The sequence below is a fragment of the Bufo bufo genome, chromosome 3, assembly GCF_905171765.1.
Source record: "Bufo bufo chromosome 3, aBufBuf1.1, whole genome shotgun sequence".
Lineage (NCBI taxonomy): Eukaryota > Metazoa > Chordata > Amphibia > Anura > Bufonidae > Bufo > Bufo bufo.
Genome location: NC_053391.1, coordinates 184,005,297 through 184,149,475, shown reverse-complemented (window position 1 = coordinate 184,149,475; position 144,179 = coordinate 184,005,297). Strand labels below are relative to the sequence as shown.

Here is a 144,179-nt window from a genome sequence, read left to right as displayed (position 1 = left end):
ATCCTCCTGCTGCCACCTTGCCCACACAATTATCTTGTCATGATAGTACATCACGGTTCCCTAACTACCTGAGGCCCATAAAGTAGTATTACATCATGATGCGGGAAGGGGCTTACATTTAAAATCCCACTAGGGAACCTACAATTGCTTCTTTAATATATTGCAATTCTACTGTTGTGTAATGTATTATGTCACCAGCAGGGTTGTAAACCAGATTTTTTTATTTTGTCTGTAAAACTTACCCAAAAAAATCATGGACAGCAAACATTTTTCAGAAGCAAATCGGTAAGCCAAAATTAATCAGAAAGATCATTAAGGATAAGTGATATGTGTTGATAATTAGGAATACTGATATGTGGACATTAATGGCATTTACTGGACTGTACAATGGGGATAAAAACAAGAACAATAATCAGGACAAGGTATTCCAGCTTCAGGAACCAGAAACATTTTTCCATTTTTTGGACTCCTCAGAAATTGGTTGACAACCTTCGTTTATAGTCTTACACCTATAGGCAACCTGCAGGTTATTGGACCTAATAGGCAAATATACATAATACGTATTTGTAAGACCATTTGACTGTTATGCCACCCGATTGGTTCCTAATAGTCTTGCGTAGGTGCCGATAGGTTGATTGGGTCCTCTCTTCTTAGAAACCTGTGACCATTTTTTGTCCATTCTAGAAGCAGTGACCTAATCTTTTAATCTAGCCATCATGAAATGTAGAGCTGTGCGTCCCTCACAGTTGCCATAGCATTCGGTGGTTGTCAGGTAACACTGCTATTTATCGCCTGCTTCATTGCTATCGTTTTGTGATGTGATATATTTCTGTTTCACCACTTGAGGGAGTTTCTGACTAAAGATTTGATTAGCTGCATAGATTATATATAAAGCAGGATGATGGTTGTTGTGCACAAGAGGTTTGAGCTTCCAGGTTTTCATACTAAGAGGATCATTTCAGATTCCCCATCATTGAGGGAGAAGGAGGAGTCAAGAGGAGGAACACTGGTAAGAACAAAGCCACCTCCTGGAAGACAGAGCTTCTGACAGCTGATAAGGGGAGATCCTTGCCAGCTTCATTCATCAGTTTAGCTGCAGAGGGACAGAAGAACCAGATCCAGTAGAAAATAACAATTTGCACCATGAGCAATAAATACGACGTGGTTGTCATAGGAGCTGGCATTTCAGGTGCGTAAAAAAACACGTTCCATGTTGTGTTATTGTAATCTAATGATTGAATAGATGTTTCACCAACTTTACTGCTGTTTCTTCTATTGCTTTTTTGTACATACAAACCCATAACGTGAAAAGGCATTGTACATAATTCTCTGATTGTCAATTCAAATATCGAGCTTTTCTTTTCTTTACACATTGCTTAATCCACCGTGATCCTGTAGAAACTATCTTTGTAATCCATCTAGGCTGCAGGGCTCAACCTGACAAAGAATATCAGTGTAGTGAGATTATTGTTCATTTGCAATATATAGGATTTTAAAGCAGGTGCCAGGATTCATTATGTAGGATCCTGGTGCTACAGTGATCATCACAGATGTCCAGAATTGTGACAGCACACTTTAACAGGATCATTTTATAATCTGCATCAGTACAATTTGTGGAGGCAGGTCTCAATGTACTAATGGGCCTTGTGACTGAGATAAAATCGCTGAGATTTAGTTATGTTGTAATATACTTAAGAGATGGCTGCCAAAGAAGTGACTTGAATAATGGAAGAGATACAAAGTATATGCAGCAACAAGTTGTAGGTAGCATTTTGTATGTATGAAGGGCAGTGTACAGGGTGGAGACATACATGAAGGGTCTGTACCAGAAGATGCCCTGCTGTAGGCTCTCTAAACCCTTTTTAACACTCATCTTTTCATATCTGGTCTGTATTTGTGGTGGAAACAATGAAATGAATACATTCACATTTCATAAAGGAAGAAATTATGTGATCTTACTTAGTTTAGTATATCATATTTTTCATTATTTTTGGAGGTAATGTAGGCCTTTTAATTTAGTGGAAAATGTTAATTTGTACCATATTAAATGGGTTGTCCCACCATAACAACTTATGACCTATCCACAGGACAGGTGACTGGTATTTAATCAGTGGTTGGACCCCCACCGGTCACAAAAACAGGGGTCCACAAGTCTCCATAGTGAATGGAGTGATGATCATGCATATGTATTGCCCCTCCAATTCATCTCTATGGGTCTGCCAGAGAGAGTCTAAGGACTACATTTGGCTTTTTTTTGGTAGTCACATAGAGTAGAATAGAGGGGCAGTATATGTACATTACAGTCTCTTAATTCACTCTGGGTACTACTGATTTTGGGATTGTAGGTCTCAGCGATCGAGCCTCCACCAATCAGATTTTTATGACCTGTGTGGAAGATCGAAGAATAATGGTATTGTATTTCATTATTTTGCCATGGTTTATAAAGCTGGCTCTATACGTGGAGATATCTTTCTAAAGATGGTGATACACCACACCAATTAAGGAAACCACTCCCACGCAGTCCATGATTAGTTAAAAAATTAAATTAATCTTAAATATTGTTAAAAAGTTAAATAACAGCGGCATTCATATACACTAAAAGAGAGAGACACTGGGCATGTAACCCTAAAAATTATCCCAATTGTGGACACCTCTAAAAGCACATACCCCCAGCTCTTACAAATAAAGTGCTTAGTGCCATTAAAACTACGGAGGTAATAATAAGGAAACGTCTTATAGAGTAAAGGTACAGCCACTCAAGCTGAATCCATATAACATAAACAGTGTAACATATAGGGAAAGTCCATTAGAGAATAATACAAATAAATACCCACCAGTGTAGCTCCAATCCCGACGTATGTTTCGCATCAAACTTCCACCGAGGACTATCCCTATATGTTGCATCGTTTATGGTATATGGATTCAGCTTGAGTGGCTGTACCTTTACTCTATCAGACATTTCCTTATTATTACCTCCGTTATTTGATGGCACTAAGCACTTTACTTGTAAGATCTGGGGGTATGTGCTATTAGAGGTAGGGGCTAAGTCTATTTGCCAGTGTCCACCATTGGGATCATTATTAGGGTTACATGCCCAGTGTGTCTCTTTTTTTAGTGTATATGTATGCCGCTATTATTTGACTTTTTAACAAATATTTAACATTAATAAAGTAATTACATTTCTGAACTAATCATGGACTGTGTGGGAGTGGCTTCTTAATTGGTGTGGTGGATTTATTCTAGTAGCACACAGTGGTTATACATTTTTGGAGCCATATAGTGATTGAGTTGGTGATACACATAACAGAAATATATTGATGGATGAACAACTAAAGAATGATCATCTGGTGAACAATCGTTTCACAGGCACAGACATACACATTAAGGTAGTTTCGCACACACAGCAGAGTAATCCAGCAGGCTGTTCCAGAAAAGTTCTCCGGATCCGGGCTTGCTGAATACTGCCATTCACCGCCGAGGCCTATCGACTATAATAGGAGCTGGCCGTTCCCCAGCATTTATGATTTGGCCGGGCAAAAACCATTGCTCACAGCGATAGTTGTGTGACCAAATCCCGGCATAAATCCCGGGAAGCAGCCGGATTCCCACCACATCCGATTATAGTCTATGGGGTTCTCTGTTCTCTGCAGGAACAACCTGCCGGATTGCTCTGACACCTGTGTGAAAGAAGGCTTAGCTGTTGCCGTCCTTGAAATTGGGCACATATGTTTAATGAAACTGGGGAAAGGATGATTATCAGTTGAAAATTTCAAACATGGTCATTATCAACATGATGGTGTACTATTGATCGCCTAAATAAATCGTTCATTATTAAAATGTCACTTGACAAATGACTATTGTGGTTGAAATAGTCAGTTTAATCAACTTTATACTAATCTGTATGGATTTCTTAGCACCTATGGTAAGACATCTCCTATTCCCAGTTCACTGCTGTGCAAGTGGTACCAGCTGTACAGTGGAAATCTAATTCATACTTTTCCAATAAAAAAGCGACAGATAATATTAATGCCCAAAATATCAGATACCTTTTTGTGCCCCTGAATATAATGTCCGCCTGTATGAACTTGGTGGCGGATCTGCGATCTGTATAAAGCTGGGGTCTGAACTGAGGACTGTATGAATTTGGGAGCTGATCTGGGGTCTGTATAGATTTGGGGGCTGAGCAAGGGATCAGAATAAAATTGTGGCTGATCTGTGGTCTGTATGAATTTAGGCTCTGATCTGGGATCTGTGTGAATTTGAGATCTGTATAAATTTGGGAGCTGATCTGGGATTTCTATTAATTTGGGGTCTGTACAAATTGGTGGTTGATGTGGGGTTTGAATGAATTTGGGGGCTGGTCTGGGGTCTGTATCAATTTGAGATCTGATCTGGAGGTTTGGCTTATTTGGAGTTTGTATTTTGTGGGCTGATCTGGGATTCTGTATTCATTTTGGGGTTCGATCTAAAGGTCTTTATTAATATGGGGTGGTGTATTAATTTTAGGGTCTGGTCCGGTGGTCTGTATTTTCTTTTGGGGGGGCTGGGGTCTGTATTAATTTTGAGGTTTGTCTGGAGGTTTGTATTAATTTTGGGGTCTCATCTACATAGTAATATAGTAACATAGTTTATAATGCTGAAAAAGGACATAAATTGATCCAGTTCAGCCTGTTATCTTGTGAAGTTAATCCAGTGTAAGACAAAAAGCCAATTTTCCTCATATTAGGGAAAAAAAATCCTTCCTGACCCCAATCAGGTAATCAGAATAAATCCCTAGATCAATGACCAGGAGTCCAGAATTCTAGTAACTCTAGCCTATAATATTATTACACTCCAGAAATGCATCCAGGCCCCTCTTGAACTCTTAGTGAGTTCACCATTGCCGCCTCCTCAGGCAGAGGATTCCATAGTCTCACTGATTGTACAGTAAAGAATCCCCCTCTATGTTGATGTAGAAACCTTATTTTTGTTTAGATTTAGAGAATGTCCCCTTGTCACGGTCACATTGGGTATAAATAGATCATGGGAGAGCGCTGGCATGCCAAGAGGGTGGCCAGATGAAATAAGCGCTTCCATCAATACAGATGGAAGCGATCATTACTAAAGCGCCAGAAAGCGCAGTCCTTTCACTCACTGACCGCTCAGCTCCCCACTTTCCTTTCCTCCTGCAGGCACAGATAGCGCTGCCAGCCTGTGCAGGGAGGTGTTGGATCTAATCATCAGGAACTGGACAAGTTGAGTAGTTGCTGTTTTTTTGGTCATTTTATTAACCCTAAGGGGGAACATTTTGAGTAGAGATGAGTGAATTTCTAAAAAATTTGATTTGGCCTATTCGCCGAATTTTCCCCCAAAATTTGGGACGATCCGAATTTATTCGTGGCAAATTGCATTAAAAAACGGCTATTTCCTTGCTGCAGAGAGCCTTTATACAGGGAGTGCAGAATTATTAGGCAAGTTGTATTTTTGAGGATTAATTTTATTATTGAACACCTTTATTATTAGCCACCTTTCTTTGCAAGGACACTCAAAAGCCTGCCATCCATGGATTCTGTCAGTGTTTTGATCTGTTCACCATCAACATTGCGTGCAGCAGCAACCACAGCCTCCCAGACACTGTTCAGAGAGGTGTACTGTTTTCCCTCCTTGTAAATCTCACATTTGATGATGGACCACAGGTTCTCAATGGGGTTCAGATCAGGTGAACAAGGAGGCCATGTCATTAGATTTTCTTCTTTTATACCCTTTCTTGCCAGCCACGCTGTGGAGTACTTGGACGCGTGTGATGGAGCATTGTCCTGCATGAAAATCATGTTTTTCTTGAAGGATGCAGACTTCTTCCTGTACCACTGCTTGAAGAAGGTGTCTTCCAGAAACTGGCAGTAGGACTGGGAGTTGAGCTTGACTCCATCCTCAACCCGAAAAGGCCCCACAAGCTCATCTTTGATGATACCAGCCCAAACCAGTACTCCACCTCCACCCTGCTGGCGTCTGAGTCGGACTGGAGCTCTCTGCCCTTTACCAATCCAGCCACGGGCCCATCCATCTGGCCCATCAAGACTCACTCTCATTTCATCAGTCCATAAAACCTTAGAAAAATCAGTCTTGAGATATTTCTTGGCCCAGTCTTGACGTTTCAGCTTGTGTGTCTTGTTCAGTGGTGGTCGTCTTTCAGCCTTTCTTACCTTCGCCATGTCTCTGAGTATTGCACACCTTGTGCTTTTGGGCACTCCAGTGATGTTGCAGCTCTGAAATATGACCAAACTGGTGGCAAGTGGCATCTTGGCAGCTGCACGCTTGACTTTTCTCAGTTCATGGGCAGTTATTTTGCGCCTTGGTTTTTCCACACGCTTCTTGCGACCCTGTTGACTATTTTTAATGAAACGCTTGATTGTTCGATGATCACACTTCAGAAGCTTTGCAATTTTAAGAGTGCTGCATCCCTCTGCAAGATATCTCACTATTTTTGACTTTTCTGAGCCTGTCAAGTCCTTCTTTTGACCCATTTTGCCAAAGGAAAGGAAGTTGCCTAATAATTATGCACACCTAATATAGGGTGTTGATGTCATTAGACCACACCCCTTCTCATTACAGAGATGCACATCACCTAATATGCTTAATTGGTAGTAGGCTTTCGAGTCTATACAGCTTGGAGTAAGACAACATGCATAAAGAGGATGATGTGATCAAAATACTCATTTGCCTAATAATTCTGCACTCCCTGTAGTGGTGTAGAACACTGTGCCTTGCAGTAACACGCATAGGGAGCCTGCTATGGTAATGAAACAATACTGTGAGTCAGTATGACATGTTGATGACAGGCGTCGCTCTTCGAATCACTGCACACTTCACTTCTTTGGGCAGTTACGGGGCAAAAACTGACCAAATATCAAGTGTGAACTCAGCCTTACAGGTCAATGTTAGCGCCAGGTATAAAGAACCTTGCAGAGGCTGAAGATACTACTATAGCTTGACAGAGTGCACTCCTTTTACACCAATTCACTGATTCCACATAGATTTCTACAGAACCTGTTCTATTAAACGCTTATAAAAGTAGAGCCCCCTGACAGAGTGGAGTGGGTGTCAGCAGTAAGTTTGTGTTGATGTCACTGATTATTTTGCCCTTCCTCTGATCCGTCAGAACAATAACCCACAAAAAACGGATCCTGTCTGCAGCGCATCCGCTTTCACTCGGTCAGCATTTGGTCAGTAATCCATCAGTATTGCTAAAGCCCAAAAAAACAGGAGTGGATCCAAAACAGAGATGACACGTGAATGGAATATTTGCATGTCTTCTGTGTTTTGTACCCACTCCTGCATTTGGCTACCAAACCATAAGCCAATTCTGATGCAAAATAGGGACCATGTCATGTAGGCCTTACAGCTGTTACATAGACAGGATCCGTTATGCGTCTCATTTTTTCCTTCCTCCTGACAGATCAGAAGGGTCAAATAAATGATGATGTCAGCCAAGCCAAAAGGCAAAATAGTGGACCATTCATGAAGTGGGGAGGGTGGAAACAGCATGAGAAGTCCACAGAGTGGCCCTAAGATATAGTGGTGAGGTGGTGGCAGCAGCATCAGGAGGACACAGAGTGGCACAATGACAGTGTGGAGGTGGCAGCAGCATCAAGAGGCCACAAAGTGGCACAATGACAGAGTGGAGGTTGCAGCAGCAGCATCAGGAGTAGGCCACAGGGTGGCACAATGACAGTGTGGAGGTGGAAGCAGCATCAGGAGGCCACAAAGTGGCACAATGACAGAGTGGAGGTGGCAGCGGCAGCAGCAGCATCAGGAGGAGGCCACAGGGTGGCACAAAGACAGTGTGGAGGTGGCAGCAGCAGCATCAGGAGACTTGATTGGTGAGGTGGCAGCAGCATCAGGAGACCACAGAGTGACCCATTGACAGAGTGGGGAGGTGGGTAGCAATACCAGTACCAGCTAAAGATGGTGGGTGAAAGAAGGAGAACTTTGCATCAAATTTATGGCATCAGACAGGTGGCAGCATCAGAAAAGTAGCTGAGTCAGGTAGCCAGAAGAAACCAGTCTCTTTTGTCAAAGTGTTGGTGTGACACCATGGATGATCTAGTCTGATGAATCAGGCATTGGTGGGTGGAAATCCTGGCTGATCCACACCTGATTCATCTTGACAAAGGTCAGTCTCTCCACATTTTGGGTAGACAGGCGAGTTCTTCTTGGGGTAACTATGGCACCCGCCACACTAAACACCCGCTCTGATGCCACACTACTAGCTGGACAGGACACCTTTTCCAGGGCAAACTCTGGCAGTTGCGGCCACAAATCCAGTTTGGCTGCCAAGTAGTCCAGTGGATCTTCAATGTGGGGTGGCAGGGTGCTGTCCAAGAATGCCACCACCTGCTGGTTCAGGTCCTGCTCCAGGTCTAGCTGCTGCTGGTGAGTAGTTTCTTCACTAGGCAGGTGAAGAAAGCTGCTCATCAGCGACTCTAGACTCAGGCTGCTGCTGATGGAGCTGGAAATGCCCCGACCCTCCCCCCCCCTTCCCCGCCATAGCAGCCATGGCAGAGGAACATGAGCGCAGAGAGCCCCCCGGTCAGACTTGCGAGTGGATGGACGATGGTGCAGATAGGCAGAAGCCGACTGACTACATAGCATATATCTATAGTGGTTCAGTTTGTCCTCCCTCTCAGCGGGTGTAAAAAAGGCCCCCATTTTGGACCAGTAGCGAGGGTCCAACAAGGTGGAAAGCCAGAAGTCATCCCTCTGCCAAATGCTGACAACTCGACTGTCACTACGCAAGCAAGTGAGCTTGCATCGTGCAATTTGTGCAAGTGACTCGCAGGAACTCCCTGCCTCCATCTCCACTGCATGCTGCCACAGTGTGTCTGGGTCCTCTGTCTCGTCTTCCTCATGCCCTGTAGCTGCTCCTGCTCCTCCTCTCCTGTCACCTGCGTAGAAAAAACACCCATTTCACTAAACATTGTGTCACGGATGAAGTTAGCAGATAGCTGGAACATATAAATAAACGAGCAACTGGCTTGATCCCAAACTAAGGAGCTTATAGGTGAGCCCTATAAAACCCTAAGGGCTCTCCCTAACTGCTATGCACATGCAAGGGTATGTATGGTAGACAATTGCATGCCTGCGTACCTAATACTGTGTGACACCTGAAAACCCTATAATAGTGAGGGGACATGACCACCGGCTCCCTGCACTTAATATGGACGGAGTCAGGGTCACCTAGAATCAAGCCAGCAAGGAAACACAATAAAGTAAAAGACTTATCTGTACAAACAGCAGAAGCAGCCTCCAGCAGTGAACACCTCATCCAGGAAGTAGTATAAACCGCAAAGTGAGGCAGTATGGGAGGGATTATAAAGGAAGACAATTAGTCGAAATAAGCGACACCTGGCAGAAGGAAAGGAGATGAGAAAGTGAAACCAAAACAAAGAACATCATACAAGAGGTAGAGAAAAACGTCTGCCAGATCTTCTCCCAGTTCAGCCCCCACAGGGCTCATGTGGCCGTGAGATTTAGGCGACATGTCTCCAGTCCCCTGACCAGCCAGATTTACCAGCATCTGTTCCAGGACATGAAGCAGTGGAATGACGTTGTTCTTCCTGTAGTCCTGGCAACTAACAAATAGCGTGGCCTTCACAAAGGGCCTGAGCAAACGGCAGGTATCATGCATGAGCTGCCACTGGCTGACATCGAAGTTACACAGGGGAGTACTCCTGTCCTCTTGGATCATCAAAAAATCGTTTATGGCCTTTCTCTGCTCGTATAGTCCGTCCAACATATGGAGGGTGGAATTCCAACGTGTGGAAACAATGCATATCAACCTATCTTGGGGGACTTCATTCTGCCGCTGCAGCTCAAGAAGAGTGTGCTTTGCGGTGTACGAGTGGCTGAAGTGCATGCAAAGTTTCCTGGCCATTTTTTGGATGTCTTGAAGATAGGTGGAAGACTTCAAGTACCGCTTGACAACAAGATTGAACACGTGTGCCATGCAGGGTGCAAGGCTCAGCCCTCCTTAAAGCAGGGCAGACACTATGTTCTTCCTGTTGTCGGTCACCATGGTTCCGATTTTAAGTTGTCGCGGAGAAAGCCAGGATTTGATTTCTTGATGAAGGACACAGATCAGTTCCTCCCCTGTGTGACTCTGTTCGCCCAGGCAAACTAGGTGCAGAACAGCGTGACACTGCCGTGCCCTGCACATATGGTATGCTGGAGGGGCACTGTGAATTGTCCCTGCAGTGGAGGCTGAGGACACGGTGGAGGATGAGGAGGAAGAGGTGGAAATTGTCACAGAACCAACAGCGTAAGAACGTGGAGGCAGAGGTGGCTTCACCTGGCCAAGTTGCTGGTGTGGCTGTGCAGGAACCACATTCGCCCAGTGGGCCATAAAGAACATGTATTGTCCCTGACCGTAGTCACAGCTCCACACGTCGGCACTGCCGTGCACTTTGGCAGACACCGACAGGCTCAAGGACTGGCCCACCTTCAGTTCTTCAGTACTACAAGGCTGGTACTGCCTTTTTGGCAAAGAAATGACAGCTTGTCACTCCACCTAGGCTCGGCACAATGCATCAGTTCTTGGAAAGTGAGGGACTGCAGCACCAGCCACTTGGCCAGGAGCACATTCAGCTTCTGCGCTGTTGGATGAGTGCACGCATACTGTTGTCTCTTGGCAATCTCTTTGGTGATTGATTGCTGACGGAATGACTGACGAGGAGTAGGAGGAGGAGCAGGAGCATTAGGACCAGCAGATGATGGGAAGGACTGACAGCTCCCTTCAGCTGAGGTGGTGGAACCTTGACTGCCTGAAATCGGGTGCATGCCACTGGGTGATGCAGCGGTTGCTATGGCAGGCTGGACCTTTACATCTGAGCCACCGTTCTCCCAGGCCACTTTATCGAGACGCTGCATATGTTGATGCAGAGCCATGGTGCCAACATTGGCATCCTGGCCACGCTTCACCTTCTGCCCACAGAATCTACAAATGGCGGCTTAACAAAAAACTGCCACACCGCCGAGTAGGTGATTTTACCCCCAACACTCTGCACTGACTGACTGCTACTGCCGCTGCTTCCGTGAACCCCTGCACCACTACTTTCCGGGCAGGTAGGCTCCTGCGAAGCGTACGGTGTACCCCAGGCACTGCTGCCATCCTGCTAACTCCCGGCCACACTAGCGACTTGCTGGCTCTCCCACTGCCTCACGGGCAAGCTGCCACCCTCTTCTCCCAATGAAGATGAAGCCCCTAATTCACCCAGCTCCCAAGTGCGATCAGCTACATCCCCATCGAGTACTGTCTGCACGTCTCTGATGTCCTCTTCAACGGTCTCTGGGTCAAGAGCCTGACCGCTCGTAACACCAGCTCGCATGCCACTCTCCCCATCACTACTTGCCCGCCTACCCAAAGAAGAGGTCTTCTCTACATCTTGGCTGGCCAGTAGCTGCTGACTGTGTCTTCTAGTAACTCGTCCTCGCTGTATAGTGGGGCTGAGCCCACAGCATATAATACTTCTCTGGCTGAGGGAACAGAAAAGGACAGAGGCCGGTTGAGGACAGGTGAGGGCACAGGACCTGCTCCCGGGCCATGCCAACTAAGGGTTGTGTCTGACGAACCCACCGACTCTCTTGGCTGGTGGTGTCTGATGTCACTTGTGCATGCCAAAGAATGCTTCAGAACATGTAACTGCACCGCTGAACGGCAAATAGGCCCTTACTTTTTTCCACTTATATACTCCACAAAAGGCTCTAGAACAAAGCTCGCAGAACGGCAATTAATATATATTTTTTTGCTACTAATACACACAACAGCTAATAAGCCCTTTTTTCCCCCACTAATACAAGCAAAAAATGCTTTAGAACATATAACTGCACCGCACAAGGGCAAATAAGACATAGAAATATTTCCTTGTTATAAACCCTGTTAATGGCTGTATCAAACAGCACTTGCACCCCAATAACAAGAACGGTTTGCTGGAATACAAAGCTGTATAATGGCAATTTGGATCCCCAGTCAGTGCAGCAAGGTGTAATAGGATTGCTCCTATTACCCAGGCTGTAAACTCCCCAACTGAACCCTGTTCTGCTTCAATACTGTGGAATGATTCCTCCCTATCCTTTCCCTGAACTTCTATACAGCAAAATAAAAGTTTTAAAGTCTTTTCTACCACTCTCCCTAGCGCCTGCTGACGCATCTCTCTGCACTAAGTTCACTGGAAAATGGCTGAATCCAAGATGGCTGATGCTATTTAAAGGGCTGTGACATCACAGGGCTGGATGGCTGATGATTGGCTGCATACATGGCATTGAGCATGATCCCTCATTCCCAGAGTTCCTTGCTCCATGTCCTAACACGTGCAGCAGCCATTTTAGGAAAAAGTGTGTTTCGTTACCACGAAGCGTGAGAAAATTCGGATTCAGTGCAAATCAACTTTTTCCTGAAATTCGGATTGAATTCCACTTCATCAACTTCGATTCGCTCATCTCTATTTGTGAGCATTACTACTGTGAAGGGGCACAGAGAGGGCATTACTACTGTGAAGGGGCACAATGAGGGCATAACTATTCTGAAGGAGGCACAGTGTGGGCATAACTACCGTGAAGGGGCACAATGTAGGCATAACTACTGTGAGGGAGTACAATGTGGGCATAACTACTGTGAGGGGGGCACAATGTGGATATAACTACTGTGAAGGGATGCATTGAGGACATAACTACAGAGAGGGCGTTACTACTGTGAAGGGGCAGAGAGACGGCGTTACTACTGTGAAGGGGCACAGAGAGGGCGTTACTACTGTGAAGGGGCACAGAGAGGGCGTTACTACTGTGAAGGGGCACAGAGAGGGCGTTACTACTGTGAAGGGGCACAGAGAGGGCGTTACTACTGTGAAGGGGCACAATGAGGGCATAACTATTCTGAAGGAGGCACAGTGTGGGCATAACTACCGTGAAGGGGCACAATGTAGGCATAACTACTGTGAGGGAGTACAATGTGGGCATAACTACTGTGAGGGGGGCACAATGTGGATATAACTACTGTGAAGGGATGCATTGAGGACATAACTACTGTGAAGGGGTACAGTTTGGGCATAATTACTATGAAGGTGCACAATGAGGGCATTATTACTGTGAGGAGGCAAAGTGGGGGCATAACTACTGTGAGGGGGCACAATGTGTACAAAACTACTGTGAGGGGGAAAAGTGTTTTTAAGTATGGGGGGGGTGCCAGAAAAAGGACCCGCCTCAGGTGCCAAATACTCCACTGTGGGAGATGTCTGTACTGACCTTTGATATACTTCTACACAGTTTTTAGATCCTCCCTTAATTGTCTATTTTCTATTCAAAATAACTGTCACGGATCAGCGGGTGTGAACCCACTGTGCCACTGACTGTCTATAGTCTGGAGGGGCGTGTCTAAGAAACTACCTGGTTCTCACTAGAGCATCAGAGGGTGAGGATAGACTTCAGCCGTTAGAGTAGTTGCCAGGGGCTACTCCAAGAGCAATCCCCAAGTCAGTGGCAGGTGGACCAGGAGGTACCTGTGTAGGTACCGGAAGTACAAGCGCGCAGGCGGGCAGAGACGTTACCAGGAGCAACGGTGCAGGACCTAAGGATAAGGCAGAGACGTGGTCAGACAGGCAATTGGTGGCAGGCGGCACAGGTACAAGTCAAGCACTCCGGGTCGGCAACGGGAGAGACAAAGCAAGCAGGCAGGGATCAGATGATAAGCAGAGTCCAGGGATGAAGTATTAGTCAGGAGCACAGGAACCAGCAAACTCAAGGACTTGATACTGAGGCATCTGGGAAGGGGGCTGAGCCACTTTAGTACCTGCAGGAAAGCCAGGGTTGGTCAGCGAGGTCACATGAACCAACCCATGCAGCCCAGGATGTGACACATGCCGTCCCTAGGACAGTGTAACCAGACACTAGCAGCAAGCATTCTGTGGCCAGGGCCGAGTGGAACCCGTGGAGCGGAATCCTCAGCACCACAGCAACAGAGCCCAGGACTGCAGAGGTGGGCGGAAGGATCACCGCTGAGCACGGCACCCAGGTCCACGGCGGTAAGCGGGGGAACAGCGGGGTACGGCAGCCACTGTTACAATAACCCTAATTTTGATAATCTATTAATCTTTCCGGGTACTGTAGTCCACCCATTCCAGTTATTACTTTAGTTGCCTTCCTCTGAACTCTGCTATATCTGTCATATTCACAGGAGCCGAGAATTGTACAGAATTCTGAATGGTGATTTGTAAAGTGGCAGGACTATGTTCTCCACGTGCATCTATGCCCCTTTTGATGCAACCCATAATCTTACTGGCCTTGGCAGCAGCCACCTGACACTGGTTGCTGCAGTTACCGTATTTTTCGCCCTATAAGACACACCTGCCCATAAAACATCCCTTAACTGACAAGGAGGGCTTGCCTCCCTAGCACTTATCTGCCAACTTTGATAACTTGTTAGGGTGTGTCAGATCAGGGCTTGTGTCCCTAGCACTATTCCCTCTGCCTCACCTTCTATTAATATAATAATTTAAAAAAAAATTATAGCCCACCATATTCTGCAGCGCTTTACAAATTCAAAGGGTTCATGTACAAAAAGACATCACAACGTAACTAGCTAATATACAACTGAAGCACTAGAAGTGAGGGCACTGCTCGCAAGAGCTTACAATCTAAGGGCTCGTTCACACAAATGTGGGGAAGCCAAATGGGGATCGTGCACCCATTCACTTGAATGGGTCCGCGATCCCTCCGTTCCGCAAAAATATAGAGCATGTTCTATTTCTTTGCGGTGCGGCGGCACTGAACAGAACCCCAGGAAGGTTGATAAGCCTGCCTGAAAAGATGTGTTTTTAAGAGGTGAGAGGTGTGAATTATGGTTGATTTTAATCTTAGGTTACTAACAGAACAGAGAGCACGAGTACGGTGGTATATAGAAATGAGGGAGATGTATGGAGGTGCAGTACTGTTAAGAGCTTTGTGGGTGAGGAGTTTGAACTGTATTCTGTGGTGGATGGGCAACCAGTGAAGTGACTGGCACATGCTGATAGCATAGTATAGAGGGTGGATAGATAGATGAGCCTGGCTGCAGCATTTAGGACAGACTGAAGAGGGGAGGGTTTAGTAAGAAGGAGACCAATTAGTGCAAGTGATTGGATATGGGGAACAAAGGAAAGATCGGTCTCAAACGTGGCCCCAAGAGACAGCGGGCATGTTGCACAGGAGTTATATTAGTGCCACAGACCGAAATTGAAATATCAAGTTTAGGTGGGTTAGTAGATGGGGGAAAGACAATAAGTTCAGTTTTTGAGACAATTACTGGTGTTTTGGAGGAAAGCAGGGATGATGTCGGGAGATGAAGTGCATAGTTAGGTGTCGTCAAATCTACTGAATCTACTAAAAGCCAAATCTACTGATAGTCTATCCGATGGGGGCAGTGTCGAGGGAGGAGAGTAGAGGGTCTAGTACTGAACCTTGAGAAACACCAACATTAAGGCTGGTTTCACACGGGCGTTGCGGGAAAATGTGCGGGTGCGTTGCGGGAACACCCGCGATTTTTCTGCGCGAGTGCAAAACATTGTAATGCGTTTTGCACGCGCGTGAGAAAAATCGCGCATGTTTGGTACCCAAACCCGAACTTCTTCACAGAAGTTCGGGCTTGGGATCGGTGTTCTGTAGATTGTATTATTTTCCCTTATAACATGGTTATAAGGGAAAATAATAGCATTCTGAATAAAGTAAAACAGCGCTGGAGGGGTTAAAAATAAATAAAAAATAATTTAACTCACCTTAGTCCACTTGATCGCGGCCCGGCATCTACTTCTGTCTCCTTTGTTGAATAGGACCTGTGGTGAGCATTAAATACAGTTACAGGACCTTTAATGACGTCACTCCGGTCATCACATGATCCATCACCATGGTAAAAGATCATGTGACGTACCATGTGATGACCGGAGTGACGTCATCCAAGGTCCTGTAACTGTATTTAATGCTCACCACAGGTCCTATTCAACAAAGGAGACACAAGGAGATGCCGGGCTACGCGATCAAGTGGACTAATGTGAGTTAAATTATTATTTATGTATTTTTTAACTCCTCCAGCCCTATTTTAACTTTGCAGTCTGTATTCAGAATGCTATTATTTTCCCTTATAACCATGTTATAAGGGAAAATAATAATGATCGGGTCTCCATCCCGATCGTCTTCTAGCAACCATGCGTGAAAATCGCACCGCATCCGCACTTGCTTGCGGATGCTTGCGATTTTCACGCAACCCCATTCACTTCTATGGGGCCTGCGTTGTGTGAAAAACGCAGCATATAGAGCATGCTGCGATTTTCACGCAATGCATAAGTGATGCGTGAAAATCACCGCTCATCTGAACAGCCCCATAGAAATGAATGGGTCGGTATTCAGTGTGGGTGCAATGCGTTTAACTCACGCATCGCATCCGCGCGGAATACTCGCCCGTGTGAAAGGGGCCTAAGAGGAAGAAGAGTAGAAGTACAACCAGCGAATAATACACTAAAGAAGCGGCCAGAGAGATAGGAAGAGAACCCAGAGAGAGCAGTGTCCTTAAGGCCAATTGAGTGGAGCATGTTGTTACCCAGCTAGCCACCTCACTTGACTGCTCCTCAATAGTACCACCCACCCCTCATCTACCCCATTGAGTGTCATCTCAGTAAGCAGCAAACTCTTTTCCATATTGCCAAAGTATCTCAGTGTTGCAATTCGCTCATTTAGATAAAAGATACAGGCATCCAAATTTGCAATTTTCGCACATTTTGCACAAAAATACGTACCCTCAAAGGCTGTTCCAGGACTGCATACATTGCACAAGATGTGCACTGCACTGTACTAAACCACCAGAAAAAAAACTATGTAAATTATACAATGCAATAAAAAATATAAATATATGAATAAATGCAGTTCCCTCCTAAAGTCCCTAAATCATGTAATGTAAAGTCACACACTTGCTGTAAGACAAAACACACCTGGGATCAAAACACACATTTTAGTATGCTTATAAAGCTCCTATTCCCAGTTGGTTCCAAACCAGTCTGCAGATTATTATTTTTTTTATCTGGATTGAAAATCTGGGAATCAAAATCTGTATTAATTTTGGGCCTGTCCAATCATGCAAAGTCCTTTTTTTTCTTGCTTTTAAAAAAAAAAAAAAAAAAGATAGATTGTGATAAAATGATAAAAACAGTGATGCCTTTCAGATCTCAGGTGCTGGCCTCTACATAACTTCGGCTGATCCACCACCGCTTGTAAATGTAAGACCTAAACCAGGCGTAGAAAATGGTAAATAAGATGGACCTGACGGTCTGTCTCCTTCTCCGCCCACGCCATGCCCACTTTTAAGACCTCACGTGAGCGAGGAAAAGTCGCAGATTGCATTTGCGTCACAATCTGCGCCAGAAATATGCCTAATATAGCCATATTTCTTGTTAGTAAATGACCCCCAATATTTCTTGGCGGTAATTATTAGAGATGAGCGAATCGAAGCTGACTAAGTGAAATTCGATCTGAATTTCAGGAATTTTTCAATTCTCAACGAACCGGAATTTCCTCACGCTTCATGGTAACAAATCACATTGGCTGCTGCACATGTTAGGACATGGAGCAAGGAACTCTGGGAACAATCCAATGCATGCACCAATCAGCAGCCAGCCAGCCCTGTAATGTCACAGCCCTATAAATAGACATCTTGGATTCAGCCATTTTCCAGTGTACTTTGTGCAGGGAGAGACGTTAGCAGGCGCTAGGGACAGTGCTAGGAAAGACTTAAAAACGTATATTTTGCTCAATAGAAGTTCAGGGAAAGAGCATTAGGAGTGTAGAGAAAGTATAGGGAGGAATTATTCCACAGTATTGAAGCAGAACAGGGTTCAATAGGGGAGTATGCAGCATGGGTAATGGGAACAATTTAATTCCACCTTGCTGCACTGACTGGGGATTCAAATTGCCATTATACTGCTGCTAATTTCAGGATTGCAATACCTCTGTAATTCCAGCAAACCGTTCTTGTTATTGGGGTCTTGTGCAGTGCAGTTATATATATACAGTACAGACCAAAATTTTGGACACACCTTCTCATTCAAAGAGTTTTCTTTATTTTCATGACTATGAAGGCATCAAAACTATGAATTAACACATGTGGAATTATATACATAGCAAACAAGTGTGAAACAACTGAAAATATGTCATATTCTAGGTTCTTCAAAGTAGCCACCTTTTGCTTTGATTACTGCTTTGCACACTCTTGGCATTCTCATGATGAGCTTCAAGAGGTAGTCACCTGAAATGGTCTTCCAACAGTCTTGAAGGAGTTCCCAGAGATGCTTAGCACTTGTTGGCCCTTTTGCCTTCACTCTGCGGTCCAGCTCACCCCAAACCATCTCAATTGGGTTCAGGTCCGGTGACTGTGGAGGCCAAGTCATCTGGCGCAGCACCCCATCACTCTCCTTCATGGTCAAATAGCCCTTACTTTCAAAGTTTTCCCAATTTTTCGGCTGACTGACTGACCTTCATTTCTTAAAGTAATGATGGCCACTCGTTTTTCTTTACTTAGCTGCTTTTTTCTTGCCATAATACAAATTCTAACAGTCTATTCAGTAGGACTATCAGCTGTGTATCCACCTGACTTCTCCTCAACGCCACTGATGGTCCCAACCCCATTTATAAGGCAAGAAATCCCACTTATTAAACCTGACAGGGCACACCTGTGAAGTGAAAACCATTTCAGGGGACTACCTCTTGAAGCTCATGAAGAGAATGCCAAGAGTGTGCAAAGCAGTAATCAAAGCAAAAGGTGGCTACTTTGAAGAACCTAGAATATGACATATTTTCAGTTATTTCACACTTGTTTGCTATGTATATAATTCCACATGTGTTAATTCATAGTTTTGATGCCTTCAGTGTGAATCTACAATTTTTATAGTAATGAAAATAAAGAAAACTCTTTGAATGAGAAGGTGTGTCCAAACTTTTGGTCTGTACTGTATATATATATATATATATATATATATATAAAATATGTTTTAAAGCCTTTTTTTGTTGTGTATTAGTGGGGGGGGGGGGGGAAATAACGGGGCTTATTAGCCGTTGTAGGTTGAAGTGGGAAAATTAAAGGGTTTCTGTCATCAGAAAAATCTTTATGTAGCTGGCTGACATAAGCGATGTGCTAATGTCAGCAGAATATAACTGTATGACCTATATCTCCCTGCTTGCCGCCGTTCGCACTAAATAGTTAGTTTTATAATATGCAAATGAGCCTCTAGGTGCTAGTGGGGCATTGCTGCTGCACCTAGTGGCTCCGTCCTCTAATCGTTTGGCACGTCCTTGTAAAGGTGATTGACATCCTCTGTCTCCTCCGTGCCCCGCAAATCCCCCGCCTGCGCTGTAAATTTTAGTATTAAGCGCAGTGAGTGAAGGACGCTCGCCTGGCGCGGGATTTGGGGGGCATGGAGGAGACCGAGGATGTCAATCACCTTTACAAGGGCGTTCCAAAGGTGCACTAGCACCTAGAGGCTCATTTGCATATTATAAAAGTTATTATTTAGCCCGAACGGCAGCAGGCAGGGAGATATAAGTTATACAGTTATGTTCTGCTGACATTAGCACATCGCCCTTTTTGGCGTGTATTAGTGGCAAAAAATATATTATTTGCCGTTCACGACTGCAGTTATATGTTCTAAAGCCTTTTTTTTTGGTGTGTATTAGTGGGGAAAAAGAAAAAGGGCTTATTAGTCATTGTGTGGTGAAGTGAGAAAATTACAGCCCTTTTTGGCATGTATTAGTGGCAAAAAAATAATATTATTTACAGTTCACAACCACAGTTATATGTTCTAAAGCCTTTTTTTGTTGTGTATTGGTTGGGGGGTGGAATGGGCTTATTAGCAGCTGTGTGGTGAAGTGAGAAAATTACAACCCTTTTTGGCGTGTATTAGTGGCACAAAAATATATATTTGCCATTCAGCGGTGCAGTTATATGTTCTAAAGCCTCTTTTTGTCGTGTATTAGTGGGGGGGGAGGGCTTATTAGTCATTGTGTGGTGAAGTGAGAAAATTACAGCCCTTTTTGGTGCGTATTAGTGGCAAAAAATATATATTATTTACAGTTCACAACCACAGTTATATGTTCTAAAGCCTTTTTTTTGTCGTGTATTAGTAGGGGAAGTAAAAGGGGCTTATTAGACATTGTGTGGTGAAGTGAGAAAATTACAGCCCTTTTTGGCATGTAATAATTTCCTTTTTATTTACTTATTTGATCTGACAATATGTCAGACAGAGAAGTGACAGGCCCTGCAAAGGGGAGGAGTACAGGCCTAAATGTTTCCGGTACAGGCAAAGGTCGCAGCAGTGTAAGGGGGTGTGGCAGCAGGGGTAAACTTCAAGAGGCCTTAGCTCCCAGTGTCAACTAGCTGTCGTGTCTTGACTAGCAACCCAGCAGTTCTTGAATGGTGGACTCAATCTTCGACTTCGTCACAAGTGACATCAGACACCCAAGTCGGTGGGTTTGTAAGACACAACCCTTAGTTGGCATGGCCCGGGAGCAGGCCCTGTGCCCTCCCCTGTCCTCAACCTGCCTCTGTCCTTTTCTGTTCCCTCAGCCAGAGAAGTAATATATGCTGTGGGCTCAGCTCCAGTATACAGCGAGGACGAGCTACTAGAGGACAGTCAGCAGCTACTGCCCAGCCAAAGTCCGGAGGAGACATCCTACGGTAGGCAGGCAAATAGTGATGAGGAGATGGGTGTGGGAGCTGGTGTTGCGATCGGTTAGGCTCAGAGACCGTTGAGGCTATATGTACACAACCGTGGTGTGTTTTGCGGTCCACGGAACAGAGCAACGGATGCGGACAGCACACGGAGTGCTGTCCGCATCTTTTGCGGCCCCATTGAGTGAGTGGGTCCGCATCCGAGCTGCAAAACTGCGGCTCGGATGCAGACCAAAACCACGGCCATGTGCATGTAGCCTGAGGAGGACATCAGTGACATCCAGACAGTACTCGATGATGATGTAGCCGATCGCAATTGGGAGCCGAGTGACGAAGGGACTTCATCATCATCGGGAGGAGAGGGTGCAGCTTGCGCTTAAGGCAGCAGTGGAACTAGCAAGTCAGTAGCGTGGCTAGGAGTCGGCAGGGTGGCAGCAGTGGGAGGTCGGGAGACAAACTTGCCCGGGGTAGACCACCTGCTTCGCAGGAGCCTATTGGCCTGGCAAGTAGTGGTGCAGGGGTTCACGGAGGCAGTGGTGGTAGCAGTCAGTCAGTGCAGAGTTTTGAGGTTAAAATCACCTACTCAGCAGTGTGGAAGTTTTTTTCTAAGGGAGGTAAACATGGCCATTTGTCGAATCTGTGGGCAGAAGGTGACGATTGCCCTGCGTCAGCATATGCAGTGTCACCAGAAAGTGGCCTGGGAGAAGCGTAGCTCAAATGTGGTGTTCCAGCCTGCTGCGGCAACTGCTGCATCACCCGGTGGCACGCACCTTATTTCAGGCAGTCAAGGCTCCACCACCTCAACCGAAGGAAGCTGTCTGTCCTTCCTATCATCTGATGCTCCTGCTCCTCCTAGTCAGTCATTCCATCAGCAATCGATCACAGTATGAAAGCACTCATCCAACGGCGCAGAAGCTGAACGTGCTCCTGGCCAAGTTGCTGGTACTGCAGTCCCTCCCTTTCCAAGTTGTGGACTCTGCACCTTTCAGAGAACTGATGGCTTGTTCTGAGCCGAGGTGGAGAGTCCCAAGCCATCTTTTCTTTGCCAAAAAGGCAGTACCAACCCTGCACACATTTGTAGAACAGAAGGTGGGCCAGTCCCTGAGCTTGTCAGTGTCTGCCAAAGTGCACGGCAGCGCCGACATGTGGAGCTGTAACTACCGACACGGACAATATATGTACTTTACCGCCCATTGGTTAAATGTGGTTCCTGCCCAGCCAAACCAGCAACTTGGCCAGGTGACGCAGCTTCCACCTCCACGATCTCACGCCGTTGGTCCTGCGACAATGTCCGCCTCTGCCTCCTCATTCTCCACCTTGTCCACAGCCTCCACTGCAGGAATAATTCACAGTGCCCCTCAAGCATACCACATGTGGAGGGCACGGCGGTGTCATGCTGTTCTGCACCTAGTTTGCCTGGGCGAACTGAGTCACACAGGCAGGGCCGGTACAAGGCAGGGGCCGAAGGAGCGGGTGCCCTGGGCGCTACCATTTGCGGACAGGAGGGGGGCGCAGGTGAAGTGCCAGCAGCAGTGGCGTCGCCAGGGGGGGGCCAGAGGGGGCCACGGCCCCCCCTACATCATGCTGTGCCCCCCCATGTGCCCCCTCAACTAAAATTACCCCCCCCCCCCAAGTGAGCAGCCGCCGCCGGGCACAGGGAGATGAGCGCTTCCATTGCGCTCATCTCCATTGTAAACTGTCTGTGCCAGCGGAGGTGCAGGGGAGGGAGAGGCGTGTCCCTTCCCTTTCCTCTGATAGGCTGCAGGCAGGCACCGAAGTGGAGGAGAGGCCCCGCCCCCTAATTACTCCTGTTTACCTTTCTAAAGCTAAAGGACCTTTGATGATGTCATCACAGGTCCTGTAAGGGAACTGCACAGTGTAAAGTGTAGTTCCCAGGTTAGAACAGTGCATCTGCCAGGACCTGTGATGACATCATCTTCAACATCACAGGTCCTGCAGAATCTAGCAAAGGAACTGCACCAAAAATGGTGTAGTTCCTAGGTTTCAAAGGTACATCTGCCAGGACCTGTGATGACATCATCACAGGTCCTTCAACCCCTAACAGCAAGTATTAAAAGTTCACAAGCAGCTCTGTATTGATCCATACAGACTGGAATGGAGAGGTAAGAGGAGGTCCTCCACTTTTCATCATTTACCCCCCCCCCCTCCATGCCCTGTTTTTACTCATTGCTCACTCATGTATAATACTTCAGACAGTTACCACTACCTCATGTACCTCACAGTGACTATAATGCATAACTGACCACATATTTCTATAAACACTGCATCTACAGTATTATACCTTCTATGTGTCACATCAATACACTGCTCTGTATATATATATATACACACACATACATGCACACACACTGCATATATTACACAGTATTATACATGCAATATGTACAGATATATAGTATATACCGCAGTGCACTGATATGTGAGGTATGAGGTATAATAGATGCTGTGTGTACAGATATCAGTACACTTCTGTATATACTATATATGTGAGGTACGAGGTATAATAGATGCAGTGTGTACAGATATATAGTATATACAGCAGTGTACTGATATGTGAGGTACGAGGTGTCAATACACTGCTGTATTTACTATATACCTGTACACACTGCATCTATTATACCTCGTACCTCACATATTACACTACTGTATATACTGTATACACTGCATATATTATACCCCGTACCTCACATATCAGTACACTGCTGTATATACTATATACCTGTACACACTGCATCTATTATACCCTGTACCTCACATATCAGAACACTAGGGAATATACTATATACCTGTACACACTGCATCTATTATACCGCGTACCTCACATAACTGTACACTGCTGTATATAATATACATCTGCATCTATTATACCTCTTTTGTGTGCCAGGGCTGTTTTGTAATCCCATTCCGGCCCTGATGGCATAAATTATAAAACGCAGCAGCAAGAATAGTTCATGGAACAAAGGGAGGGGCTATAAAAGGGGAATGGGGGCCCAATTTAGATTCCTGCTATGGGGCCCAGTGATTTTTATGTACGCCCCTGGCTGCAGGCACTAGGCCGGCAGCCTATCAGAGGCCGGCGCAATGACGTCATCGTGCCGCCTGAGCCTTACATTACAGCGTGGGACACAGGAAGAGGCTGCATCGCATCGCTGACACTTAGGTAAGTATAAGTGTTTTTTTTTTGTTTTTTTTTACAATAGTGTTACTGGCACATTGGGGGGGCTTATTACAAAACTGGCACATGATGATGGGGGGGAACTTTATAGTGTCTGTGACTTTCAAAGTCCCACAGTCCTTTGTTCTATTGCTTTAAGTATATTCTTGTTTTGAAACAACATTGATTCTTTCTTAAAAACGGGGGGGAGGGGGGGCGCAGTTTGCCATCTTCGCCCTGGGCACCAAATGGCCTTGTCCCAGCCCTGCACACAGGGGAGGAACTGCTCTGCGTCCTTCATCAAGAAATTGAATCCTGGCTTTCTCCGCAACAACTCAAAATCGGAACCATGGTGATCGACAACGGAAAGAACATGGTGTCTGCGCTGCGTCAAGGAGGGCTGAGCCATACGCCCTGGATGACGCACGTGTTCAATCTGGTTGTCAAGCGTTTCCTGAAGTCTTCCACCCATCTGCAAAACATCCGAAAAATGGCCTGAAATTTTTTTTATGCTCTTCAGCCACTACGGCGGCAGAACGGCGTCCCCCAACATAGGCTGATATGCAACGTTTCCACCGTTGGAATTCCACCCTCCATATGTTGGACCGACTTTACTAACAGAGAAAGGCCATAAACGATACAGGTGGGCAGAGGTACTTCCCTGTGTAACTTCGATGTTAGCCAGCGGCAGCTCATGTGTGACACCTGCCATTTTCTCGTTCCCTTTGAGGAGGACACTTTGTCAGTCACCAGGACTTACGGGATGAACAACGTCATTCCACTGATTCATATCCTGAAAAAGATGCTGGTAAATACGGCTGGTCAGGGGACTGGACACGTGGCGCCTACATCTCACAGCCACATGAGCCCTGTGGGGGCTGAACTGGAGGAGGAGGACATTGGAGCACAAGCAATGTATAGTGAAATGGGTGGTTTTTCTACACAGGTGACAGTAAAGAAGGAGCAGGAGCAGTCAGAGGATCAAGAGGGAGATGACCTAGACCTAGGCCTAGTATTCAGTGGAGATGGAAGCAGGGAGTCCCTCCGAGTCACTTGCACAAATGGCCCGATTCACGTTTACTTGCTTGCGTAGTGACAGCCGAATTGTCACCATTCGGCAGAGGGATGACTACTGGCTCTCCACCATGTTAGACCCTCGCTACAGGTCCAAGATGGGGGTCCTTTTTTTACACCCGATGAGAGGGAGGACAAACTGAACTACTATAGAGACATCCTATGTAGTCAGTTGGCGGCTGCCTATCTGCACCATCGTCCATCCTCTTGCAGGTTTGACCGGGGGAGCCCTCTGCACTCACTTTCCACTGCCATGGCTGCTGGGGGGGTAGTGGGGTGGCAGGAGCAGTACCAGCTCCATAAGCAGCAGCCTGAGTCTAGAGTCGCTGATGAGCAGCTTTCTTCACCCGCATAGTGAATAAACTACTCACCAGCCACTAGACAGAGCAGAACCTGAACCAGCCATCATTAAAGATCCGCTGGACTACTGGGCAGCCAAACTGGATTTGTGGCCGCAACTGGCAGAGTTTGCCCTGGAAAAGCTGTCCTGCCCGGCCAGTAGTGTGGCATCAGAGTGGGTGTTTAGTGTGGCGGGGGCCATAGTTACCCCAAGGAGAACTCACCTGTCCACCCAAAATGAGGAGAGACTGACCTTTGTCAAGATGAATCAGGTGTGGATCAGCCAGGTTTTCCACCCACCAATGTCTGATGCATCAGATGAGATCATCAATGCTGCCTCACCCAAACCTTGACAAAAGAGACTGGTTTCTTCTGGCTACCTGCCTCAGCTACTATTCTGATGCTGCCACCCACCTGATGCCACACATCTGATGCCAAGTGCTCCTTCTTACACCCACCATCGTCAGCGGGTACTGTTAGTGCCACGCACCTCCCCACTCTGTCAACTTGCCACTCTGTGGTCTCCTGATGCTGCTGCCACCTCCACACTATGTCAACTTTCCACTCTGTGGTCTCCTGATGCTGCTTCTACCTCAACACTATGTCACATTGCCACTCTGTGGCCTCCTCAAGCAGCTGCTGCCACCTACACACTATGTCAACTTGCGGTCTGTGGTCTCCTGATGCTACTGCCACCTCACAACTATGTCATAGGGCCAATCTGTGGACTTCTCATGATGTTCCCACCCTCCCCACTGGGCCACTATTTAGCCTTTTTGGCTTGGCTGACCATTTATTTGATCCTTCTTCTGATCTGTCAGAAGGAATGTAAAATGAGATGCACAACTGATCCTCTCTGTGTAGAAGCTGTAAGGCCTGTATGGTCCCATCAGAATTGGCTTATGATTTGGTAGCCAAAAGCAGGAGAAGACATGCAAATATTCCATTCACGTGTCATCTCTGTTTTGGATCCACTCCTTTTTTTTTTTTTTTGGGCATTAGCAATACTGATGGATTATATACCAAATGGTGACCGAGTGAAGGCGGATGCTTTACAGACAGGATCTGTTTTTTTGGGGGTTATTGGAGGGGCAAAATAATCAGTGACGTGAAGTTCATCAACACAAACTTATTGCTGACACCCTCTCTACTCTGTCAAGGGGGCTCTACTTGTGTAAACGTTTAATAGAACAGGTTCTGTAGACATCTATGTGGAATCAGCTGCCGACGGTGTAAATGGAGTGCGCTTCTTCTTGACACTAACATTGACCTAAAAAGGCTGAGTTCACGCTTGAGTTATTTGATCAGTTTTGGCCCTGTAACTGCCGAAAGAAGCAAAGTGTGCAGTGATTCTAAGAGTGACGCCTGTCATCTGCATGTCATACTGACTCATGAGCGCTTTTAATTGAGTAAGAATAGATCTGAGCTGTCAAGGCACATTCAAATTCTTTTTTTCCTCGTGCTATAATTCCCTTTAAGGCCTCTTTCACACTGGCGTGTGCGCCCCGTTGCCGTATTGCGGCCCACAACATGCGGGCCGCAATACACGAGCACAGTCCGTGGGGCAGCCGCAGCGGATCGCGGACACATTCACTTTAATGGGTCCGTGATCCGGCCGTTCCGCAAAAAGATAGGACATGTTCTATCTTTTTGAGGAACGGAAGTACGGGATGAAACCCCATGGAAGCACTCCGTAGTGCTTCCGTAGGGTTCCGTTCCGTTCCTCACCATTCCGCATCTCCGGATTTGCGGACCCATTCAAGTGAATTGGTCCGCATCCGTGATGCGGAATGCCCACGGAACGACACCCGTGTATTCTGGATCCGCAAATGCGGTCCGCAATACGGCAACGGAGGCAACACGCCAGTGTGAAAGAGGCCTAAGGCTGAGTTCACACTACAGTTATTTGTTCTGTTATTCCTTCAGTCATAGTGAGCCAAAACCAGGTGCGTGTCAGAAACCCAGAACAGATGCAGATCTTTCTATAATATCTTATCTCTGAGTAGACCTCAGCACTGGTTTTGGCTCACAATAACTGATGGAAATAACTGACCAATTAACTGAAGTGTGAACTTGGCCCTATCACTGTCTATCACATTAGAACAATCTGCCCCAACCTATGGACATTTTTGAGACTTGAAAACTTACATTATAGTCATGCTAAATCAGATGTAACAGAAATGAAACACAGGTACAAAAAGCAATATTTAGAACAGTGGGAAACATTTTATCCATAGAAATCAATTCCCTTGTTTCAAATGCCTATCGACTAAAAGGGTTGTACACCCCTGGGGGGCTCTTAGGCAGACAACCCAGCGTGGCAAGACCCGCAGAGGAAATCATACTTACCTGATCCCTGGTGCTGAGTTCTGGCGACTTTGCTCCCCACATGCCATGGCAGCTCTCAGGTCTCCCCACGTCAACATCCAGTTTGATGCAGGACACGTGACTACTGAAGCCAATGACTGGCTTCAGGGGTGACATTTCTCCCATACATCATGTCACTGGGTAATGTGGTACATGGAAGACACGTCACGCTGCAGGCAATCATTTGCTGCTGCAGCCACTTGACCCACATGAACCTGGATGTTGCAGAGGGAGCCGTAACAAAGTGGGGATCATATAAGAATGATTCCTTCTGCAGGTGTCTGCCCAAGAGGCCCCTCAAAGGTGTCACTTGACACTCTGCCCTCTCCCCTTCCAAACTAACTTTTTTATTGTAGCTCAGTGCCAGAACTACACAGCTGCATCCATTACATAGTGGATGGAGCTGGTAACTGCAACGTTCCTATTGAAGTGAATATTAGCAGCACTGCAGTTACCAGCTCTATCCACTGTAAAATGGAAGATGGACCTGCGTAGTGTCAGCACCACCTTCCAGCACCAGAGGTATAATGGAACAACTGATTGGCAGAGGTGAGAGGTGTCAGACCCCAGCAACGGAACTACCACTATAACAAAATGGTTACTGTGTGTGTAGGCATGTCATTATGGCCCAGGAGGCACTAACACTGCATTCTTTTTAATTCATTCTCATCTTGAAAATGATGAAGAAACACATATGGAATAATTAGTAAACAAAAAGTGTTAAACCAGAATGTTTTTTATATTTTAGTTTCTTACAAGTAGCCCCCTTTTGCTTTGATGGCAGCATTTTTATGTCTTCAATGTGAATCTACAATGTAGAAAAAAAACAAGAAAGCCATGATATGAAAAGGTGCAACCAAACATTTGACTGGTACTGTATATGGTGCAGTCTGCGACTTCCAAACAGTTCAGTAAATTAATAAATCACTCTCAGCAGTTTTCATTGGTCCTCTACACTCTAATTTGAAAAAAAAAAATCCATATCATTATCTTTGTGAACTATTGCAGATTTCACACTGACCACTGAATATTCACAATAGAGTCACATTTAAAGTTTTGAAGAGGGCACTTTTCAGCTTGTGTTGTGTATACTGGGGGGCAGGGTAAATAGCCATCTCATTATCATCAGAGGACCAGATCACAGTGAAAACAACATTCATTGTGTATGTTCAGTGAATGCACCAGGACTCTGCTGAGTCAAATTCAGTTTTGAGAACTGCAAAAGTAAACCAAGCATCTGTGATAATATCTTGTAGGCAGAGAAACTGCCCAATAATCTTACAAAAACCTCTGGAAGAGCATGACATTGTGAATGGATTAATGGAATTTATTTACCAAAAAAATTACACATATAGAAACATAGTGTCACAGATGGTGTTGCAGAAAGCTGGAACTTATAAATAAACATCCGACTGGCTTGATCCCAAACTAAGGAGCATATGGGTGAGCCCTATAAAAACCCCTAGAGCTCTCCCTGACTGCTATGCCCATGCAAAGATCTTTATGGTAGATGATTGCATGTCCACGTACCTTATACTATGTGACACCTGAAAACCCTATAATAGTGAGGGGACACGACCACTGGCTTCCTGCACTTAATACGGACGGAGTCAGGGTCACCTACAATCAAGCCAGCAAGTAAACACAAATAAAGAAAACAGACTTATCTGAGGAATCAGGAGAAGGAGCATCCAGCAGTGAACAACTCATCCAGGAAGAAGTATAAACCGCAAAGTGAGGCAGTATGGGAGGGAATATAAAGGGAGACAATCAGTGCAAATAGATGACAGCTGGGAGAAGGAAAGGAGATAACAAAGTGAAACCAAAACAAAGAACTTCATGCAAGAGGTAGCGAAGAACGTCTAACAGACCTTCTCACAGAGCTGGCGGTGACACATAGAATGTGTCGGCAGATAAGAACCATTTGGCCCATCTAGATAAGAACCATTTGGCCCAATATACTGAATACTATGAATAGCCCTTGGCCCTATCTTATATGAAGGATGGCCTTATGCCTATCCCATGCATGCTTAAACTCCTTCACTGTATTTGCAGCTGCCACTTCTGCAGGAAGGCTATTCCATGCATCTACTATTCTCTCAGTAAAGTAATACTTCCTGATATTACTTTTATACCTTTGCCGCTCTAATTTAAAACTATGTCCTCTTGTAGCAGTTTTTCTTCTTTTAAATATTCTCTCCTCTTTTACCTTGTTGATTCCCTTTATGTATTTAAAAGTTTCTATCATATCCCCTCTGTCTCGTCTTTCTTCAAACCTATACATGTTAAGGTCCTTTAATCTTTCCTGGTAAGTTTTATCCTGCAATCCATGTACCAGTTTAGTAGCTCTTCTCTGAACTCTCTCCAAAGTATCAATATCCTTCTGGATATATGGTCTCCAGTACTGAGCACAATACTCCAAATGAGGTCTCACTAGTGCTCTGTAGAGCGGCATGAGCACCTCCCTCTTTCTACTGGTAATGCCTCTCCCTATACACCCAAGCATTCTGCTAGCATTTCCTGCTGCTCTATGACATTGTCTGCCTACCTTTAAGTCTTCTGAAATAATGACCCCTAAATCCCTTTCCTCAGATACTGAGGTTAGGACTGTATCACTGATTTTATATTCTGCTCTTTGGTTTTTACGTCCCAGGTGCATTATCTTGCACTTATCAACATTAAAATTTAGTTGCCAGATTTTTGACCATTCCTCTAGTTTTCCTAAATCCTTTATAGAAACATAGAATATACAGCCTTATTCTACATCATTAAAAAACTCATCTTTATTTCATGATGGAATAACCTTTGAATGGTAATATATTTTCCTCAAAAAGCATTTTATCTAAAAAAAATCAATTTAAATAAAAAAATCAGATTTTAATTTTTTTGATTTTTTTTTTAAATCATTGATTTTTATCCACCCTGCTACCATCCCATCCCCTTCCCTGCCCACTTTTTTAGACCTGGTGTGAGCGGGAAAAAGTCGCAGATTCTGATGCAACGTGGCATACGACAAAATCTGCGCCAGATATACGCCACAAAAGTGGCATATATCTTTTTTGTAAACGACCCCCATAGTCTGAAAATTTACAGATTAGAAAAAAAGAATATGTATAATATATTTTTTTTTATCAGTAGAATGACACATTCCCTATAATCTGGCACTAATGGGACTTCAGAGCTCAGTCGTCAGTTATGAACAGATGTTTCTTCAGTTTTTTTTATATACTGATCTATTTACTGCAAACAGGTAGAATATATGGATTACAATAACTGTAATATAGTTGAATTAACTTAATTAATACGTTGCAAAGAAAGACTTGTTTCCAGCAGAATTTTGCGCTTTTATCAGGTCATTGTCAGAAATTTCAAAGTGTTTCTTACTGAGAATCCTTCTTATAAAAATGTAGCAGATAATTTAAGAGCCCATTTTTCCATACTATAACAATGCACACATGTAATTTATCTCAGATCATATCTGACGGTGGACAAAACATCCTCATTTCCTGCTCTCTGCTTTAATGTTTTTCCATAATAATAATATAATAATAACTAATGTAATAGATAAAAACAACCAAGAAACTCTTTAACCTTAGTACTTATTTTGAATCAATTTTGAAAACTTCAAGGAATGGTTTACATGTCAATATTTTTTTTCTAATATTATCAGCCTCATTCCCTTATCCCCCACCAAATTGTTTCACAGTCTGTAATACCAGAGGCATAATTTAAAGTTCCTGAGCCCACTGCAAAATTTGTAGAAGGGCCCCTACAACAATGACACATCTAAGTAGGGGAGATCTTGGGCTCTAGGGCACAGCTGAAACCCCTCTACCCACTTTAGTTACACCCTTGTGTAGTATGTATCCCATACACATATTACAAATTGCCATAAATAACAACTTGTAGTCTTCAGATGTATTTAAGGTGAATAACAAGGAACTTCAAACTTGCATTTTTGCATTTTTAGTGCAGTTATTTTGCACCAGTGCTTTTTGCCTCCTTTTTTGCCGCAAAAATTCCATCTCTAGATGTTAGCTAAATATTAGAAATATGAAATGCAGGACACACAAATATTTTTTTTCTTCTGGTGTTTTTGCTAATTAGGAGGCATTTTTTATCTTTCTGGCTTCTTATAAAAAACACAGCATGCTATAGCTCTGGCGTTTTTTTTTTTGTTTGTTTTTTTCAGCCGTTTTAACATCTCATTCACTTTAGGGATAAAGCCCAAAACACAGCCATTTAGAAAAAAATACCACTAAGGCTGCATGCACACGAACGTATTTTGTTTCCGTGTCCGTTCTGTTTTTTTTGCGGATAGGATGCAGACCCATTCATTTCAATGGGTCCGCAAAAAATGCGGACAGCACACCGTGTGCTGTCCGCATCAGTATGTCCGTTCCGTAGCCATGCCTTCATCACATGGTCCATCACATGATCCATCTCCATGGTAAAAGATCATGTGACAGACCATGTGATGAGTGTAGTGACGTCATCAAAGGTCCTATTCCTCACAGATTAAGACAGAAGAGATGCCGGCTGCGCGAACAAGTGGATTAAGGTGAGTTAAATTTATTTTTTTATTTTTTTAACCCCTCCAGCCCTATTTTACTTATTATTCTGTATTCAGAATGCTATTATTTTCCCTTATAACCATCTTCGTCTCCTAGCAACCATGCGTGAAAATCGCACCGCATCCGCACTTGCTTGCGGATGCTTGCAATTTTCACGCAGCCCCATTCACTTCTATGGGGCCTGTGTTGCGTGAAAAACGCACAAAATAGAGCTTGCTGCGATTTTCACGCAACGCACAAGTGATGCGTGAAAATCACCGCTCATGTGCACAGCCCCATAGAAATGAATGGGTCGGGATTCAGTGCGGGTGCAATGCGTTCAACTCACGCATTGCACCTGTGCGGAAAACTCGCCCGTGTGAAAGGGGCCAAACACTTCATTATTTGTCTGTCATGCCTGCAAGCACCTTTTTTTTTTTTTTAAGACCGGCCACTGTGTGTTAGTACTGGCTTTTTTTGTAAGTTAAAAACTATGGGGCAGATTTCTCAAAACTGGTATAAAAGTAAAACTGTCTTAGTTCCCCATAGCAACCAATCAGATTTCACCTTTCATTTTTCAAAACTCCTTTCAAAAGTTAAAGGTGGGATCTGGTTGCTATGGGTAACTAAGCCAGTTTTCCTTTACACCAGTCTTGATAAAACTCCCCCTTATGTATCAGTAGATTCAAAGTAATTTATTAAATAGGTAAAATAAATATTTATGAAATCAAAATCAATATTTCCTACTGCTAATTTATCTTTTTATGCCTTTTTTTTTTTACTTATGTGGCTGGAGTCATATTTGTTTTAAACCTCATTTTATTTGATTTTATAATGTAAAACCCCAGAATAAAAATATATTTTTTTCTGGGGTTTATTCCCGTGGGTTATGCTTCAGTGAATACACTATGCAGATTACTTTCAGAATCCGACCTTTGACAATTGATAGGAATCTTAGCAACTCAGAATATATATACTGTATGTTTACCTTTTCCTCCACAGACTTTGTTGTTTGCTTTGCAGCCATACATCTGTGTCAGCCTGCGTTGTGCAGGTGAAATGAGTGAAAGAACAAAATGTATAACCAGTGAAGCATCTAACAGGTCATAATTGTTAATTTTTACCATCAATTAAAGAGTTAAATATACAATATTATCTTTGAGATTTATAATATTCTTGACTAAGTATTCATGGTTAAAAAAAATGCTTTGGTAATTTGCTTTTGCAATTGTCAATTGTACTGAAATATGGCTATAAACACATTCATTATTAAAAATGACCTTAAAATTATAAAAGGTCAGTTACAATTCCCCAGCATGTTATATAAATTGCTCAATAACCAAACCTACATAAGTCGCTTTAAAAAATGGTTGATGAGAACAATGGGTCCGCAAAAAAACTGTGTGCATCCCGTTTCCGTATGTCCGTTTTTCCGTTCTGCAAAAAAATAGAACATGTCCTATTATTGTCCGCATTATGGACAAGGATAGGACTGTTCTGTTAGGGGCCAGCTGTTCCGTACTGCAAAATACGGAATACACACGGACGCCATCTGTATTTTTTGCTGATCCGTTTTTTCGGACCTCAAAATACATACGGTCGTGTGCATGAGCATATAGATAGAGGACTATAAAAGCATGCTCCTCATCAAGTCCAGTCCATAAACCTAAATTAGAATTTTGCTAGATGATCTGTTAATGGGCATATTCCTTTACACACAAAGTGCCTAATGAAAGCTGGAATCAGAAGCGTGCTTAAAGAGTATCTGTCAGCAGTTTTGATAATGTTAAACTGCTGACAGGATTAGATAGGGGCTGAGGAGAGCAGTACAAATGTTGTATCTTTTGTGGAGTTTTTATCAGGAGTAGTGAAAATATTTGACTTTTATTCTGAAAGATTATGTTCCCTAAGTGCATTGGTGGTGGAGCTTCACTGTGAAGTACACTTTGTTCTCTGCATTGAGTTGCTTCGCATTTCCTCCCCTCTGCTCTGGTTGACTGCTGTAGTGGTCTCTTGGTTGGAAACTACCACTGTCACAGAGAGAGCTCTGCTTTACAGCAGGTGTGAAGCAGCTCAGTGCAGAGAGCACTTCCCAGTGAATCACTGCTCATGCAGGGGCAGAATCTGGCAGAATAAAAGTCCATATTCACACTACTCCTGATATTTGTACTGCTCTCCACAGTCTCTACCTACTGCTGTCAACAGTTTAGTATGGTGAAAACTTTTAACACAATACCTTTAGGCTCAGTTCAGACCTGAGCGTTTTACAGCGCGTTCCTACGCGCTGTAAAACGCTCAACAAGGAGAAACCAATGCTTCCCTATGGGAATGGTTCTCACCTGGGCGTTTTACAGCACGTACGATCGAGCTGTAAAACGCCCGACGCTCAAACAAGTACATGAGCGTTTTTTTTGGCGTTTGTCGCGCGTTCCCGTACATAGACTTTCGGGAACGCGCGACAATGTGTGTTCACTTGTCTCTGTATGCGCGCTTGTAAACGCCCGTACAATCGCGCATACAGAGCGCTCCTTTCAGAACGCTCTGGTGTGAACCCAGCCTTAAAGGGAATCTGTCAGCTGTAACTACAGTATATATAAGCCAAGCTACATAGTGCTGTATAACACCATGAAAAACATACCATTGTTAGTATAATGTATATTTCCAAAGTGCAGAACTGATTTGTATGCAAAATGCGGTCTCAAAATGCTCAGTGGGGCATGTATAACTGTTTAAAGGGACACTGACAGGCGAAATCAGCATATATAGTTAGATATATCACATTACAGGTCTTATAGAGTCTTTTAAAAGCATATAACTATCCCCCCTGTCCACCTTATAAAGAGCGAAATATAAAGTTTTATAACCTGCATCTGCGGTCAGCAATCTGCCCAAGGGGCGGCGTTTCAAGTGAAAATGCGCCCAGCCAGCCTTCCCAACTGCCGTTCTTAAGCCCCGCCCAGCTCATCATTATTCACTTCGCTGGGCGGGGCTAGAACTCTCCCCAGTCCCGATCCTGCGCCTGCGCAATTCAATCCTCCGGGCATCGCTCATGCCCAATCTTGCCCGCTCTGAAGCGCTGCTCTGAACAGTGCATGGCTGAGGCTGCAGCTGCCTCAGCCATGCACTGTTCAGAGCAGCGCTTCAGAGCGCTGCTCACTCACATCATATAAGGGGTTAATTATAGTGCGTCCGACGGCACGGCGGGGCGCAGGCGCAGAAGATTGGGCATGAGCGATGCCGGGAGGATTGAATTGCGCAGGCGCAGGATCGGGACTGGGGAGAGTTCTAGCCCCGCCCAGCGAAGTAAATAATGATGAGCTGGGCGGGGCTTAAGAACGGCAGTTGGGAAGGCTGGCTGGGCGCATTTTCACATGAAACGCCGCCCCTTGGGCAGATTGCTGACCGCAGATGCAGGTTATAAAACTTTATATTTCGCTCTTTATAAGGTGGACAGGGGGGATACTTATATGCTTTTAAAAGACTCTATAAGACCTGTAATGTGATATATCTAACTATATATGCTGATTTCGCCTGTCAGTGTCCCTTTAAGGAGCCCAGCCATGCCTTCTGCCAGAGCCCAAGCCCTCCTCTTTATTTGTTCCCTGTACCTCCCCTTGCGCCATCCAGTCTGCCTTTGCCCCTCCACTGTGATGTCACGATCCTCCTGCAACTCCAGCCGGCTGCTGAGCATTTTGCTTTGGCGAAATCATTCAGCGCTTGTGCATTGAATTCCCGGCAGTGGGCATCGACTTCACTGTACTTAGTGTGCATTCGCCGAGCCTGCCAGAGTTAAAGGAGGATTGTGAAGGCCCAGTGGAGGTGATGGGCTGGATGGAGCAAGCGGAGGGACAAAGAACAAGTAAAGAGGAGGGCTTGGGCTCTGGCAGAAGACATGCCTGGGCTCCTATAACAGTTATACATGCCCTACTGGGCACTTTGAGACCACATTTGCATGCAAATCAAAGTAATTTTTTTGCATTTCGGAAATATACATAATACTAACAATGGTATGTTTTTCATTGTGTTAGGCAGCACTATGTAGCCTTGGCTTGAGTTACATATAGTTAGATTAGCTGGCAGATTCCCTTTATATAAAAGTACTGTAGCACGTGCTACCTCTGACCTAGATCTCTCAGCCAATCAGAAGAGTCATTTGAAGCACCCCCCTGTTTGCATATGGTTTGAATGACCAATTCTATTTGTATTTCTAATAAATAATATTTGTAGTTACAGATGTCCATGGATGTCAGTCATAAAAACTTTCTCTAAGGCCTCATGCACACGACCATATGTATTTTGCGGTCTGCAAAAAACGGATCCACAAAAAATACAGATGACGTCCGTGTGCATTTCGTATTTTGCGGAACGGAACAGCTAGCCCCTAATAGATCAGTCCTATCCTTGTCCGTAATGCGGACAATAATAGGACATGTTCTATTTTTTTGGGGAACACAAATAAGGACATGTGGAAACGGAATCCACACAGAGTACCTTCTGTTTTTTTGGTGGACCCATTAAAATGAATGGTTCCGCATATGGTCCACAAAAAAACCCGGAATAGACACGAAAAGAAAATACGTTCGTGTGCATGAGCTCTAAAGAAAATATGATAAATTCATGTTCAAAGTATGATGAAAATATAACACACTAAGGGCTCATGCACACGAGCGTATTTTCTATCCGTGCCCATTCAGTTTTTTTGCGGACTGTATGCGGAACTATTCATTTCAAAGGGGCCTCAAAAAAATGGAAGGTACTCCGTGTGCATTCCGTATGTCCGCATTTCCGTTCCGCAAAAAAATAGAACATGTCCTAATATTGTCCGCATTACGGACAAGGATAGTACTGTTTTATTAGGGACCAGCTGTTCCGTTCTGGAAAATGCGGAATGTACACGGATGTCATCTGTATTTTTTGCGGACTGCAAAGTACATACGGTCCTGTGCATGAGGCCTACATCAATGTTTGTAGTGATTATAATACTGTACTTCTATTATTTTGTGTACTATCAAAACGAACAACTAAAATAACAAAAACATTTTGCGTAAAAATTCATGCAAACATAAAGCAATGTTCTAGTGATGCGCTGGCACATGAGATTCAGATTAAGGGCTCGTTCACGAGAACGTATTTTGCGTATATGGAACCATTCATTTCAATGGGTCCGCAAAAGATGCGGACAGCACTCTGTGTGCTGTCCGCATCCGTTGCTCTGTTCCGTGGCCCCGCAAAAATGATGAGTCCTGTCCTATTCTTGTCTGTTTTGTGGACAAGAATAGGCATTTCTAAAATGGGCCTCCTGTTCCGTTCTGCAAATTGCGAAAGGCACACGGGCGGCATCCGTTTTTTTGCGGATCCGCAATTTGCGGACCGCAAAAAACGGCACGGTCGTGTGAACAAGCCCTAAAAGGCATGGATCCATAGTCAGAGAAAGGCAAAGCTTCAGACATTGGCTCTTGGTTAATTAGTTAAGCTGCTGCATCTTTCCCTTTCAGATTCACAGCCAAGTGTAGTTTTGACAGTATTTTTTTCTTCACGCTGAAAAAATATCTAATCCTTTCATCAGAATCACAAGGCCAGGAATCTCCGCAGTTACAAACAACATTGATTCCATTTATTAGATGAGCTAAATGTAGCTACCTAAATCCAGTTTTAGGCCTCATGCACACGACCGTATTTTTTCACGGTCCGCAAAACGGGGTTCCGTTTTTCCGTGATCCGTGACCGTTTTTTCGTCCGTGGGTCTTCCTTGATTTTTGGAGGATCCACGGACATGAAAAAAAAGTCATTTTGGTGTCCGCCTGGCCGTGCGGAGCCAAACGGATCCGTCCTGAATTACAATGCAAGTCAATGGGGACGGATCCGTTTGACGTTGACACAATATGGTGCAATTGCAAACGGATCCGTCCCCATTGACTTTCAATGTAAAGTCTGGAGTCTCTTTTATACCATCGGATCAGAGTTTTCTCCAATCCGATGGTATATTTTAACTTGAAGCGTCCCCATCACCATGGGAACGCCTCTATGTTAGAATATACTGTCGGATATAAGTTACATAGTAAAATCTCATATCCGACAGTATATTCTAACACAGAGGCGTTCCCATGGTGATGGGGACGCTTCTAGTTAGAATATACTACAAACTGTGTACATGACTGCCCCCTGCTGCCTGGCAGCACCCGATCTCTTACAGGGGGCCATGATCAGCACAATTAACCCCTCAGGTGCCGCACCTGAAGGGGTTAATTGTGCGTATCATAGCCCCCAGTAAGAGATCCGGGGCTGCCAGGCAGCAGGGGGAAGACCCCCCTCCCTCCCCAGTTAAAATTTCATTGGTGGCCAGTGCGGCCCCCCCCCCACCCTCCCTCTATTGCATTAATAACATTGGTGGTACAGTGTGCAGCCTCCTTTCTCCCCCCCCCCCCATCATTGGTGGCAGCAGAGTTCCGATCGGAGCCCCAGCGATTAAACTGGGACTCTGATCGGAAGTCTATGCCAGCCTCAGTGCCTCATCACATCTCCTGCCACAGTGCGCCGTGATTTGCCAGCCACACTGCTTCAACACATTAGAAGCCATAATGCCCCCTGACTATACCAGCCATGATTCCTCATCAAATTTACAGCCACAGTGCCCCCTGACTTTGCTAGCCAGATTGCCTCATCACATTAGCAGCCATAATTCCCTCTCACTATGTCAGTCTCAATGCCACCTGGCAACCACAGTGTCTCATCACATTGCAAGCCACAGTGTTTAATCACAGTGCCCGCTGACTATGCTAGCCACAGAGCACTATCATAAGTAGGGCCAGTTCACACCACTTATTCTCTCTCCCCCCCCCCCATCATTGGTGGCAGCGGAGTTCCGATCGGAGTCCCAGTTTAACCGCTGGGGCTCCGATCGGTAACCATGGCAACCCCAGGACGCTACTGCAGTCCTGGTTGCCATGGTTACTTAGCAATAGTAGAAGCATCATACTTACCTGCTGGCTGCTGCGATGTCTGTGTCCGGCCGGGAGCTCCTCCTACTGGTAAGTGACAGCAATGCGCCGCACAGACCTGTCACTTACCAGTAGGAGGAGCTCCCGACCGGACACAGACATCACAGCAGCCAGCAGGTAAGTATGATGCTTCTACTATTGCTAAGTAACCATGGCAACCAGGACTGCAGTAGCGTCCCGGTTGCCATGGTTACCGATCGGAGCCCCAGCGGTTAAACTGGGACTCCGATCGGAACTCCGCTGCCACCAATGATGGGGGGGGGGGGAGAGAGAATAAGTGGTGTGAACTGGCCCTACTTATGATAGTGCTCTGTGGCTAGCATAGTCAGCGGGCACTGTGATTAAACACTGTGGCTTGCAATGTGATGAGACACTGTGGTTGCCAGGTGGCATTGAGACTGACATAGTGAGAGGGAATTATGGCTGCTAATGTGATGAGGCAGTGTGGGTGGCAAATCACGGCGCACTGTGGCAGGAGATGTGATGAGGCACTGAGGCTGGCATAGACTTCCGATCGGAGTCCCAGTTTAATCCGTGGGGCTCCGATCGGAACTCTGCTGCCACCAATGATCGGGGGGGGGGGAGAAGGGAAGGGAGGCCGCACACTGCCACCAATGTTATTAATGCAATAGAGAGAGAGGGGGCCGGGGGAGGCCGCACACTGTGCCACCAATGATATTCAAACTGAAAGTGAAAACTCATATCTGAAAAAGCTTTTATGCAGACGGATCTGCGATCCGTCTGTGTGAAAGTTGCCAACGGCCACGGATCACGGACACGGATGCCAATGTTGTGTGCATCCATGTTTTTTCACGGACCCATTGACTTGAATGGGTCCGTGAACCGTTGTCCGTCAAAAAAATAGGACAGGTCATATTTTTTTGACGGACAGGAAACACGGATCACGGCCGCGGATGAACAACGGTGCATTTTCCGAGTTTTCAACAGACCCATTGAAAGTCAATGGGTCCGCAGAAAATCACGGAAAACGGAACAACGGCCACGGATGCACATAACGGTCGTGTGCATGAGGCCTTACTGTCTAATGAGATTTTTGCAAAAAATGTTCCTTCGCTCCATCCATACTAATGAATAAATGGATGTATAAAAACTAACCAAATGTTATATTGGCTTCAGACTGACCCAATCCAATTTATTCAGGTCAGTGCGGGGGGGGGGGGGGGGTGGGGGGGCATGTCAAGAGTTTCTGATCAGAAGTGTTTGCAACTGCTCAAAATAAACCTAAAGTGTCAAGTCACGTATCCTTTATTTGAAAAATACTAAATTAATTTTGTATTTTTTAATATCAATTCCTTCATATGTTCATATATATTCCAAAATGGAATGTTACAGTAGTTACATAATGATTTTATTGGTTAATCAATGCTGTTGATTTATTTTTTTGGTGTCCTTAGTACCTCAAGCTACGGTAGCTTAATTTTAAGGTCCTTTTACATGGACTGATAGTTGAGCCAATTATCAAGGATGAGGGTTTGTAGAAACAGTCGTTCCCAATAATTGACCTTTGTAAAGATGTCAGCAATCACTCAATAAACAAGCAAACGCTCATTCATCAGGTGACCATGTCTTTCGGCCGGCACAAAAAATTATGGTTTCTGAGTAGTGCCTCTTCCTGTGTAAACAGGGATCAGCTACCCAGTAAGAATAATTTGTATGGTACTAGCACTGTAGAGAACACATATCCCCATGCAGAGGAGATGATTGCTGCATGTAAATTGGCTATCCTTTGGTGATCAGGCAATTATCGGGAATTAATGCTTTGCAGGAGCATAAGACTGCATGGAGTCATGCAGTATTCCTCTGTATGGCACCATTGTACAGAGATTGTATCCTCACAGAAGCAAAACTTCTATGGGAGGATATCTCAATTGATATTATCATATGATATCTATTTTACCAGCTGGACATGAGGTGTTTACAGATGGAGGTTGTCAGTAAGACTAAGGCCTCTTGCACATGACCCTGTGAAATCTGCCTTCCAAAAACCATATGGCGTTCCTTTCTTTCTGCGAAATGCAGTGTGCCCGTACAGCAGTTTACGACCACATATGGGGTGTTTCTGTAAACTACAGAATCAGGGCAATAAATATTGAGTTTTGTTTGGCTGTTAACCCTTGCTTTGTTAGTGGATTTTTTTTTTTATTAAAATGGAAAATCTGCCAAAAAAGTGAAATTCTGAAATTTCATCTCCATTTTCCATTAATTCATGTGGAACACCTAAAGGGTTAACAAAATGTGTAAAATCTGTTTAGAATACCTTGAGGGGTGTAGTTTCTAAAATGGGGTCATTTTTGGGTGGTTTCTGTGAGGAATATGGATTAATATTTACTGGCAGCCCTGATTGTCATTTGATTCACCTTTTGGCATGTTCATCAGTGTACATGCAAAATAAGTTCCCACCCCCCAGCCACCTGATTGTCAGCTGGCAAGGAAGAAAGCCCCAGGGTTCCAGGCTTCAAGGAGGCCCCAGGTGGAGAAGGTCACACCTCAATCAGCCATAGGCGGGGAGGGGAGCGGCCGTCTACAGGTCATAAGCCCATGCAAGCCAGAGGGCAGGGTCTTTCTCTGAAGAAGGGTCACATCGTGTAATGTGTTTAGGGGGTCCCAGGAACTAGCTGAGATCACGGCCCTTCATGTGACTCCAGCGAAGAACATCTCGCAACCAAAAGGAACTTTCATCTTACCCGGTAACTGACTTTTACCTGCTTAACCCTGTTGTACCCATATAACCTGTATCTGTAACCTCAGACCACTGTATATATTCTCTGTGTATATTGTGTTATATCTAGTGTGCCCTCACGGCGATTAAATATATAATTTTATCTTGTGCTGTCTTGTATCTCGATCACGAATCCCCACGTCCGTGTTTTGGCCTAGTTATAAGCTACCGCGGATTGGTTTCTCACCCTGTATTATCCCGTTAGCGGACCGGGCTTATATCAAACGAGAAGCTGGTGGCAGTATACCCAGGCTGACACAGCGCTGTTTTCACTGCGGCAGTAAAAAGGCTCTCAGCTTGTTGCCTCTCTGTGCCCGCGTGGACAGGAGGTGTATGTGTAAACTGTACCACGCTGACCTTACCTGCTCCTCTGGAGGGCGTAACATCACGTTTTTGGTAACCCGTGACCCTACCACGGCTCGTGATCTTGACGTAGGCGACGTCAAGCGGGCACGAGGTGTGGTATTCGTCACAGTTTCTTTTATGTAAGCCTCACAAAGTGACTTCAGACCTTTACTGGTCCTCAAAAAGTGGGTTTTGGAAATTTTCTCTCAAATTTCAAGATTTTCTTCTAAACTTCTAAGCCTTCTAATGTCCCCAAAAAATAAAATGGCATTCACAAAATAATCCAAACATGAAGTAGACATATGGGGAATGTAAAGTAGTAACTATTTTTGGAGTTATTACTATCTGTTATTAAAATTTTGTATTTTTTCAAAATTTTTGGTAAATTTGGTATTTTTTTTATAAATAAAAATTACATTTTTTGACTCAATTTTACCACTGTCATGAAGTACAATATGTGACGAGAAAACAATCTCAGAATGGCCTGAATAATTAAAAGCTTTTTAAAGTTATTACCACATAAAGTGACACTTGTCAGATTTGCTAAAAATGGCCTGGGCAGAAAGGTGAAAAATGGCTTGGTCCTGAAAGGGTTAAAGTTCCTCAAACCTAAATAGCTGGTGAACCTTTTCCCAAAAATGCAGTTACCTTAGCAGCTTGGATATGTTAAGTGGCCAAGCAAGTTGTAGCATTTAATATCTTAGGTCAGTACCCAGAGTACTACTGTTTCCAGACTGAGTGAAGTATCTTTGTGACAGACGCTTTTGATTTTGCTTTGCACTTTTTTAAAGAAGAGGATCATTTTTGGGCAGGCTAACCTTATGGCGTCTTTCACACGGGCGTCCCGGATTTGCTCCTGATGCGGCACGTGTGCATTGCGGGAAACCCGTGTGAGTGCGCACGCAATTTCAGTCAGTTTTGACTGCGATTGCGTTGCGTTGTTCAGTTTTTATTGCGCGTGTGCAATGTGGTTTGCACGTGCATGATAAAAAACTGAATGTGGTACTCAGACCTGAAGTTTGGGTTTGGGTTAGGTGTTCTGTAGATTTTATTATTTTCCCTTCTTAATACAGAATGCTTACTAAAATAACGATTAAGGGGTTAAAAACTAAAAAAAATTAACTCACCTTATCCACTTGATCGCGCAGCCGTCATAGTCTTCTTTCTTCTTCTTTCAGTACCTGCTAAAGGACCTTTGATGATGTAATCACGTCAGATCCTTCTATCTTCATTCAGCAGGACCTGCGCTGACGTCACCGCTCTCACCACGTCATGTGCGCAATTACGTCAAAGGTCCTTTTGCAGGTCCTCAAAGAAGAAGAAAGAAGACGATGCCGGCTGTGCGATCAAGTAGATAAGGCGAGTTATTTTTTTATTTTATTTAACCCCTCAAGCAACATTTTACTAAACATAATGGTAAATAATACAGTAAATTAATTTTAATCAATTTACTAACATCATCTCCTAGCAACCATGTGTGAAAATCGTAATGCATCTGTACTTGCTTGTGGATGCTCTGCGATTTTCACGCAGTCCCATTCATTTCTATGGGGCCTGCGTTGCGTGAAAAAACGCAGAATATAGAACATGCTGCGATTTTCACGCAATGCACAAGTGATGTGTGAAAATCACCGCTCATCTGCACAGCCCCATTGAAGTGAATGGGTCCGGATTCAGTGCGGGTGCAATGCGCTCACCTCACGCATTGCACCCGCGCGTTATTCTCGCCCGTGTGAAAGGGGCCTAAGTAAGAGAGAAATACTATTGATCATTATACCTCCAACAAAGGTCTGATATGAATATATCTGATTTTGTTGTTTCAAGGACAGGAGGGCTTGATGTGAGCTCAAAAATCAGTGCGAGTGAGAGAACATGAAATTAATGTCAGCAAATTTAAGTTTTGCATCCAAGGTGTGTAGAAGAAGATACATGTTTTGTATACTGTAGACTTTGCATGAAGAGCTGGTGTTGTTAGGAGTGTCTATAACCAGTTTAGGTACCTTAATGTTTTTATGTGATAGAATGACATTAAATAAACTGTTTCTAGGAGTGAGCTAAAGAGGTCTATGCCAGTGTCTATAGTTCACAGGTGTTTTATAGCGGTCTTCTACATGAGAGTAATTTTGGCTTGGTGTCTCCAGTCAGGAAATCATGCCAATAATGTAGGCATCAGGGGTGATAAGTCTTAGGTCTTTGAACCTTACTAAGGGTTCAGTAGGGTCCACATGGGCAGTGGCGTGCCTAGAGTGTTTGGCACCTGGGGCGCGTCATTTCTCTGGCACCCCCCCCCCCAATACTTGACCACATACCTCTTACATCCAGGGACATCTCCTGTCATGTAGACCTTCTCTTTCCTCTTCTCCTCCGTTAGACCACCATGACAAATTCTTTCAGCCGCATCTCGTCTCTACAGAGTTTGTAACACAGACACGTTAGGTTTCTCAGTTTGTCCATCAACCTCCCCATCCTGGTGTCCCCACAGTGTCATCCTGCTGCCACCCCCAATACTGTGCCCGTTGTGCCCCCCAATGCCCCAGGTAGTATACTGCTGAAAAATTTGTGACCCCAGTAGACATAATTGGAGTCATTTATCAAACTGGTGTAAAGTAGAATTGGATTTCCAAAAGAGCTGTCAAAAATGAAAGGTGGAATCTGATTGGCTGCTATGGGCAACTAAGCCAGTTCTACTTTACACCAGTTTGATAAATTACCCCAAATGGCCCTATAGTGTCAACAGCAGCTATATTGTCCCCTAGAGTGCCCCCAGTAATAATAACACCCTATATTGTGCTCCAGGCAATAATCCCTGTATAGTGTCCCCAGATATAATAGAATTGCCCCTAGAGTGCCTCCTTAATAGCAAGGCCCCCCACGCTGCCCCCATATAGTAATTTCCCCCACACTGCCCCCCATAGTAATTTCCCCCACACTGCCCCATACAGTAATTTGCCCCCCCCCACAGTAATTTCCCCCACAGTAATTTTCTCCACACTGCCCCATACAGTAATTTGCCCCACACAGTAATTTCCCACACACTGCCCCATATAGTAATTTCTCCCACACAGTGATTTCCCCCACACTGCCCCCATACAGTAATTTCCCACACACAGTAATTTCCAACACACTGCCCCATATAGTAATTCCCCCACACTGCCCCCATACAGTAGTTTCCCACACACAGTAATTTCCCACACACTGCCCCCACACAGTAATTTCCCCCACACTGACCCCATACAGTAGTTTCCCCCACACAGTAATTTCCTCCACACTGCCCCCATACAGTAATCTATCCCACACTGCCCCCCACAGTAATTTCCCCCACACAGTAGTTCCCCCCACACGCCCCCCACACAGTAGTTCCACCAATACAGTAGTTTCCCCCACACAGTAGTTCCCCCCCACACTGCCCCCCACACAGTAGTTCCCCCAATACAGTAGTTCCCCAATACAGTAGTTCCCCAACACAGTAGTTTCCCACACAGTAGTTTCCCACACAGTAGTCCTCCCCCCATACAGTAATCTCCCCCACACTGCCCCATACAGTAATCTCCCCAACACTGCCCCCATACAGTAATCTCCCCCACACTGCCCCATACAGTAATCTCCCCCACACTGCCCCCATACAGTAATCACCCCCACACTGCCCCCATACAGTAATCTCCCCCACACTGCCCCCATACAGTTATCTCCCCCACACTGCCCCATACAGTAATCTCCCCCACACTGCCCCCATACAGTAATCTCCCCCACACTGCCCCCATACAGTAATCTCCCACAAACTGCCCCCATACAGTAATCTCCCACAAACTGCCCCCACACAGGAGTGTCCCCACACTTTCCCCATACAGTAGTGTCCCCCACACAGTAGTTTCCCCCACATTGCCCATATAGTAATTTGCTTCCCACATAGTAATCCCTCCCATAATTATTGCCCCCACATAGTAATCCCTCCCATAATAATTTGTCCCCACACAGTATCCCACCATATTTTTTCACCACATGTCCTCCTGTGTGCACCCCCCTCATGCCCCCCAAAGTTGCCACATAAAATAAAATAAAATAAAAAGAAACCTAAAAGCTGAATACTCACCTGCGCTTTCTCGCAGAGTCCCGGCTGTGTGCTGCTGAGTCCCGATAGGTCAACGATATCTGATTGGTGGGGGTCTGATGCCTTGCACCCTTGCCAATCAGCTTCAGTGCTCTGGTCAGTGCCATGGCCTCCTCACAGCTCACCAAGCACTGTGCCTTCCATTGTATAGCGGCTGTGCTTGGTATTTGGGGCTCAGCCCCATTCCCTTTAATAGGACTGAGCTGCGCCTAGGCTATGTGTCCAATGAACAGGATGTCACTGGCTTAGGAAGATTCAATGGCACTAATTTAGTGCCACAGTCTCTTCAAACAGTTGATAAGTGGTGGTGTTGGGAGTCAGGCCCCAACCGATCAGATACTGATGACCTATCCTGAGGAGAGATTATCAGTATTAAAAGCTAGGACAACCGTTAAACCTTGAAAATCTGGCGATTGTCTAATTTTTTTGATGTATTTCCATAAATAAAATCAAAAGTGATGGAGAAAAGGATAGCAGTGATAGGTTCCATTTTTTCTATTGAATGAGTCAGATAAGGTTCTGTTGACTCTGATGTGTGTATGGGTCTGCATAAAGGGTTAATATAGCTGTGATAAAGTTTAAAGATCACCAAATATTTTCTGCCAGTTAAAACCAGATAGCAGCACATCTCCTTTTTTCTAATCTGTTTTTATTTCCTGATTGAAGATTTTTTTTATTCTATTTCCTGAACATTATTATGGGGGCGGCCATCTTGCCTGTGCTGTTCTTAACAGCATTTAGAAAACATTAAGAAAATTGGTTTATGGCAGCCCCATGGGCCACAGACACAATGGACAGGAGGGAACCTCAGTGACTTCTATGGGAGAGTTTCTAGGCATGCTCTGTGACCTGTGCAGAGGTCAATGTACAAGGAAAGAATACATAAGCTCTGACAATCACCTATTGTGAATGGTGGATCCTGTCCTGTCTATACACACAGGTGAGATCATTACAGGCAGGATTCGAATGACAGATACAGTACACTGCGTGCAGAATTATTAGGCAAATGAGTATTTTGACCACATCATCCTCTTTATGCATGTTGTCTCACTCCAAGCTGTATAGGCTCGAAAGCCTACTACCAATTAAGCATATTAGGTGATGTGCATCTCTGTAATGAGAAGGGGTGTGGTCTAATGACATCAACACCCTATATTAGGTGTGCATAATTATTAGGCAACTTCCTTTCCTTTGGCAAAATGGGTCAAAAGAAGGACTTGACAGGCTCAGAAAAGTCAAAAATAGTGAGATATCTTGCAGAGGGATGCAGCACTCTTAAAATTGAAAAGCTTCTGAAGCGTGATCATCGAACAATCAAGAGTTTCATTCAAAATAGTCAACAGGGTCGCAAGAAGCGTGTGGAAAAACCAAGGCGCAAAATAACTGCCCATGAACTGAGAAAAGTCAAGCGTGCAGCTGCCAAGATGCCACTTGCCACCAGTTTGGCCATATTTCAGAGCTGCAACATCACTGGAGTGCCCAAAAGCACAAGGTGTGCAATACTCAGAGACATGGCCAAGGTAAGAAAGGCTGAAAGACGACCACCACTGAACAAGACACACAAGCTGAAACGTCAAGACTGGGCCAAGAAATATCTCAAGACTGATTTTTCTAAGGTTTTATGGACTGATGAAATGAGAGTGAGTCTTGATGGGCCAGATGGATGGGCCCGTGGCTGGATTGGTAAAGGGCAGAGAGCTCCAGTCCGACTCAGACGCCAGCAAGGTGGAGGTGGAGTACTGGTTTGGGCTGGTATCATCAAAGATGAGCTTGTGGGGCCTTTTCGGGTCAAGCTCAACTCCCAGTCCTACTGCCAGTTTCTGGAAGACACCTTCTTCAAGCAGTGGTACAGGAAGAAGTCTGCATCCTTCAAGAAAAACATGATTTTCATGCAGGACAATGCTCCATCACACGCGTCCAAGTACTCCACAGCGTGGCTGGCAAGAAAGGGTATAAAAGAAGAAAATCTAATGACATGGCCTCCTTGTTCACCTGATCTGAACCCCATTGAGAACCTGTGGTCCATCATCAAATGTGAGATTTACAAGGAGGGAAAACAGTACACCCCTCTGAACAGTGTCTGGGAGGCTGTGGTTGCTGCTGCACGCAATGTTGATGGTGAACAGATCAAAACACTGACAGAATCCATGGATGGCAGGCTTTTGAGTGTCCTTGCAAAGAAAGGTGGCTATATTGGTCACTGATTTGTTTTTGTTTTGTTTTTGAATGTCAGAAATGTATATTTGTGAATGTTGAGATGTTATATTGGTTTCACTGGTAAAAATAAATAATTGAAATGGGTATATATTTGTTTTTTGTTAAGTTGCCTAATAATTATGCACAGTAATAGTCACCTGCACACACAGATATCCCCCTAAAATAGCTAAAACTAAAAACAAACTAAAAACCACTTCCAAAAATATTCAGCTTTGATATTAATGAGTTTTTTGGGTTCATGGAGAACATGGTTGTTGTTCAATAATAAAATTAATCCTCAAAAATACAACTTGCCTAATAATTCTGCACTCCCTGTATGTAACTTCAGTAAAGAGATCTGTAGGGACCAAGAAGGTGCCACTGTATTAGTTGCCAATAGGAAAACTGCATGATTTTATAAAGCTTTTGTTTAAATATAAATATTGACATGGAAAGTTAAAAATATCTATCAAAATTTTTAAATTTTTAAAAATATGTTTAAAATGAAGCAAACTGAGATAAAGAAAAAATAGGCAGCACTCACCAATGGTTCATTTGCTTCTTTATTTCAAGCAGATAAGTGCTTCATGCGGCAAGGTAGCAGTTAGCCAGATTAACATACCAGTGGTGAAGGCCGTTTCGCACACGAGTGATCGCGCTTCCTCAGGCCACTACAGGTGCACGCCCATACGTGCTGACCTCTTATACCTCGGTGTCAGGTTGCCATGGAAATCCACAACAAACAGGCGCCGTACACACAAGAGATCATTAATCAACATGTTACAACAAAGAGATACAATATTACAAAAACGCATTTAAATCATTGCGGTCATTCAAACCAAGCTGACCTGTTGCTCCTGTACAAATGATCCACTTTGCTTCTTTTTGCAAAAGGGTGCGGTGTCTGTCTCCTCCCTGAACTGGGTATGGGACAGTCTCTATCCCAGCAAACTGCAGTGCTTTCACATTACCTCCATGCACCTTTCTCACATGGTCAATTAGTCTGGTGCAACCTTTTCCCCGTCTTTATAGAATTAGGCTGCGTTCACACGGGCGAGATTTCCGCGCGGGTGCAATGCGGTAGGTGAACGCATTGCACCCGCACTGAATCTGGACCCATTCATTTCAATGGGGCTGTTCAGATGAGCGATGATTTTCACGCAACACTTATGCGTTGCGTGAAAATCGCAGCATGCTCTATATTCTGCGTTTTTCACGCAACGCAGGCCCCATAGAAGTGAATGGGGTTGCGTGAAAATCGCAAGCATCCGCAAGCAAGTGCGGATGCGGTGCGATTTTCACGCATGGTTGCTAGGTGACAGTCTATAAACTGTATTATTTTCCCTTATAACATGGTTATAAGGGAAAATAATAGCATTCTGAATACAGAATGCTTAGTAGGTGATCAATTGAGGGTTAAAAAAAATAAAATAAATTAACTCACCTTCTCCTCTTGTTCGCGTAGCTCCCTGTCTCTTCTTTACTTCTCAAAAGATGAACTATGGGCTAAAGGACCTTTGGTGACGTCAGATCACATGCTCCAATCACATGGTCCATCACCACATGCTCCAATCACATGGTACATCACCGCGGTGATGGACCATGTGATTGGAGCATGTGATCTGACGTCACCAAAGGTCCTTTAGCCCATAGTTCATCTTTTAAAGAACTAAAGACCGGGAGAACTACGTGAACAAGAGGAGAAGGTGAGTTAATTTTTTTTTTTTTTTTTAACCCTCAATTGATCACCTACTAAGCATTCTGTTTTCAGAATGCTATTATTTTCCCTTATAACCATGTTATAAGGGAAAATAATAACATCTACACAACACCGAACCCAAACCTGAACTTCTGTGAAGAAGTTCGGGTCTGGGTACCACAGTCGGTTTTTTATCACGCGCGTGCAAAACACATTGCACCCGCGTGATAAAAACTGAACATCGGAACGCAATTGCAGTCAAAACTGACTGCAATTGCATTCCTACTCGCGCGGGTTTGCCGCAACACACCGGGACGCATCCGGAACTAATCCGGACACGCTCGTGTGAACCCAGCCTTAGGCCTCTTTCACACGAGCGTAACGGATTAGGTCCGGAAGCGTTCAGGGTGCGTTCAGTGAAACTCCCACCATTTTGCAAGCAAGTTCAGTCAGTTTTGTCTGCGATTGCGTTCAGTTGTTCAGTTTTTTCCGCGCGGGTACAATGCGTTTTGAAGGTTTGCAAACAACATCTCTTAGCAACAATCAGTGAAAAACGCATCGCACCCGCACTTGTTTGCGGATGCAATGCGTTTTTCACTGAAGACCCATTCACTTCTATGGGGCCAGGGCTGCGTGAAAAACGCAGAATATAGAACATGCTGCGATTTTCACGCAACTCAGAACTGATGCGTGAAAAACATTGCTCATGTACACAGACCCATTGAAATGAATAAGTCAGGATTCAGTGCAGGTGCTATGCGTTCACGTCACGTATTGCACCCGCGCGGAAAACTCTCTCGTGTGAAAGGGGCCTTAGTATTCCCTGATCCTCTCAAATAAACAGCTGATGGTCTTTCCCACAAAGTGGCCACAATCACACATCAAAACATATACTACATAAGTTCTTCTACAGTTTATGAAACTAGTAATCCTTTTTGTGATGGGACCTATTTTAACAATCTTTTTTTGGCAGTTATGTTCACAGCCGGCAACCTCTCCTGTAACCAATTAATCTTTTTTTCTCCCAAAAATCTGCTTCTCACAATCCTATCTTTTATTGTGTGACTACGTCTATACATGACTAACGGTTTATCATCCACTATGCCTCTCAGACTCCCATCTTTTTTCAGGATATCCCAGTGCTTAAATATTGCTGTGTGTATAGAATTAGCCATTGGGCTAAATTTTAATGAAAAAAAAATAAAAAATTTTGTTATTTTTATTTTCCTGTTGCCCATTCCTACCACTCCCTCTTTTTCCTGCTAATAACTCATCTTGGGACAATTTCTCAACCTCTTTTATGTTCTCATCCAATAAATGCTCAGGATCGCCTCTCTGCAATAACAGTTCTTTCAAAAGCACTGCATTTGAAAAAACGGTTATTGCAGAGAGGCTATCCTGAGCATTTTGGGTAACCCAATATCACTGCTACTCTCGATGCTGTAAACTTGGTCCACCAGTTCAGATCAGCATTAAGTCTATAACTGGTACATTTAAATCGCTGTTATTTCAAGGCTTAGGAGTCCAGCGGTGGTCCTAATTAGTGAGCAACGGTTATCTCTCTATGCACGCTTATACAGGGAAGGCTGTCAGTGACTAAGGCCTAGTTCACATGAACGTATGGCTTTTATAGTTTTTTGTGGTCCGTTTTTCACGGATCCGTTGTTCCGTTTTTTGTTTCCGTTGTGTTTCCGTTTCTAATCCGTTTTTCCGTATGGCATATACAGTATACAGTAATTACATAGAAAAAATTGGGCTGGGCATAAAATTTTCAATAGATGGCTCCACAAAAACAGAACGGATACGGAAGACATATGGAGTACATTCTGTATGTGTTCCGTTTTTTTTTTTTGCGGACCCATTGACTTGAATGGAGCCACGGAACGTGATTTGCGGGCAATAATAGGACATGTTCTATCTTTGAACGGAAAAACGGAAATACGGAAACAGAATGCATACGGAGTACATTCCGTTTTTTCTGCGGAACCATTGAAATTAATGGTTCCGTATACGGAACACAAAAAAAGGCCCGTACACTCGCAAAAAAAACGATCGTGTGAGCTAGGCCTAAGTTGGATTGGCCACTGGCCTACTAAGCTTAGAACAAGCTTAGAACAAGCAGAGATTTAAATGCAATATGCAATATTCAGCAAATTACATTGATCATGTAGTCACTTCATCAATTTATACAATGCTTGTATCCACAGGTTACGATCCAGCAGTGGTGGCCGTGCTTGCATACTATATGAAAAAGTGGGGGCCACCAGAAGGGCCAGCATCTTTTCCCATACTGTGAGAGCACGGCCACTGCTTGTTTTATGCGTAATTTTTATTCATACCATTTTGGGGGTACGTACAGCTTTTGTTCAAATTTTTTGGCGAGGGACAAGGTGACAAAAAAATTGTGAATCGTGAGTTTTTTTTTTTTTTTTTTTTAACACTATGGCATTTACTGCACAGGAAAAACATTTTTATATTTTAATAGGAGTTCAGGCATTTTTTATTGTTTATTTTTATATGTAAAATTGGAAAAGGGTGGGAGAATTAGAATTTTTTATATTTTAATGTTTTTTTTTAAATGTTGTTTTTGCAAATTAGTTTTAGTCCCCTTAGGGGACTTCAACATGTGATCTTCATCAAATAATGCAACAGCACTCTGCAAATACAAATACAAAAAAATCGTGCCATACTCACTATAGAAAATGTACTAATGTTAATGCGACGTTATAAATGTGAGATTCTTGGCAAATACACTTTGTACAAAATTATATGTGCCTGTCCACCACATGCAAGGAAATCTCTTTAGGACAGAAACCTACACTAAATACTACCTCCGCAAAATTGCAGAACCAGAACTACGGACGTGTGAATGGACCCTAAGACTAGAGAATGTAATGTACATCTCAAAATGACACCTACCGAACAAAATGAAAGCTACACAAAGAAAAAAACTAGTTATTATACAGCTATATAGGCTAAATAATAATGATCTATAAACTTCAGAAAGATGAGGGCTAAGTATGTGGCCATTTCAGTTCCAAGTCTCAAACAGATTTGGGCTCTCAAGAGGTTAATATTCTAATATTTATTGGTTTTACGTTCTTGAAAGTTTGCTCCCAGCGCATTGCACGTGAAGCATAAGGAAAGATGCGGCTGCAGACATCCTACTGTCACTGTATCTACAAGTAGATACATCTTGGTGTGATGTTGCTATGGAAACTTATGAGAACCCGAAGCAACAATAGCATCGGTAAGATGATCTAAGCATATGCATTATGCCAGCAATCAGCCCCAGGCTTCTAACAAGAGATATGTACTACTTTCCTTTTTCAGCTAAACAAATGAGGGTCATTTAGTGCAGAAAATCTATATCCATTTACAGCAATTTGTCACATCATAGTATGCACTTAAAAGGAATTGCCAACATGATCAAATAAATGTACTCCTCTCCCTATCAAGTCTAGACCAATATCATGTAAAATATAGATACAATAAATAATAACCTGATCCATCAAGCATACTATTTTTCTGTAGCATTTTCAAAAATTCTCTAGTAATTGCAGAGCGAGACCGCACATTGCCCTCCCCTCTGCACTTCAAAGCATTCGGTTCATTCAGGAAGGTTTTGCAACAAGTACTAAAAGGTTCTAGTAAGCAGCTTTAGGGGCACAGTATTATCAGCTTCACCAGTTATTCCCAATCTTATTACTATGGGAATCATAAGAATTTTCCCTAAGGGGAACCTCTAAACAATGTTTCCATTCCCCGGGAAAGAGGTTGTCCAAGTTATTTGAAAGTTATTTTTTTGTTCTTTGTACAGTATGTTTCTAACTAATCAAATGTAAGGGGTTATCAATTTACTTCATCTACTGTGGTCCTGTTCTCCTAGTTAGCTGAGGGTCACATGACCTGTGATGTCAGCTTTATTCCCTGCTCTGATGACGTTCCATGCACAAGCCTGAGGGAGCAGGAAGAACAGGTCTGCTTCTATGCACGGAACGTCACTGTGTAGGCTGTGCTGGTTGGAGCCAAAAACCACGCCCCCTGCACTGCCCGATCTGCTGGCTGAGTTGTCTGCCCTGTGTCTCCCCACCCACTGGATTCTTCAGGAACGTTTAACCCCTTCTACCATCAGCAGCACAGACTCAGGGTTTGAGGCTCTGCCTCAGGTACGGAACAGCTGCAGGGTTTCCTCTTCTCCGGGCACTAAAGAGACATATGCTGTGCATAGTATCCTCCATCCCTCCTCACCCCTGCAGACACAGAACTGACATAAACTGGAGGAGTTCACTCCTCTGCACTCTTCTGCTGGCTGTGAAGAAGTGTCTACGGTTGTGTGCATGAGCCCTTAGGCCTCTTTCAAACGGGCGTTGCTGAAAAATGCGCGGGTGCGTTGCGGGAACACCCGCGATTTTTCCGCGCGAGTGCAATACATTGTAATGCGTTTTGCACTCGCATGAGAAAAATCGTGCGTGTTTGGTACCCAAACCCGAACTTCTTCACAGAAGTTCGGGCTTGGGATCGGTGTTCTGTGGATTGTATTATTTTCCCTTATAACATGGTTATAAGGGAAAATAATAGCATTCTGAATACAGAATGAAAAGTAAAATAGCACTGGAGGGGTTAAAAAAAATAAAAAATAATTTAACTCACCTTAATCCACTTGATAGCGCAGCCGGCATCTGCTTCTGTATTCTTTTCTTTAGGACCTGGCTAAAGGACCTTCGATGACGTCACTCCGGTCATCACATGGTACGTCACATGATCTTTTACCATGGTGAATCACCATGGTAAAAGATCATGTGACGTACCATGTGATGACCGGAGTGACGTCATCCCAGGTCCTTAAACTATAGTTAATGCTCTCCACAGGTCCTATACAGTAAAAGAGTCAGACGGAGATGCCGGGCATCGCGAGCAAGTGGATTAAGGTGAGTTAAATGATTTATTTTTTTTTTAACCCCTCCAGCCCTGTTTTACTTAGCATTCTGTATTCAGAATGCTATTATTTTCCCTTATAACCATGTTATAAGGGAAAATAATAAGGTTCGGGTCTCCATCCCGATCGTCTCCTAGCAACCGTGCGTGAAAATCGCACCGCATCCGCACTTGCTTGCGGATGCTTGCGATTTTCACGCAACCCCATTCATTTCTATGGGGCCTGCGTTACGTGAAAAACGCACAAAGAGGAGCATGCTGCGATTTTCACGCAACGCAAAAGTGATGCGTGAAAATCACCGCTCGTGTGCACAGCCCCATAGAAATGAATGGGTCGGTATTCAGTGCGGGTGCAATGCGTTCACCTCCCGCATCGCATCCGCGCGGAATACTCGCTCATGTGAAAGGGGCCTTAAAGGGATATTCCCATCTGGGACATCTATGGTATTTCAATAAGATGTGCCATAATTGTCTGATACATCCTACCTGAAGAATAGGGTCCCATAATGGATGGAGAGTATGCCACGCATGCTTGACTTTTTCCATTTACTGGAATGGGACTTTTGTAAATAGCCAAGCACATGAAAACAGGAAAATACATAGGACATGCCCTATTGTTGACAGACGTTATTTAAGCGCCATATGAATAGACCCATAGACTGCAATGGTTCTGAAAAAAGCAGTGTGATGGCCTTTAAAAAATTGGTTGTCACATATCTTTTGAATGTACCTTTAGGCTGGCTTCAAAGCAGTGTTATTGTTTCTGTTGTTCTGCTCTATTATAAGAGAAAAGGACAACAGAAGGGGTCTGTTGGGTTTCCATTGGAGGTGCATTATTTTATTGGACAACATAGCGCAGCTTGCTGATTGGCAGGTTTCAGACTTCTGGAACACCCACTGATCAGCTGTTTCATGGAAGTGCAGAGCTCAGATGAATGCTACACCTTTCATAATAAAATGGAATATACAGTATATTTGATAAAATATGTTATTCTCTATAAGGGTGGGTTCACATCACGTTTTATGCCTCCATTTGACATATGCGTTTAAAAAAAAAAGGATCCAAAAACGCTGTACACCACGTTCTTTTATCCTGCACAGTGTGGTAAAAAAAGTATATATATTTTTTTTACAATGGTAAAAATATTGCTTTTACCACCATATGGGTGATTAAAAACAAACTTCTTTGAAGAAACGCTTGGAGTGCAGTCTGATTTTTTTACTTTCTATAAGTGGGTAAGCACCTTTTACCATACTTGGATATTGCACCCGTCTATTTTCTATACTTTTTTAGGGTGGTGCTGCCAGTGGTTTTTTTCCTATATATATATATATATATATATATATATATATATATATATATATATATATATATATATGCTTTTTTTTTACAGTGGAGCTCTATGGTGAAGTGATGCCAATGTATGGCATCAGTCTGAGGCATTCGTTTAACGTATATGTTTTTGTGGCCTGCTCCATCAGATGCTGTACAGATAGCACCATAAAAAGAGTCCATACAGCATCACCTGGAGTGCCTATAGTTTAAAGGACATCTGTCAACAGATTTCTACCTATGAAGCTGGCTGACCTGTTACATGTGCTATTGGCAGCTGAAGGCATCTGTGTTGGTCCCATGTTCATATGTGCCTGCATTGGGGAGAAAAATGATATTTTAATATGTACAAATAAGCCTCTAGGAGCAATGGAGGAGTTACCATTACACCTAGAGGCTCTGCTCTCGCTACAACTGCTGTGCTCTCTCCACAGGACCAGGCATTATGATTAGAGATGAGCAAATTTTTCCAAAATTTGATTCGCCGGTTCGCTGAAATTTTTGGGAAAAATTTGGTTAAAAAAACAACTATTTCCTGGCTGCAGAGAACATTTATAATGGTGTAAAACACTGTGCCCTGCAGTAACACGCATAGTGAGTCTGCTTTGGTAGTGAAAAAATACTGCAAGTCCATATGACATGCAGATGGCAGGTGTCACTTTTAGAATCACTGCACACGTCATTTATTTGGGCAGTCACTGGGCCAAAACTGACCAAATAAGTCAAGTATGAATACGGCCTTACAGGTCGATGTTAGCGCCAAGAAAAAATGCATTCCTTTTACACCGTCATCAGCTGATTCCACATAGATGTCTACAGAACCTTTTCTATTAAACGCTTATACAAGTAGAGCCCCCCGAGTGGAGAGGGTGTCAGCAGTAAGTTTGTGTTGACATCACGGATTATTCTGCCCTTCGTCTGAATCGTCAGAACAATAACTCCCAAAAAACAGGTCCTGTCTTTTGAGCATCCTCCTCAACTCGGTCAGCATTCGGTCAGTAATCCATTAGTATCGCTAATGCCAAAAAAAACAGGAGTGTATTCAAAAGAGAGATGACACGTAAATGAAATATTTGCAAGTCTTCTGTGTTTTGTTCCCACTCCTGCTACCAAATCATAAGCCAATTCTGATGGGACCATACAGGCCTTACAGCTGCTACACAGAGAGGATCCGTTGTGCATCTCATTTTACATTCCTTCTGACAGATCAGAAGAAGGGTCAAATAAATGATGATGTCAGCCAAGCCAAAAAGGCTAAATCGTGGCCTAGTGGGGAGGGTGGGGACAGCATGAGAAGCCCAAAGATTGGCCCTATGACATAGTTGTGAGGTGGCAGCAGCATGAGGAGACCACAGAGTGGCCCAATAACAGAGTCTGGAGGTGCCGGCAGCATCAGGAGGCCACAGAGTGGCACAATGAAAGAGTGTGGAGGTAGCGGCAGCATCAGGAGGCCACAGAATAGCAATGTGACATAGAGTGGAGGTGGCAGCAGCAGCAACCGCTTGAGAAAGACCAGAGATGGTCGAAATGTCACTGTCTGTATGCTGCTGGTACAAATAAAGTAACCGAATTCTGTTCATTCAACTGGCGAGTGCTGCAGATTTCTATATGGCAACATGAGGAAGCCCCAGAGTTGCAAGGTGACATAGTGTGGAGGTGACGGCAGCATGAGGAGACCACAGAGTGGCAATGTGACATAGTGTAGAGGTGGCAGCAGCATCAGGAGGCCACGGAGTGGCAAGGTGACATAGTATGGAAGTGGCAGCAACATCAGGAGGCCACAGAGTGGCTAGTTGACATTGTGGGGAGGTGGCGACAGCATCAGGAGGCCACAGAGTGGCAAGGTGACATAGAGTGGAGGTAGGAGCAGCATCAGGAGACCACAGAGTTGCATGGTGACATAGTGTGGAGGTGGGAGGCAATACCAGTACCCGCTGAAGATGGTGGGTGAAAGAAGCAGCACTTGGCATCAGATATGTGGCATCAGGCAGGTGGCAGCATCAGAATAGTAGCTGAGGCAGTGTTGATGTGGCACCATGGATGTGGAACGTGAGCGCAGAGGGCCCCCCCGATCAGACCTGCGAGAGGATGGACGTTGGCTCAGATAGGCAGCGGCCAACTGACTACATAGATTGTCTCTATAGTAGTTCAGTTTGTCCTCCCTCTCAGCAGGTGTAAAAAAGAAAACCCTCATTTTGGACCGGTAGAGAGGGTCCATGGTTCCTATTTTCAGTTGTCGTGGAGAAAGACAGGATTTGATTTCTTGCTGAAAAACACGGAGCAGTTCCTCCCCTGTGTGACTCTGTTCGCCCAGGCAAACGAGGTGCAGAACAGCGTGACACCGCCTTGCCCTGCACATGTGGTATGCTGGAAGGGCACTGTGAATTGTCCCTGCAGTGGAGGCTGAGCACACGGTGGAGGATGAGGAGGCAGAGGCGGACATTGTTGCAGGACCAACGTGGAGGCCGAAGCAGCGTCACCTGGCCAAGTTGCTGGTGTGGCTGTGCAGGAACTACATTCACCCAGTGAGCCGTAAAGGACATGTATTGTCCCTGACCGTAGTTACAGTTCCTCATGTCGGCGCTGCTGTGCACTTTAGCAGACACCGACGGGCTTAAGGACTGGCCCACCTTCTGTTGTACATCTGTGTGCAGGGCTGGTACTGACTTTTTGGCAAAGAAATTATGGCTTGGGAATCTCCACCTTGGCTCGGCACAAGTCATCAGTTCTCTGAAAGGTGCAGACTCCACCACTTGGAAAGGGAAGGACTGCAGCACCAGCAACTTGGCAGGAGCACGTTCAGCTTCTGCGCCGTTGGATGAGTTCACGCATACTGTTGTTGTATCTTGGAAATCGCTTTGGTAATCGATTGCTAATGGAATGACTGATGAGGAATAGGAGGAGGACCAGTAGCATCAGGACCAGCAGATGATGGGAAGGACAGACAGCTCCCTTCAGATGAGGTGGTGGAGCCTTGACTGCCTGAAATCGGGTGCGTGCTGTGGCAGGTTGGACCACCACATCGGAACCACGGTTCTCCCAGGTCACTTTATGGTGATGCTGCATATGTTGATGCATGGCCGTGGTGCCAGCATTGGCACCCTGGCCACGCTTCACCTTCTGCCCACAGATTCTACAAATGGCCATATTCACCTCCTCCGGCGGCTTAACAAAAAATTGCCACACCGCCGAGTAGATGATTTACCCCCAACAGTCCGCACTGACTGACTGCTACCGCCACTGCTTCCGTGAACCCCTGCGCCACTTCTTTTTGGGCAGGTAGGCTCCTGCGAAGCGGGTGGTCTACCCCGGGCACGTTTGGCTCCTGACCTCCCACTGCTGCCACCCTGCTGACTCCCGGCCATGCTAGCGACTTGCTGGCTCACTTGCAAGCTGCCACCCTCTTCTCCCGATGATGATAAAGCCCCTATTTCACCCGGCTCCCAAGTGCGATCAGCTACATCGTCTTCATCGAGTTTTGTCTGCATTTCACTGATGACTTCCTCAACCGTCTCTGGGTCAGGACAGCGTGTTCCAGTTCCTGCCAATATTCTGCAGCTTCGCACAGCTATTGAAGAGGAGTGGACCAACATGCCACAGGCCACAATCAACAACCTGATCAACTCTATGCGACGGACATGTGTTGCACTGCATGAGGCAAATGGTGGCCCCCCCAGTAAGGCAAAACTGTGCACATTTCAGAGTGGTCTTTTATAGTGGGCAGTCTAATGCAATAGTCATGCTGTCTAATCAGCCCCTTGATATGCCACACCTGTGAGGTGGGATGGATTATCTCGGCAAAGGAGAAGTGCTCACTAACACAGATTTAGACAGATTTGTGAATAATATTTGAGAGTAATGGGTCTTTTGTGTATGTATAAAATCTTTCAGATCTTTGAGTTCAGCTCATGCAAAATGGGAGCAAAACCGAAAGTGTTGCGTTTATATTTTTGTTCAGTGTATTTTTATTTCGCCACTAATACCCGGCAAACTGGGCTTTAGAGTAAGTCAATGCACCGCACAAGGGCAATTTGGCCCTAATTTATTTAAACTTTTACAAAACCCAACTGGCTTTTCAACAGATAAGTGCAACGCTGGACGGCGAATATATTTTTATTTTGCCACTAATACACGGCAAACAGGGCTGTAGAATATATCACTGCACCCAACGGCAATTAGGCCGTACATTTTTTTCTACTTTTACACTACACAAAATACTTGTCAACAGTAAATGCAATGCTGAATGGCAAATATATTTTTATTTCGGCAGTAATACACGGCAAACTGGGCTTTAGAATATTTCACTGCACTGCAGAACGGCAATTAGGCCCTAATTTTTTTCAACATATAAGTGCACCGCCGAGCGGCAAATATATTTTTCCTTTTTCCACTAATACACACAAAAAAGGTCTTTAAAACAGATAACTGCACCTACAAGCCAAAAAATGCTTTAGAACAGATAATTGCACCGAAGCGCGAGGAAATTTGCATTCTGTGCGAATCTAATTTTTCATGAAATTCGGAACGAATTCCACCTTGTCAGTTTTGTTTCGCTCATCTCTAATTATGATGTTTTCTTTGCCTGGCGGCCCTGTCAATCAAAGTGGAGAGGGCACAGCAGATGCAGAGAAGCAGAGCCTCTAGGTGTAATGGTAACACCACCATTGCTCCTAGAGGCTTATTTGAATATAATAAAATATTTTTCTAAGCGATGTAAGCATATGTGAAGTTGGGACTGACACAGATGCCTTCAGCTGCCATGTAACCGGTCAGCCAGTTTCATAGGTACAAATTGCTGACAGATGCCCTTAAATACTACCGAGCCTTGGTACTCTGTTACTGTAAGGGATAATTATAACACTGTTACTGGTCCCTTTTTCATTACTGGTTACTGGAAATCTTTTTTGCTTTTGTTTCTGATTTCTTATTACACAATGGTAATTTTTTTTTAATCACAGTAATAGCTTTTGATGATACCAAAGGACAGGTGTAATAAGGTTGTCTTAATGCATTATTCAATTAAAGCAGGTTGCCCCTGGCATAGACTGCTGCTTTGCCATTAGACTTATATAAAAATAAAGCATTCCCCCAAGCACTAATAAACGTAATAGAAGCAAGTGTAATTTAATAGATATAAATCAAATAATCCTGTGGTTATTCAATTCATTATCTCTCTGTGGTATTATACCAAATGTTACACAAGATGCTATATAATAATGCTACCTTACAATAGTAAGGAAAAGTTATGAGTTAAAAATGAATTGGGTGTAATACTGGGGAAAACATTTTTGATTCCTTGTCATCATTGCTCATCATATTGTCTATGCCACTGGTGTTAACGTAGTCATTGATCGATTTATTACTGTATGTACTCTATTGAGATTTGGGATTATTATTTACTAATATGGTATTTTTGCTATATTAGGAAGTTATTAATATAAAAATTATGCTTATTATAAAAATTAGCCAGGAACAGACTGTACAAGCACACTCCTGAGGGACATCTCTCAGAAGGGTCAGATGCTTTGAAGACTGCAACAGAAAACTAAAACAGAAAAACGAAACTGTAAAATATAGGGGTTTAGATGCCAGTCTTAATAAGCCCTATAACTGGCGGTGGATCTGCCGAAGTTATGAAGAGTTGCGGGTCTCTACATAACTTCGACGTATCCAGCACCGGTCTAAATGTAAGCCAGCTTCCGAGCTGGCTTACATTTAGACCATTTTCTACTCCTAAAACAGGTATAGAAAATGTTGAATGAGACAGGCCTGCCGGCTCATCCCCTTCCCTGCCTACACCACTCCTACTTTTTGAGACCTGGCGTGAGCAGGCAAAGATTGCAGATTGCGGCACAACTAACCATTGTGCCGCAATCTGCACCAGAAATAGCCCTAATATAGGCGTATTTCTGGGTAATAAATTACCCCCCATAGTGTACGGTAAGGCTAGTTTCACACTAGCGCTTTTACATCCAACAGGCTGTTCGGCACAGCATTTTTTTGTCTGGCCAAATCTCAGCGTACTTGCTAGGTTTGCGGCCGGATGTCCGCCCAGTCCCTTTTACAGTTAATGAGGTGGGACCGTAAGGGTCCATTCACACGTCAGTAGTGTATTGCAGATCCACAAATTGCGGATCCACAATACACCCGGCCGGCACCCCCCATAGAACTGCCTATTCTTGTCCGCAATTGCGGCCAAGAATAGGACATGGTTCTATTTTTTGCTGAGCCGCGGCCCCATAGAGAATGAATGGGTCAGCACTCGTTCACAATATTGTGGAACGGATGCGGACCCACTTGCGGACGTGTGAATGGACCCTAATGCTGTAACTTCCGCCAATCCAGATCCAGCAGACGCTAGTGTGAAACTAGCCTAACATTGCTCTTCTTAACTTGTACTGGGTCTTTAGTAGCTGCCGGAACAGCCTGCCGGATCTAAAAGTGCTAGTGTGAAATTAGTCTAACTTGTGGAAGAAGGACAATATAGTTATTAAACGGCGGTCGTTTTGCGGCGAACTTTGCTCATTCGCGGTTCGCCGAACATGCGAACATATGGCGATATCACGCCCGCCATATTCTTTTACATTGTGAAGAACTTTGACCATGACACATCCATCAGGTGGTACAGGACAGCCATTTGAAATGTTTCAGCACATGGACATACCCCCTACCTTATAAAATAAACCTGATCTGGCTGCCATTTTACATTCAGTCTTTTGCCAGTGTAGGGAGAGGTTTCTGTGTGGAGCAGGGACAGGCTGTTAGGGACACCAACGCTAGCTAATAGGGCCACAAAATTCCTTTTAAGGAACTGGTATAGGTGTGCTATCGATAGGTGTGATACACACAGGGGTGTGATATACTTATAATCTACTTTTATAATGAGTCAAAAACCCATAGATAGATCTATATAGTGATCACTAGTGTTGATCACAAATATTCGAATAGCGAATTTTTATCACTAATATAGGTACTTAGAAAATTCTCGAATATTTAGAATATAGAGATATATATTCGTAATTTAGAAAAAAAATTATTTAAAATTTTCGGAATGCAAATTTTTATCGCAAATTTTCAATTGCCGAGTAAAAACATGATTCCTCCCTGCTTCTTGCTTGTGGGCCAATGACTCATTGGCCCACAAGCAAGAAGCAGGGAGGAATCATGGCTTTAAATGGGGAAAAATGATGAATATTCTAAAAAACAAATATATAGCACTATATCGAATATATTAGTTTTTTCGAATATTCGTAATATTCTAAAACAAGAATATATAGCAATATAGCGAATATTCGGGGAAAAAAACTAATATAGAGCAATTTAGCTAATATAGTGCTATAATCTTCTTTGTCTAATAGTTGTAATTTTTTTCTCATCTGAAGTTCAGATCAGAAAAAAATTTCAACTATTGAAAAAAAAGATTATAGCACCATATTAGGCTACTTTCACACTTGCGTTTTTCTTTTCCGGCATAGAGTCCGTCACAGGGGCTCTATACCGAAAAGAACTGATCAGGCATAGCCCCATGCATTCTGAATGGAGAGTAATCCGTTCAGTTTGCATCAGGATGTCTTCAGTTCAGTCGTTTTTGACTGATCAGGCAAAAAGAGAAAAACCGTAGCATGCTACGGGTTTTTATCTCCGGCTAAAAAAACTGAAGACTTTTCTGAATGCCGGATCCGGCATTTTTTTCCCATAGGAATGTATTAGTGCCGATCCGGCATTCAGATTACCGGAATGCCGGATCCGTCCTTCGTTATGCGCATGCGCAGACTAAAAAAAAAGGTGAAAAAATAAATGCCGATCCGTTTTGCCGGATGACACCGGAAAGACGGATCCGGCATTTCAATGCATTTTTTCGACTGATCAGGCATTTTTAAGACTGATCAGATCCTGATCAGTCTTACTAATGCCATCAGTTAGCATACATTTTGCCTGATCCGGCAGGCAGTTCCGGCGACGGAACTGGCTTGCCGGATCTCTCTGCCGCAAGTGTGAAAGTAGCCTAAGCTAAATTGCTCTATAATCGTTGTTTTTTTACGAATATTCGCTATATTGCTATATATTCTTGTTTTAGAATATTACGAATATTCAAAAAAACGAATATATTCGATATAGTGCTATGACTCATTGGCCCACAAGCAAGAAGCAGGAGGAATCATGTTTTTACTCGGCAATTGAAAAATTTGCGATAAAAATTTGCATCAGGAGAATTCGCATTCAAAAATTTGCATATTACGCGATCATTACCTTGTCGATTTTTCGAGTAAAAAAATCGTAGAATATAACAAGAATATTCTACAAAATATTAGTGAAATATCGCGAATTCGAATATGACCCCTGCCGCTCATCACTAGTGATCACCTGGAGTTAGGGGCTTAGGGCTAGGGGCTTACTAGGACCAGTTTTATATAGGGTAAGGTTCCGGACGGAGTCACTCTTATCAGGGGCGGGTGGTCTGTGGTTAGGCTATCAGTGCCAGAATAGCACCCCCTGTAGGGCAATATTAGGGACAGTTCTTTGCCCACCCTGTCCTTCAATACCACATCATCATCTAGCCCAGGGAGGATGTTTTTTTGCTTTCCCTCCTGGATTCATCAATGTGCACTGGAACCCCCCGGATTGTGTTTGTACTTATGGTTCTAATTTGGTGCCACTGAGCACCTGATTTAGTGCTCTGCCACATCTATGCTTTTTGCTTAACTTTAATAATTTGAGTTTATTTTCATTTTGAGGGATATCTTTTAATAGTAACATTATTAAAGGTTACGTTTTATCTTTATGTATATTCTAATGGATTGCTTCCGTGTACAATGTTATAATATACTTTCTTACATAGAAGATATATTATAGTGCATTTGTATTGTGCAGCAGTTGTGTGCGTTCTGCTACGATACCGCAGGTATATAGAGGGACGAGGGTTATTGGAACAAATCATTTTTACTGGTGTGATATACCAGTTGCCCCCAAAAAAAAGTGATTGAAGCAGGGGTGGTATATACCAATAATATACTTTCTATATAGTGCATTTAGGTAGCGCAACAGGGGGACATTAAGAGAAATTTCTCTTTAAGGCCTCATGCCACACGACCGTTGTTTGGGTCCGCATCTGAGCCGCCATTTTGGCAGCTCGGATGCGACCCATTCACTTCAATGGGGCCGCAAAAGATGCGGACAGCACTCCGTGTGCTGTCCGCATCCGTTGCAACCGTTCCGTGCCCCAAAATAAAATATAGCATGTCTATTCTTGTCAGTTTTGCGGACAAGAATAGGCATTTCTACAATGGACCGCAAAAAACGGAACGGTCGTGTGCATGAGGCATAAGACGCATCAAAATTGCCCCCTGATTAAGACACATATTTTTTGTTGGAATTATTGTCATTTATCCCCCTCTAGTATGTCACTGCCCATGTTGTGGGACTATTTGTGCACTTCTACTAAGTATTTGGTGGCTGCAAATAGGAGCTCAAGGTTTTTCAGGTTCGCCTGCCATTAAAGTGAAATGGCCCGCCGCGAACTTGCGGTTCGCGAACATTTGATCGCATCACGAACCGCCCCGGCCGATGTTCGTCCATCCCTAGTAGGTAATACCCTCCCCCTCACTCCACCAATGCTGCTGTCCTCACTGCAATCACACAGGTTCCAGGCTCTTCCACCCTGTCTTGACCAGTTGTTTGGCTTCTCTCTCTGTTCAGCTTCATCTACTGTTAGGTTAACTGAACATGAAAAGAAGAGCACACATCCAGCTGAGCCCGCAGCTTGTGTGAGCCGCTGCGACTGTGACATCAGCGGAGCAAGGGATGGGTAAGGGTACAGCCACATGGTCAGGTTTCTGAATGCAGTTTTGGAAGGCAAAACCAAGAGGTGAATTCAAAAAGAGAAGTCGTATCTGTCCTTTATACTTTCTCTCCTTTTATGATCCACTCCTGATTTTGGCTTCCAAAAGTGCATGCAGAAACCTGACTGTGTGGCCATACTCTAAGTATTAACCAAACCGGCTTTTATTTCTGTATAATTTGTAAAAAGGTACCAGGTTTGAATCCAATTCTGGTATTGGCAAAAAAAACAAACAAAAAACTGCCTTAAAAACTTTGAATTTTCACAAATATCCCATGTATGACACCACCCTGAGGATAGTTTTACCCGGGAGTTTTGTGGCAGTTTTTTGAGACAAAGCCAGAAGTGTATCCAATAGGAAGCAGAAATATAAATCCTTCATGAATATTTCACATTCCCTTCCAATCCACTCCTAGCTTTGGCTCAAAAAACTGCATCAAAAACTTCCACAAAAATCTGAAATGGAAATACAAGTCCCTTGTTTTCTAGAATAGATGGTTAAAAACTGATTGCTACTGTGAGATTTACTGGACATCTAGAATACAGGGCCGGAATTGTTCAGGAAACCTGCAGATAAGCTGGTCTCATGACTGTGACTTTAATATGGTAATTTAGCTTAGAAATATGTTTTTAAGGAAATGTTCACATTTTACAATGTACATTAGAAAGCAACTCCACAAGGAATTCCTCTAAATTTGTGTAATCACTATCATGTGTATATACAGAATATACAGTATTGCAATCACTGGAGTAGTTATACGAGGTACAAAGGTAGCAGTTGGCACTGGCCTGATTTCCGAAGGGTCCCTAAGGTCTCTCTGCCACACCCGTGTTATGGAGAGTATATGGTGGGTGCTGGGCCATGTTTATTACATATTTTGCATTGAGGGCAGGAGCTTCAAGTCATGCATCTGATTACAGTCTTCTGAGGTGTAGGTTCCTCACTGTATCATGTGGTTTTCCATGTGCTCCAAATCATGGGCTAAAGAGTTACAACCTCTAATATCACTATCTGGGAACATATAAGGGCTGTCACTGCACTTTATTTTTTTGTAGTTATGAGAAAACCCATCATGAAAAATATCATCTAGACACATCAGGTTATGTGCTGCCTGACATTGATGCTTGGCTAATTAATAGAAACAAAAAGTGGATTTTTATACACGAATGCTGATTGTAGCCTACTATAAATATTTTTTAAAATGTAGGTATCTCTTCTTATGGCTACCTGGGCCTAATTTAGACCTGATTCTAGGACTTTCTCGGTTCCAAAAAATCTATGGTCAGAGCTTTCTTTGACTCACTTTCCATGTCACCTTCCATGTTTCTGTCATCCTAATTAGAGATGAAGCGAATTTATCAAAAATTTAATTCGGACGGTTTCGCAGAGTATTTTGAAAAAAATTGGTTTGATCCGAATTTATTTGCAGAGAATCGCGTTAAAAAACTGCTATTTCCTGGCTGCAGAGAGCCTTTATAGTGGTGTATAACACTGTGGCTTGCAGTAACACGCAGTAACTACTGCTGTGGTAGTGAAATAATACTGTAAGTCATTATGACATGCAGATGACAGGCGTCGCTCTTAGAATCCACTGCACACTTCACTTATTTGGGCCGTCACGGGGCCTAAATGACCAAATAACTATGAACTCAGCCTTACAGGTCGATGTTACAGTCAAGAAGAAGCGCACTCCTTTTACACCATTGTCAGCTGATTCCACATAAATGTCTACAGATCCTGTTCTATTAAATGCTTATACAAGTAGAACCCCCCCCGACAGAGTGGAGAGGGTGTCCGCAGTAAGTTTGTGTTGACATCACTGATTATTTTTCCCTTCCTCGGATCCGTCAGAACAATAACCCTCCAAAAGCGCTTCCTGTCTGTTGAGCATCCGCCTTCACTCGGTCAGCATTAGGTCAGGAATCCATCAGTATTGCTAATGCCAAAAAAACATGAGTGGATCCAAACAGAGATGACAGATGTTGCATGTCTTCTGTGTTTTGTACCCACTCCTGCTTTTGGCTACCAAATCATAAGCCAATTCTGATGGGACTATACAGGCCTTACAGCTGCTACACAGAGAGGATCCGTTGTGCATCTCATTTTACATTCCTTCTCACAGATCAGAAGAAGGGTCAAATAAATGATTATGTCAGCCAAGCCAGGCTAAATAGTGGCCAAGTCATGAAGTGGGGAGGGTGTGAACAGCATGAGAAGTCCAAAGAGTGGCCCTATGACATAGTGGTGAGGTGGAAGCAGCATGAGGAGGCCACAGAGTGGCAAAATAACAGAATGTGTAGGTGGTGGCAGCATTAGCATCAGGAGGAGGCCACAGAGTGGCACAATGACAGTGTGGAAGTGGCGGCAGCATCAGGATGCCACAGAGTAGCAAGTTGACATAGTGTGGAGGTGGCAGCAGCATCAGGAGGCCACAGAGTGGCACAATGACAGGGTGGAGGTGGCAGCAGCAGCATGAGGAGACCACAGAGTGGCACAATGACAGTGTGGAGGTGGCAGCAGCAGCAGCATCAGGAGGAGAACCACAGGGTGGCACAATGACAGTATGGAGGTGGTAGAAGCAGCATCAGGAGGCCACATAGTGGCAAGGTGACATAGTGGTTGAGGTAGCAGCAGCATCAAGAGACCACAGAGTGGCAAGATGTACATGGTGGTTGAGTAGGCAGCAGCATCAGGAGACCACAGAGTGGCAAGATGACACAGTGTGGAGGTGGCAGCAGCATCAGGAGACCACAAAGTGGTCAGGTGACATAGTGTGGAGGTGGGGTGGCCAATACCAGTACCAGCTGAGATGGGTGTGTAAGAAGGAGAAATTGGCATGAGATGTTGGTGGCATCAGGCGTGTGGCAGCATCAGAATAGCGAGGGTCCAACAGGTGGAGAGCCAGAAGTCATCCCTCTGCCGAATGGTGACAATTCGGCTGTCTTACGCAAGCAAGTGAGCATGCATTCGGGCCTTTTGCAGTGACGTCGGAGGGAATCGCTGCCTCCATCTCCACTGCATACTGCCACGGTGTGTCTGGGTCCTCTGCCTCGTCTCCTCATCACCCGTAGCTCCTCTGGCTGCTCCTGTTCCTTCCCTCTCCTTCATCTGTGTATACAAACCGGATTCAAAAAAGTTGAGACACTATACAAATCGTAAATAAAAACTGAATGCAATGATGTGGAGGTCCAACTTCTAATATTTTATTCAGAATATAACATAATCACGGAACAAAAGTTTAAACTGAAATAATTACCAGTTTTAAGGTAGAAAATATGTTGAATCAGAAATTTCATGGTGTCAACAAATCCCCAAAAAGTTGGGACAAGGGCCATTTCACACCACTGTGTGGCATCTCCCATTCTTCTTACAACAACTCAACAGACGTCTGGGGACCGAGGAGACCAGGTTTCTCAAGTTTAGAAATAGGAAGTGCTCTCCCATTCTTGTCTAATACAGGCCTCTAACTGTTCAATCGTCTTGGGCCTTCTTGTTGCACCTTCCTCTTTATGATGCGCCAAATGTTCTCTATAGGTGAAAGATCTTGACTGCAGACTGGCCATTTCAGTACCCGGATCCTTCTCTACGCGAGCGCTGCCAATGATGTTGTGATTGATGCAGAATGTGGTCTGTCATTATCTTGTTGAAAAATGGCAGGGTCTTCCCTGAAAGAGATGACGTCTGGATGGGAGCATATGTTGTTCTAGAACCTGAATATATTTTCTGCATTGATGGTGCCTTTCCAGAAATGCAAGCTGCCATGCCACACGCATTCATGCAACCCCATACCATCAGAGATGCAAGGGTTCTGAACTGAGCGTTGATAACAACTTGGCTTGTCCTCTTTGGTCCCGGATTGACATGGCGTCCCAGATTTCCAAAAAGAACTTAGAATCGTGACTCGTCTGACCCCAGAACAGTCTTCCAGTTTGCCACAATCCATTTTAAATAATCCCTGGCCCAGTGAAAACGCCTGAGCTTGTGGATCTTGCTTAGAAATGGCTTCTTCTTTGCACTGTAGAGTTTCAGCTGGCAACGTGCGGATGGCACGGTGGATTGTGTTCACTGACAATGGTTTTCTGGAGTATTCCTGAGCCCATTCTGTGATTTCCTTTACAGTAGCATTCCTGTTTGTTGGTGCAGTGTCGTTTATGGGCCCGGAGATTCATGGCATCCAGTATGGTTTTACGGCTTGACCCTTACGCACAGAGATTGTTCCAGGTTCTCTGAATCTTCAGATGATGTTATGCACAGTTGATGATGATAGATGCAAAGTCTTTGCAATTTTTCGCGGGGTAACACCTTTCTGATATTGTTCCACTATCTTTCTGCGCAACATTGTGGGAATTGGTGATCCTCTACCCATCTTGGCTTCTGAGAGGACACTGCCACTCTGAGAAGCTCTTTTTATACCCAATCATGTTGCCAATTGACCTAATTAGTGTTAATTGGTCTTCCAGCTCTTTGTTATGCTCAAATTTACTTTTTTCCAGCCTCTTATTGCTACTTGTCCCAACTTTTTGGGGATTTGTTGACACCCTGAAAATTGGAATCAACGTATTTTTTCCTTTAAAATGATACATTTACTCGGATTAAACGTTTGATCTGTCATCTACGTTCTATTACAAATAAAATATTGACATTTGCCATCTCCACATCATTGCATTCATTTTTTATTCACATTTGTTTAGTGTCCCAACTTTTGAATCCGGTTTTGTAAACTCACCCATTTCGCTCCACATTACTTGTGCTCCAATGTCCTCCTCCTCCTCCAGTTCAGCCACCACAGGCTCATGTGCTGTGAGATCTAAGCATGTCTTCAGTCCCCCTGACCAGCCAGATTTCCCAGCATCTGTCCATGAAGCAGTGGAATGACGTTGTTCATCCCGTAAGTCCTGGCGACTGACAAACAACGTGGCCTTCTCAAAGGGCTGAGCAAACAGCAGGTTCACTCATGAACTGCCACTGGCTGACATCGAAGTTACACAGGGAGCGATTGATTATCAAGGAAATCGCTTATGGCCTTTCTCTGTTCATATAGTCGGTCCAACATATGGAGGATGGAATTCCAACGGGTGAAAACGTCGCATATCAGCCTATGTTGGGGGATGCCGTTCTGACGCTGCAGCTCAAGGAAGGTGTGCTTTTCAGTGCACGAGTGCTGAACTGCATGCAAAGATTCCTGGCCATTTTTAGGATTTCTTGCAGATGAGTGGAAGACTTCAGGAACTGCTTGACCACGTGTGCCATGCAGGGCGCATGACTCAGCCCTCCTTGACGCAGTGCCGACACCATGTTCTTCCCGTTGTCAGTCACGATGGTCCGATGTTGAGTTGTAAGGCGAAGAAAGTCAGGGATTTCTTGCTGAAGGACACGGAGCATTTCCTCCCTGTGTGACTCCATTCGCCCAGGCAAACGAGGTGCAGAACAGCGTGACACTGCCATGCCCTGCACAGTGGTATGCTGGGGGAACTGAGAATTGTTCCTGCAGTGGAGGGCTGAGGACACGGTGGAGGATGAGGAGGCAGAGGCGGACATTGCCGCAGGACCAATGGTGTGAGAATGTGAAGGGGGAAGTGGTATCACCTGGCCAAGTTGCTGATGTGGGCTGTGCAGGAACCACAATCACCCAGTGGGCCGTCAAGGACATGTATTGTCCCTGACTGTAGTTAACAGCTCCACATGTCTGCGCTGGCCGTGCACTTTGGCAGACAACCGACAGGCTCAAGGACTGGGCCCACCTTCTGTTCTGCATACGTGTGCAGGGCTGGTACTGCCTTTTTGGCAAAGAAATGATGGGCTTGGGACTCTCCACTTTGGCTCGGCACAAGTCATCATTTCTTTGAAAGGTGCCAGAGTCCACCACTTGGGAAAGGGAGGGACTGTACACCAGCAACTTGGGGAGGAGGCAATTTCAGCTTCTGCGCCGTTGATGAGTGCACGCATACTGTTTCTCTTGGAAATCACTTTGGTAATCGGTTGCTCACGGAATGACTGATGAGGAACATCAGAACCAGCAAATGATGGGAAGGACAGACAGCTCCCTTCGGATGAGGTGGTGGAGCCTTGACTGCCTGAAATAGGGTGCGTGCTGCGGCAGGCTGGACCACCACATCGGAGCCACGGTTTTCCCAGGTCACTTTATGGTGACCCTGTCCACGCTTCACCTTCTGCCCACAGATTCTACAAATGGCCACGTTCACCTCCTGCGGCTTAACAAAAAATTGCCACACCGCCGAGTAGATGATTTTACCCCCAACAGTCCGCACTGACTGACTGCTACCCCCGCTGCTTACGTGAACCCCTGCACCACTACTTTCCTTGCAGGTATTCTCCTGCGAAGTGGGTGGTCTACCCCAGGCATTTTTGGCTCCTGACCTCCCACTGCTGCCACCCTGCTGACTCCCGGCCATGCTAGTGACTTGCTGGCTCACTTGCAAGCTGCCACCCTCTTCTCCCAATGATGATAAAGCCCCTAATTCACCCGGCTCCCAAGTGCGATCAGCTACATAATCATCGAGTACTGTCTACACAGTCACTGATGTCCTCCTCAACGGTCTCTGGGTCAGAGCTGACCGCTCGCAATACCAGCTCCCACGCCACTCTCCTCACTACTTGCCTGCCTAGCGGAGGAAGCGGCGGATGTCTTCTCCACATCTTGCTTGCCTGTAGCTGCTGACTGTCCTCTAGTAGCTTGTCCTCGCTGTATATACTGGAGCTGAGCCCACAGCGTATAATACTTCTCTGGCTGAGGGAACAGAAAAGGACAGAGGCAGGTTGAGACAGGTGAGGCCACAAGGCCTGCTCCTGGGCCATGCCAACTAAAGGTTGTGTCTGGACAACCCATTGACTCTTGGCTGGAGGTGTCTCATGTCACTTTGGACGAAGTGGAAGGCCAAGTCAAACCATTCAAGAACCACTGGGTTGCTGGTCAAGACACGACCACTAGATGACATCGGGAGCTCAGGCTCTCACTGCGACTCCTGCTGCCATTCTCCCCCTTACTCTCCGCTGCGACCTGTGCCTGCGCCAGAAACATTTAGGCCTCTGCCACTCCCCTGTGCAGGGTCTGGCACTTCTCTGTCTGACATACTGTTAATAAAATAAATAAATTAAAAGGGAATTTAAAACACAGCAAAAAAAGTCTGTCATTTCCTCATTTCACCACACAACCGCTAATAAGCTCTTTTTTCCCCACTAATACACGCCAATAAGAGCTTTAGAACATATTACTGCACCGCTGAATGGCAAATAGGGCGCTTATTTTTTTTCAACTTATACACGCCACAGAAGGCTTTAGAACATATAACTCACCACTGAACGGCAAATATATATATTTTCCACTAATACATGCCAAAAAGGGTTTAGAACATATAGCTGCACTGCTGAACACAAATAATATATAGTTTTTTGCTAGCTAATACACGCCAAAAAGGGCTGTAATTTTCTCACTTTACCACACAACGCAAATACTTTTTTGTGCTACTAATACACCAAAAAAGAGCTTTAGAACATATAACTACAAACCGCTGAACGGCAAATATTTTATATATTGTTGCCACTAATACACCCAAAAAGGTGCTGTAATTTTCTCACTTCACCACACAACGGCAAATACTCTTTTTTGTGCCACTATTACAACGCCAAAAAGGGTTTTAGAACATATAATTGTACCGCTGATGGCAAATAGGCCCTTATTTTTTTCCACTTAAGACACGCCACAAAAGGCTTTAGAACATATAACTGCACCGCTGAACGGAATATATATTTTTTTGTGCCACTAATATACGCCAAAAAGGGCTTAAAAACATATATTGCACCGGCTGAACGGCAAATATAAATTTTTTTGGCCACTAATACACGCCAAAAAGGGCGGTAATTTTCTCACTAGCCACGACACAATGGCAAATACTTTTTTTTTGGGCCACTAATACACGCCAAAAAGGGCTTTTAGAACATATAACTGCATCGCTGAACGGCAAATAATATATATTTTTTTGCCAACTAATACATGCCAAAAAGGGCTTTAGTGACATATAACTGCACCGCTGAACAGCAAATAGGGTCCTTATTTTTCCCACTAATACTAGAAAAAAAATGCTTTAGAACATATAACTGCACAAGGGCAAATAAGACGTAGAAATATTTCCTTGTAGTAAACCCTGTTAATGGGTTGTATCAAACAGCACTTGCACCCCAAAAACAAGAACGGTTTTCTGGGAATTACAGAGCTGTTATAATGGGCAATTTGATCCCCAGTCAGTGCAGCAAGGTGAATAGGATTGTTCCTATTACCCAGGCTGTAAACTCCCCTTCTGAACCCTGTTCTGCTTCAATACTGTGGAATCATTCCTACCTATCATTTCCTTTCTTCTATACAGCAAAATAAAAGCTTTAAAGTCTTTTCTACCACTGTCCCTTGAGCCTGCTGACGTCTCTCCTTGCCCTAAGTACACTGGAAAATAGCTGAATCCAAGATGGCTGAGGCTATTTATAGGGCTGTGACATTACAGGGCTGGCTTGCTGCTGATTGGCTGCATGCATGGCATTGTGGGTGATCCCTCATTCCCAGAGTTCCTTGCTCCATGTCCTAACACGTGCAGCAGCCATTTTAGGAAAAAATTTGATTCGTTACCACGAAGCGTGAGGAAATTGGGATTCGGTGCAAATTTTATTTTTCCTGAAATTCGGATCGAATTCCACTTCGTCAGCTTCGATTCGCTCATCTCTAATTTATATTGATCCTTGTCATATGATGTAAGAGGCATAAAAATCTGACTACAAAAAAACATGAACAATTACAAATCCAAAAAATTTCCATAGCCTAAATTCGGTGCTCTTAAATATATTGTAATTTCCAAAATGCTTTAAACTGATGCAAACATTCAGCAGAGAAAATGCTATCATGTAACCATAGAAGATTTGCACCTTGTATTTCTTGGAACACAATATTACTATGAGATATCGGCTGGCTGCTTTAAAGGTCAGTGGTACAACAGAGAAGCAGGAAATTGATATGGACAGTCAGCATTAAACTTTACTCCGTCAGATAAGGACAATATTTGATTTAGGGAAAGTCATAAAAAGCCACGTTAGTGCTGCAGCTATCCTGATATGTATTCATGCTACTTATTTGCTTTGTCTTTTAAATTTACTGTAATTAACAGATGATGGTCAAATTATCTGGTTACATTACACACAGAAGTACTTGCAATGTTTTATCCTTAACTATGGCTAAAATCACCTTGTTTAATTTGGACAGTGATGACTAGAGATGAGCGAAGTTATCAAAAATTCGATTTGACTGCTTCGCTGAAATTCACAAAGAAATTTGATTCGTTATAAATTAATTTGTCACGAATCGCAATTAATTGGATGTAGCGGGCGTAATGACGAGGAATAAATAAATGGAGCAAACTTGCATGTGCACAGCCTTATGTATTAGCAATTAACATTAGAATGGGCACAATATTTTTTCACAGAGCTCAAGGAGTAATGAAGTAACTTAGCAAATGTATGGCACTCTAAGTCAATCTATCCTGTATTTATTTTTGTATCTGATACAGTCAGGTCCCTAAATGTTGGGACATTGACACAATTCTAAAATTTTTGGCTCTATACACCACCACAATGGATTTCAAATGAAACGAACAAGATGTACTTTAACTGCAGACTGTCGGCTTTAATTTGAGGGCATTTACATTCGAAACAGGTGAACGGTGTAGGAATTACAACAGTTTGCATATGTGCCTCCCACTTGTTAAGGGGCCAAAAGTAATGGGACAATTGGCTTTTTAGCTGTTCCATGGCCGGGTGTGTGTTATTCACTCACTATCCCAATTACAATGAGCAGATAAAAGGTCCAGAGTTCATTTCAAGTGCGCTATTTGCATTTGGAATCTGTTGCTGTCAACTCTCAAGATGAGATCCAAAGAGCTGTCACTATCAGTGAGGCAAGCCATCATTAGGCTGAAAAAACAAATCAAACCCATCAGAGAGATAGTAAAAACATTAGGCGTAGCCAAAACAACTGTTTGGAACATTCTTAAAAAGAAGGAACGCATCGGTGAGCTCAGCAACACCAAAAGACCCGGAAGACCATGGAAAACAACTGTGGTTAATGACCGAAGAATTCTTTCCCTAGTGAAGAAAAAACCCTTCACAACAGTTGGCCAGATCAAGAACACTCTCCAGGAGGTAGGTGTATGTGTGTCAAAGTCAACAATCAAGAGAAGACTTTGCCAGAGTGAATACAGAGGGTTCACCACAAGATGTAAACCATTGATGAGCCTCAAAAACAGGAAGGCCAGATTAGAGTTTGCCAAACAACATCTAAAAAAGCCTTCACAGTTCTGGAACAACATCCTATGGACAGATGAGACCAAGATCAACTTGTACCAGAGTGATGGGAAGAGAAGAGTATGGAGAAGGAAAGGAACTGCTCATGATCCTAAGCATACCACCTCATCAGTGAAGCATGGTGGTGGTAGTGTCATGGTGTGGGCATGTATGGCTGCCAATGGAACTGGTTCTCTTGTATTTATTGATGATGTGACTGCTGACCAAAGCAGCAGGATGAATTCTGAAGTGTTTTGTGCAATATTATCTGCTCATATTCAGCCAAATGCTTCAGAACTCATTGGACGGCGATTCACAGTGCAGATGGACAATGACCCAAAGCATACTGCAAAAGAAACCAAATAGTTTTTTAAGGGAAAGAGGTGGAATGTTATGCAATGGCCAAGTCAATCACCTGACCTGAATCTGATTGAGCATGCATTTCACTTGCTGAAGACAAAACTGAAGGGAAAATGCCCCAAGAACAAGCAGGAACTGAAGACAGTTGCAGTAGAGGCCTGGCAGAGCATCACCAGGGATGAAACCCAGCGTCTGGTGAAGTCTATGCATTTCAGACTTTAGGCTGTAATTGACTGCAAAGGATTTGCAACCAAATATTAAAAAGTGAAAGTTTGATTTATGATTATTATTTTGTCCCAATACTTTTGGTCCCTTAACAAGTGGGATGCACATATGCAAACTGTTGTAATTCCTACACCGTTAACCTGATTTGGATGTAAATACCCTCAAATTAAAGCTGACAGTCTGCAGTTAAAGCACATCTTGTTCGTTTCATTTCAAATCCATTGTGGTGGTGTATAGAGCCAAAAATGTTAGAATTGTGTTGATGTCCCAATATTTATGGACCTGACTGTATATTAAGATGTATTTGTATGATTGTAGTTTTATATATTTTATACTATTACTACTACCACTACTACCTTTAATTCAAAGGACCTTTTTCCTTATCTACAAATCCTTTAAGAATATAAGTGCTTAAACTGTTTTTTTTTTTACTACCGATGACCTGTCCTTTGAACACCAGGGACCCCGCCGATCAGCTGCCTTCTGCTTGCTTACCAAGCACAGCAGAGTACATTGTGTTGCAGTTGTTCTTGGTATCGCAACTCAGCCCCATTCACTTGAATGGGGCTGAGCTACTCCTAAGTCACGTGACTGATAGACATGTCATCATTGGCCTAGGAAAAGCAGAGAGAAGGCTTTGGCTACTGCTAGTGCTACTACAGCTGATCGACTTCAGTCCCAAGTATGTGACACCCCCCCCCCCCCCCCCCACCAATCTGATACTGTTAACCTATCCTGGGGAAAAAAGGAAGCTGAAAAAAACACGCCAAAAAACGCACAGAAAATCAGCACAGATTCAAAATCATGTGAATGTTCCCTTAAAGGGTTTCTACCACCAGATTTTGAGATTTTTTGCTGACTGACACTAGCGATCTGCTAGTGTCTGCACTGCCTAACAGTGCTCTTGTATCACCTTTGTCTGCTGCCGTTAAGCTTAAAAACATACTTTTATTGATATGCAAATGAGCCTCTAGGTGCTATGGGGGCGTCTTTTCAGCACCTAGAGGCTCCGTCTACTCACTATTTCTGCCACCCACCGCGTCCCTCCAGCCCACCCCGCTCCTCTTGATTGACAGCCAACCTCGCTCCATCTCAAATTCCAGCACCTGCGCCATGCGCTTCTGTATTCATCGCAGGCGCAGTGACTGTCGGACCGCAGTGAAGATGCAGGCGCAGGGAGTCATTACAGTCTATGATAAAAGTGATGTGCTCCTATTAAGTGCTGCTACAGACAGGGCTTAATAGGAACTTTGCTATAACAGACATGAGAGTCTTTAGAAGTCTCCTGGCTGTCATAGCAATCATGCGACTCTTGTGATTCCATCACGGTGAGGACATTTGGGCATCCTGCTCCCAGTAAATGACCCTTCAGAACCTGTGGTGACATCTGAGGTACTAAATTTCTGAGATTAGAGTTGTCTCCTATCAAGGACACTGCCAGCAGGTGTCTGCTGTATAATACAGGAGGCAGGTGGGTGCCATGTTTAAAACCCTGAATTCCTACATACACATAGAGCTGATGTCATGAATGGGTTAAAGTAACATTTTACCTAGAAAGTACTGATAAAAGTAAGCATAGGATAAACTTTCACACAGTGTTTGTTAGTGTTAAGGATTTATTGCATGCCTCTGAAACACACGAGATAATTTCCTAATAATCTGTTAAGATATTGACCAGTGAAGGGCTAAGGTTAGCCAGGGACTAGATTTTAAATGGGTTGTGCAATAATGGGGGAGGGTTTTGCAAGCCCCCCATTCTGCCCAACCTGCAAAGGGAAGGTGAAATACCTGCCTCCTGGAGCTGGCTCCCCACTCCTTTTACTGCAGGCCTGTGATGGTCCACTGGGCTCCATCGATGTCAACATTCAGTTTGACATAGTTGCAGTCAATCACTCTCCGTGGCAGTGTCTGACTCCCATTACATTTTGACAAATGGTCACATGATGTAAGCGGAGCCGGATACCACCTTGGCCAGTGATTGCCTGTGGCAATGTCAAACCGGATGTTGACATTGATGGACCAGTTCTGGGAATCAGGTATGCCCTCTTTCTTTTGCAGGTCCAGCAAAATGGGGGGGGGGGTTGCCAAACCCCCTTCATCTTGCACAACCCCTTTAAGATGAGTTATCACCATTCTTGAAATACTTGCATACTCCATGACTTAAAACATGGCAACATCTTTTTTCATATCTCAGAAACATTTGAAAAAAATGGTGAGTGAAACATAAATGGGTAAATTATATAAAATAAAATAAAATGTTGCCACTATGGGGCTTGATAAATTGCTTCCAAGGTGTATAAACCATCTCCAAACCAATGCTGCTATCCACATTGGCCTTAGTAGAGTGGTGTGAGCAACTTTTCCCTTAATAAATGAGTAGCCTTCCAATGAACTCTCCTGCACCAATGCCTCTGCTCATGACAACTTCTGATATCCACAATGAGGTTTTATTTTCATGTAAAAAAACAATAAATGCACATATATTCTATGAACCTAATTCTCAAATGAATACGTCTATGACTGATGGAGTTTTGTCTTTTTTAGGTCTCTTAGCAGCTAAATTGCTAATAGAGTCAGGACTGAATGTAATTGTGTTAGAAGCTCGAGATCGAGTTGGTGGGCGAACTTTCACTGTAAAGGTGAGTTTACTGAAAATACAGTAAATAATTGCTAAATAATGAGGATTATTAAGAAACGTTAAACTAATCTAAAATAGCACCCCAAACTACTTTAAAAATAAGTTAAAAAAAACTTGGAATGGCAAAGAAATTGAAACAATCTATGATTTGTGAAATTTGTATTCATTACTAGTTTAGCCTAAGATGGTCCAAACTGTAGCTAAATAAAGATATTTTTAGCTAAAATTAGAGTTTTCCCATGACACAACACTGTATTGCATCTAATGTATACTGAATTCTTCTTCAGCATTGATGTTACGAACAGTTGACAAAGGCCTATTTCACACAAGCACATTCAGTCCAGGAAACACATTCTGTGTGGGGGCCACTGCTCCTCTGACGTGAACTCACAACATCATAATGATTTATATGTTGCTGTGTGCTCCTGCCTGACTGCGGCTCTACTGTACTCTACCCACATAATGCTGTGAGTACAGTACAGTAGACCTGCTGTCAGAAAGGAGCTCACAGCATCACAAATCATTATGAGTAGTATTCAGTCCGGGAAATACCGTTATCACCCAGAGCGTGTTTCCCAGACCGAATAGCTCATGTTCATACCTTGTTCTAGATGTGATATGGATATTCTGCAAACTAGTATTTTCCCCTGCCCCAAGCAGAGTTAATTTGCCCTCAAGACAGCCATTATTGATGTATATACAGTAAGACAGTTTTCATCAAAAATATAGACAACATATCCAAACCAATTAAGCAATTAATTTTGTAATATATTAAAATTATTGCTCATCTCTCAAAGACAAATTGTTAATAAAACCCCAAATGCAAACTAATACTAAGACTGTAGAAATTAACATATATGTACTGTGCATAAGTGTGACTAATAAGATTATGGTGCATCATCAAAGGTAATGCATCATCAGAAAATGCTATTATTAACCACTTAAGGACCACAGGTTTATACCCCCCTAAAGACCAGGCCCTTTTTTACAAATCGGCACTACACTACTTTCACCGTTTATTGCTCGGTCATGCAACTTACCACCCAAATGAATTTTACCTCCTTTTCTTCTCACTAATAGAGCTTTCATTTGGTGGTATTTCATTGCTGCTGACATTATTACTTTTTTTTGTTATTAATCGAAATTTAACGATTTTTTTGCAAAAAAATTACATTTTTCACTTTCAGTTGTAAAATTTTGCAAAAAAAACGAGATCCATATAGAAATTTTGCTCTAAATTTATAGTTCTACATGTCTTTGATAAAAAAAAAATGTTTGGGTAAAAAAAAAATGGTTTGGGTAAAAGTTATAGCGTTTACAAACTATGGTACAAAAATGTGAATTTCCGCTTTTTGAAGCAGATCTGACTTTCTGAGCACCTGTCATGTTTCCTGAGGTTCTACAATGCCCAGACAGTACAAACACCCCACAAATGACCCCATTTCGGAAAGTACACACCCTAAGGTATTCGCTGATGGGCATAGTGAGTTCATAGAACTTTTTATTTTTTGTCACAAGTTAGCGGAAAATGATGATTTTTTTTTATTTTATTTTTTTTCCTACAAAGTCTCATATTCCACTAACTTATGACAAAAAATAAAAACTTCCATGAACTCACTATGCCCATCAGCGAATACCTTGGGGTCTCTTCTTTCCAAAATGGGGTCACTTGTGGGGTAGTTATACTGCCCTGGCATTTTAGGGGCCCAAATGTGTGGTAAGGAGTTTGAAATCAAATTCTGTAAAAAATGACGAGTGAAATCCGAAAGGTGCTCTTTGGAATGTGGGCCCCTTTGCCCACCTAGGCTGCAAAAAAGTGTCACACATCTGGTATCTCCGTATTCAGTAGAAGTTGGGGAATGTGTTTTGGGGTGTCTTTTTACATATACCCATGCTGGGTGAGATAAATATCTTGGTCAAATGCCAACTTTGTATAAAAAAAATGGGAAAAGTTGTCTTTTGCCAAGATATTTCTCTCACCCAGCATGGGTATATGTAAAATGACACCCCAAAACACATTCCCCACCTTCTCCTGAGTACGGCAATACCAGATGTGTGACACTTTTTTGCAGCCTAGGTGGGCAAAGGGGCCCATATTCCAAAGAGCACCTTTCGGATTTCACAGGTCATTTTTTACAGAATTTGATTTCAAACTCCTTACCACACATTCGGGCCCCTAGAATGCCAGGGCAGTATAACTACCCCACAAGTGACCCCATTTTGGAAAGAAGACACCCCAAGGTATTCCGTGAGGGGCATGGCAAGTTCCTAGAATTTTTTATTTTTTGTCACAAGTTAGTGGAAAATGATGATTTTTTTTTTTTTTTTTTCATACAAAGTCTCATATTCCACTAACTTGTGACAAAAAATAAAAACTTCCATGAACTCACTATGCCCATCAGCGAATACCTTGGGGTCTCTTCTTTCCAAAATGGGGGCACTTGTGGGGTAGTTATACTGCCCTGGCATTCTAGGGGCCCGAATGTGTGGTAAGGAGTTTGAAATCAAATTCTGTAAAAAATGACCTGTGAAATCCGAAAGGTGCTCTTTGGAATATGGGCCCCTTTGCCCACCTAGGCTGCAAAAAAGTGTCACACATCTGGTATCTCTGTATTCAGGAGAAGTTGAGGAATGTGTTTTGGGGTGTCTTTTTACATATACCCATGCTGGGTGAGATAAATATCTTGGTCAAATGCCAACTTTGTATAAAAAAATGGGAAAAGTTGTCTTTTGCCAAGATATTTCTCTCACCCAGCAGGGGTATATGTAAAATGACACCCCAAAACACATTCCCCACCTTCTCCTGAGTACGGGGATACCAGATGTGTGACACTTTTTTGCAGCCTAGGTGGGCAAAGGGGCCCATATTCCAAAGAGCACCTTTCGGATTTCACAGGTCATTTTTTACAGAATTTGATTTCAAACTCCTTACCACACATTTGGGCCCCTAGAATGCCAGGGCAGTATAACTACCCCACAAGTGACCCCATTTTGGAAAGAAGAGACCCCAAGGTATTCGCTGATGGGCATAGTGAGTTCATGGAAGTTTTTATTTTTTGTCACAAGTTAGTGGAATATGAGACTTTGTATGAAAAAAAAAAAAATAAATCTGCATTTTCCACTAACTTGTGACAAAAAATAAAAAATTCTAGGAACTTGCCATGCCCCTCACGGAATACCTTGGGGTGTCTTCTTTCCAAAATGGGGTCACTTGTGGGGTAGTTATACTGCCCTGGCATTTTCCAGGGGCCCTAATGTGTGGTAAGTAGGTAAATGACCTGTGAAATCCTAAAGGTGCTCTTTGGAATATGGGCCCCTTTGCCCACCTAGGCTGCAAAAAAGTGTCACACATGTGGTATCGCCGTATTCAGGAGAAGTTGGGGAATGTGTTTTGGGGTGTCATTTTACATATACCCTTGCTGGGTGAGAGAAATATCTTGGCAAAAGACAACTTTTCCCATTTTTTTATACAAAGTTGGCATTTGACCAAGATATTTCTCTCACCCAGCATGGGTATATGTAAAATGACACCCCAAAACACATTCCCCAACTTCTCCTGAGTACGGCGATACCAGATGTGTGACACTTTATTGCAGCCTAGATGCGCAAAGGTGCCCAAATTCCTTTTAGGAGGGCATTTTTAGACATTCGGATACCAGACTTCTTCTCACGCTTTGGGGCCCCTAGAATGCCAGGGCAGTATAAATACCCCACATGTGACCCCATTTTGGAAAGAAGACACCCCAAGGTATTCAATGAGGGGCATGGCGAGTTCATAGAAATTTTTTTTTTTTGGCACAAGTTAGCGGAAATTGATATTTTTAATTTTTTTCTCACAAAGTCTCCCGTTCCGCTAACTTGGGACAAAAATTTCAATATTTCATGGACTCAATATGCCCCTCACGGAATACCTGGGGGTGTCTTCTTTCCGAAATGGGGTCACATGTGGGGTATTTATACTGCCCTGGCATTCTAGGGGCCCTAAAGCGTGAGAAGAAGTCTGGAATATAAATGTCTAAAAATTTTTACGCATTTGGTTTCCGTGAGGGGTATGGTGAGTTCATGTGAGATTTTATTTTTTGACACAAGTTAGTGGAATATGAGACTTTGTAAGAAAAAAAAAATAATAATTCCGCTAACTTGGGCCAAAAAAATGTCTGAATGGAGCCTTACAGAGGGGTGATCAATGACAGGGGGGGTGATCAATGACAGGGGGGTGATCAGGGAGTCTATATGGGGTGATCACCACAGTCATTGATCATGCCCCTGTAAGGCTTCATTCAGACGTCCGGATGCGTTTTGCGGATCCGATCCATCTATCAGTGGATCCGTAAAAATCATGCGGACGTCTGAATGGAGCTTTACAGGGGGGTAATCAATGACAGGGGGGTAATCAATGACAGGGGGGTGATCAGGGAGTCTATATGTGGTGATCACCACAGTCATTGATCACGCCCCTGTAAGGCTTCATTCAGACGTCCGGATGCGTTTTGCGGATCCGATCCATCTATCAGTGGATCCGTAAAAATCATGCGGACATCTGAATGGAGCTTTACAGGGGGGTGATCAATGACAGGGGGGGTGATCAATGACAGGGGGGGTGATCAATGACAGGGGGGTGATCAGGGAGTCTATATGGGGTGATCACCACAGTCATTGATCATGCCCCTGTAAGGCTTCATTCAGACGTCCGGATGCGTTTTGCGGATCCGATCCATCTATCAGTGGATCCGTAAAAATCATGCGGACGTCTGAATGGAGCTTTACAGGGGGGTAATCAATGACAGGGGGGTAATCAATGACAGGGGGGTGATCAGGGAGTCTATATGGGGTGATCACCACAGTCATTGATCACGCCCCTGTAAGGCTTCATTCAGACGTCCGGATGCGTTTTGCGGATCCGATCCATCTATCAGTGGATCCGTAAAAATCATGCGGACATCTGAATGGAGCTTTACAGGGGGGTGATCAATGACAGGGGTGTAATCAATGACAGGGGGGTGATCAGGGAGTCTATATGGGGTGATAACCACAGTCATTGATCACGCCCCTGTAAGGCTTCATTCAGACGTCCGGATGCGTTTTGCGGATCCGATCCATCTATCAGTGCATCCGTAAAAATCATGCGGACATCTGAATGGAGCTTTACAGGGGGGTAATCAATGACAGGGGGGTGATCACCACAGTCATTGATCATGCCCCTGTAAGGCTTCATTCAGACGTCCGGATGCGTTTTGCGGATCCGATCCATCTATCAGTGCATCCGTAAAAATCATGCGGACATCTGAATGGAGCTTTACAGGGGGGTAATCAATGACAGGGGGGTGATCACCACAGTCATTGATCATGCCCCTGTAAGGCTTCATTCAGACGTCCGTATGCGTTTTGCGGATCCGATCCATCTATCAGTGCATCCGTAAAAATCATGCGGACATCTGAATGGAGCTTTACAGGGGGGTGATCAATGACAGGGGTGTAATCAATGACAGGGGGGTGATCAGGGAGTCTATATGGGGTGATCACCACAATCATTGATCATGCCCCTGTAAGGCTTCATTCAGACGTCCGGATGCGTTTTGCGGATCCGATCCATCTATCAGTGCATCCGTAAAAATCATGCGGACATCTGAATGGAGCTTTACAGGGGGGTAATCAATGACAGGGGGGTGATCAGGGAGTCTATATGGGGTGATCACCACAGTCATTGATCATGCCCCTGTAAGGCTTCATTCAGACGTCCGGATGCGTTTTGCGGATCCGATCCATCTATCAGTGGATCCGTAAAAATCATGCGGACGTCTGAATGGAGCTTTACAGGGGGGTGATCAATGACAGGGGGGTGATCAGGGAGTCTATATGGGGTGATCAGGGGTGATCAGGGGCTAATAAGGGGTTAATAAGTGACGGGGGGGGGGGGGGTAGTGTAGTGTAGTGGTGCTTGGTGCTACTTTACTGAGCTACCTGTGTCCTCTGGTGGTCGATCCAAACAAAGGGGACCACCAGAGGACCAGGTAGCAGGTATATTAGACGCTGTTATCAAAACAGCGTCTAATATACCTGTTAGGGGTTAAAAAAAACACATCTCCAGCCTGCCAGCGAACGATCGCCGCTGGCAGGCTGGAGATCAACTCTCTTACCTTCCGTTCCTGTGAGCGTGCGCGCCTGTGTGCGCGCGTTCACAGGAAATCTCGGCTCACGCGAGATGACGCCTATTGGCGTTAGCGTAGCCTGGGGGAGCCGCCGCAATGACGCCTTTCGGCGTTACAGTTGCGGGAAGTGGTTAAAATCAGGTTTTATTTTGTTTTTTTGATGTTTTTTTGTCTCAACAGGAATATATATATGAAATAAAGAAAGGTGAGCACTCAACAAATGGCGTTTGGAAACTAAAAGTTTAGAAACTAAAAGTTTAATTAAACACTAAAATATATAAAATAGATAAAATAGTAATATACTGGATAAAGGGATAAACTGGTATACAAATTGGTATTATAAACATAATAAATTGGTGGTATAATTTCATATTTGAACAATTCGCATCTAATCACACTTCACATAGATATGCACATGTGTGCTAATAGCCCATTCAATATGCAGTCTCTTAATGGTGTATAGCGTTGGTATAATAGTCTATGGATGTTCGAACAATGTCCTGAATAAATGGTCCTGTTCGGTTTTCTCTTACAATGATTGATGCTGAATAATAAATTAATGCTTCTCCAGTGATATCATTCGATATCATAAACGCTATGCGTTGGCTGGTCTCCAAGTGTATGGTGCCGGTCGTACCGGTGTTTAGGGCAGAATGGGGGCACATAGCATAGGTAACTTGGTCTTACCTTCCTCGGGTCTGGCCCAAACTTTCTTCTCATCTAGCGAGAGTAACGCAGCATAGTTCTGCGATACTGCTTCACAAACTCACCGACTTCTCGCGGGAGGTGAGACTCTCTTCCGGGTTAGTCCGTTCACGTGACTTGTATCAACGTAACTGGTACAGCAAAGTATCGGTCTTTTCCAAGTTATAAGATTTCTCGCATGGCCATGCAAATTATTGCGGAGCATGTTTGCCTTCTTTATTACTGCGATCCTGACCAGACGCGTTTCGGGAGCTCTGCTTCCCTTCATCAGTGGTATCGCTTCTGTGGCAATCTCCGCCTTTTATACCCACAGTCTAGATCAAAACTGTGGATACCTGGAATTCACTGGACATAAATACTCTGTTGCGGTTAGCACTGCGTTTTATGTGCGTTTTTATTGGCACTGTGGCACCAATGTTTATCTACCTTCTCCAATGCCATGAATATCAGACCAGTTGGATCTTTATTATGTACTTCCATATAATGTTTTGATAGCCAATATAAAGAAGGGCTATGAAAAACACTGTCTATCAAAACATTATATGGAAGTACATAATAAAGATCCAATACTGGTCTGATTCATGGCATTGGAGAAGGTAGATAAACATTGGCGTGGGGGCAACTACATCAAGCAGATGTCAAAAATTGAGTCGCGTTCGTATTTATGAATTTGGATCTATGTTACCTTTTGGCTTGAATGCCGAGCTAGAGATATTTTGGATTTCTGTAGGGAGGTTGCCCGGTATCCGACTCCGATGCCTTAGTCAGGCCGTTATTGGCACTATGTCATGTATTCGGATTAGGGTGCCCAGACCTATAGGGTAGATTTTTATCCAACTAAAATCTAAAGAAAAGATAAGAAAACAATCTTTAGGCGAAATCCCTTGTTGAGGAACTCTGCGGCAGTTGCTGAATAGACTATATATATTAAAATTCCCTGCAGGTCATTATTAGGAAAGCACTCTCTATGAAAATATTTTAGGAAAAACATCATATCATGCCTTATAATCTATGTATCTTGTTTGTAAATTGTCGCGTATCTGTTATCAAACAGTAACCTTTTATGTGTCCTATCCATAACAATATTTTTGATCTTATTGAATATTAACAGATTATTTATATGTACAGTATATTTTTATTTTACATTTTTAAAAATCTATTCTATGTTTATACTAAGGGATATATTGGATATGAATGTAGATTCTCACTCTTCACACAAATATATTGCAGTATTGATAAAGGAAAAAGGAAAAGAAAAAAGTGAAACAAACCAGATTGCGAATATTTCATTCATGCAATCTTGGATTATCTTCTCCATTATACAAAAGCTATAGAATTGAGAAAAGTATCTATATTACATAAAAAAACGCATAAGTGCCAATAAAAAACGCACATAAAACGCATGCTAACCGCAACAGAGTATTTATGGTCCAGTGAATTCCAGGTATCCACAGTTTTGATCTAGACTGTGGGTATAAAGGCGGAGATTGCCACAGAAGCGATACCACTGATGAAGGGAAGCAGAGCTCCCGAAATGCGTCGTCTGGTCTGGATCGCAGTAAATAAGAAGCAAACATCTCCGCAATAATTTGCATGGCCATGCGAGAAATCTTATAACTTGGAAAAAACCGATCTTTGCTGTACCTGTTACGTTGGATACAAGTCACGTGAACGGACTAACCTGGAAGAGAGTCTCAACTCCCGCGAGAAGTCGGTGAGTTTGTGAAGCAGTACGCAGAACTATGCTGCGTTACTCTCGCTAGATGAGAAGAAAGTTTGGGCCAGACACGAGGAAGGTAAGACCAAGTTACCTATGCTATGTGCCCCCATCTGCCCTAAACACCGGTACGACCGGCACCATACACTTGGAGACCAGCCAACGCATAGCGTTTTATGATATCGAATGATATCACTGGAGAAGCATTAATTTATTATTCAGCATCAATCATTGTAAGAGAAAACCGAACAGGACCATTTATTCAGGACATTGTTCGAACATCCATAGACTATTATACCAACGCTATACACCATTAAGAGACTGCATATTGAATGGGCTATTAGCACACATGTGCATATCTATGTGAAGTGTGATTAGATGCGAATTGTTCATATATGAAATTATACCACAAATTTTATATGTTTATATACCAATTTGTATACCAATTATCCTTTATCCAGTATATTACTATTTTATATATTTTATATATTTTAGTGTTTAATTAAACTTTAGTTTCCAAACGCCATTTGTTGAGTGCTCACCTTTCTTTATTTCATAGCTACTGTTTTTTGACCAGAGGGTGGGTGTCCCTCTCACGGGTTAGCAGCACCAATTCTTTGATCACGTCCTGAGTGAGCCACCATTTTCAAACATTTGATAGGAATATATATATATATATATATATATATATAAAATAAGCAAAAGCAGCACACAATAATAGCGGCTGCAAAATCCTTCCCAGGATCTGAAACCAGGATCGTATGTAGATGTATTTGAAAAAAGACTATAGCACTCCAGACTTTGGTGAAAAAAGTGATTGTTTATTAACCCATCCAGCAGCAACGTTTCAGCTCTCTCAATGGAGCCTTTGTCACCAAAGTCTGGAGTGCTGCCGTCTTTTTTCATATATAAATATATATATATATATATATATATATATATATATATTTGTGGTCAAGGCTAAATACGAAACTTGGGCAGCGTGCCTGCCTGGAACCTAACCGGCTGAGGTGTGCCTGGAGCCGGGTATGAGAGTAGCCTAAAAGGGGGCTACCCTAAGGAGGACCCTTGAAATGAAGGGAATGGGTGGGTGGACCAAGAACCGGAACGCCCACTGTGATGAGGTAAGTGGGGGTTTAAATAGGCTCAAGCCCCTCCCACAAATGCAGGCTGAACCTCAGCCTTACCAACTTGTGGTCAAGGCTAAATACGAAACTTGGGCAGCGTGCCTGCCTGGAACCTAACCGGCTGAGGTGTGCCTGGAGCCGGGTATGAGAGTAGCCTAAAAGGGGGCAAAATGACAACAAAATAGTTAAGGTGTAAGACTTTATTACCTTATAACACCAAAGACCGAAATGCCTGCGAAATCTCCACCTGCGGGTTAGGTATGTATCTGGTGAAGCAAGACGAACGCCATCTCCCCATCTTTCGGATGACGTGGGCGGGGACCCCCTGCCGGGAAGCCGCGGAGGCTGCCCCAATGCGGAAGGAATGACCGGATATTGCTCCTGAGTCCAACCCTAAGCCAGCAGCCACCGTGCGGATGTGGCTGATGAATTGCGCCGTGGTGAGAGCTCCCTTCAGATGGGGTAGCAGAGGGCTGTGAGGTGGCGCATCCCGGAGGGCGAGGATGAGCTGGTCAAATACCTGTAACGGGCACCATTCATTACTAGTGGGAAAAAAACTGGATCTCCACCGGGGGCCTGTTTGACTGGTTTTGGAGATAATTATCTTCAGCGCGTAATGGTCAACCACCCTCACCAGCTGCTCTCGGTGCAGGCTGCACCGTCCCGCCGTGCTGCACGTGAACTCGCCTGGCCTAAGGAAGCCGTAAAAAGCTAAGTACATGGCAGCTTTGATGATTAAGCTGGAAAAGGGCCCAAAAGGAGCACCATCCAGGCTGAAGATAATTTCCGGAACATCTCTCCCGTGACGCCCTGCCTGCGGACGAGGGATTGGACCCACCCTTCTGGACCCCTCGTAAGGTGGCCTTGACTGCATGCGCAGAAAAAATGGATCCGCCCCTGGGTTGCGGAGCATGGTGTGGTGTTGGACGCCTGCTAGGTACAACTTAATGGTGTTGTAGGAGAGGTGTAACTGGTGGTGGCAATGGGCGATGAAGGCCATGATGTAAGGAATGTCCGCCAGGCCCGCCTGCGGGTGCAGACGTGAAAACTCCTGGAAGGTTTTCAGGCCTGAAAGGTAGTTCCTGGCCGTGTTTGGGGCAAGGGACTGCTGCGCCAGGTCCCTTGCTGACGAGACGAGTCAAGCCTAGTCCATTGACAGGGAACTGAAAGGCGGGGTGGGATATCTGCGTGGCTCGGCCTCCGGCATGACCTGGAAGAAGAGTTCAAAATTAAACCTAGACAGTGCGTCGGCTGCTACATTCCTCTCCCCCGGAATGTGGCTACAATGCACATGGAAGTTATGTGACAGGCCAGCCAAACCAGCTGGCGCAACAGCGCCATGATCTTGGGGGACTTGGCCCTGCCCTTGGCCAAGATGTCGACCAAGGCCTGGTTATCTGTCACAAACATCACTGGCAAGTTAGCCCAGAGGTGGCCCCATGCCTGAGCAGCTGCCACGATGGGGTATAATTCCAACAGAGAGGAGGTGCGGATGGATTCAGCTCCTCTAAGATGGTACTGGGCCAACGATCCGCTAGCCACTGGGAACCCCAAATGGCAGCGTAGCCGCAAGATGCAGCTGCGTCTGAAAAAATGGTCGGGCAGGAGGAAGACCAAGGTGACACGAAAAAGGAGACGCCGTTCCATCGGGACAGGAACAACTCCCACATGGCCAGGTCTGCCATGGCCTGGCCGTCCAAACGGATGATGCTGTCCTGTTCGGGTGCTGAGGGAAGAAGCTGGAGCAGCCTTGACACAAAGGTTCTTCCCTGGGGCATAATCCTGGAGGCAAAGTTGAGCCGCCCCAGAAGAGACTGCAACTCGACTCTAGTGAGGCATCCCGTGGCTGCCGCATGGGAAATGACCTCCCGACACTGAGTGAGTTTCTCCTCCGGTAGGCTGGCTTGCAACAGAAGCGAATCCAGGATGATGCCCAAGAATGAGACCCTCGTGGCAGGACCCTCAGTCTTTGACTCCGCGATCGGAACAGCCAGACTGGCGAACAATCCGAGGAGGATGGTGAGTATGCTGGACCCGCCCTGCGGATCCTCGACAACCAGAAAATCGTCGAGGTAGTGGATGACCGACCGGAGGCCCCCGTGATGGATCAGGATCCAATGCAGCGCCTTGGCCAGCTGGTCGAATAACCACGGGCTACTCTTGGATCCAAACGTGAGCCTGTTGGCGAAAAAATACTGGCCGGCCCACTCAATGCCGTAGAATTGCCATAACTGCGGCAGGATGGGCAGGAGTTTAAATGCATCCGCAATGTCAACCTTTGCCAGCCAAGCGCCCCTACCATGTGACAGGATGGCCTGGATGGCGTCATCCACCGAGGAATAACGCATGGAAAATTCCTCTGAGGGAATCAGAGAATTAAGGCTTGGAATACCGACACATGAGGGGGCGGACAGATCATAAATTAATCTTTTTTTATTAGTGTTCTTTTTTGCCACTAAGCCGATGGGGTTAATGCGCCATGAGGAAAACGGGATGCGTGGGAACGGGCCTATGAGGAACCCCTTGGAAACTTCCGACTGGAGCAACTCGCTAGTTGCTGGAGGGTCCAGGGTGGCGGACAGCAGATTCCTGCCCTGCCAGGGCACCTGCGGCAGGTGATGAGCCCTGTGTGGAACCCCTGGCGGAAGCCTGCCAACAGGAACGCCACGAAGTCTTGATCGTGGTGATCGTGAAGGAGTGCCGCCAAGAGGTCCACGTTGATGTCCGCTAGTCAGGAACCTTTGGAAGATTTCTTTGGGCAGGCGGACCGTGGGTGGGCCCTAAAGCACAGGGAGCAGACGTGGAGTGACCTGCAGCTGGCATATGAGCACCCCCCTGAATTAAAGTTATTACAGACCTGGCTCTTCCCCAGGTAGACAATAGGTCTGCCGAGCTTGTCTGTGGAGGGGTTGGATGGAAATGACCCGGAGGTCCCCGGGATGGCCCTGTCCTGAGGCGGGTGCGCGGTATTGGGGCACCACTCTGAGGAGTGGAAAATCGACTGACACGTCGCACAGTTGGGAGCCCTGAGGCCAGCGAAGTGACGGCAGAAGAGCTCGGTGTCAATCAAGGACCAGCTGGTGACATACTGGAACTGGGCCAGAGCTGCCGCCGCCTTAGCTGCAAAGGAACGGTGGTAGTCATAGAAGGCCGACCCACCATACTTGTGCCCTAGGTCAGTGACCAGGTACAAATAGCTGTCAAGCTCCTCTCTTCTCTCCGGCTGTGCGGTGCAGACGATGTCCCTGAAGAGGCTGAAGGCCAGGACAAATTCCGGAATGGACAACTTGCGGTTGAGCCGCGAATCCTTGGCCCGAAGGACCACCGACACATCGCCACAGTTGATGACCCGGTTCTCGGGAACATCTTGAGCGGCAATGAGGATTGATGCCAGATTGACATCTTTCCCTGCCAGGATGTCTCTCTTAAGGTTATCAGGAATGAAGTGAGAGGGGGACACATGTGGAATGGGTCTTGGCGTACCTGTAGCCAGCCAGCCTGATGTAGAGGGAGTCATCAGCGGAACGGGAGCCGGGGATACAACGGGTGGGCCGGGATTCGAGCTCCGAAACCCTTGCCCGCACATCCGCCACCGAGTCCACCAAGGAATTCAGGGTCGCCTGTAGCTGCACCAGGGACAAATGGATGGCCGACGCCTCTGGCTGCACTGTTGTGGTGCTGGGGCTGGTCATGAGCAGTTTGTATAGCTCTGCCTTTCTTGCGGTGGCCGGATGTGGAATGCCTCTTCGGTTCAACTCGGCCAACAGTTTTGGGATGGTCCAACTCCGAAGGGATGAGGGACCCGCTTGGCTTGACACGATTGAGCCGGAGATGGAAAGGCCGTCCTCCATGTCCGAGGCTCGAGACATGGCAGAGCAGCTAAACAAAAATACAAGGCATAACAAAATAAAAGGAAAAAAAAAAAAAAAAAAACGAGGGTGACGACGTACTGGAATTTGGACTGGTGCACGACAGAGAGACACGTACCGGTAACGGAATTCACGAGACGGCTCAGACGAACCTGGCCTAACCGAACAGACGAAGACAATTAACGCGTGGTTATGACTTTACCGGGACCGAGGTGGTGCCAGTGCGAACTTACCTGAACAGGGACGAAAGGAACAGAGAACTGGGAACAAACTTCTGTAAATAAAGCACAGGCAAAAAACATTTGAAAGTGCAGAGGACACGGGTGCCCCCCAACCTGCGGAAACCAGGCGAACTGGCCAGGCTGGGGCTCACCCTAAGGCCAAGTGACCATCCGAGCGCATCGGATCGAACACCTGACCGAAAAAGAGAGCCGCCTGAGCGTACCAGGCGGTTTGACAGGAGAGAAGGCGCGTAGCCATGAAAATAGAGGCTGCGCGTAGCAGCGGCCCGCGAAAGGGCAGTGGTAAGCCATAACCTAGGAGTTACGGAAAGCAAGAATGACCCGGGGAGAAGCCGAGGACGGCCCCTTTGGAAGACTTGAAAGCCGAAGGACAGGTGCGTGAACCCGTGTGATAGACAAGAAAAAAAAAAACATGAAGACCTGGGCGTACCAGGAGTGAACCGAGCCCGGGCGTACCAGGAAAGAAGGACCCGCGACCGGACCCCTGACTGTGACCGGCCGACAGCGACTTGGCCACAAGACAAAACCCGGTGGCCTGGGCGAAACCAGGAAGATCCAGACACCCTGGCCGTAACCAGGTGCCCGAGGTGGGGCCAGATCGGTCCCTACGTGGGACACCTATCCTTGTCCAAACAGGGAAAATTAAATAATTCATTTTTTTTTTTTTTTTTTAAAAGGGGGTTAGTCGGTGTCGACTATATGGCGGTTTGTGCCGTAAATACTTATATATTAATGTTGTTTTTTTTTTTTTGTTTTTTTTTTGGTTGATGATCCGACTATATGGCGGGTTTGTGCTGTAAATACTTATATATACATATTTTTAATTTCTATTTAACTATTTATTACACCTTTACTTTTTTTTTTTTTTTTTTTATCTATGCGGACTATATGACGGGTTTTTACAAAACGTACTTATTTTCATTCCCCTCTTTTTTTTTTTTTTTTTTTATCAGACTATGTGGCGGTTTTACCGCACACCCTTTACACCAATTACTTATTTCATTTATTTATGAATTCTTCATTTTACTACCTCCTCCTTACTTCCCCCCCCCCCCCCCCTCCCCGTCCGGCCTGGCTGCCCGTGAGCCCGCGCCCCGCGTGGAACGCAAGCTGACATTGCAGCCAGGGAGACCGGGCAGGGGCGGGTGACGTCACTGAAGCGCCGGAAGAGGAGTGCGTTCCAGGCTGGAACGCACGCCTATGTGCACCGGCTTCCATGCCGCATCCGAGGTGCAGCCTCACCCAGGAACCCAAAAACCCCCCCCCCCCCCCGATGATCTGGAAGCTGTCCGGCCGGCGTCGTTTCATCCCTGCTGCCAGCCGGAAGCAAGCGGAGCGGGCGGGGGATCGGAACCAGGAAGTGCGTGCGTTCCACCCTGGAACGCACGCCTTCTTGCGCCGTGCCGGGAACGAGTTAGCCGGCCAGACCAGGGAAAACCTCCCCCCCCTTTTTCCGGCATGATGAGCCGGCCGGCTGCCGGGTGCGCTGCCTGACGCCATAACCGCCAGGAAACACAGGGAGACGAGCGGAGGAAGAGGGGACCTGGAAGCCGTGCGCTCCAACGCTGGAACGCACCGGCAGCATGAGGTGGAGGGAGGGTGCCAGAACCGTCGCAGTCCTTGCCCTGCGAAAGAGCCCCCCCCCCCCTACTTACCACCAGGAGACACGAACTCTGCAAGAGGCGACCGTAGGTACCAGGAACACACGAACACTAGCCAGTGAAAGACCAAGAACCGGAACGCCCACTGTGATGAGGTAAGTGGGGGTTTAAATAGGCTCAGCCCCTCCCACAAATGCAGGCTGAACCTCAGCCTTACCAACATATATATATATCTTGAAATATTCCACTTTGCCCAGGCACAACAGGCAGACACTTCCTGTTTTCTGCAACACACTTGTCAGCTTTGTTGACAGGGTCAGCAGAGGGTAAGGGATTTAATGACAGCTCTTTTGCAATGCTAGATGCCTAGAAAAGGCAGATATAGCTTGGTACACATATTTATCTCCCCTGAAGGTCTCTATGGGAAAAGCCAATACTTCATTACTTTCTGCTATTTATATTTTTGTATAGTAATTTTTTTTTAATACATATAAAAGTCTAATGCCCTGTTTTCTGTTCAGTAAATCCCTTTCTTTGTACAGTAGAATGGTGTAGCTCAAGGATTAGTCTTGTGCAATGTATCCATGGCCAATCTGAATTGGACTAAACATAGTGTCAGTCATGTTACCATCTCCCAAACATGTGACCCCTAGCATTCAATTATGAACAAAGTAATATCACATAGTAAGCATGTCGGGCTAATACAGGACACATCAATGGTGATCTGAATAAGAATAATGTTGAAATAATGCTTTTAATTATAGTGCACAAGGATCACCCAATGCTTTCATGTGATTGGAGTGTCCTGACCCTCCATCAAGGGGCGTCGTTAGGTCAAAACATCTGGGGCCCAAGCGCCAGATGTTTTGTCCCAGGCCCCTAACGTTATGGCGTCAGACTATACCGCCATCCTCTATGGCTACACCATTAAATTACTGTGGCAGGACACAGGAGCCAATGACTCCCTACCCTGACACTCGCTCTAAAAGGTCACAGCCCACTAGGCTTGGGGCATATGAGGGATTATAATGGCACAGGTGGTCACCAAGCACCCTCCTGCACCGAGTCTCAGGCAGAATGATGACATTGTTGTGCTTGTCTATAACAAGCTGCAGGCAGCACGTGGACTTCAATGAGACCATCTGAGCCCAGAAGGCAGAGACTCAGACCTCAGGCCAGAAGAAGCCTGTGACCTGCATTACAGATGTCAGTGTGGAGTCGGCTGAGTATTTCTTCTTTCAAACTAGCATTGGTAGAAGCTGGTACTGGGGGCACTATGTAGGAAAGGTGCATTTTGAGTACAAGGGGACTGTATAAGTACTAGGGACACTACAGGGGGTACTATAAGTGCTGGGTACACTAAGGGAGCATCATACTTACTATTACACTACGTGGGATGGGGCATTATAGCTATAAGGAGGGCACTATAAGTACTGGGTGCACTATAATACTTGGGGCACCATGGAGTGTACTATAATACTGGGGGCACTACAGAGATGCCCTATAGCACTACAGTGGACACTACAGTGGACATTATATCTACTGGGGGTCCTAAGAGGGGCATTATACCTATTGGTACTAAAGTGATCATTATACATACTGATGTTGCTACAGGAGGCATTATAACTACAGAGGGCATTGTACCTACTGGGTTAATACAGGGGGCATTATAACTACTAGGTGCATTACAGTGGACATTATAACTATTGGGGCACTATAAGGGGTCATTATAATTAAAGTGGGTACTATAGGTTCATTAAATCTACCGGGGGTACTAGAGGAGACATTATTATAATTAATGAGGGTTCTAGAGGGCGCATTATTACAATTGGGGCACTTCAGGGGGCATTTTAATTATTAGTGCTGTTTAGGGAACATAATATCTACTGAGGGTACTAGGGGGGCATTATAAGGACTAGAGGCACTATAGGAGGCATTATAACTTTTTATTTTTTTTATTTTCAATTTTCTTTTTATTGATTTTATAGTAACTTCCATAGCAAGTACGGATATAAAGAAAACAAATGAACAATTGTGTTACAAGATACAATGTAAAAAAAAAGACCATGATGTTACAGCAACTGAGTATAAGATGGACAGACTCAGTGTACATAGAAATACATATTGCTCAGACAACGCAAAGTTTCGACATTTGAGTATAAGTTGGAACAAGCTCAAGGAACGTATAGATGTATCTCACTCAAACACTGTGATGTTTCAAAAACAAAGTGCAAGCTGGAATAGCACGGTGAGCAAACAGGTGCTCGTTACTCTAGCACTATGGTGTTTCAACATCTGAGTTTAAGTTGGATAGTCGTGTTGTACAGATAGATGCGCATCGATCTAATACATAGGTATCCTGCACGTAACAATAAATGAAGAGTATATTACCATAATGGTAGTGTTATGAAAATTGTATATGGGGGGGTGGGGTGGGAGGGGGGATAGATAGAAAAAAAAAGGGGGGGAGAGGGGAGTAGGGATAAGGAGTGGGGGGGGGGGGCGGGGTTCGGATTCAGTATTTTAGAATCAGTCCGAAGTGCTTTGTGACAATGAAGTAAGCTGTTGTAGTACTTGAGAGGTTGACCGAAACTCAATCCAGTCCTGCCAGATCTTTTGAAATTTAGAGTGAGAACGTAATTCCCACGCTGGAATCAGGAAGATGAAGTTAACTTTTTGCAGCCATTGAGCTATGTTAGGGGCTTTCGGTTGGTTCCACTGTTGTGGGATTAGGGATTTAGCAGCTGCCATGAGGTGTTGGAAAAGGATCCTTTTCTCTGGGGCGGGGGGGGGGGATTACCTTCCTGTCTAATGTTGAGGAGGATGGAGACTAAGGTGGGATCTGAGGTCAGAGAGCAAATTTGTTTGGACAGGTTCAGTACCTCAGACCAGAAGGGGATTAATACAGGACATGACCACCACATATGTAAGTATGTGCCTTGTGCCGAGTTGCACTTCCAACATGTGTCTAAATCAAGGCATCCCATTTGTTTAAGCCTGACTGGGGTACGGTACCATCTAGAGACAAGCTTAAAAGAGTTTTCTTGCAGTCGGGTACAACGTGAGATGCTGTGAGATTTCATGTAAATCTGTTTGATTTCCTGAGGGGTCCATGTGGTTGCCAGATCCTTACCCCAGTCTGAGATATAGTTTCTATCTGAAGTGGATCTTATAGTTTGCAGTATGGTATAAACTTTTGAGAGGAGGTGTGGCGGTGTTTTTTTAAGGGAGATCAATTCTTCAAAGGGGGTGAGAGCTCTTGGGATACCAGCGTGACGTAGGTAAGGAGCTATAAGTTTAGTTATGTGCATTCTTTGTAGGTATTAAATGGGAAGTGTTTTCTAATGGGTCTTCCGCAGGGTCGATATTGAGAAAGTTAATAAGGCATATTTTTTGTAATTCTTGAAGGTTGAGTTTTATTCCCTTGAATTTTGGAAGATGTAGTTCTAGAGTGTCAGCTATTGACATCAGAGGAGAGAGAATGGGGCTGATATTTTTTTTATATTTGTTCCAAATCTTTAAGGTGGTTTGGGTGATGGCGTTTGAGGAGAGTTGGCTAGGAGGTTTGTATGTTTCGTTTTCATTTTGCCATAGAAGGGATCTTAGCGGGAATTTGGCTAGGTATGTCTCCAATGTGAAACCAAGTTTTTTGTCTCCTTCACGTAGCCACTGTACTAATCTGGATAGATGTACAGAGTCATAATAATGTCTCCAGTCGGGTAGAGACATTCCCCCTCTCAATTTGTGTTGAACTAACAGGTTGTGGCTCAATCTGGGTCTATTGCCTCGCCAAAGATAGTTGCTAATCAGTCTCCTGACGTTTGTGAAAAATTGCATGGGTAGTGAAATGGGGAGGGTTTGGAAAAGATATAGTAGTTTAGAGAGGAGAATGGATTTTATAAGATTCTTGCGCCCCATCCATGATAAAAATGGCAGGGCCCATGAGTCTAAGGTTAATTAAAATGTTGATAAAATGGGGGCGTAATTTAGTGTATACAGGTCTTTCCATGTGGAGCTGATCTTCAGTCCGAGGTATGTGATGGGATTTTTGGCCCAGTGGTATGGATAAAGGGTTTGAAGTAGTTTGGTCTCCCTGCTATGCAGGTTAAAACCTAAGGCCTCTGATTTGGTGGTGTTTATTTTAAAATTAGAGATTCGTCCGTATTCCTGAAATAACGCTTTAAGGGTGGGGAAAGCGGAGGATGGGTTGGTCAAAATTAGTAATATATCATCAGCGTATGCCGCCGTGTTGTGTGTCCGGGTGCCATCATCGAATCCCTTTATGTCTGGGTGTGCTCTAATGGCTGTCAGGAGAGGTTCTAATGATAAAATGAACAGGATTGGTGAAAGTGGGCAGCCTTGACGGTTTACATTCTTTATATGGAAAGGGGCTGAAAGAGATTGGTTAATGCGCAGTTTGGCCGTGGGTCTAGAGTACATGACAAAGATCGCATCAATAAAGGCCTCTGGGAATCCAAAGTGTAGCAGTACTTGTTTCATGTATAACCAGTCCACCCTATCGAAAGCCTTCTCTGCATCAGTCCCAAGTAGGACCAGTGGTTGCTTACTATGGGACACTATTTGGATTAGTGAAAGGATCCTCATAGTATTGTCCTTCCCCTCTCTTCCGGACATGAATCCGACCTGTTCAGGAGAGATCAAGTCAGGTAAAATAGGTTTGAGTCTGTTTGCTAATAGGTTGGCGTATAATTTTAGGTCGGTGTTTAGAAGTGAGATGGGTCTGTAACTACCACAATTGGCAGGATCTTTGCCCTCTTTGTGAATGAGAGTGATGTATGCCTCTAAAGCTTGTTGAGGTATATCAGATCCTGAGAGGTAGGAATTTTGCGTGTCCGTCAGTTGAGGGAGGAGAACTGAGGAGAGAGAGTCATGATAGGAACAAGGTAGGCCATCAGGGCCCGGGGCCTTATTCTTAGGACATCTCTTAAGTGCGGAGCGGACCTCGTCCATCGAGAAAGGCTTGAGTAGGGATGCGTGGAACTTGGGATTTAGTTTGGGGAGGTCTAACAGTGAAAGGAATTCCAAAATGGACGAATGATGCGAACTCTGACCATGCACTCCAACCACTGAGGGAAGTTGGTATAAGGAAGAGTAGAATCGTATGAATTCGGCCTCTATATCTGATGGGGCTGATGTGGTATTTCCTGAGTCCTGTCTGATCTTAGTGATGTTGGTATGAGGTTTTTTCCGTTTGATGAGGGACATCATTAGTTTTAATGTTTTGTCTCCATGTGCGTAAAATGCGTGCTTAGTTGACATATATATTTTTGCAGAAGACTTATTCAATGCATCCTTGAGTTGAAGACGGGCTTCAGTAAGTTTTTGTATATGGGGAATTAATAGGGATTGTTTGTGGATACTTTCCAATTTAAGTATTTCGGTGTATAATGACAGTATTTTATGGTCTCTTTGCTTTTTGTGGAACGTGCCTGCTGATATAAATTCTCCTCGAACGGTGGCCTTGTGTGCTTCCCAGACAAAGGGAAATAAAGTGCCTTTGTCTCAGTTTTGCTGAAAATATAATTCTAGACGTGCTTTAATCTTATGTATCGAGGGGATGGATAATAGTATTTCATTAAGCCTCCATGGAGGTTTAGCCTGAGTTACATTTTTAATAAGCAGAGACATTTCTAGAGGGGAATGATCAGAATGAACACTGGGGCCAATGGATATAGAGCGGAGTTTGGGAAGTGAGGATTGTTGTAGAAAAAAGTAGTCTATTCTGTGATAGGAGTTATGTGGAGTTGAATATAGGGTGTAATCGCGATCGGTGGGGTGATCGAAACGGCATACATCTCTTAGGGAGAGGAGCTGGAGGGAATGTTTGATATGATTAATTACCCTGTAAGACAGAGCAGACTTGCCTGTGGACGTGTTCAGCATGGGGTCTAGTGCTAGGTTGAAGTCACCTCCAACTAATAACAACCCCTGTGATATTCCGTTTATCAGTGTGAGGACATCACGTAACCAAGGAGCTTGTTTTATGTTTGGGGTGTAGAGATTAGCTAACGTGACTAGTATACCATCTAGTTTCCCAACTAGTATAAAAAATCTACCATCCTTATCTTTTTGTTGGAAGACTAAGTCAAAAGATACACGCTTCGAAAATGTGATGGCTACACCTTTCGAGTTCTTAGTAGGGGTGTGAGAATGGTACCATTTATCAAAGAAGTGTCCTCGCAAAGCCGGGGTCTTTTCTTCACGGAAGTGAGTTTCCTGAAGGAAAATAACATCTGTATGGGCTTTTTTCAAAGCGTGCAGGATGTGACTGCGCTTGACTACCGTGTTAAAACCTCTGACATTGTAAGAGGTAAATTTTATGTTGGCCATATGAGAGAGAAAATAATCAGTACCTTTGAAGAAGGTGTGGACTGAAGTGTGTTGTGCTGATTATGCCCAGCGCCCTTAGGGGTTAAGGAGGTGGGGGTGGGGAAGGAAGGGAGTGGGTGGGGGGGAGGATGGTAAAGAACCATGAATAGAACGTTAAGATAAACATTGCAAATTAGAGAAATCAGTACTAATAAGAACATAGAACAGTATCAAAAGCCACATAAACTGGCAGCCAAGAGGGTCATGGCTGAAATAAAGGACTAATGTGTGAGTGATGAACAATATTAAACAACATACAAGGAGGCATTATAACTATTGAGAGTTCTACAGGGGGCTTATGGAAAGGCTTTATTACAACTGGGAGGGGCTTTAAGGGGCATTATTATTGGGGGTTCTGTGGGGCATTATGTACAATATGGAGGGTACTGCTACGAACCGATGCTCTGTAGGGGAACTATTACTAAAGATGGAACTCTGGGAGAGAATTATTACTTTTGGTGGGACTTTTGGGAGCACTTTGGGGACTCTGTATGGCACTGCTATTTCTGCAGTATCGTATTTGGAGGTACTGGGGAGTGCAACAGGCACAGTATTGGGGATAGCAGGATTACATTGTTCATGCACCAGGAGAAAAAAAGATTGAAAAGTGAGGAATCTAAGTCTGTGTGCCAAACTTTGCAGAGACGAGATATGGCTGAAACCAAATTGAGAAAATGAGGAAATAGAACATCTACATCAAAGGAGACCTCACTGGATGTAAGACGTATGTGATACTGTATTCTCCTGTCCAAATATGCCTTTAGCATTGGAGCTGGGGAATTGGGGCTTGGATCTTGAATCTTTTAAGACACTAGCAATGCCCCTGTCATATTGGGAAAAGAAGAATTGAGCATGTTGGCAGAAGCTTATTCCCCTTTTCTCACTGACAACAAATAGACGCATGGCTGGGACATGCATGCATAGTAATGATAAAAGTATGATATATTAGCTGATGGCTGAATAAGCTTTCAGCTAACATCTGTTGAAAGTGAATGGGCACTTTTAGCCCATGGATGCATTGCAAAGTACTCATTCATAGAATGTGCCATTCTACTGTACAGGGACAGAGGTTCTGTAAATTAATAGAAAAAATTAAATACCAACAACTGAGGTATGCCGCACAGATTGAGAAGCACTGGGGTCACTTTTTTGGAGTTTCTACTCTAGGGGTGCATCAGGGGGGCTTCAAATGGGACATGGTGTCAAAAAACCAGTCCAGCAAAATCTGCCTTCCAAAAACCGTATGGCATTCCTTTCCTTCTGCGCCTTGCAGTGTGCCCGTACAGCAGTTTACGATCACATATGGGGTGTTTATGTAAACTACAGAATCAGGGCCATAAATATTGAGTTTTGTTGACCTTTGCTTTGTAACTGGGAAAAAATTGATTCAACTCGAAAATCTGCCCAAAAAGTGAAATTTTAAAATGTTATCTCTATTTTCCATTAATTCTTGTGGAACACCCAAAGGGTTAACAAAGTTTGACTTCAGACCTGAACTGGTCCTTAAAAAGTGGGTTTTAGAAATTTTCGTAAAAATTTCAAGATTTTCTTCTAAACTTCTAAGCCTTCTAACGTCAGCAAAAAAAAAAATGGCATTCACAAAATGATCCAAACATGAAGTAGACATATGGGGAATGTAAAGTAATAACTATTTTTGGAGGTATTACTATCTATTATAAAAGTAGAGAAATTGAAATTTGCTAATTTTTCCAAATATTTGGTAAATTTAGAATTTTTTTATAAATAAAAATTACTTTTTTTGACTCAATTTTACCACTGTCATGAAGTACAATTCATGACGAGAAAACAATCTCAGAATGGCCTGGATAAGTAAAAGCGTTTTAAAGTTATCACCACATAAAGTGACATTGGTCAGATTTGCAAAAACTGGCCTGGTCCTTAAGGTGAAAAATGGCAGGGTCCTGAAGGGATTAAAGTTGTTAGGCAAAACAAGGGGACTCTCTTCTTCCCCCAATGGCCCCCTTCCCCTCCCCAGTAATGCAGGCGTGAAGGTCCTAGGTGGGAAGTTTGGCAGTAAGATGACAATACAATGCAATATACAGCAGTAATATTGCAGTATACTGTACAAGCAATCAAACAATTGCAGGTTTGAGGCCCCTATGTACTAAAAAAGTATAAAAATATTAATAGAGTTATTAATAGAATATAAAAAAAACACGTATTAAAAATGTAAAAAATACAATTTATTATTTTAAAAAATAAACAAAAATAAACATAATTGGTGTCATCACATCCTAAAATGTCATGTTATTTATCATGCATGGTGAACGATGTAAAGAAAAAAAAATCCCAAAGCCAGAATTGCAGTATTTTTTGTCATTTCAGCTACCAAAAAAATGAATAAAAATTATGAAAAAGTCAGATGTACCCAAAAGTACTACCAATACAGCTCACCTCTTTAAAAAAGCAACTTTGACACGTATCTGTCAAAATCTGGTGAAACAAAACAATTTTTTAGTTAATTTTTTTTTAACGTGGTAAAACATAACAAAAACTATAAAAAAAATTGTTGCTGTAATTGTACTGACACACAGAATGTTATGTCATTTTCTCTGCATACTGAAGGCAATAAGAACAAAACTCAAAAAACATTGGTGGAATTGTGTTTTGTTTTTCATTCCGTATGACAAATATTTTTTTGCAGTTTTGCTATACATTATATGTAACAGTAAAAAATGCAACTCATGATAAACAGGTCCTCATGCAGTTATGCACACTGAAAAATAATGTAAAAAATGATTCCTCTGGTAAGGAGGGGAGGGAAAAACAAAAATGTTGCCTCTAAAATTGGCATGGCCTTTTTCATTCATTACTACTTGATAATGTGATAGAATACTAGGTACTTGAAGATACACTAATTCTAGGTCCTTTTACCTTTGTATCAGACAAGTTTTTTTTAAATTGTCCCATTTTGAATTCTAATAATTTTACTGGTTTTCATATCAGAACAGCAAAGCAAAATATGTAGATCTTGGTGGTGCTTATGTTGGACCGACTCAAAACAGAATTATAAGAGTCGCCAAAGAACTTGGAGTGGAAACATATAAAGTAAATGAAGAACAACGTCTCATTCATTATGTTAAGGTAAGATAAATATTTACATTGTGAATTTATTTGACTGTAAAAGTAAATTAACCCCATTATGACCAAGCAATGTACATGTATGTCATTTAGTGCTAGGCTTTAATCGCTGTAGCTGGATTAAAGCGCCTGCAATCTAGCAGGAGATGAGAAGATAGAAGTGGTTTATTACTATGTCAGTCTTCTCTTTTACTTGGTGCAAGGTCTTTTAACCCCTTCACAACCAGCAGCGTACAAGTACGGTCACAAACTTTAACCCTTCAGATGCCATGATCAAACCTGACCTTGACATCTGAGGGAGCAAAAACCTGGACACGCACACTTCTGGATGTGCTCCGGCTCTGGCCGGAAAGTATAGGGGAGCTAGATGCAGTGTGCGGTAGCTTCTGTCCTCCTGAGTGTCCATCGGAACATTTCCAAACAGAGATATACCACTTTTTGGCGTATATCTGTCGCAGATTGCGGCGCTAAGGTTATTTGTACCGTAATCTGCTACTTTTTCCCCTTTTCCGACACTCACGGAAGGTCTGAAAAAGGGGGCGTGATGCGGGCGGAGAAAAAGGGTGGGCCGGCAGGCCCGTCTAATTTATCATTTTCTATGCCTGTTTTAATAGATTAAAAAAATGGTCTAAATATACGCCAGCAAAACATAAATAATGTTTTAAGACTTGTATTAGTGATCAATTTACTGTATATGGCAGATTATGTTGAGTTGAAACATTTAAAAACTAAGATTATCAAACTATTTTTGTGGACTTTTGAAAGCATACCATATCTACTTTTAATTTTTGTAGATAGTAAGGGAGATTTATCAAACTGGTGTAAAGTAGAACTGGCTTAGTTGCCCATAGCAACCAATCAGATTTCACCCTTCATTTTTCATAGCTCCTTTGGAAAACGAAAGGTGGACTCTGGTTGCTATGGGAAACTAAGCCAGTTCTAATTTACGCCAGTTTTATAAATCCCTCCCTATGTACCATATATTATGTAGTTTAACTGGAATGAATGGCACTATGCCTGTTCCTGTATCATCAGTGTTCACTACACTGCAAAAAAGGCCTTAGAAAATAATATGGGTAAATATGACAAAGAGGCAAATCGAAATAAGGAAAAGTGTAGGGAGAAGATCAAAGGCATAAAAAACAAGACAAATACTGAAGAGAGAAAGAGTACATAAAATATAAACATGTGGGCCTTGTTGCCTGATAGGAATATATTGCAATTATATGCAAGCACTCAGAGCCCCATCTAGTGGCAAAGACACATTTTATAACATAGTTATTTGATTCACCACCTATAGGTATTATCGATAAATTGCTATTTATATCAGTAATGTAATTAATATTATTAATAGTTTTTCTATTGGCATCAACATTTTTTTAATAGGATTTCCACTGATAACTTACAAATTAACATATGTTAGAAGTTAAAGCAATAAGATTTGGTCATTTTATTTCCTGGAATATTGACATCAGGAGGTGCATATACCGTACATATTAGATGACACTTTTGAATGATCTTATTAGAAACTACCATTATGTCGGCATGTTCTGTCAATAATTTAACAAAGTTGACAGCATCATTTTCTGAGAATAAAGTCTATTTTAAAGGCAACAACCAATATGGCTGCATTTCTTGTTTTCACTCGTACAATATTATTGGTAATTTTGAGATGTGAGTGACAAGGAATTGACAACTCTGTAAACAACACCTGACTACTAAAGGTAAGGAGTGACATAACATCTTGTTTTATTTCTTATGTTGTTGTTTTTTGGAATCCTATTTGGCACACCCATAATGTTAAAGGGGTTCTCCGGGAATTAAGAAAATGAAAATACTTAAATATTACCTCATTATAAATATATTACTAAATACCTTTCATTAGTTATAATGGCTCGTTTAGTCCGGGGAGCAATCATTAGGAAAAATAAAATGGCCGCCATCCTACTAGTCCAGACTCCACACAAAACCTGTCCTAATTGCACAGGAGGACAAGTTAAAGAGCTGCACCATCTTCCTCTCTTACTTGTCAAGGATTATGATCCTGGATACAGTTTAACCACTTTCAGACTGGGTCACTTAATATGATCTTCAGATGAATCTCTGTAGAAATAGAGTTCATGAGGAGACATAAAGTACAGAAAGGAGGTGGGAGTGTGCCTGATGGGCTGCAGCACTTGTATGCAGTCTCCATTACCACATTACCTCAGTCTGTCCTCTCTGTACTTCATGTCTCCTCATGAATTACATTTCCACAGTGATTCAGCTGAAGATCATATTAAACTGTAGTCAGGATCATGATCCCTGACTAGCAGAGCAGAGAGGAGGATAAGTCAGCTCTTTACCTCTGTGTTGTAAAGTAAGTTGTCCTCCTGTGTGATTAGGATAGGTTTTGTGTGTACTAATAGGACGGTGGCCATTTTATTTCTCCTAATGATTGCTCCCTAGACAGAATGAACCATTATAGCTAATGAAATGTATTTGGGAATATATTTATATTAAAGTTATATTTAAGTATTTTCATTTACTTAGTTCCCAGAAAACCCCTTTAAGGAGGCAGTGTACAGTCGTTGCCAAAAGTTTTGAGAATGACACAAATATTCGTTTTCACAAAGTTTGCTGCTAAACTGCTTTTAGATCTTTGTTTCAGTTGTTTCTGTGATGTAGATAAATATAATTACACGCACTTCATACGTTTCAAAGGCTTTTATCAACATTTATGCAAAGAGTCAGTATTTGCAGTGTTGGCCCTTCTTTTTCAGGACCTCTGCAATTCGACTTGGCATGCTCTCAATCAACTTCTGGGCCAATTCCTGACTGATAGCAACCCATTCTTTCATAATCACTTCTTGGAGTTTGTCAGAATAAGTGGGTTTTTGTTTGTCCACCCGCCTCTTGAGGATTGACCACAAGTTCTCAATGGAATTAAGATCTGGGGAGTTTCCAGGCCATGGACCCAAAATGTCAACGTTTTGGTCCCCGAGTCACTTAGTTATCACTTTTGCCTTATGGCACGGTGCTCCATCGTGCTGGAAAATGCATTGTTCTTCACCAAACTGTTGTTGGATTGTTGGAAGAAGTTGCTGTTGGAGGGTGTTTTGGTACCATTCTTTATTCACGGCTGTGTTTTTGGGCAAAATTGTGAGTGAGCCCACTCCCTTGGATGAGAAGCAACCCCACACATGAATGGTCTCAGGATGCTTTACTGTTGGCATGACACAGGACTGATGGTAGTGCTCACCTTTTCTTCTCCGGACAAGCCTTTTTCCAGATGCCCCAAACAATCGGAAAGAGGCTTCATCGGAGAATATGACTTTGCCCCAGTCCTCAGCAGTCCATTCACCATACTTTCTGCAGAAGATCAATCTGTCCCTGGTGTTTTTTTTTTTGGAGAGAAGTGGCTTCTTTGCTGGCCTTCTTGACACCAGGCCATCTTCCAAAAGTCTTCGCCTCACTGTGCGTGCAGATGCGCTCACACCTGCCTTCTGCCATTCCTGAGCAAGCTCTGCACTGGTGGCACTCCGATCCTGCAGCGGAATCCTCTTTAGGAGACGATCCTGGCGCTTGCTGGACTTTCTTGGACGCCCTGAAGCCTTCTTAACAAGAATTGAACCTCTTTCCTTGAAGTTCTTGATGATCCTATAAATTGTTGATTGAGGTGCAATCTTAGTAGCCACAACATCCTTGCCTGTGAAGCCATTTTTATGCAACGTAATGATGGCTGCACGCGTTTCTTTGCAGGTCACCATGGTTAACAATGGAAGAACAATGATTTCAAGCATCACCCTCCTTTTAACATGTCAAGTCTGCCATTTTAACCCAATCAGCCTGACATAATGATCTCCAGCCTTGTGCTCGTCAACATTCTCACCTGAGTTAACAAGACGATTACTGAAATGATCTCAGCAGGTCCTTTAATGACAGCAATGAAATGCAGTGGAAAGTTTTTTTTGGGGATTAAGTTAATTTTCATGGCAAAGAAGGACTATGCAATTCATCTGATCACTCTTCATAACATTCTGGAGTATATGCAAATTGCTATTATAAAAACTTAAGCAGCAACTTTTCCAATTTCCAATATTTATGTAATTCTCAAAACTTTTGGCCACGACTCTACAGCGAAGGGGGTCAGGAGATAACTTAGACAGGGTAGGGGCGACAAGGAAAATTAAAATTAACTATACTTATCCTTTTTTATAATCTGTTTTTATTTTCTGATTGCAGATTATTATTTTTTATTCTAATTCCTGAACATGATTATGGGGGCTTCCATCTTACCTGAGCTGTTCTTAACAGCATTTAGAGATATGCCATCATAGGAGAGAGGTCAGGAGGAAGTCGATAAGCAGTGACATCACTTATTATGAATGGTGAAGCCTATCTATCTATCTATCTATCTATCTAATCCTATATGTAATGATAAGCAGATAACTGCAGTAAAGTATCATGTACAGACCAAGAAGTGGCACCTATTATTAGGGTTAGTGGCCTTTGCAAAAACAGCAGGACTTTGTTGTTGTTTTTTAATATAGATATTTACATGGAAAAATTTTTAAAAAAACATCACCCAGTTAAAAAAAAATGTTTAACATAAAAACTATAGGTCTTTTTCTGATAACACATTTGCTTTAAAGCCATGGATAAAGGTATGTAGATTTAAAGGGACTTTGTCTCTACATAGTAATCCAAGTCAATGGGTTAGATGTGCTTTGATCTCCGGATTCCAAAGCTATTTCCCTCATCTCAATCATTCTAGGACATTTATAATATTTTAAATAAACTTGTCTAAAAGGTTAGTTACTAGTGTTCGGCGAGCATGCTTTGCCGAACACTAATTTTACTCGAGCATCGCGATGCTCAGCACATCACGGTGTTCGGCCGAATACTGCGTGTGCTCGAGCGTGATGCTCGAGTCTCCTCCACGCACGTTTACTGGCTGCTACGCAGCCAATAAATGTGCAGGTGAGTACTGCCATTCACTGTAATGCCGTAGCCATGTTGGCGACTGGCATTACAGTGATTAGCTGGCCGGAACGAGTCATCGGGTGTATTATAGCACATGATGACACGTGTTCGGCTCAGTTCAAGTCAGGGAGAGCTGGAGAGCAGAAGGTAGAGATAGTGTAGGGAGTGAAATAGGAATATTTTAGCTTTTACACTTGTTATAGACCCAAAAGTCCTTCTAAGGACTATAGTTGTATCTGGCAGCAATATATATTTTTAGCGCAACCGGCGCTAAATAGCTTGCAATTATCTGCTGCAGACAGCGACATTATCTGCGCTACATCTCCTGTATAACGTTTGAGTATCCAAAATATCTGTGACATTCAGTCAAATTTTTTTGCTGCTGGTGGCAGCGGCATTACCTGCGCTACATCTCCTGTAAAATGTTTGCCCATCCTAAATATCAGTGACATTAATTCAGTGTAATTTTTTATTAGCCGCTGGTAACAGCGACATTACTTGCGCTATACCGCCTGTATAACGTTTGTGCATCCTAAATATCAGTGACATTCATTCAGTGTCATTTTTTATTAGGCGGTGGTGACAGCGACATTACTTGCGCTATACCTCCTGTATAACGTTTGCGCATCCTAAAATTATCTGTGACATTCAGTGTACTTTTTTCATAGACGCTGCGGACAGCGACATTATCTGTGCTACATCTGTTTAACGTCGGCGCATCCTAAACATATCTGTGACATTCTGTGTACTTTATTTGCGCATACACTTACAAAACCTGCACTACTGTACATGTGACATACTTGCAAGCATATATACCATTTAATATACGCAAGGCAAGCAATAATGGACGGGAAACCATGGCCGTGCTGCTGATGGTGCACGCAGAGGCCATGGCCCTGGGCGCAGTGAAACTGTGCCTGCTGCCAGAGCGCTAGAAACACACTCATCCACGATACCTAGCTTCATGTCCCAGTTTGCAGGGAGGTGCAGGACACCACTCTCGAAGTCAGACCAGTGCGACCAGGTGGTCGGCTGGATTGCAGCAGATAATGCTTCCAGTCTGTTAGACACCACCCTGTCTTCCACAAAGTCCAGTCTCAGTAGCCAAGAGTCTGGTCAACAGAATTCTCACCCTGATACTCCTTCCACCCACCATGGAGTGTCTTGGCAAACAAGAGATCCCACACTCGGGTATTCCGAGGAGCTCTTTTCAGCACTATTCCTTAATTTGGGCCTTTCGCCAAGCGCGCTTGAAGAGGGACATGAGGAAATCTTGTGCCCTGATTCCCAAACTCTGGAGCATCCACAGTCAGAAGAAGATGACGGTGGGGAACGGAAATTAGTGTTTCACGAGGTGGATGATGAGACACAGTGTCCAATAAGTCAATCGCAATTAGTGTCTCAAGAGATTCATGATGAGGATGAGACACAGTTGTCATTAACTGATGTTGTTGTTCGGTCAACAAGTCAGGAGGATGACCAGAGTGAGGAAGTGGAAGAGGAGGTGGTGGACGATTAAATCACTGACCCAACCTGGGAAGGTGGCAAGCTGAGCAAGGACAGCAGTACAGAGGGGGAGGGATCTGCAGCACCTCAACAGGCTGGAAGAGGCAGTGGTGTGGCAAAAGGGAGAAGGTGGGCCACACCAAACAGGCCTGCAACTGTTCCCCAGAGCAACCCCTAGCAGCAATCTTCCTTTCCAAGGGGTAGGTGTTCCACAGTCTGGCGCTTTTTTGAGGAAAGTGCGGACGATAAAAGAATTGTCATTTGCAACCTGTGCCGTACCAAAATGAGCAGGGACGTGAACACTAGCAACCTTACCACCACCAGCATGATCCGCCACATGGCATCAAAGCAACCTAATAGGTGGTCCACAATCAGTGTCTGGCGGGTCACACCACTGCCTCCTCTTCCCCTGTGTTACATGCTGGCTAATCACCTGTCCAAGACACAGGCCCGGATGCCTCCAGCCCTGCACCTGGACCTTCACAAGCACCATCAGCTAGCACATCCACTTCTGTGTCCCAGCACAGTGTACAGATGTCTATACCCCAGGCCTTTGAACGAAAGCGCAAATACCCAGCCACCCAACCACAGACCATAACACTAAATGCCTACCTTTCCAAATTGCTGGCCCTGGAAATGTTTCCATTTTGGCTTGTGGATGCTATGGCTGTCCCGCGGTACTCTGTCCTCAGGCGCCAATATTTTTCACGGTGTGCAGACCCAGCCTTACACCAGCATCCTGTAACATTACCTTGCCATGAACAACGCAGTTATTGGGAAGGTCCACTTAACGACTGACACATGGACAAGTGCTTTTGGCCATGTATGCTACATTTCCATGATGGCACACTGAGTGAACGTTGTGGAGTGCGGGAGCGAGTCGTACCCTGGGATGGCACAGGTGCTACCGACGCCAAGGATTGCTGGCCCTACTTCCATCAGGGTTTCCGCCACCACCTACATTGGTGGCTGCAACCCCCCCTTCTCCTCCTCCGCCTCCTCCTCCACTTCAACCTCTGAATTATCATCTTGCAGCACCAGTCAGCCATCAGTCAGTAGCTGGAAGCAGTGTAGCACTGCAGTGGGGAAGCGGCAACAGGCCATGCTTAAACTGATCTGCTTAGGTGACGAACAGCACACCGCCACAGAACTGTGGCAGGGGATAAGGGACCAGACTGAGCTGTGGCTCTCACCACTCAACCTATAACCAGGCATGATTGTGTCTGATAATGGCTGTAACTTGGTTGCAGCTTTGGTGCTTGGCAAGCTCACACAAATACCATGCCTAGCCCATGTGTTCAACCTAGTGGTTCAGCGGATTCTCAAAACCTACCAAATTCGCCTGAGCTACTGGTGAAGGTGCGCCACGTGTGTGCCCATTTCTGCAAGTCATCGACAGCTATTCAACTAGATCAATATAGCAAGTGCGTACACAGGTGTACTTCCTGTATATATTACTCAACTCAACAAAAATGAAGTACCAAAATACCAGTACATATGTCAAAATTTATTGTCTTATCATTAAAAACATAATAATTAAATTATTAGGCAAATGAGTATTTTGACCACATCATCCTCTTTATGCATGTTGTCTTACTCCAAGCTGTATAGGCTCGAAAGCCTACTACCAATTAAGCATATTAGGTGATGTGCATCTCTGTAATGAGAAGGAGTGTGGTCTAATGACATCAACACCCTATATTAGGTGTGCATAATTATTAGGCAACTTCCTTTCCTTTGGCAAAATGGGTCAAAAGAAGGACTTGACAGGCTCAGACAAGTCAAAAATAGTGAGATATCTTGCAGAGGGATGCAGCACTCTTAAAATTGCAAAGCTTCTGAAGCGTGATCATCGAACAATCAAGCGTTTCATTCAAAATAGTCAACAGGGTCGCAAGAAGCGTGTGGAAAAACCAAGGCGCAAAATAACTGCCCATGAACTGAGAAAAGTCAAGCGTGCAGCTGCCAAGATGCCACTTGCCACCAGTTTGGCCATATTTCAGAGCTGCAACATCACTGGAGTGCCCAAAGCACAAGGTGTGCAATACTCAGAGACATGGCCAAGGTAAGAAAGGCTGAAAGACGACCACCACTGAACAAGACACACAAGCTGAAACGTCAAGACTGGGCCAAGAAATATCTCAAGACTGATTTTTCTAAGGTTTTATGGACTGATGAAATGAGAGTGAGTCTTGATGGGCCAGATGGATGGGCCCGTGGCTGGATTGGTAAAGGGCAGAGAGCTCCAGTCCGACTCAGACGCCAGCAAGGTGGAGGTGGAGGTGGAGTACTGGTTTGGGCTGGTATCATCAAAGATGAGCTTGTGGGGCCTTTTCGGGTTGAGGATGGAGTCAAGCTCAACTCCCAGTCCTACTGCCAGTTTCTGGAAGACACCTTCTTCAAGCAGTGGTACAGGAAGAAGTCTGCATCCTTCAAGAAAAACATGATTTTTATGCAGGACAATGCTCCATCACACGCGTCCAAGTACTCCAAAGCGTGGCTGGCAAGAAAGGGTATAAAAGAAGAAAATCTAATGACATGGCCTTCTTGTTCACCTGATCTGAACCCCATTGAGAACCTGTGGTCCATCATCAAATGTGAGATTTACAAGGAGGGAAAACAGTACACCTCTCTGAACAGTGTCTGGGAGGCTGTGGTTGCTGCTGCACGCAATGTTGATGGTGAACAGATCAAAACACTGACAGAATCCATGGATGGCAGGCTTTTGAGTGTCCTTGCAAAGAAAGGTGGCTATATTGGTCACTGATTTGTTTTTGTTTTGTTTTTGAATGTCAGAAATGTATATTTGTGAATGTTGAGATGTTATATTGGTTTCACTGGTAAAAATAAATAATTGAAATGGGTATATATTTGTTTTTTGTTAAGTTGCCTAATAATTATGCACAGTAATAGTCACCTGCACACACAGATATCCCCCTAAAATAGCTAAAACTAAAAACAAACTAAAATCTACTTCCAAAAATATTCAGCTTTGATATTAATGAGTTTTTTGGGTTCATTGAGAACATAGTTGTTGTTCAATAATAAAATTAATCCTCAAAAATACAACTTGCCTAATAATTCTGCACTCCCTGTACATACACAAAATGTGGAAACAGGATAGAGTGTTAGCTAGCATCCCTTTAATGACCCCACTATATAGAATCTCGCATGGATAGCAGTCTACAATACAGCCTGGAACAAACATGTGTGAATGTCCTCTAGGGCTAACCATGCCGCTATATGTGATGCATAGTATATGGTCACACACAATCATCAAGGGTATAGGATCAGATTAATACCATGCCTCATACCCCATATCTATCTACAAACAGACCAGTATCATATTCGTCTAGGAAAGATACTTAGAGACACATGTCAAGGGAATGTGAAAGCATGGTCATATATTCTCTTACCTAAAACCCTTTGTAGTGTGTGGGATTCACGATCGCTAGTTGGAATGCCCCTCAACGGCGTTTCGCATTCGCTTCTTCAGGAGGTCTGGCAACGCTGCAGCAGCACAAGCAATTGCCAGCTCACCGACTGTTGTGCGACGTGAGCACGCGCTGGAACTCCACGTACCACATGTTGGCCAGGCTTTGTGAGCAGCAGAGGGCAGTAGTGAAATATCAGCTACAACATGGTCATCGCCTTTCCAGTCAGCTTCCGCTCTTCACAAGCGTCGACTGGGCATGAATGTCTGACCTCTTTGAGGTGTTATGCAACTTTGAGGAATCAACACAGATGGTGAGCGGCAATAAAGCTATTATCAGCGTAACCATCCCACTTCTGTGTCTACTCAAACGCTCACTGTTCACAATTAAGGCGGACACTTTGCATGTGGAAGAGGTGGAAATGGGGAAGAAAGTACACAGGGTGATAGCCAGACCACCCTCAGTTCGTCTTCTCAGCGCAAATTGGATGAGGAGGAGGAGCAGGAGACGGTTGCCTCTACTACAGAGGGTAATACCCATGGAAGTTTTATTCCATCTGTTTAGCGTGCATGGGTAGAAGAGGAGGAAGAGGATGAGGAGATTAAGAGTCATCCTCCTGATAAGGACAGTGAAGTCTTGTCTGTTGGGACTCTGGCACACATGTCTGACTTTGTTAGGCTGCCTTTCCCATGACCCTCGCGTTCTACGTATTTTGGCCAACACCGATTACTGGTTGTTCACCCTTCTCGACCCCCGCTACAAAGAGAACTTCTCATCTCTTATTCCTGTGGTGGAGAGGACGAGCAAAATGGTGCAATACCAGAAGGTCCTTGTGGAAAAATTGTTCCAAAAATTTCCAGCTGACAACGCTGGCGGCAGGATACGCAGTTCCTTGGGCAACCGAGGAGGGGAGAAGAGGGAAACACACAGCAGTTCCTACAGAGGCAGGGCAACACTCTCCAAGGCCTGGGACAGTTTCATGACACCCTTTATGTGTAATAAAGGGTGTATTGTAGTGCTGGTACCTTGTAATTTCTGGCAGCCCTTTCACTTGATGCATAGGCTTTGAGTGTAGGAGTCCCACTACCTGAACATCAATGTGAATGAGGCATTGTGGACTTGTTCTCATCAAGTCCACAATGTCATCTGCTTCCTCAGCTGTGGCCTTCTACTACTGTAGGGCTGGTGCCAACAGCTGCTGCTACTTGCGCTACGGCCACCCACATTCTCACTGGTGGATGATGTGGCATTAATGTTTCATTTTACGTTATTGTATATTTAAGGCTACTTTCACACTAGCGTTCGGGGCTCCGCTTGTGAGCTCCGTTTGAAGGGACTCAAAAGCGGCCCCGAACGCATCCGTACTGCCCTAATGCATTCTGAGTGGACGCGGATCCGCTCAGAATGCATCAGTCTGGCAGGGTTCAGCCTCCGCTCCGCTCAGCAAGCGGACACCTGAACGCTGCTTGCAGCGTTCGGGTGTCCGCCTGGCCGTGCGGAGGCAAGTGGATCCGTCCTGACTTACAATGTAAGTCAATGGGGACGGATCCGTTTGAAGATGACACAATATGGCTCAATCTTCAAACGGATCCGTCCCCCATTGACTTTCAATGTAAAGTCTGGACGGATCCGTCTGAACTACTTTCACACTTAGAATTTTTTCTAAGTTATAATGCAGACGGATCCGTTCTGAACGGATACAAACGTCTGCATTATAGGAGCGGATCCGTCTGAGCAGACATCCGACGGACCCGCTCTGAACGGTAGTGTGAAAGTAGCCTAACATGATACTTATCAAGAAAAACAATCAGAAGTCACAAAGTCTATCCACTAAAAGTACACTATAGAGTCCAGAACAATATGACTGTAACAATAAATGGAAATAGACTCAACACAAATATCTCTTGCTGTGAAGCTTAAAACTATATATAAAAAAAAAAATTATTTAATAACATATTTCCGAATTTCAACCTCCTGTTTGTGGCCAAGAGAGAAAGCACCAATAGTGAAACACCGCTAATAAAGTGACAAGTGATAGTATTTATTATACTCACAAAAGTCAAAACATCAACAGCACATCAAAGTATCCCTCGTGTCTGCCCATGTCTTTTCTATAAAGACTTCATATTTTTTTTCTCAACCTTTCTTTTAAAAGTGGAAATCTTTGGGTGAAGCGTAAAACTATAAAAATAATTTTTTTATTAAATAACATATTTCCTTTATAGTTACTAAAGACTATATACACTTTTTCATAATTTTTTTTTATTGTTTCAATGCATCTAAAATGACAACTCAAGCAACTTTGGAATTATTGCAATTCATCTATCTTCAACTTCTTTCTAACAAACCAATGTATGCACCAAATAGGTTTGCACATGAGCTGATAACTTATTTCTTACTTCACTGTTTTTAGGGTAAGTCATATGCCTTTAAAGGTTCCTTTCCTCCAATGTGGAACCCAATTGTCTACCTGGATTATAATAATCTGTGGAGAACCATGGATGAAATGGGGAAGGAGGTAAATATGAATTTATTATACAGTATAATCATTACAAAAAACAAACAGAATTATTTACATAAGGGATGGGAGGAAGAAAAAAAACTCCATGATTTTCTTTATAGTAAATTGTATTTTACATGTTCTAAAAATGTTTATTTCAGATTCCTAATGATGCTCCATGGAATGCACCACATGCCGAGGAATGGGACAAAATAACGATGAAAGAACTTATTGACAAATTATGCTGGACTACGTAAGTGATAACGCTACCTGATTATTGAACATTATAACACACCACCGCAAAACCTAAAAAAAAACAACAAAAAAGTTGTTATATATATATATAAAAAAAATATTAAAACCAATTAAAAGATGAATAAATGAAGAACACACTCAAAGGAAGGTAAATGTTAAGTGTGTATTGGTTACATAGAAACTAATTAAAAATACATTTCATTTATTTTAGCTAGTCCTGTGCCACACCATTCCCAGTTACCATTTTAAATATTTATATTTCTCCATATACAATGCATTTGGAAAGTTCAGACCCTTTTACTTTTTTCACATTTTGTTATGTTATGGGCTTTTAGATATTTTTGAAAATGTATTAAAAAATAAAAAATAAAATGTTGCATGGACATAAGTATTCAGACCTTTTGCTATGACATTTAGCTCTGGGGGCCTTTCATTTCTCTTGATCATTTTTTAGGTACTTCTACACCTTTATTGGTGTTACATTGGCAGCCCGCGTCCATTGTTGCTCCACTATTATTCATTTAACTACTACTATTTCCATTTTTGCATTCACCACCACTCTCTTCCTCTCCTTGTTCTGTGTGCAGCTGCATGGCTGTTTCTAATTGTTAATCAGCTTCTGCTATAAATGCTTGCTGCCCTCTTACTTCTTGCCTGAGCTTAGGGTCCTAGTTTACCAGTGAAGGTATGCTATTCTGGTTGTCTGCCCACGTATCGAATTACTGCCTGTTAACCAACTCCGCTGCCTGTCCTGACATCGGCATGTCTACCATACTGGCCCTTTGCTGCCTGCCCTTACCTCAGATTAGTATAATAGCTCCAGTGGCTCTACCAACCTAAAACTATAGATAAGGTTCTCTCTCCACGACACACCCACTGTCGATCAAATAAAAGAGAGAAATATATGATATTTGGTTTGGAGGGCACTCAAATAGTAAATAGTTGAGTGCTCTCCAAACCTACCGTAATATCATATATTCCTGACCTCAGATTAATTTCAAGAATTGTGTATACTATGTCTGCCTGAAGAGTCCCCTGCAGCAAAGGCCTATTATAAGGGTTAAAGAGTGAAAATCATGGAATCACCAGGATAATGCCCTTAGCATTAGCCCAAGGTCAAACCAGCAATTTGGTACAGTGGGTTCACATCCACTGCTCATTACAATTGGCGTCCACCTGTGTTAATTTCAGTTGATTGGGCATGATTTGGAAAGACACACCCCTGCCTATATAAGGTCTCACAGCTGACAATGCATATCAGTAAAAACAAAGCCATGAATAGGATATAACTGCCTGTAGAGCACAGAGACTGGATTGCGTGGAGGTACAGATCTGGAGAAGGTTACAAAGACCACAGTGGCCTCCATCATTTTTAAATGGAAGACATTTGGAACAACCAGAACTGTTCTTAGAGCTGACTATTAGTGTTGATCGAGCACCAAAGTGCTCGGGTGCTCGAGTAGAACACTTTGGGATGCTCAGGTGCTCTATAGAGCACCAGAGCACAATGGAAGTCAATGGGAGAACCAGAGCATTAAACTAGGCGCCCTCTGCTCTGAAGAGGGGAGGATGTCTGTTTCATAGGAAAAGGTCAGAAATTGATGGAAACACTACTGAAATGGTTTGGGAACAGCATGGGGAGGATGTCTTGATGCATCTTGGACTCCCAGGTCGCTGCTGGGAACGATGCTGTCCGAGTACTACGCCACTTTTACAGACTGACAATAATACGCAGAAAACCGAAGATAAAATCAATTTTAGAGGAAAAATTGTTAGGAAACATTCTTTCCTGTATATTTACTTGTATATAAAGTGCAAGTGCTGCCAAAAATTACAAGGAAGAGGCACTCCGATACAACCTGTTTGTGATATAAAGGAGGGCCTCATTCACATTGTGGTACAATTGTTCATGTAGTTGGACTCCTACACTCATAAAGCCTATGCACTAATTGAAAGGGCTGCCAAAAATGACAAGGAACCGGCACTCCAATACACCCTTTATTACACATAAAGGAGGGCATCATACACACCATTGAAAAATTATGATTGATGGCCTGCTGGGTGACCCTCAAAAACATTAGGAGCGAGGGCCTGCTGGTGACACTCTAAAACATTAAGGGGCAAGAGCCTGCTGCTAATCTCACCATCTAAAACATTAGGGGTGAGGGTCTGCCGCTGGGCTGACCATCTAAAATATTAGGGGCGAGGGCCTGCTGCTCAGTTGACCCTCTAAAACATTAGGGGTGAGTGCCTGCTGCTGATCTGACCATCTAAAACATTAGGCATGAGGGCCTGCTGCTGATCTGACTACCTAAAACATTATGGGCAAGGGCCTGCTGATGACCCTCTAAAACATTAGGGGTGAGGGTCTGCTGCTGAGCTGACCCTCTAAAACATTAGGAGCGAGGGCAGCCTAATAAGCATGTTGATATGATGGAGGAGGAGGAGGACAAGAAAAGGAAGATTGAACCATATACCTTTTTTTGTGGTGGAAGGGGTGCATGGGAATACAGTGTATTCAATACACCATAAAAGCCACATTTACAGTAGAGTGCCTTTATGTACAGCCACTTACCTCTGGTGGAGTAGAGAAGTCAGGGTTAAATCAGGCCTTGTTCATTTTGATAAGAGTCAACCTGTCAGCATTTTCAGTTGACAGGCGGATGCTTTTATCAGTTATTATGCCCCCAGCAGCACTAAATACCTGCTTTGAAAAAAGTCTGGCGGCAGGGCAGGCCAGCACCTCCAAGGCGTAGAGCGCCAGTTCGTGCCACGTGTCCAGTTGTAAGGCCCAGAAGGATCACTGAAGACGCTGACACGGTCTGCTACGTACTCCTTCACCATTTTCCAAAACTTTTCCCTCCTTCTGACACTAGGCCGCGCATCAGGTTGAGGGTGCTGGCAGGGTGTCATGAAACTGTCCCAGGCCTTGGAGAGTGTTGCCCTGCCTCTGTTGGAACTGCTGCGTGTTTCCCTCGTCTCCCCTCCTCGGTTGCCCAAGGAACTGCGTATTCTGCCGCCAGCGTTGTCAGCTGGAAATTTTTGGAACAATTTTTCCACAAGGACCCTCTGGTATTTCACCATTTTGCTCGTCCTCTCCACCACAGGAATGAGAGATGTGAAGTTCTCTTTGTAGCGGGGGTCGAGAAGGGTGAACAACCAGTTATCGGTGTTGGCCAAAATGCATATAACGCGAGGGTCATGGGAAAGGCAGCATAACATAAAGTCAGCCATGTGTGCCAGACTTCGCTGTCCTCATCACGAGGATGATTCTCAATCTCCTCATCCTCCTCTTCGGCCCATCCACGATGAACAGATGGAATAAACCTGCTATGGGTACTACCCTCTGTAGAGGAGGCAACCGTCTCCTGCTTCTCATCATCATCCAATTCGCACTGAGAAGACGAACTGAGGGTGGTCTGGCTATCACCCTGTGTACTGTCTTTCCCCATTCCCACCTCTTCCACATGCAAAGTGTCCGCCTTCACTGTGAGCAGCGAGCATTTCAGACACAGAAGTGGGATGGTTACGCTGATAAATAGCGCCACCGGCGCTCACGATCTGTGTTGATTCCTCAAAGTTGCGTAAAACCTCAGAGGCCAGACATCCATGCCCACTCGTCGCTTGTGAAGAGCGGAAGCTAACTTGAAAGGCGACGACTATGTTGCAGCTGACATTCCACTACTGCCCTCTGCTGCTCACAAAGCCTGGCCAACATGTGGAACGCGGAGTTCCAGCTCAAGCTCACGTCGCACAACAGTCGGTGAGCTTGCAATTGCAAGCGCTGCTGCAGCGTTGCCAGACCGGCGGCAGCTGTAGATGACTTTCTGAAATGGGCACACATGCAGCGCACCTTCACCAGTAGCTCAGGCAAATTGGGGTAGGTTTTGAGAAACCGCTGAACCACTAGGTTAAACATGTGTGCTAGGCATGGTATGTGTATGAGCTTGCCAAGCTCCAAAGCTGCCATCAAGGTATGGCCATTATCAGACACAACCATTTCTGGTTGTAGGTTGAGTGGCGAGAGCCACAGCTCAGTCTGGTCCCTTATTCTGTGCCACAGTTCTACGGCACTGTGCTGTTTGTCACCTAAGCAAATTAGTTTCAGCACGGCCTGTTGCCTCTTGCCCACTGCAGTGCTACACTGTTTCCAGCTACTGACTGATGGCTGACTGGTGCTGCAAGATGAGAATTCAGAGGTGGAAGTGGGGGAGAAGGGGGGGTTGCAGCCACTAATGCAGGTGGCGGCGGAAATCCTGATGGAAGCAGGGCCCGCAATCCTTGGTGTCGGTAGTACCTGTGCCATCCCAGGGTACGACTCACTCACGGCCTCCACAATGTTCACCTAGTGTGCAGTCATGGAAATGTAGCTTCCCTTGCCAAAAGCACTGGTCCATATGTCAGTCGTTAAGTGGACTTTGCCAGTAACTGCGTTGGTCAGGGCACGGATGATGTTACGGGACACATGCTGGTGTAAGGCAGGGACGGCACACCATGAAAGATAGTGGCGGCTGGGGACTGAGTAACGAAGGACGGCCGCCGCCATCAGGCTGCGGAAAGCCTCAGTGTCCACAAGCCTAAATGGCAACATTTCCCGAGCCATCAATTTGGAAAGGTGCGCATTTAGTGTTATATCCAGTGGGTGGGTGGCTGGGTATTTGCGCTTTCGTTCAAAGGCCTGGGGTATGGACATCTGTACGCTGCGCTGGGACACAGAAGTAGATGTGCTAGCTGATGGTGCTTGTGAAGGTCCAGGTGCAGGGCTGGAGGCATCCGGGCTTTTGTCTTGGACAGGGGATTAGCCAGCACGTAACACAGGGTAAGAGGAGGCAGTGGTGTGACCCGCAGACACTTTTTGTGGACCCAGGCGTTCGGCCCACCTATTAGGGTGCTTTGATGCCATATGGCAGATCATGCTGGTGGTGGTAAGGTTTCTAGTGTTCATGCCCCTGCTCATTTTGGTACGGCACAGGTTGCAAATGACAATTCTTTTATCGTCCGCACTTTCTTTAACAAAAAGCTTGAGACTGCGGAACACCTACCCATTGGCAAGGGAGATTGCTGCAAGGGAGTGCTCCGGGGAACAGTTGCAGGCCTGTTTGGTGTGGCCTGCCTTCTCCCTTTTGCCACCCCACTACCTCTTCCAGCCTGTTGCGGTGCTGCGGATCCCTCCCCCTCTGTACTGCTGTCCTCGCTCGGCTTGCCACCTTCCCAGGTTGGGTCAGTGATTTAATCGTCCACCACCTCCTCTTCCACTTCCTCACTCTGGTCATCCTCCTGACTTGTTGACCTAACAAGAACCTCACTTATTGACAATTGTGTCTCATCCTCATAATCAACCTCTTGAAACACTAATTGCCATTTCCCACCATCATCTTCTTCTGACTGTGGATGCTCAAGAGTTTGGGAATCAGTGCACAAGATATCCTCATGTCCCTCTTCAAGCGGGCTTGGCAAGAGGCCCAAATCAATTAATGGCACTGAAAAGAGCTCCTCGGAATATCCGAATGTGGGATCACTTGTTTGCCAAGACTCTCCATGGCGGGAGGAAGAAGGATCAGAGTGTGGATTCTGTTGATCAGACTCTTGGCTACTGAGACTGGACTTTGTGGAAGACAGGGTGGTGCTTAACCGACTGGAAGCATTATCTGCTGCAATCCAACTGACCACCTGTTCGCACTGGTGTGACTTCGAGAGTGGTGTCCTGCGCCTCCCTGCAAACTGGGACATGAAGCTAGGTATCGTGGATGAGTGTGTTTCTTGTGCTCTGGTAGTAGGCACAGTTTCACCGCGCCCGGGCCATGGCCTCTGCTTGCACCATCAGCAGCATGGCCACTTCTCCGTCCCTTACTGCTCGCCTTGAGCATATTAAATGGTATATATGCTCGCAAGTATGTCACATGTACAGTAGCGCAGGTTTTGTAAGTGTATGCGCAAATAAATTAGACTGAATGTCACAGATATTTAGGATGTGCAAACATTATACAGGAGATGTAGCGCAGGTAATGTCGCTGTCACCAGCGGGGAAAAAATTACGCTGAATGTCACAAATATTTAGGATGCGCTAATGTAACACAACAGATATAGCAGAGGTTGTGTCACTGTCAGCAGCGGCCAAACAATTGCACGCATTTTAGCGCAGGTTGCGCTAATATATATAGCAGCCCATAAAAGGACTTTTGGGTCTCTAACACCTTGAAACACTAAACAATTCCTCTCCCAACACTATCTGTCCCTTCTGCTGCAGCTCTCCCTGACTAAGACTGTGCCGAACCGGCGTTCCAGCAGCCAATCACTGCAATGCCAGTAACCAACATGGCTACGGCATTACAGTGAGTGCCAGTACTTGCCCGCACGTTTATTGGCTGCGTAGCAGCCTACAAACGTGTGGGGAGGAGACTCGAGCATCGCGTTTGAGCACACACGGTGTTCGGCTGAACACCGCGATGTGCAGAGCATCGCGATCGTGAAAATGGTGTTCGGCCAAGCATGCTCGCCCAACACTACTGACTATCCCACCAAACGAAGTAATCAGGGGAGAAGGGGCTTGTTACGAGAGGTTAACAAGAACCAAATGATAACTCTAGCTGAGCTCGAAAGATCCTGTGTGTAGATATGAGAAACTTCCAGAAGATCAAGCAATCCGGGCTTTATCACAGAGTGGCCAGAAAGAACCCTCTCTTCAGTAAAAGACACATTAAAGTCCACCTCGAGTTTTCAAAAATGAACTAAAGGACTCAGACTGTGAGAAACAAGATTCATTGGTCTAATAAATCCAATATTGAACCTTTTGGCCTCAATTCAAAATGACATGTCTGGAGGAAACCACGCACGGCTCATCACCTGCTCAATGCCAATCCTACATTGAAGCATGGTGGTAGCATCATCATGCTGTGGGGGTGTTTTTTAGTAGCTGGATCAGGGAGAATAATCAGGGTTGAGGGAAAACTGAATTGAGCAAAGTACAGAGATATTCTTAATGAGAACCTGATCCAGTGTGCTCTGGACCTTAGGCTGGGCCAAGATTAACCTTTCAACAAGACATTGACCCTAAGTACTCAGCCAAGACAAGACAGGAGTGGCTTAGAGACAACTGTCATAATAGGGATGAGTGAGGCGCTGAACTTTACCCGCACCACTATCCCTACCTACTTGCACAAACACTGTGTGTCCTGGCATCACTTCTGATTGGCTGGCACTCCAGCAAACAAGGGCCGGCCTGGTTACCATGGCAACTAGATGTCGGCAGCTCAGCTCACTGGAGAGTTCACCTACTGGCTACAACAGGAACAGAACAGAGATGGTCACTACTATACTGAGGAGTAAAGAGTCTGAATACTTATGTCAATGCAATATTTTACTTTCTCCTTTTTAATAAATTAGCAACAGTTTAGAACATTCTGTTTTCACCTTGTCATTATGAGGTATTGAGTGCAGAATGATACTTTTATTTTTTTAGCACAGACCCACAAGCATAACAAAATGTGAAAAAAGTGAAAGGGTCTGAAAAAAGACAAAATGCATTGTATAATAGACAACAGTAGTGTATACATTTACAAAATAGTTAGGAATGTATATAAATACTATGAGGAAATTTATTATTGTAGGTGTATTTGAAGTTAGATTTTAGATTGGAGTTGTTCTTAGTGATGAGCAAAGTTTTTAAAATTCAGCTGCTTCACCGAACTTTGACATGAAATTTGATTAGTTATGAAGTACTTTGTCACGAATCACATTCCAATTGTATGTAGTGGGCGGAATGACGGTGAACGGCGATAACGCCGCCCCCCCGTCATTAAACTCCTCAGATGCAGTGTTCAATGCTGATAGCAGCATCTGAGTCATCTGGAGCCCTGTCAGGGGTTAATCAGGGGTTTAAAAAAAAGAGTATATACTCAACTCATCCATTTCATTGTGGAGAGGCCATCATGGCCATCATTGAAGAAAATGCGCCAAATCTAACATCAGCGTGTGCAACATTTCCTGCGTTTTCTTCAATCAAGTTGGCCATTACGGCCTCTCCACAATCAAATGGATGAGGTGAGTATGTATTTTTATTTACCGCCATGTCAGGAAATATTGATTTGTTACCATGAAGCGCAAGAAAATTAGCCTTTTTTACAAATCGAATTTCTCCTGAAATTCGGATCGATGTATACTTTATTAACTTTGACTCTCTCAATACTAGTTGCTATGTGTACCTGTGCCAAATTTAGGAAATGGCTCACCGTAATAATACATTTAGGGCAAGTGCATTGTCGTTCAGTGGGAGTACACATAGGGGTTGCCTGGTGTGGAGATACAACGTTTCTGCACCTTTTTAAAATGTCTCAAATGATAAATGTGTCCACAAAGTGATCTATATGGAAATCTTGACGTAATTCTCGCTCCAGTTCTGAAAGTGGCTTCAAGTGAAGCAACCCAAAAAATGTTTACTCCAAAAATGTGGAAGTAATACATTTAATAAATGTCCCCCTGATTTTTTATTTTTAATGGAGATTTTCTTTTAAAGGGTATGACAGTATGACTAGCTCTGAACACCATTTTAAAGTTCATGATAAATTGTGTGCAGACATTGAACAAGCAGAGGAGGATAGGAGATTATTGCTTTGTGGGCTACAAGATAAGTAATACAATGGGGTTGTTTATGAATTCAGAATCAGTTTGGTGTCATAAATTAGTCTCAGGTCATGGCAATTGCGACATTTCCATGGCAACTGCTACATTTTTGCGATATTTTGTGATCTTTGTCACTTTTCACAGTGGTGAGATTAGACCTGGATTATGGCTCATTTACTATGTGCGCCTTTTGCAAAAGTCGCAAAAAAGTTGCAAGTTCGCAACCCATGTCAGGCAACCCCCTGGTCTACTTTTACACCTAAAGGTGTAAACCACATTACACTCACTGTATACTGTTACTGTATATTATTAAGATGCATAAGTTCATAAATTTAGTGCAGGCATACAAAGCAAAGCCAAACTTGACCCCCAATGTGTTTCCAGTTTCCGCATTCGATCACATCTGCACTATGGCTTCCATTCGTTATGCTTAATGCTGACAAATGTAAAGTTATGCACATGGGAAGGAATAATGCAAGTCAACTGTACATACTAATTGGTAAAACACTGGATAAGGGCTCGTTCACATGGTACGCAATACGGCAAAGGGCATCACACGTTCGTGTGAACGAGCCCTAACACTGACATGGAAAAGGACTTAGGAATTTTAGTAGGCAGCCAACTTAACTGTAGAAACCAGTGTCAGACAGCTGCTGCCAAGGCCAGTAAGGTCATGGGGTGCATCAAAAGGGGCGTGGATGCCCTTGATGAGAACATAGTCCTGCTACTTTAAAAATCACTGGTCAGACCACACATGGAGTACTAAGTACAGTTCCGGTCTCCTGTAAACAAGGCAGACATACCAGAGCTGGAGAGGGTTCAGGGAAGGGCAACTGCTGTGATAACTGGAATGGGTGGACTACAGTACCCAGAAAGATTATCAAAATTAGGGTTATTCACTTTAGAAAAGAGCCGACTAGGGGGAGATCTAACAACTACAGTATGTATAAATATATCAGGGGTCAGTACAGAGATCTCTCCCATCATATATTTATACCCAGAACTGTGACGAGGGGACATCCTCTGCGTCTAGAGGAAAGAAGGTTTGTACACAAACATAGAAGAGGATTCTTTACTATAAGAGCAGTGAGACTATGGAACTCTCTGCCTGAGGAGGTGGTGATGGTGAGTTCACTAAAAGAGTTCAAGAGGGGCCTGGATGTATTTCTACTGTAATAATATTAACGGTTATAGTTATTAGATTTTTAGATAGGTCCTTGATCCAGGGAGTTATTCTGCCTAATTGGAGCCGGGAAGGAATTTTTTCCTCTTAATTGAGGAAAATTGGCTTCGACCTCACAGCTAACTTGCAGGATAACAGGCTGAACTGGATGAACAGATGTCTTCTTTTGGCCTAACAAACTATGTGACTATAACTTTCTATGATCTTGCAGCACAGCTAAGAATTTTGCAACACTTTTTGTGAATGTGAATGTAACATCAGAACCTCATGAAGTCTCTGCACTTTGGTTCTTGTGGTATGTAATGCAGTGTGGAGGAACTACAAGAATTTTTTCAACATCTAATGGTGGACAGGTAAATATAAGAATATTTAAAGTTATTGCTATTTGGATGATAATTAGAAATACTTGAAAGGGGTTGTCCAGGGTTTTGATATTGATGACCTATCCTCAAGAGAGGCGAACAATATCAGATTGGCATGAACTTAAACCCTACACTCCCACCGATCAGCTTTTTCATTGTAGTTTTTGGACCAGAAGTAGGCAAGTCTGGAACTACACAACTCCATCCATTGTGTTATGGACAGATTTGGTAACTGCAGTGATGTTCCCACTGAAGTGAATAGGAATTTTGCTGCAGTTACCAACTCCCTCCACTACACAATGGACCGAACTGTGTAGCTACAGCACCTACTTCTGGCTCTGAAGCTACAACAAAACAACTGGCGGGGTTGCAGCATGTTGGACCTACAAAAATCTGATATTCATGGTCTATCCTGAGGACAGGATATCAATATCAAAATTTTGGACAGCCCCTTTAATTATAATTATATTTCATCCATTATATTTCATCCAGAGAGCTTAAAGAGGACATGCCAATTTTCCTGACTTGCCTTTTGTAGTATTTACTTGGTTGACATAATTATAAAGCCTATTTTTCTTAGAGCCCTGCATTGCCTTTCCTCTACTATTAATCCTATAAATGCATAAATAAACTCGTACCTGGGCATTGCTATTCCCCTTGTCAGTTTATTTACAGTATATCCAGGAGGGATAACAACCTAATGCAGAGTTCATGATACACATGTGATACCAATTACTTGGGATTTATTTTTCTAAATTTTATTTTGTTTTTAAAGGAGAGAAAGTTTGTTGGTGGAGCAGGACAGATTAGTGAAAAGATAGCAGAACGTCTACAAGGTCGTGTGAAACTGCAGCGGCCTGTAGTGCGTGTTGATCAATCTGCGGAAAACATTACAGTAGAAACTGTCAATCATGAAATATATGAGGTAGGCAATTGCATTCATTCTGTTTTTAAAGATCTAGCTTAAATTCTATTGTTACACAACATTATCCCTCCTTCAAACTTTACAGTAATCACTAAAATTCAGGTAGGTAGGATCAGAATCCATGTTTTACAGCACTCCTGCCAAAGCCTTGTATTGTGAGCTCAGGCTAGTCTTCAGCTGCTTGACCATGATAACCTATTTCATGAATCACTCAACACATAATTCTTGTGCCGATGTCAATTCCAGAGGCAGTCTAGTATTCTGTGGAGAGTGATTCAACAGACGGTAAGCAATTTTTGCATGCCACGCGCTAAGCACCCGACGGCTCCACTTTGTGGTTTTGCGTGGTCTACTGCTTTGTGTCTGAGCTGTTTTTACTCCTAGATGCTTCAACAATCACAACAAAAGCACGCAAACTTTTATTGATTTGGAGAGCACTCAAATGACGTTCTTCTCTAGTCTAAACTACTTCTATTCTATTACAGGCCAAATACGTTATCAGTGCCATTCCACCCACTCTTTGTCTTAAAATTAATTTTAATCCTGGTTTGCCTCCACTAAGAAATCAGCTAATTAGTCGTGTTCCTATGGGCTCAGTAATAAAGTGCATGGTTTATTACAAGGAAGCCTTCTGGAGGAAGAAAGGTATGGACTCTTAGACATCAGGACTGCTCTTAAATGTTAAAATGTTTTAGTTTAAAAGTCATACATTCAGTTTCATGCTGTATTTGCACGTAAAGTGCTAATTTCTCTTTTTCTTGATTCCATTTTTTTTTTTCTAATTCTGTCAAGTTTTCAAGACAGCAACAGGAATACAAACTTAGAACTCCCTAACACCTTATGAACTGGGCCCTACTATAGCTCCATTTAATCTCAGCAGACTTGTACCGTACCTATGAAACTGGCTGACATGTTGCATGTGCACCTGGCAGCTGAAGGCGTCTGTGTTGGTTCCATGTTTGTATGTGCCCGCATTACTGAGAAAAATAATAAGGGACATTTATCAAACTGGTGTAAAGTAGAACTGGCTTAATTGCCCGTAACAACCAATCAGGGTCCTCCTGTGAAAAATAAAAGGTGGAATCTGATTGGTTGCTATGGGCAACTAAGCCAGTTCTTCTTTACACCAGCTTGATTATTAGGAGCAATGGGGACATTGCTGTTACGCCTAGGGGCTCTGCTTTCTCTGCAACTGCAACACTCTCTGCACTTTGATTGACAGGGCCGGGCATCATGCTTGGCCCTGTCAATTAAAGTGGAGAGGGCACAGCAGTTGCAGAGAGAGCAGAGCCTCCAGGCTGTAATGGCAATGCCGCTGCTGCTCCTAGAGGCTCATTTGCGAATATTAAAGCATAATTTTTCTCAGCAATACGGGCACATATGAATATGGGACCAACACAGATTCCTTCAGCTGCCAAGCGCACATGTAACAGTTCAGTTCAGTGCATAGGTACAAATCTGCTGACAGATGCCCTTTAAAAGACCAAGAAGTTACTACTCAATAAACACACTTTATCTACTTGTAATCTTTTGTAGATTTATATATTAAAAAACATGGTCAAGTGATAGATGATTTTCTAACTTTTTATTCATTCACTAGATTATTGTGGGACCATGATTATTGAAGATGAAGAAGCACCAATTGGTCTAACCCTTGATGATACAAAACCTGATGGCACAGTGCCTGCTATAATGGGGTATTCTGTCTTCTGAATTACCATAAATGTTCAATTTCATATATAATTTATATCCCAACTATACATACAATGATGTTCCAAAATTCTATTGGGAAGTTAAAAGTCATGGAGAGCCTTTGGGGCAATTTTTTAATATTGCACCTACTTAACTTCGGTTTTTTCTATTGGTCTTTATTAAAATAAATAAATAAATGTATGTCTTCTGCAGATTTCATTTTCATTGCTTCTCCTCAGTGAAGCCCATCAGAGAGTCACTCTGACTGCTCGATCTGTAATCTTTATCTCTAGTTCTCTGACAACTCATAAACACTAATTTTAGGCTAGTTGCACACTAGCGGTGGTGATCCAGCAGGCTGTTTCGGCAGGGAACAGCCTGCCATATAGCTCTGCATTCTGGCATGGCCAGAAGTTTATAAAGCCCAATTCACTATAATGGGGACAGGGCGGAGATCTGGTCACCTTCTGGCAAATATGCAGAGAATTACGTTCAAGAAAACCGCTGCATACATAGACTATAATAGGGATCAGTGGTTTAATGTAAAAATATCTTTGATTTGTAGTCATCATTTTTATTTTTATTTTGAGAAAAACTAGTGGTAATAGATATAGATTTAAAATGAGCATTTGTGACCTTCATTAATAAATAAATCTTGGTACAATTGTATTTGAAAAGAAACCCAAAAGTATGTTACATTTCTAACTTTGTAAATATCAAAAATTCACTGTCCAAGGCTATATACCAAACTTGCCCCAGATATCTAAGAAAGAAAAATATGCCTCAAAATTTACTTTTAATGATGTATCTAAAAATCACAAAATCACATAGTCCTATGAGAAATTGCAGCTTTAAAAATCACTAGCACTAGTGTATGTGGATATTGTCTGTGCATTGCTGACAGACTAAGGCTACTTTCAAACGCGTTTCTGGGTCCGCTTGTGAAATGCGTTTCAGGGCTCTCACAAGCGGCCAAAAACGGATCAGTTCAGCCCCAATGCATTCTGAATGGATAAGGATCCGTTCAGAATGCTTCAATTTGGCTGTGTTTGGTCTCCGTTGCGTTTATTAGGCGGTCACTAAAATGCAGCTTGCAGCGTTATGGTGTCCGTCTGATGATGCGGAGCCAAACGGATCCGTCCTGACTTACAATGTAAGTCAATAGGGACGGATCCATTTTTCACTGACACAATATGGTGCAATTGAAAATGGATCAGTCCCCCATTGACTTTCAATATAAGTCAAGACGGATCCGTTTTGACTTAGACTTTTTTTTGAATGAATAATGCAAACGGATCCGTTATTAACGGATACAAGCGTTTGCATTATTGGTGCGGATCTGTCTGTGCAGATACAAGATGGATCCGCACCAAACGCGAGTGTGAAAGTAGCCTAAGGGGTGTACACTACCCTTTTTAGTCTTGGCCATATGCCAATGCTATACAATAATTAGTCAGTTACATTCACTGACGAGGATAATAACAAACACTGGACGCTAGACTACTAAAAACTTCTAACTGCCCGCCAACGTTTTGCCAGTAACCTGGCTTCATCAGAGGAATTGGGCAGAATTCTGAAATTGCACTGAATAGGCCTTCACTTTTGGGGTCTGTTTTGATAGGGAGACAATAAAATCAATTAATAAAGTAGAAAACAAAAATTATTTTAGGGTATTTGTAATAGTTTTAAAGAAGTTTTAATAGGTTTAGGTTACATATTCAAAAGGCAAAATAGGCAAGAATGTATTGAGTAGGGAATCACATAAAAAAATAATTTATGACTACGTTTTATTTAATTGTAGATTCATACTTGCCCGCAAGTCAAGGAGATTAGCTAATCTTACAAAAGATGAACGGTAAGAGGGATTTTATTTCTGTTCTGTTTGTATTTCAGACTTTATTGGTATTACTGTGTATTTTATTAAAGGTTTTTTTTTTATTCCACTGTTACTAAGGCGAGTGAGACACAACTCTGACCATGAGCCAGCCAGGAAACAGCAGAGTGCTCTGACGCTTGCCGTTTTAGTAGCTCCCAGTGCAGTGTTTCTGAGTTAGGGAAACAGTATAGCTTGGTGTTCTATACGGTTTCCATAGTTCTAATGCACTGCACTGAGAGCTACTGAAACAGCAAGTGCCAGAGCGCTCTGCTGTTTGCCGGCTGGCTGGTGGTCAGGGCTGTGTCTCATCTCGCGTTAGTAACGGCGAGATGAGACAACCCCTTTAAATACTGTATATAAATATGTTACCTCGATATGTACTGCTGATGCATTTCCTGCTAATTACTGATGTGTGTTAATCTGGGTTTATACCTTTTACCTTGTACAATGACACACAATTCCTATGGGTCCATATTATAACGATAAGCAATAGTTGTATAATATCAGTAGCACACAGAAGGTACATTATAGGTACAGAGGTAGGGATTCAACAACAAAGATCAGTAATGAAGCCGGAGAATGAAGCCTTATGATATTATACAGTATATATTATGTTTCTTTTTATGTCCCAACAGTGTAGGTGACGTAAAGTCATAACCGTAATTCAAGTTATAGATATTTCATCAGCTGGCAGGAACTGGTAATGCGCAGACATACTGTTTTAACTGTGTAGAAAATATATTTGCATTGTATGGAGTTAATGAAATGATCAGAATGCTAAATGCACAATATACTTGGACACAGTAAACATGTTTCCAGCTGTTGCTAAGAAGGATGTATTAAATATAAATTTCCTGCCTTTTATTTTTAGAAAAAGAAAGATCTGTGAGCTGTATGCGAGAGTATTGGACTCCGAGGAAGCTTTACATGTAAGGCGACTTTAATATTTAATGTACAATCTTTTCATGGGTAAAGTTGTATTTCACAAATATTTCTACAGTAATTGCTGTACAAAATAAAGATAAATGCATATGTGCTCATAAACAGGGAGATACTAATATGAATCACAAAGGTTATAGTATTATGTGTGGTTCTCCCTTTTTCTCTGGTCTTCTAGGGCTCATATTTATTCTCTGAATCTTTTCAGAAAAAAATATGAGTCTAAGAAGGTGAGAGCCTTTTGTATACCAATTTGCATATTTGATGCGGGTAGAATTAATCCAGCCTCAAATTGAATAAAAAAATTATAATAATTGTGAATTCGACATGAAATAAATTTCAAGAAATCTGCTTCTCTCTAATATAGAAATTGTTGGAATATCACTATTATATCCAAAATGTCTGATCCCTGACCCCTGTAGATCACTAGAAAAAAAAAGGACAATGGCAGTAGGATATCAGGCCGTGCCTGATTGGACAATTATGGCATAGCCTGCCCTAGTGAAATGCCTCCAGTGTCTATGGTGAAGACATGCCTTTACATTCTTGACTTAAAAATGATCTTAAAAACCAAACATCTTTGAAAAAGAACATCATTATCAGCCTTACATATACCACTTACAGTAGAATAAAGTATTTCTTTACCTGCTTAGCATAGTACAGAAATTCAGTGTCTTTATACCTAATGTTTATTAACTTGATAAGGGGGGATACACCATTAGTATCACAATAGTGCAAGATTAACTTCATAACTGTACATATGTAAATATATCAACAGCCGGTACATTATGAAGAAAAGAACTGGTGTGAGGAGCAGTATTCTGGGGGCTGCTATACAGCTTATTTTCCACCCGGAATCCTGACTCAATATGGAAGGTAAGTTTAAACAGGACATTGTCATTAGAGATGAGCTTATTTCATATTTTGAAATTCGTTCACGCTTCATTTAGTGGTAAAAGCAGAATTACGTTATGGATTCCATTACCACGGACTGGAACACAATTCTGTTATGCATTCCGTCATAGAATTGCGTTATGGTCCGTAGTAACGGAATCCATAGCACGATTCTGCTTTTACCACCAAACAAAGCGTGAACGAATTTCATAACATGAAATTCGCTCATCGCTAATTGTCATCAGAAAATGATAAAAACTATACACAAGATTTAAACAAGGTAAAGTTTATGATGCTGTGCAGCTTCTATCTGGAGTAGATTTCAGTCATCATCTTTTTACAGGATCCTTTTTTTTGCCAGTGCTTTACTGCCAGGCACTATCCAGCTGTGCCATCAGGAACTGTTGGCAGGCCGAGAGCCTTCTTTAGGCCCCCGGCTGCCATGCTAAGATATCAGCACCCCGCAATCTCATTTGCGGGTTACTGATGCATGACAGAGGGGGCTCCTTTTGCCTTTTTAAACCACTCATTTCAGTTTTGAAAAGTGGATGTGAGAGTGGTCTTGATTTGTCTGACTACCTTATTTAAGACATATTTATCAACCGTGACTTTTTAAAAAGTTGCTAAAGTTGTCACAATCTTACTCTAAATGGGTGGCAAAGAAAGAGGAGTAACATCTCAAGATAGAACTGTTAGACTTAGATTTTGTGACATTTGGTAAATCTGGTACAAATTATGGCAATGCAGACTCCTGCAAAACTGTCTAAAATTCACCTCATGATAAGACTAAAGTGTTTTTTTTCAACAAACATCCATGAATTTATCTATAATTCAAATTAAGAGCAGACACAACTGACACAGAGTAAGGGCTCATTCAGACGACCGTATGAATGAGTCCACCTCCGCTCCGCAATTTTGCGGAACGGGTGCAGACCCATTCATTTCAATGGGACCAAAAAAGATGCGGACAGCACACCGTGAAGCTGCCCGCATCCGTGGTTCCATTCCATGGCTCTGCGGAAAAGATAGACCATGTCCTATTCTTGTCCACAATCTCGGACAATCATAGGCATTTTTTACTATGGGGTCCGCAAATTGAACATATTTTTTTGCACGTCCATTCCGTGGTCTTCGATTCGCTCATCACTAATCATAATTGCGTAATGGATATTTTTGCTCTCCATGTGTAATTTGAGAACAGTTTTAAACTATAGCATGTCTATAAAGTATGCCGAGGCATTTTTTTTTTTACTGTTTAAAGGGCAAAATTAGTCCTATAGATGTTTTTTGAACATATAACTTACTATCTATAAATTACCTGTATTTATATTATTGATGGTTCTAACAAGGGTTAAAATTTTCAGATTACCTAATACAAATGTGTATGGTAAAAAATATACTCATAGAAATATATGTACTGTAACTTGATATACTGTATTCCATAAATGTTATTTTTACTCCTTCTGCATGATATTTTAAGGGTTCTCCGACAACCTTTTGGTCGAATCTTCTTTGCTGGCACAGAGACAGCCACTGAGTGGAGTGGATATCTTGAAGGAGCAATCCAAGCTGGAGAAAGGGCTGCCAGAGAGGTATTTGTTTTTTTTTGGGGGGGTTTCAATGGGATTATGAATTGTTAGAATTCAGAATAGTATACACCCTGCATACCAAAATAAGTTCTGGCCCTAATTCATCATGATTGACGAATGATAAGCCAGTCTTGATATCCCCTGCATGAGGATGCATTTAATTTATGATGAAGCTCAAGTCTTATCAGAAATTAAGACCCTCTTCTAGCAGTCTGTGCTGATGTAGATTTTATTCAGGAAAAACTCCCATAAGTGATGATAAATGTGTCACCCCCACCCAAATCTTTTCAGAAAACAATAGTGAATAACTTTAATCCTTGGCACAATCTCTTTGATTTATATTTACAGGTATGTATTTACTTATTGGTGGGCCTAAAGGTGACTATACACATAAGTCTGAAGTTGATCAAAACAGATTCAACCAAAATGATAATTCATCGGGTGAAATTTAACAATGAACTATCAAGTTAGCCAACCAATGACAGACTGTCATTTCCTGGAACAAGGTTGGCCGATCAGATGCCCTCCATCTTTGAATCCCTCAGATGCTGCTGATCGCAACATCTGACAGTCACATTGAGGCCTTTCAGGGGTTAAAAATACATGCTCACCTCATCCATTTGCTCGCCGAGAACCCAAATCTCGCAGGTGCTGATGTCACCATGTCATCACGCTGGCCAGGCGTGGGGACGTCATTACTGATGATTTCACCGCACCCGTCCAGCGTGATGACGTGGTTTCATCACACGTTAGCACACCAATCAAGATGACCGAGTGGTGGCCTCTCCGCAAGCAAATAGATGAGGTTAGTATGTATTTTTTTTGTTATTTTACTGCTGTTTCAGGAAAAATTTATTCATTACCACGATGCACAATGAAATTCAGCTTCACGACGAATCAAATTTTCCTTGAAATTCGGATTGAAGTCCACTTCATTAACTTCGATTCGTTCAACACTAATCAATATTTTTAGTGCCGCGTGAAAGACGCAGTTTACACAGAGCAATTATCAGGAATGAGCATTCATAAGAACATGCATTCACAATAATTGGCCCAATCCCTGGCTTGTGTGAAAGAGCCCTTTTAGGTTTCCTATGGTAAACAACTCCAAAGCATGTTTCCTCATATACCAAAATTTACAGTTAGCATTATGCATGAAGGCAGGAACAATTGTCATGGAATTTTCTTTGCCCTTGTGGGTCAAGTATAAGCGTGTATGCCATGTAACAGCAGTATGTTAGTTTTCAGACTCCAGAAGAAGTTAGGTATAGAAAATTCTATTTCACAAAAGCAGTATAGTCGACCAGAAGGGAAGAATATGGAAAATTTAAAGGGGATTGACTGAGATAATTAAAAATCTTGAGTCGAAAAATTGCTTAAAAAAATTATACTCACCCCTGTCTCTAGCATAATTTTCTGCAGCACTGGTCAGATTCTCCTGCTGGTGACATATTGGTGCGTCCACTGCAACCAATCACTGTCTGCTGCAGTGGTCACATGCCATATCCAGGCACATCAACACTGCTGTTTGTAAACAAATAGAGGAGGAGAATCTGACTAGTTCAGTAAAGTACAACGCTGGAAAAAGTGGTGAGTATAATGTTTTTTTGGGTTTTTTTTAAGAAATTGTAGGGCTTGTCCCAGATTTTTTATTATCTTGGACAACCCCTTAAATTTTTTGGAAAGATGTTATCAGTGCAATGTTGAAGTTCACTGATATTTTCAGTCTGATCCATCCTTTGGCTGTTTGGAGATTGCATAGCTGTATGCTTGGATTTATACAATTGGCAGCAGAGGTTATGGCTGAAATAGCTGAACCCACTAATATAACGTGATGTCCATGTACCATAATAAAGGTATGCTACTGTTTGGAAAGTAATCACAATATTATTTTTACATAGTTATTAAGTTGTTATTACACAGTTCTGTTAATGGTGTTGTCTAGATTTTATTTTTAAGTGATGGCCTATCCATAGGATAGATCATCACTAGCTGATCAGCAGTGGTCCGTCCCTGCACCCCTGCCAATCAGCTGTGTAGCTCAGTTGACAGAAGTCAGCCCCAGAGCTAGACCGCACCAGCAACACTGTTGCGGCGGGAGATCACTACCACAGAGTAAAATTGAAGTCAATGGGGTAGCGCTTTAGTAGTGAGCTCCCGCCACTATAAAGTCTATGGTGCTGTGTAGCTCTGGCACTAACGTCTGTCAATGGAGCTACACAGACCAGCTGAATAATGGAGGTGGAGTATCAGACCCCCTCCTATCATCTAGTGATGGCCTGTCCTTGTGATAAGACATCACTTAAAAAATTCTGGACAACCCATTTAATATTCTGTATGTTCTGTGGATAAAATGTAATTAGAATCTATTGTTACTTAATTGGTAATCTCTGTAACCTATACTACGAACTGTGTTTCAGATCTTATTTGAATTGGGAAAGATTTCAGAAAGTGATATATGGATGCCAGAGCCACAGTCATTGGTAAGAACTATGATTCTGAATTGTATGTCCCTTTTCTTTGCTGGACAGTCAACTGTACTAACGTGCATGGTGTACAACAATAAAATCTGCATAGATTTAAGGGCAGGCTGCAGATTTTCAGATCCATATCATCCCCTATACATTACTGCTTCCCACCATGCCATGGATTTCATTTCATCTATTATAATGCAAATTGTGCAGCAAACTTAGGATTTAGGCAATTTCGGCACGTGTACACAGCCTAATCATGTAAATAAAATTTTATTCAGCTAGCAAGAGAATAATTTTTATTTAACAGTGTTAATGACATCTAATAACATCACACATACTGTCATATATAATAGATGCAGCAGGGAAAACAGACCACATTTCCTACACTATTCTTCTTCTAGTAGTCTACACAGCAGCATATACATTAGGATTTGTCTTCTTACCATGTGTATTGGACAGGAGACATGAAGAGTTAATACATAAAAATAAAAAAAAGAACCATGTCTATAAAAGGGCCACCGCATCCCACTGTGCATTTCTAAAGACAACACCACTAAAATCTGAAAATTAAACTTTACTGGGAGAGAAAGTATGTAGAACTATTTGATCTACAGAAAAGAACAGACATCCTTCACAGCAGCATGCATCCATGGGAATGTAGCCTGATTCAGGATGAAAAATACTGCCCAACAAAACTGAACAACCAAATGAAGGGTTCACTCTCACCAAGAAGTCCAATTTGTAATGGTCTTCAAAGGTATTAGGTGCGCTTCCTAATCCCATCAAGCACATGCCATCATCTAGAAACAGAGCATGTCCTGCTCATGTGACTGTGGTAGAGTTAGCAGTGTTGTCTTCTGGATCAGACCTTCCTTTGCTTTTAAAACAGATGATAAAAAGTGTGTCTTAGCCCCCTAGATTTGGTAAGTTTGAAAGTTTTCTCCCTTTTCCTTGGGCTGCATGTAAGCCCAAACAAAAGAATCTTTCACAAACCTTCAGTGTGGCATAGGTAAATATACTGAAGTGAAAGGGGCTGAGCGCGATACCAAGCACAGCCGCTACATAATGTACACAAAACTGATTGGCGGGGGTCAGAAAACCCTTTTAAGGTAGACCCCATTTTTCTGCCTGCTGATCAAACACTTCTGGATCCCATAGCAATGAATAGAGAGAGCACCACAGGCATGACTACCTCTGTATTTACTGCATCGCGTGACAGGGTCCAGTTCTTGAAATAGGAGTGAGTCTTAGAAGTGAAACCCAAACCTATCGGCCATTTATGGCCTATCCTGTGAAAGTGAGAGAACCCCTTTAATGGGTTGCCATGTCTTAGGTTTGCCAATCAGAGTAGTGAGTTCCTGGTTTGATGAGAGATCCTGTAAGTGCCATATGAGTTCTGAATGAAGAGGCCTGGGATGCCACTTGGACCTTGGGACCTCATCTATCGTTGCCAACATGAGACCAATTGTTTGCATGATCTGGCGAATACAAACAGGTCTGGGTTCTAACAGGCTTTGAATCTCAAGTTAAAAACATTGCCAAGACTGAGAGACATTTGTTTAGGATCCACTACAAAGCCTTGGAATTGACACTTCCAGGTCTGGTGAGGTTGTACTTTTCAATAAATTAACATTTTTACATTCTCTTGCTTGCTCAGTAAAATTTTATTTAAATGATTAGGCTGTGAATGCAATTGCATATATTTACATGTCTAGAACTTAATCGAAATCTGCGGGAAAAAATGTTGCTGCAGATATCACTCTTTGTGTTGCAATGGGGGAAATCTGTGGAACTTCCAATTTGTCCAGTTCTGACCTTTGATTGGACAGCACTGCTGACATGAGCAGTCCAGGACAATCCAAGGGCAGCAGGAAGTGTCTTGGGCTACCAAATGCAAGTTGGGCATCTGGTAGTCTGAGAAGCAGTGCTGCCATCTTGGATGGCAGAAGAGGAGCCCGGGAATTGATGGATCTGTCATCTAAAACTGTTGATTTCCAAAGCAAAGGGGCTCTATAGCATGTTCAAATATGTTTTCTAAACTCCATTGCACTGTACTTTGTTGTGGGTTTTAGGTGCAGCAGCCTCACAGAAAATCTGCAACAAATACACTACATGTAAACAAGGGCTAAAAATCTGTGCCCCATAAATTGTTCTGTCCACAGGTGGTTGTTTAAATACATATGGTATGTCAAATTATGTAAAATGTCTAGGATAGGTTTCACATGAGTGAAATACTGTAGACCTGCCTTAAAGTCATACATCTTAGCCCAACCACTAATGATCCAAAGAGAAAGTATACATTTTTTTGAAGCTGTTAGTTGAAAACACTTGTACATGTACATTGTAGGATATGCATCATCTACACTATTTGGGTCAAGTATAATTGTTTCAGTTCATTTTTAATATAGTGTAGATATAGGGTTGTTAAACATTTTTGTAATATACTTTATTAGGGAAAACTCTATCTTTGTACTAGAAAAGTTCTGTCGCGAACCAGCGGGTGTGAAGCCACTGTGCCACGTGACCAACCCCCTCTCAGGGCGTTGTCTAAGTTAACCCCTCGTTCTTCACAGTTCCCTTGATGGTGGGCATAGACATGGGTGCACCGCCAATGAGGCGAGGTGAGGCAATTGTCTCAGACGCCTCCAGGAAGGAGCAAATGGGGGGCAGCGGAAGGGCCATAGCCAATGGACGCTCTCATCTCTGCATATTCTACTTAGTCGCTGTTCTCAGGACAGCAATACATTAGAATGCTGTGGTGGGGCACAGGAGCCATGTCCCCCTACCCTATTGTTCCCTCTAATAGGCTTTAGTGCTAGTTTATGTAGTCTATCAGAGGCTGGTATCATCATCATTGCGCTGCCTGAGCCAGGCTGCATACAGCTCAGGGCACAGACTGGAAGAGGTCTGTGTCTTGTACTGCATTGCTGACAGCAGAATAGAGGTGAGTATTTGAGTTTATTATTTTTATTTGGCAGCATGCTGTTGGGCCACAATGGGGGAGGTCATTATTTTGTTACTGGGGGAAGCAATATGGGGGCATTGGGGGTTCTAAAAAGTAGCAATTTTTGTATTGGCACACATTATAAGGGAGCCACTGTGGGGGCATTCGTTCTATTGGAAGCACTAAAAAGGGCAGTCATTTTTTTTTTACTGACACGTTATAAGGGAGCATTTTTTGTACTGGCACATACTGGCACACACTAAGCAGGAATTATTTTAGGGGCCATTTTTGTACCGGTACACATTATAAGGGGGTATTTTATTTGTATAGGCACACATTATAGGGGGAATTATTACTACTGAGGACATTGGGGTGGACTACAGGGGACATGATTAGGAAATTGGCCACTATGGGGGCATTATTACTTCTGAGGGCAAAATTAAGGACTTTATTATTACAGTGGGGGGCACCCTGACACAGTAACAACTTAGCACAATTATTTTTGGAGGACACTATGTTTATGACACTATGGGGGTCATTTATCAAACTGGTGTAAGGTAGTACTGTCTTAGTTGTCCATAGCAACCAATCAGATTCCTAATTTAATTTTCCAAAGGAGCTGTCCAAAATGAAAGTTGGAATCTGATTGGTTTATAAGGTCAACTAAACCAGTTCTACTTTACACCAGTTTTATAAATCACCCCTATAAGTGTCAGGGACGCATAGTTATTAATTAGGGCACGGTGTACCAATAATTATTCAAAGGAGCACTATCTCTGTGCTACTAGTATTTTCCGGTAGACTGTTTCTGCAGTATAGTTTTTTAGCATTCTATGTAATGTTTTTCAAGTGTGCCTTTAACAGTAGGGCTGGAGGGAAAGGGTTAGGTTAATAATTTAGCATGTTTAACTGTTTCAGTTTTCACTTCAGGCAGCAGAAAGACTAGGTCCACCCCTGGGGATAGACTTTCTGGCAGGAACACCAGGTCGCTACCTCTTGAGGAGGACTGGCACATGAGGCAGCTGGTCCAGATGGACCAGGTGGTACCAGTGCAAGGTATCAGAGGTACAGTCATAGTCAGCAGGCTGAGTCCTAACCAGGAATGAAAGTGGAGGACTGAAGGATGAAGCAGAGGTGAAGTCAAACAATCAATGGGTCAGGGCAGACGGAACAGGTACAAGTCAGGCAAACCGGATGAGCAACAGGGAAGTCGAGACAGAGCAGGTAAAGATCAAACAGGTACCGGAGTCCATAAATACAAGCATAGGTCAGGTATGCAGGAGCACCAGCACAGAAAACAGCAACCTTTGCAGGACACAAGGACCTTTGACGCTTAGGCACCTGGGAAGGGGGCTGGACCTTTTATATAGCTGCAAGAGTGCTAGGATTGGTCAGCATGGTCACATGTGCAAAACCCATAAATCACAGGAAGTGATGTGTGTCAGCTTTTAAGGAAGTGCTACAGACTGGAAATCATGCTGTGCCTAGAACTGTAAGGAAACTGTGGAGCAGATTCCAGAATGCCTGTAAGGACAGAGCCCAGGACTGTGGCGGTGAATAGTGAAACAACGGCAACTGATGATCACTGTCGAACACAGAGTCCAGGACCGCAGTGGTAAGTAGGGGAACATTGGTGGTCAGCAAGCGCAGTTACAAGTTCTAACTAAAAGTTCTAAAAAGTATTGCTAAGGAGAGTCCGTATTTAGTCTTCAGTTCTCCTGAGTACTGAAGATGCCTGTGTATAACATTTAAAGGTCCATTCTGCCTCTTGTCACTACCCCAACCCCATCTATATGTGCCCTAACTATCACTACCTATCACCCGGCTTATCTGACTTGTTACATACAGGCGTCTTCAGCGCTCAGTAGAACTGAAGGCAGAATCTCTGTTTTAGAGCATTGCTAAGAAGACTCGTTAAACCCTATTTTCTTGTACAATTAAACATCCCCCCCATCCTAAAGTATATTACAAAAATGTTTAACATCCATGTCCCTACACTAAATAAAAAATTAACTGAAAAAATAGTTACACTTTAAATAGAATAGAAGTATTATATATCTTATTAGTCAAAAGAAGGAAAATGTTATTTCTCAAATTAAGAATTTTTGCTACTTTTTGTGAAGTGAGTATTGTCATATTAGTTTATTTTACATTAATGAAGTTATAGTTCATTATATATTTTTTTAAATGATATGTGTATAACATGTTTTCTTTGGCTTTTTATATTATGGCAGGATATTCCAGCCACTCCAATTACAACTACATTTTGGGAAAGAAACTTGCCATCTGTGGGTGGTTTACTGACGCTTGTTGGATTTTCTGCATTTGTAACATCAACAGTGGTTTTAGGTCTGACGGTTTGCAAAAAAGGACTTCTCATTCGGAATTAAAACTTACTATATTCCATTTCTAGTTAAAAATTACCATGTATGAAATATCTCAAGATAATATCTCATTTCATAAATGAACAGTTTAAATCATGTTTTTTATAATCCCCATGCAGCTTAACTGGCTTTATTTCAATGATCGAAAGGATATGGGCACCGTTGCACTGATTTATATTTATTGTGCACTTGCTTCATAAATGCAAATTTATTCAATTTTCTATATAGTCTTCATTCTATCACATTGCTGCTGCAGAATGTATGCAACCCCATCAACTAGCTATCTATCCTGCTAGGGGCTCATGCACATGAACGTAAGGGCTCCGTGCCCATGTTGTGAACCTCAAATAGCAGTCCAGAATGCACGGGCATCGGCCGTGTGCACTCTGTGCTGCATATGCGGACCCATTGACTTGAATGGGTCCGCAGTCCGCAAGATACGGCCAAAGATAGGACATGTCCTATCTTTTGCGGTGCGGAGGCATGGACCCAAAAGCCCATATAAGCACTTTGTGGTGTTTCCATGGGCTTACGGTCTGTAATATGGGTACAGAGCACTTCTGTTCGTGTGCATGAGTCCTTAATCTGACAGAAATCCAACATCACACTGACTCTGGCAGTGTTAACTCGCTGATCTACAACTCCTTTTTCTCCAATACAGAAGATCAAAGTGTAGAAAAGGGGGGAAAGCATTTGAGATATTAGGGATTACAGATCACACAGACTTTAGGTAGGGGAAAAGCACTCCAAAGTAGTCT

The 144,179-nt window shown here is 43.5% G+C and overlaps 1 protein-coding gene across 1 annotated transcript; it reads left to right on the top strand.

The window, feature by feature from the left end:
- The first annotated feature begins 79,330 nt into the window (after nucleotides 1–79,330).
- LOC120993689 (amine oxidase [flavin-containing]-like) lies at nucleotides 79,331–143,427 on the top strand. The gene is made up of 15 exons (XM_040422166.1): nucleotides 79,331–79,376; nucleotides 79,885–79,979; nucleotides 104,746–104,883; nucleotides 117,199–117,303; nucleotides 117,447–117,538; nucleotides 127,554–127,695; nucleotides 128,480–128,629; nucleotides 129,115–129,274; nucleotides 130,230–130,326; nucleotides 132,123–132,176; nucleotides 133,069–133,126; nucleotides 133,915–134,012; nucleotides 135,511–135,622; nucleotides 138,040–138,102; nucleotides 143,272–143,427. The coding sequence occupies exons 1-15, from the start codon at nucleotides 79,331–79,333 to the stop codon at nucleotides 143,425–143,427; spliced, it is 1,566 nt and encodes a 521-aa protein (XP_040278100.1).
- The last annotated feature ends 752 nt before the right edge of the window (nucleotides 143,428–144,179 follow it).

Excerpts from the sequence above, each read along its gene's own strand:
- LOC120993689 (XM_040422166.1), top strand. The coding sequence starts at position 79,331 with ATGTCAAACCGGATGTTGACATTGATGGACCAGTTCTGGGAATCAG. Across the intron at positions 117,539-127,553 it reads GACAAATTATGCTGGACTAC|CACAGCTAAGAATTTTGCAA; the intron begins GTAAGTGATAAC and ends ATGATCTTGCAG. Across the intron at positions 127,696-128,479 it reads CAACATCTAATGGTGGACAG|GAGAGAAAGTTTGTTGGTGG; the intron begins GTAAATATAAGA and ends TTGTTTTTAAAG.